Here is a 144,179-nt window from a genome sequence, read left to right as displayed (position 1 = left end):
ATCTGAGTGACCCATTTCTGGCTCTTCAGAGAGACTTTGAGGCAGGTGCTGGTGATAAAGAAAAGAAGCCAATATGCATGAACCCTCTGTCCATTTTAGAAGCTGTTATGGCTCACTGCAGGAAAATGCAAGAAAGAATGTCAGCTCAGTTGGCTGCTGCTGAAAACAGACAAAAGAAGGTATCCTGCTATTGACTTTTTCCTTTTCCCTCTCCTGATTTGTTCTTTCATGTAATTTTTAAAATTTGCATTTTTGTCTTGATTAACATTACGAGTGTTAAAATGCTGACACTTAATTTTCATACAGGGTGAGGTGCTGGTTTTCTGGTGACATTTTGAATGCACACTTCATTTGTTCTGCGATTTTAGCTCTATTTATGTAAACAAATCTATATAACTGGTACAAGTCGATACAGTGGATACATAAGTAGACAGCTCATTGTGAACTTAGATAGCATCATCACAATATATTTTTAAACAAATACTGTTGGAGCCTTGAGGAGCTATTGTTTTTTTCGTTCTAACCTGAATAAAATAAATAATTTATTTTCATTTTATATTAGGTGGCTCTACTTCATAAATCAGTAAAAGTGTTTTATAACTCTAAAAGTACTTTTTTTAATATTTAGAACATTTACTGTAAAAAGAAAATGGTTTAGGGACAATAACGTTAAAAAAAAAAAGCCAGATTGAAGATAAAACAATGTCATTTTGAAATTGAATGATTGGTTGGTGGCATGTATTTCATTAATATGTAAGGCATACATTTCTAAAACATAGCTAAATAGGAGTATGTTGGGGAGGGGTTTCTGAGAGGAAAGAGAGGAAACAGTCATATAGAGGACTAATCTAGACAATGTATTTTTGAATAAATAGGAAAAAAATACTCCATGTGTTTAATTATCTTAACTGGGTATAAGATGGATAGAATGTCTTCTACTGCTGGGATACAGCTTTATGGTGACATTTACATTGACGTGAAAACCCCCAAACAACAAACAGGCTAAGACAATTGATATAACAATGATTTTGGTAATGATTGCTCCTTGGGAAAAAACATGCATGTGAAAGTGCTGGAAGTTGCTGGAAATATGGTTAGATTTAAAAAAAAAAAAAGGATATTACTAGACTTCATGTATGATATGTAAGTCTTCAAGCAGTTCAATGTGGAGTGAACTATTACTGGTACATACCTCACACTTCTTTCTGAGAACTCTTAAGAATTAATTTTCTTTCTCATAAGCTTTTTCAGTAAAGAGAAAAATAGGAAAGGGCAAGCAAGCTTACTTTTTGTGACTGAAAAAGGATATTGGGAGAAAGCCTGACAAATCTGCCAGGACAGTTCAATTAGTTTCTTGTTTCAGTGCAAGGCCACAGGTCTCTTCTTGTACCTAAATTCTTCATCTGTCTCTGTTTTTCATTATATGGATGGATAAATGCACCCAAGATGTGCTCACAAGTTAAGAATATGTCAGTATATTAATATGTAAATTCAAATTTTGCCATTTTTTTGTCTTTTTTCACCAAAGTCTATATCTGTCTGTTTGTACAGAACATGATGCTTTTGTCTTTTCCTTCCTAGGACACGTGAGCCTTTTTTTCTTTAAATCTTAATTTTAAGGATTTGAAAACAGACTGCATTTTTTTGAGCAGCTGTGTGCATGACTCTCTACTGAATTATATCTTCCCCTTTTAAGCTCCATGAGAAACACTATTTGTACATGACACTCTTAAACTCCTTCGGTTTAGCAAGAGATGTATCTCTCAGCCATCTCCATTCAATCACAAACCATTCATTCAGTGTTTTACCTTCCCTTCATTCCATATTTTTCTGTCTGTTCTTCATCTCTCAAATCCTTCCATTGAAGAGGGTAGTAGAGATGTTTTGAGGGACTTTGAAAAATGATCAAAAAGGTAGGGTGACACAGTGTAAAAAAAAAAAAAATCAGCCTTGACAAATGCAACCTAAATACAAGCCAGCTGCACCCCCTCCCTCCAAGAGTGGTTCCTCCTCTAAATGTGTGATGCCTCTATCTTGGTGTTTGAAATTGCTTCACTGTCCCACTATAAATAATGGAGTCTGTATACAGCTGTGTTTATTTTCTCTGGATATTACTGAACTTTAAACAGACCCAGAGTGAACTCTTACTCCAGGGGGAACATAATATCTGTGAATATAACCATCTCAGGAATATTTTATTAATAAAATTTTGATTTGATCACAAAAGACAAATATACTAGCATGTAGAAAAATCAAGGAGGTGCACAAAGACTGTAAGTCATACGCTTACCATACAGAAACATTTAATTCTCAGATGTCATCTGCTTTTTGTTAATTATCCATCCTCTTCTGCTTTTCTTGGAGCTGCTGTGAAAATTAATTTTGAGTTTTCTTGGGAACACAAAACAGATCATCAAAATTACAGTTCTTGATTTGTTGAGAGCTTGCAGAGGAGTCAGTTTTGGGATGCACGCTCAAAGAAAGGCAGGCGTGGGTTGGAAAGGGCCTGTTGGTGTAATTTATTCTAACCTTTTGCTTAAAGCAGATTATCATCATCAGTACATCTGGTCATCTGTGAATTTGTCTTGCTTAGTCATGAAAACCCCCAAGAATGGAAATACTGTATCTTTTCTGCGCTGGTAAAGTGCGCCACTTTTACCTTGCAAAGAATTTACTCACCTTTTAAAGAACTTTTTTCTGAGACTGAGCCTCTCAAAGGGCAAGTTTTCTTTTCTGTAAACTTTTATTATGGAGCCTCACCTGCCATTACCAAGATGAATTTGACTCTTACAGTCATCACTGTAAGGGCCCTTCAAAAGAATGTTGCTCTTAGATTATTTCTCTGTCTATTTTTCACTAAACTATGCAAGTCAAGCTTCCTCAACATTTTCTTACAAGGCATGCTCTCACCTTTGAAGGGCCTTTACTGGTCAGTTGTTTATGGGACACTGTATTTTTTTCTCAGTATCCTTTTTTATCCCTTTTCAAATCCTTCTTGGACTCATTTCCAGATGTTTATATTACTGATAGGATACGGTGTACGTATATAGTACATTTTGCAAAAATCAGGTTCTAGTTAGTTTGTAAACTCATAAATAATTGCAGTTAGTTCCAAATCTGTCATATAAAGGAAAAAATACCATGTAAATATTCAGAGGTTTTTCCTATTCAAGATGATGCAGCCAAAAGAACAAGAGGGAGAGAGACATACATAGGAGACAATGTAAAATGAGAAAATAATGCTGCTTTTGTATATTCAAATCAAACAGAGGATTTATATTTATATTAGGGAGCCTTCATTTAGAAGCAATGCTTACAAATAAGGTATTATAATAGTATGGTAAGCTGATTTTATGCCAGTTAAATACTAAAATCTGTTTGTAATTATTTGGAAGTAATATCATTTCACAACACTTGATTTATAAAACAAGAACCTCATCTGAAAAAAAAGAAGCAGAATAATAAAGTATCGAAAGTTTTGACAAAAAATATTTTCACTATAATCTTTATACATCTCCAAGCTTTAGAAATTATATACATTTCTCATTATTTTTGTACCTATTTTAACAAAGAAAAGAAACTGTTGGATGCTCCACTTGTTTTGAAATTCTAGTGAAGCATGCAAATGCTGTTGAATCCTTTGAAAAATCAATGAAATCATTGAGAAAAAAATAAGGGTTTTTTTCACTTGTAAGCTATGATTGTGACCATTCCTAGATACAGTGTCATTATATTTTGTTAATTTAATTTGAAGCTGTACTTCCATTAACAGAACTGAAGAGATGTTGCTGCTGATACAGTTTGCTTAGCAATGACTGATAATGCCATACCTTATTTTTCATATGTCTGGTACTGGTTCTGGGGCTCTGAGCAGCCTGATCTAATGGAACGCGTGCCTGCCCATGGAGAGGGTTTGGAACTTCAAAGTCCCCTTCCAACCTAAACCATTCTATGGGTCTGTGATACTGTTCTTAAGAAAGGGTGGGTATGTTTTTGTGAAAGGCATTGTGCAGAGTGTCAACCCTCAGGCTGACAAGCTCTAAAACCCCAGTGCAGCCCTTATACTGTTAAACAGGTTTTGAAGTATTTGAATCTGAGATGATATTTAAAATGTTGGTATTATTTTCCACAATGATTTCTTCCTCATAAATGTTTTATAAAATGGTGCATTACCATATTTTTGTATTGCTTTTCTAGAAGAGGGTCTGTGAATAAAAGCGTAAACAGTAGGCAAAATGAAAAGGCAATGGCTATATGAAAAAGGGGGAAAATTATTCTTATCCATTATCTGCATTTTAGTAATAGTTCTTTGATTCCAGCTTATACATCACTGATGTCAATGAGACTTCTCACTATTAGTAAGTACAGGAAAATATTTGTGCCTCTGCCAAAAAATTGTCTAATTCATAAACGTTAAAACAAGATACAGGATACCAGTTATGTTCATGATGGACTTAATCTCCTTCAGTTGGAGGAAGAGATAAAACCTAACCCCTTCATTTTTGTCCTCAAAGATTTTTTGCAAAGCTCATCTCTTAGTTGTGTTTGGTTCCTTTACTGAGATGACTTTATGTTATGTCTTATGTCAAATTTTTGGAGAACAGATAGCTCCATCACTCAGGAATCACAAGCATTTAACAACCACTTTGGGGAATCGCTCTGTTGTCAATGGAGGAAATGAAAAGAGTTTGCTTTGTTTCTAAATTGCTCTACTGAGATGGCTGTGTCTTTCTTTTGCTTATATAAGGTTATATGCAGTTGTGTTAGATATCAGAAATCACCTTCCTGGGTTCATTTTAGTCATGCTCTCAAAGATTAAAATATCAGTGTCAGGTTAATACTAGGTTATTGTGAAATGAGAATTGTTAATGAGAATTATTTTTTATGTTTTCTTATAGTTGGAAATGGAAAAATCTCAGTTACAGAATCTTGAACTGGAGCACAAAAAGCTATCTGCTCGCCTTGAAGAGGAACGTGGAAAGAATAAGCATGTAGTATTGATGCTAGTGAAAGAGTGTAAGCAGTTGTCTGGCAGAATTGTAGAAGAAGCCCAGAAACTGGAAGAAGTGATGTCAAAATTTGAAGAGGAAAAGAAAAAGGCTACTGAATTGGAGGAGTCTCTTGCAGCTGAGAAACAAAGGAGTACACAAATGGAAGCTCAAATGGAAAAGCAGCTGTCTGAGTTGGACACAGAGAGAGAGCAGTTGCGTGCCAAACTTCACAAAGAGGAAACACACACCAGTGACCTTAGAGAAGAAAGAGATAAAATGATCAAAATGATTGAGCAATTAAAAAAGGAGAATGAAAGTAAAGCCAATCTTTCTCAGAAGAAAAGCGATAGGAGTTTTGTTTCTGTTTCAGTTGAAACAGAAGAGTCAAGTTCAAGAGCTGTTGCTTGTCAAACAGAGACTGTAATGATGGACAGTAGCATAGAAAATGCTAAGAAGTTGCCTTTGACTGTCTCTATAAAGCCTTCTACAGTGAGCCCGCTAGTGTCTGGCAATTCAAAAATGAATGTGTGTGCCAATGCAGCATTTGTGAAGCCTGTCTTTGACAGGCAGTCTTCATCTAGTGAACTTGTCCCTCCTATGACACCTGTTCTTGCACAGAATCAAAACAGAATTGAAGAAAATGGACCAAGTACAGGCTCATCCCCTGATTTATCAAGTAGCACTTCCCCTTTTTCAAATAGTAATACCCTTTGCACCCCCACCACACCAACTGCCACAGCTCAGAATTCCTCGCTCTCTTCATCTGTACACAGTTTGCCTTCACCATCTGCCAACACTACTGGCCATCCAGGCCTAAATCCACGAGTCCAAGCAGCTAGATTTAGATTTCAGGCAAATACAAATGATCAAGACCAAAATGGAAACACAACCCAAAGCCCTCCCTCAAGGGATGTATCCCCTACTAGTCGTGACAACCTTGCTGCCAAACAGGCAGCTCGGAATACTGTTACCCAAGTTCTTTCAAGATTCACAGGCCCTCAGAGTAGCGCTCCTACGCGGCCTGGGACATCTCATTCAGGGGAAGCTGGCACTTGCCCCCCAGTTGGTAGAATGACTTTAAAGACTCCAAGCGTATCAAGAATTGACAGAGGAAACCCTCCACCTATTCCTCCTAAAAAACCAGGGCTTTCACAAGCTCCTTCTCCACCACACCCACAGCTTAAAGTTTTAATGGATAGTAATCGGTCCCCAAATACAAGTGCAAAAACTGACAACAAAACCATGACCTCACCTCTTTCAAGTTCACCACAAGGAATCAGGGTAATAAATGAGGAAATTATTTCTAAGTCCTCACCTCAGCTGCCACCAAAACCTGCTATAGATTTATCTGTGGCACCTGCAGGCTGTGCCATACCAGCCATAGCCTCATCTCAGGTGGGTGCCTGGCCTTCCCACTTTCCTGGACTGAACCAACCTGCATGTTCAGAAAATTCCTTTGTCATTCCCACCACCATTGCCTGTAGCTCCTCCATAAACCCTGTTAGTGCTTCATCCTGTAGACCATGTGATTCAGACAGCCTCCTGGTAACAGCATCAGGTAAAGGGATTGATATGCTACAAACTGTCTCCCTCAAAAATAATGTTTTGGTTTTCTTATATGTCTTCTTTGCTTTATTTATCTTGTAACATTCTCTTTCTTACCTTCTAAAAGCTAAATTTTTGTTTATATCTTTCCCACATTCCAGGGGTATGGGAATTCTTTCGCTGATTTAGAAATGTTATAAATAAGTTTGCTTCTTCAAGAAGTCACCATATTGATAGCTTTTTTTAAAGATAAAGAGGACTAATGTTTAAAGTAAGTGAGCTGCAGATTAGAGTATATAAAAAAAAAAATCCTTTAATTTATTTTTGGTTAATGATAGTATTTTGGACTTCAGAATGCTTTCTCAGTCTGAAATGATGTATTGAATATTACCTTTTCAGGAGATCTTCTATGGAATATGTATTTCAATGCTGTGTGAATCTTAAAGAATAGGGCATAGCTGGGATTATGGTATTCTGCTGTGCAGTAGGTAATTGCACATTAAAACGTGTAATTGCCTGTATAACAGTGCAGTTTCCTATATGCCCATAGAATATCTTTCATTTTTATTTCAGTTTTTCTATAGGTTTTTTTTTGGTTGTAGGCTTTGTTAATACTCATGTACAGCATCTCACAGCTTTACTTCAACAGATAGAGGCACAAATTTACTGTTGGAAAGTTAAAATCTAACTGTTGATAATTTTAAGTCTGGAGTGAATGTGTGTATCTGCTACTCATTTTGTGTTTTGGTGGGAATTTACTGGTGTGTCTAATGTGCCACCAGCTTCTGGGAATCTCCTTGATGGCATTAAGGTGAACAAAGACAATACTGGTCTACGTTTCAATACATTGTAGATCTCCTATAAAACTTTTTATCAACATTTCCCTGCTGGGATCAGTAGCACTAGAACATTAGGTAGAAGCTCCTTTTAAGCTGAACTTGCAGTGGAAAAAAAAAAGGAACAATTATATCCATAACACACAGTTATGGAACACTTTAGACCTTCATCAGCATTGATGAATGTTTGAATTGTTTCAGTTAATTTGGTTATATTCAGTATAGTGCAGTTTCTCAGAACTCTAGTCCCTGCATCAACATCTGTAGGGCACAAAAGCCCTGCACAACCAGTCTGCTTCCAACACATAACCAGCCACTTTCTCTTGGTAGCTGCACCACTAGCTAATAACTGAGTTGAACTCAAGTACCAGGCCTGGGGAAGCCATTCCAAAAACAGTGTGTGGTAAAATTGAGTGTGTATATATAGGAGATTCCAGATTTCCTATTATTAAGCAATTTTTATTCTCATTCCAATTCACTGAAGACTTTCTACCTGTATCAGTAGGCATGCTTTTAACATTTGGTTGTTTCACCACACTGTCAGAATCCTCTCTGCTTTCTGAACTGTGCCATAAAAGGATGAGCTCAGAAATCTTATCCTTCTGTTTGTCTCCTGCTCCTCAGAGCCAACAGAATTGGGATTTGATGACTGCCTATTAGTTTGCTGTTTTTCATATGGATGTCCTGAATTTTCATCTTAAATTTGTATTCCAAGATGAGTCTGATTGCCATGTCAGATAGATCATTAGTCTCCCAGTATTTCAAATATTTTTCAAATTTAATTTGCCTTCAAGTGCTATTAGGCTCCATAACAGAATTTAAAAATTCTCTAAAAAAAAAATCTCAAATTTTATGAGCAAAAAGCAAATTACTGGAAAAGTCACCTTCAAAGTGAATAGTTTTGTAAGCAAGAGATTATCTTCCACAAACCCTATCAGCAGTACTTTGGTGTATGTAGCAGTATTGATATATACATTTATGTATGATACTGATATTTGGTAATAATTTAAGATAGTTATTGATTATTCTTTAGAAGAATAAATCTCATGCCTTAAAAATTAAATTACCAGTGCTTTTCTTCATAACTCCATGTATTGTTTTTGATTTGGTTGGTGCTTTGAGGTATTAAATTTTTCCTTAGGAGAACAATAATTCTTTTAATTTCATTTCATTTCATCCAAATATTTAATAAGTGTTTCTTATGAAATGTGTGACCATTCTCAGAAAAAGTTCTCAAAGAGAGGACTTTTTGTCAAAAATTATTAGGTTTTTTTGATTTTTAAGATTGCTTTCTTTCTCTAACTCCCTTAACTTTTTTTTGAAGAGGCATGGAAATATTAGTTGATTTAAGTCCATTGTAATCCTCGCTCTGAACATTTGATCTTAGTACTTTGTAAGTGACACTGTTTTTTGGGAATATTTGCAACTTCAGATGAGAAATATATCCCATGACCTAAAGTTTGCTAAGAAAGATTGCTTAAACTCTACTTAGCTGTATGATATTTTGTTTTATTGATATAGAGATGTTATTTTAGTATCTCCTTTACTGTCTACATACAAGCTCAAAGAACCTTAATAACTTCATCTGTAATATTCACATAAATATTCAGGAGGTTCTTTGTGTTTTACCCAAAATAATTCTTATATTTTATTGCACTTATTCTTCAATCTCTTTATGCTTTTAAGGGAATTTAATCTATTTTGGCCAAGTGTTCTACCAAACTGCAGAACTAAATTTAGAGCAACAGATATTATACAAGTATGGAAAACATTTCCTTCAAAACTTTCAAAATTTTTTTCAAAAGAAAAAACCCCAGATTTTATAAATATATATGGAAATAGAAAGATAAACCAAATTTAATAACACTGGCTTTGTTAAGATAATGTCAGTAATACCTGAATTCATGCCACTTTATTCCCTTTTTTCAGCTTCTTTTTTAAGTATGACTTTTTTTGAGGTGGGAAATATCTAACAAACTACAAATACTGCTGAGACCTCCTTCCCATATCTGCATTTTCGTGTCCTCTAGGCATGGAATCAGTTAGTTTTATTAATGGTCTAGTTGATTTTTATATGTTTTATTTACTTTTTTTTTCAGAAAATGTTTAGAATTTCAATTTTACATTCAATTAAAGCAGAGTATGGTTAAATCTTTTTCATATTTTATTATATAGTAAGTAGTGAGCTTCAGTCAGAATTTTTTTATCTTTTTAACAACAGTGGCAAACAATTTTAACATATTAAAGGACATAAACAGAATCTTTCATTTTTAGATTTTTTTTGTTTGTCAATAAATTCATGCTTCTTTCTTCTTATGGTGGAGTCAAAAGAATCGATAATAACCTAATCACTAAAGTATTATATTTATTAATTTTAAAAGAGTTTCCTAGTTAGATCAGCTTTCTTTAGGAATATATCAAGAGTCTGATTTTCAGTAAGGTGGTGTCTTGGTTCTAAGAAGAGGAACTATTAAGAGCAAACTTAAATGGGAGCTCTGATCCTGTCATTTATGCATTCTGCTAAAGTAATGTGATCGTATCTTTTTTTAGAGACGGTCTATTGTACCACATATTGTTCTTTTCATCCCTGGTAGGAAAAGACATGGGCCTTCATCATTAATGTTAAGCAGACTGCACATGAAGACATTACAATGAACATTTATGGCCTGATTCAAAATCTGTGGCAGTGTTTTCATTAACTTCAGCAGCCTTTGAATCGGTGCCAAAATGCTTCTGCTCTGTTTGGATTTCTACAGTTCAATGACTGTAAGATTTCAAAATGGAAACAAATGTAGGCGTTTGGATTATCATACCCCTGGGATTTCTGCTTTCACTTTCTTCTTACTTTTGTGCTTTCTATGTCACTCTTCAATGAAATATATTTTTTTTTTTATTTTGCTCATTCCTCTAATGATTGATTTATTCTGTCTTTACAATTGGCTTTGAAGATAAAAGTGTGTGTGGCAGGGGGTGAAGGACTGATCTAGGCTCTGAAATTAACCATCTCACATTCTGAAGCTGATGCCAGAAGCTGTTTTTGTCTGTCCCTCTGCCCTCCACCATTGCATGCCCTACAAGCTTTCACAGATGCTTCGCATTTCCCAACTTTTTGCATCTGTAATGGTCTTCCCTTATTTATTGGTATCTTCCAATGTTGGTGCATTTTGTTGATGGTGAATTGAATTTTATTATACTGCTTCACAGTGATAATAGAATGTAAAGTTATATTTGTGTCATTGCTTCTTTTTGTATCTTTATCAGTAGAAAGTTTTCATTTAATGGTAACCTAGTATAATGAATTTCATCACTGAATTGCAACAACATATTTTTCTTTCCAGGGAGCTGAAATGAAAATTAAGATGTGACATTAAAAATTTTCTTTCATTTTGGCCTTTCTCTTAAGGATGCCCCAAGAACAAGCAAACAAACAAGCAAATAAACTACATCAAAAATGGCACTTTTTTTAAAAGGGAAGGAAACCCAAATACTATTCATATTACCAAAATTCCAGTGTTACTTGGATAGAACATTGTAGTAACTGCAGTGCAATCTTGGCAATATTCACTATCAATTAACTGCCACAAGAAGACAGTAAAAACTACACAAGTACTATTTAAAAAACATGAATAGATGTACAGCAACAGCTGCAGCACAGTTAGTTTCAAAGAATAACAAAAGGCTGGAAAAATAAAACCATTTTCACAATGGAAAGGAATACCATACGTTTTTCTTTGGACCTTTGTGAATTTTGTAAGAGTGAACTGTTCTCAAATGCTGGAAGTTGAAGATAATATATTTTTTTGCCACTTAAAGGATACAGTTTAATTTGTATATTGCTTATTGTTTTTTTTAATAAACTTCAGAAACACTTAAAATCCTCTGCTTAAAATTATTGGAGAAATAAGTATTACTAAAAGTATTAATAGTAAGAAGGTAGCTTCAGAATTGAAGTTATGAGAAGATGTATGGAGTTCATTTTACAATTTTTCTTTGGTTTAAATTTGGATTTAAAAGGTAACTTCATAGCTACAGTGTTGACTTCTTACAGTGAATAAGAAAAAAATAAGTTTAATAATAAGCTAATGATACTGGGAAAATACTGAAAATATGTTTCCTTTAGATACTTAAAAATAAACTTAATTTAAATTGACAAATTTAGCTTATTTTAGAAACAAATTTGAAAATACTCCAATCCTTTTTTGTTGTTTTTTTTGTTGTCTTTTTTTTTAGTGGAATCAAACAATGTATTCTTCATTAGTGTTGCTCAGATGATAAGTTCTTGTGAAAGTCTTGATTAATTAAAAAGTATCAAGATACTACAAGGTGCCCAGTCTGTTGTTTCTGTAGGTTTTTGTTGGTAATTTTCATATTTGATTTTGTTTTCCAAAACGTGGAGCAGATCATCCCAGTATGGTACTGCTACTACCACATACTTTTTCTAGTTCAAGATAGAACTTACTAGCTTGAATGGAACTGAAACTAATGCCCTGCAGCTCTTCTTCAGTCTCAGGCATTTCAAAACTGCATTAAAAGCTGCATTAACTTGCTTTGTATCAGATTTCAGCCTCAAATAGTAGCCTATTTGTGGCCACAGAAGACAAAGTTATTTATTCAAGAAATAAGTGTAATGTGTATTTTCTAAAGGAAATAGTGAAAATATAAAAAAAAAACCAACAAAACAAACAATCTTTCTCCTATTTTCTCTTGCAGTCTTTGATCAAGAAAGAATGCACAAAATATTCCATGCCTTAAGCAGCAAACTTCATATTCTTAACAAAGTCCCTACTAAAGCCAATAAGTAGTCATTAGAACACTTAACCACAACTTCTAAGCTTTCAGAGTTTTGGACTGAATAGTCTTTGTTAATGGAGTGACTTGAAAGCTTTCATCTATGAATTTTATATAAGCTGTTATTCATTCCCATAGGAAAATTTTATGATATATTGTTTAAGTATCACTGAGTAAAAGGAATGCTACCTTAATGGAGGGTTTCATAATAAATGTATTTTTTCTGTATTATTTGTGTAAATGATTTCTACGTGTGTTTTCAAACTTTCTGAAAGACATCTGAAATCATTAAAGGCTCTCTGTGCAATTTATCTTTATAACTACATGTGAGTTATATAAATACTAAATATATAAATACTAAAGTTTGCAATAAGGAGGATAAAATTACATATAAAAGTAAGTACTTTGTTTTGAAAACTTTTCTATAGATACTTAAAAAAAAACTTCCCAGCATATTGCAAATAAATTAAAACTTGTCTAAAACTTTTGTAAATTTTGATAATATACCTTTTTTTGAGACATCCAGATGCTACTACAGTTCACAAGTGTCACATTGACGTTTTGTAGTGAAGTCCTGTGCATTTGTATTAATAAGTGTCACCCGAGAATGCAGTTTTCATTCTTCAGGATACCTTCTAATGTGTAGACAAAGCACTATCACAAAACTTTTGCTAAATTAATGAATGCAGTCGTTTTGAAGATATTTTTTAACACTTAAAAGAACACAGAAAATGCAGGCCTTTATTTATGTGTCTCTAACTTTTGTTGCTTTAACTCACAGGCTGGTCTTCCTCCCTAACCCCTTTGTTAACAAGTGGTGGTCCTGTCCCCCTGGGTGGCAGGCCCACCCTTCTTCACCAAGCTGCTGCCCAGGGAAATGTCACTTTATTATCAATGCTGCTTAATGAAGAAGGACTGGACATTAATTACTCTTGTGAAGATGGCTATTCTGCCTTGTATTCTGCTGCTACGAATGGACATACAGGTAAATGATACTAAGATCTAGTATGGCATCCGTGTAAACTAGTGGAAGCTTACTTCATAAGTTTTTCATATTCAATTAGGTCAAATGCATTCTTCTTAAAAATGTGAAATTGAAAGTGAGATGTATAGGTTATATTACGAAAGTCATGGTATAGCATATATATAAGCAGTGCTTCTTGAAGCAGAATTCTGGAACTAAAAAAGCATTTGAAACACAAAAAAATGGTAGCATTCTGCAGGAACATCCATTCTAATTCTCCACTTCCTCTGTATAAAAGCTACAGGTACTATCACCCCGTATTCTGTGAAAAAAATAAAGATCTTTTGTAGCAATAGTAGCTTGAAAAGAAGAACTTTACAGGGAGTAAGCAGCAAATAGATGGTCATCAGGGTTTTGATCTTGTGCAGCAGCAGTGAAAATGGTGGAAGATAGGGTCAGAATAGTGTGTTACTTGGGAAATTAAATGAACTGTCTTTATTTTTGAACTAAATGAAATAGCCCTCATTTATTACTTAGGCTTTCCTGAAAAAATTAAGAGGTTTTTTTTTTTCTCCCATGACCCCAACCCTCCTCCGTATTGAGGAAGTAGCATTTCTGAGCTTTTCAACAGTCAGTCTTCATATTTTATGAGCATATTTATGAAATGCAGCAGGTATCTTACTAAGAGATAATTAATTTCATTGATTCAAACTCCTAGCAATAATTTTCAGACTTTTCACACAAGGCTCTCAAATAGCAGGGTTTTTTTTAAATGTCCAGCGCACGTTACTACTATAGCTTTTCTACCTACATGAAAACCTCCAGATTCTTATATTGCAAGTGGTATCATTATGCTGTTTTAAACACTAAAGATGAAATCCAGCAATACCAATGGAAAATATTCCATTAAATTTTAGTAAATTCAAAATTTTGTTTCAGAGTAGAAGGTGGAACATAGTCTCATTAAAGCCACTGCTTTCAAGAGTACTTTGTGGTTTTATTTAATAAAATATTTATGAGTGATACAATTACAAACCCTTGATCCAGTGTTCCAGATAGTCCATAGAGACACTATTTCATAATTCTTTTCAAGTATTTAAACAATAAAACAAAAGTTAGGATACAAAATCTGCAGATAGGCAGATGGTGTACATTTTTCTCACCTGTTCAGGGTTAATTTTGGCATAGCAAAGAAGGAATTTTCATTTTGCTCAAATTGGTATATTTTGTCTTTGCTTCCTAGGGCTATGGGTTTTTTTTGTAGAAATGTCTGGGTCTTTTCACCTGAGTTTCTTTCCTTTGCCAAGACCTTTAAAATAGTGGAAAAGTACTGGTTTTTTCCTTTGGTGAATTTTTCGTTTTTTCAATTTGTTATCTGCAGTGTTATGAATCCTAGTTAATTATATTGTGTGGATTTATTATTCTCCCCTCTCTGAATGGATGTTTGGTGTATTCTTCTAGGCTTACATCCAGTTATCATTGCTAATATTTGTGGGAGACCACAATTGACCCAGTTCTTCTTTATTCATTGTATTCTAAAATTGCTTCAAAGCGAATGATTTTCAGTTACAATTACTGAGCAGCTTCTACTAACAGCAAAGGCAATTTGGTTCCTCATTTTATTGTCAAAATTTCAAATAAGAAAGACACTTGATAGAATTGTGAAAACACAATAACAAAAAGCAAACATATGCATGTGCACCCTGTAATTGTTTAGTATGTTTTATTTTTTGAGATAAAAACAGAGGTTATAGTGTTGTTCTAATATTTATAGTTGACAAGATGTGAAAAATATTTTGTTGTTCAAATCACCACATTTCAGCAACTAAATGGATTGTTTGAATGAGAGAATTACACAGCCAGCAGTGTTTATGTCTCCTTAATAAATTATATGAAAATTGAAAGTTTCAGATTTATAAAATTTTTGGAGAAAGATTTTTATTCTTAACTTTATTATATAATCATTTTTCATTACTTTTGTTTTCAAGTGAATGGATATATGTAGCAGTTCAAAGTGGAGATTTTTAAAAACAAGTTTCTACTTAAATTATATAGGCTTAGGAAAGGATGTATAGAAATAAATATTTTTAAAAGTCCTTTATAAAACCTCTTTTTAACTAGCTAGGTTGAAAGAAATTACACTGGTATCATTTTAAGGATAAAATAATTTATTGTTCAAATTTTTCAGTGTGTTGAGTTGGGTTGCCTATGCTGGTGGGTGCTCACACCATGATTTAATTTATTAACAGTATTTTCAAAGTTGACCTAGTGACTAAATAGATTTTGAGATTTCTAAGTCAACTAAGCAGATTTTCCTATCTCTCCTGGAAAAAAAATTGCCAGAAGAAAAGAATAACTTTAGAATTTATAAAAGCCAGCATAATGAACCCTTCAGAAATACCATGGTTCAGAGATTCTGGGAAGAGTGTAAAGTGAATGATCCCCACACATTTTCAGTGAAGAGATACAGTATTTGAGATGTGTAGATAACCAGAGAGTGGTAGAGCACATTGTAACCAGCATGGTGGCAGCAGCTGTTACATGCTGTCAGCCCATACTGTAGAAAAATTTGAGTTACACAAGAAAAGAGCACTGAAATATTCTGTCCTAATCTATCCTAATTGCAAAATGTGTAGTTTTCCTGTTTGGCAACAGTTGCCTTTTGAAAGCTGCAGCAGAGGGTTTGTCCAGCACATGAGGTTAATAGCAGATGCTTTGTTTCCAACACACACTGTCCCTAATTCTGTAGGTCTGAGAGAGGGAATTTCATCCTGAAAATATAGACTTCCTTTGTATTTGGGCGGACATGAGGAAATGGTTAATTTCGTGGTTCAACCACTGGATTGGGATAGCTGAACAGGTTGTCTTGTCAGACTGTCTTGGTTTTAGCATTAGCAAAGAAGGAACCACTTCAGGTCTTTTGTGTGCTTAATAACAGTAGTTCTCTTAGCTAATAGATCTACATAGGTGTATGATGTTGCAAATGATGGCCATTCTCTGCCACAAAGAGGTGGAGAAGGACACAATGAAACTAAGAGTTTCTGAATCTGAGAGATTTTGAGAAGATAATATCCTTTGGACTCAGCTATGTGCTAATCATATGCATTTATGGTGTAATAGATTCTCTTCTATCCTGAGTATTTGGAGGCTGTGGCACTGATTGATAGGAAAAAACTGGAAGGATGTGGGAAGTAGAAAGGAGTGAGGTGCAGAAACATACAGCTACATGGAGTCTGCTTTGTCAAGCCACCGGATGTATCTGCATGATGTTTGCCAACACTCTGGAAGAACTAACTACCCAGCTGTGGTGGAGAGCACTAAAATCTCCAGGTGTTTGTCTTAATTTGCTTCCATGTTTTGCTTTTGCTATGACCAAAAATTTTAACTTAGTGGCACCAATGTCTGTCTAGAGCCTGCCCTTCCACCCAGTACTCCGCACTGCTGCTTACTTTGGCAGACCAGAGTGAACTGGAGTGAATGAGCCTGGACTGACCCAAATTACCCTTCTCCAAATCCCAGTAAAAACTCCATCCAGAAGACCCAGGCTTCTTGGAGATAATTGCTATTTTACTTGATGTGCCACCAGAACAGGTCATGTGGAGCTTACTAGCTCACATGTTCTGCCTTATGCAAGTAGCTGTATTTCCTCATGGTCACACTTATCCCTAAGAATAAAAAGTTGTTTTCAGAAGCAGTATTTTCATAGAGATAAGCTCCGTCAGAAGCAGTATTTATACAGACATAACCTACCACTGGAATGATCTGCTGGTCTATAAGTGTGAGTTAACTATGCCTTTCTAGACAGGTAGTCTTGTTCTGTGTGTTCATGGCTTTTGCATGGCTAACATATGCTTTATGAAGAGACAGCAAAGTATTCTGGCCAAATACTTGAAGCTTCTAGATGGAAATGTTTTCAACATCCCTCATAAACTTTAAGAGTATTTTAGGATGTCAAACAGGAATCTGTATTTTCAAGTTAATCATTTAATACAGGACTGGGATTAACAATGGAAAGAAGGAAAAAAGATAAGTCATTCTTAGCAGAGTATTTTTGTGTTAAAAAGTGAATGAAAATATAATTTTATTTTAAGTAGTACTATCTTACAATTGGGGGGACTTGGTAAGTTAGTTAACAGAAAGCTTTTTTATGACTTAAAAAAAATTACAGGTCAAGTCCTGGTAACTAACCCTGTTACAGACAACCAACTTTACAACAACAAAAGATAATTTCACATCAGATTGCTTGCTTCAAAATTAAAGAATGCTAATTTGCAACATAACTTAGAGTGTTTTAAAATCTTGTTGCTTAATGTTAAATTACTCAAATCAATTCCACAACATCTGTATTAGTATTCAAAAAAATTGTAACAGGAGTAAATACATTGAAGAATGCTTTAGACTAGTCAGATTTCTAAGTAGTTCTTAATGTATTTTTCTGATATCCAAGTAGTTCTTAATATATGTTTGGTTCTGATACCTAAACTTTACTAACAAAACTTGGCTTCAGGATTTTACTGAGTGCTGGAACAGCATGCATTAAGCTTGCTCAGAAATCAGGTCAGGAGTTTGTAATTGGTATTGTAGCCGAGCTTATTTTCCAAGTAGTAGTTTCAATTACAAAAGACTTGTTTTATTTTGGTCTAGAGCCAATTTCAAGAATGAGGAACAGATCAACTGTTTTCTTCAAAGTTAATTGCATCAAATGATTTACCAATTTGTGGATGAAAAGCAGTCTAATTACTATGTAATTAATTATCTGAAATTAGCTGTAGGGATGATGGAATCAGGCTTGTACTATTTTTAGCATGTGGTTTTGGAAATATATGAACGGCAATGGTTTGGGGAGATTAGAGTTTGTCAGCTTATTTTATTTGTCATTGCAATCACAAGTCAAAGTGTCTTAAAATAAGACTGACCAGTGTGTTGCTTGAGGTCTGTGTGGCTTGTGAACATCTCCCCTGTGGCTGTCATATTTGTCACGACTGCCAGTAGGCAGTGATGCCTTCAGGGACTCCTGGATAAGTCAGATTCCTCACTTGGGAGGTAAAATAGCTAATACTGTGGGAGTTGCCTGCAGTGGCATGTGTTTGAATCCCAGCAGAACCCAACCCAATTCCTTTTTGCAAAAGGGTGGTGATGCCCCTGGGAGGCAGTTCTCATCTCTCTCCTGCAAGCTTCTTCCTGAGCTTTTATTTCAGTCCCCTAAGGTATGATGTGTAGTCCAAAAGACTGGCTGATTGTTGCCCCTTGAGCAGACTTTAGCCTCTGGTAGTTTTAACCACTTGCTCTTGTTGACTCATTCTATGGTTTTGCTCCATTTATAGATTGTGTGAGATTGCTGCTGGCTGCAGAAGCACAAGTTGACGCTGCTGATAAAAATGGCTTTACACCCTTGTGTTCAGCAGTTGCTCAGGGACATGTCAAGTAAGTGAAGCCTTTAAAATTTTGCCTGTCAGCTGTTACTCAATTTTATATTATCTTCACATTATGTACGTTTTATTACATTGCTGTTACATTTTTATGTATAAATCTATTTATTATACATTATAATAATTTATTATATTATATAATTACGTAATATAATACACTACTATATCTTATAGTATATTATATACAGTATATATTGTATAATTATTATGCTAGTATGTAATATAATTAAATATTATATATAATTATATATTCTATTATATTAATATAATATACATTATTATAACTCATATTCATGTACATATAACTCATATTCTCTCATATTATATAACTATATATATAACTCCTAAATTCATATTCTTATGCCATTTTGATTTTAATATTTGCTATTTGTTTGTTTCCAATTTCATCTCTTAAAGTTGCTGAGCATGTATTCTTAGAAATTACAATGTGGTACTGGTCTACATGGGCATTTATCTCTGAATTTCTTAATTTTCTTGGAGTTATCAGCCATAGTATAGCATTAACAGAAAAAGGAAGAAGGAAATTATTTTTGCACTGATTTTTTTCAAGCATAGAAAACTATGAATATCATATTCAGAGGCAAAAGAACATCTGATTTTTTTCCTGAGTGATGCATAGTCAAATACCTTACAGGACAAAATAAGGTTTTTTTAAGATTTAAGTTTTTTTGTATCAGTAACTTTGAAAAACAGAAAATTATGTACAAGTCAAATAATATTACAAAAAACATTCTTCAAAATGTCATTAGAATAACTTATGTCATATAATCACAGGAAATAGAACTGCAAGTTGGAAACAACTATAAAATAACCATTTCCAGAGCATCCTTTTCCAGAGAAAGTTCTTTTACAAATTGAAAAGGCTTTAAACAGAGTTACTAAGAATTCCTAGTACAGAATTGAACTTTGTTTTATGTATCTTTGCTCTTTTTTATTTTCCTGATTATTTTTGTGCTTATAGTTTGTTATTTTTAAGGATTTTACTCTGATATAGTAACACATAGGATCAGTCTTTGAGTGTTATACTGTGATAGGCCCTGACCCAACGATGAGGAAGAGTGGGATCTCTCTTCTTCTCACAGTCATCCTTAAGTGTACACGAATCTTCAGAGATCCTTGCCACTTCTTACAGATTTCAAGCTCATAAAGTACTCGTCATTTTTTACTGGTGGTATTACTCCAAAGGTAGCAGATGCCCACTAGGTGTTTTGAGCACAGAAATATGTGTCTAGTTAAGAATTTAAGTGTTTTGTATAAAATCTGTAAAAAATATGTGTGACTTGACAAGACAAACCCAATATAATTAAAATAAATATCTCAATACTTCATTTAAATAGGAAGCTATTTATTTCCCTGACTTAGCCTCACAACACTTCGCTATTTGCTGTGTTGTAATATTGCAGACTTTATATTCTTTTTGCCTTTGAGTTACTTATATAATATGATATCCCTAAACACATTTTTTTGCTTCTACTTTTTTGACACTGAATATGAACTGAATTGTAAAATTGAGCATGGAATGACAGGGCTAACCAAAAATGTCAGAGAGACTACGGATGGTTCAGGCTGTTTGATTTGTTGGTCACTTCAAAGTTCAGGCTCAGAAAAACCATCTGTAATAGGTAAAATCTGGGGCAACAGTATTGTCTGTCTTCTGATGTGGAGTTAATGACAGCACTAAACTGCTCTCAGTTGCACTGTAGGTGTCTGTCACAGACTTGCTAACCAGTCCCCTGTGACATCTTCATTAACCTTTTTCCTGAGCCAAGACAATACTGTTGTTCTAACCCTAGTTACGTAGTCAGAAAAAAACCCAAAAAAAAGTACTGTTTAAGGCTGGTCCACTAGTATCACCAGATCAGAAAGTGGTTTTAGGAGAAACTTCCAGAATCATTTCCCATATGGTGCAGGCCAGGATGACTTTCCCTGAACTTCAGGTGAAAAGACGATGAAGCTTTTCAAGATTCACCAAATACAATAGAAAGTATCAAACCAGATATTTCTAACCTATCAGACTTAAAGCTCAGTCTTGAGTTGCTATATGGAATGCTTGTGATTTTTTTTAGTATGTAGTTTCTTATATACTTAAATTCTTACATATACCTTGCATTGGTTGAAATACTTTGTCACAGTATATTTTGTTACAATATGGTCTCCTAATCAGTAATTTGGCATTGCACTAATTGCTTTGAGGATTTATTGTTGATCTGCTTTCTATTTTTATGGACTGATAATTATTCAGCTGGAGAGCTGGGAACTTACCTTTGTTAACAGTGCTTGTTTGAACTGCAGAGTGAACTGACTGGCATTAAGATTTTTGCAAGGTCATAAGTGTTGTTGAAAAGCTAGGTTGGGGAAGAGAAAGGTAGCCAACCCTGGCACAACAACTGGGGGAAAAAATGGACCTACTGCTACAGTCTTGTGAGGAAGTACAGGAGCTTGGATATGAATGCCAGCCCCAAGTGAATTGCTCTTCAGCACTCCATCTAATCTTTCATCCTCTATAACCCAGTAGCTGCTAGCAGTACACCCAAGCCATCCTTCTGCAGTGGCCTCCATTCAGGGACCTGAATAGCAGGTACTGCCATAGCTGTTTTGCTGCCCCCCATCAGGTTACTTCCCTAGATCAGTGTCCCTTTTGCTGGTAAAGCTGGTCCTAGTCCATAATTTTATTTCTTCCCTTTTCTTTTTAATTCTATTTTAAATATCAGTAGTCAGAAATGTTTCTTTTTTTAGTCAGCTGAATGTTTTTCTTAAGCAGCTGTCATCAAGTTTTTATCAATGTTGTGAAATTCGGTGTTTTACATTCAGAATTTTTAAATGCAGCTACAGTAGTCTAAGATTTGCATGTTTAAAGTAGCCTGTCTTTATACCTACGTACAAAATAATACTTTGTACTTGTATATGGGCTGATCAAGGTAGATCTGTATCTGTAAAATCAGTAATTTATTCAAAATATTTAAATGTTGTAAGCTATATAGAGGTGTTGGATTTCTAACATAAGACAATTTTATTGCTTTATTGTTTGCTGTAGATGTGCAGAATTATTAATTATGTATCAGGCTGATATTAACCATGCTGCTGAAAGAGGACAAACACCTTTGTACCTGGCCTGTAAAAACGGAAATAACGATTGTATTAAACTATTGTTGGAAGGTGGAGCAGATCGAACAGTAAAAACCAGTGTAAGTTAAAATAGTTTGTAAAGTTACAGTACCTTACAGTACAGTATAGTACCCAATATTGACATTAAAATATTTAAACTTTTCTTTAAAGCTGGAATAAACCATATAATTTGAAATTAGTATTTTGTTATTTTCATCATACTTTCTGGGTTTTTTTTTAAACTGTATATTGTCTAAAATCTCCTAAGTGATGTGACCATCATACCATTTTACGTATTTCAGATTCCATTGGCAATTTGCTGCAACTTTTCTCCACCACTGGATTTGTAAAACTAAACTTATCTGGTTTGGCTTATTTTTAAGGTGGAGAAGTGGAGATAATGATTTTTCTTCCACTTTGTATGTTAGGGTGCTTTATTGTTGTCCTTGAAAGGACAGCACCCCAAAAGTATCTTGCCAGTATTGTAAAGTCTCATATATCACAAATGGTGGAATATGGGCAAAAAAAAGTTGTACCTAGAGAGGAAGAGGAGGAGGACTGTCTCAAAATTAGTGCCTACATATTGCCTTTTTCAGATGCTCTTCCAAAGTTTTTTTATGACTCTGATGTCAATAGATTCTTATGACAATAAATGTGGCTTATAGGCCGTTCCAAAATACAGAACAGAGGGTAGTAGCTTCACAGAATATTCTACTCCCTTTCTAATTGTTACACAAAATTTTTTGTCATTCATTTATTTTGCAGTTGGAAAGTAAATATATTTGACTTGGAATGAAAGTTGTGATGTCAAAACTGTGAAACTGACTAATAAATGGATTAATGCAACATGAAATGATTAATGATAGTTGGATTTTTTTTATTTTTTTTTTTTGATGCACAGGAAGGAAGCAGTTTAGTTGTAAATTTAGCAATTTACAGGGCATATAAGCCTTGTATCATTTAGACTCTTCTAAACATTTTGAAGACTATATCTGTTGGGCTGGCCTTGGAGAAAGCTGTAAAATTTTTTCTGTTACATTTTCTTCACTCTCTTCAGCCCAAAACACATACAAGCAACTTCGTTTTCCCAAAGGATTATTATGCCTTCCATTCAGATTCTTTTCTGGTATAAGTCTGCAAACATTTTACTATGTGTTTGGTGGCAGTGTGCTTTTTGATTTTGGTTTTCTTTTAGGATGGCTGGTCACCAATTCACGCAGCAGTGGATTCTGGTAATGTTGAAGGTCTCAAGCTCCTCATGTACTATGGAGAGACAAACAGTGGGAACAGTTTGACGGATGCAGAGCCTAATTTAGACTACTTTGATTTGGAGAAGAGAGAAGATTACTATAGCAGTAGAATAAAGCCTGTTGTTTCTGCAGATCTCATCAACCATGCTGACAAAGAGGGCTGGACTGCTGCCCATGTAGCAGCATCAAAAGGCTTTAAGGTTAGTCCGTGTGAAAAAGTTACAGTAACCTGACAGAATTTGGGCAAAATAAATCCTTTTCTTTTATCTTTGAAGAATTACAACTTAGGTGTCAAGTCTTTGTTATCTAGTTTATAGGCAAACTTGATTTAACAGAGACAGAGATAGACCTCCAGCAGACCATTTGTCCCAGAATCCAGTCTCAAATGGAGTAAGTTACCATAATTAAATGTCTGTCTCTTATTGGAAATTAATAAAAAGAGAAAACATCATTACTTGATATTTTCAAAGTTAAGGTGATATGAATCCCACCCTGAATGCCAGTTCATTGGATGTCATGTGCTTATTGATATTAGATGGACATAATTTCCAGTTACAGGTGGTAGGAATGATTTCACAATGAATAATTTTTCGTCTGTGAAGGAGGGGAGAGAAAGAAATTTGAGAATCAGATTTGTGCAGACATACATTATTAAATTTATTATTTTGGGCAGCCTTTTTAGCAGGCAGTGATACATTTTTGTGAGGTTGCGATAACTGATGACATGGAGGATGACCTGATAGTTCCTACTGATGACAAATAGGAAGGTTTCTGGAAATTTAATATTACTTCTTGACATCAGAAGCTATACGCTTCTAACACTGACCATTTAAAGGACTTCTTTCTGTATGGTAGCTGTCCATCAGATCTCACTGTAAAATTTTTACCCAGGAAGAAAATAGAGAGTGCTAAACACAGAAGAGTGAAATTTAAGAAAATGCAGTCCCAAGACTTCAAAAATCAGCTTGTGTTTACATTCCTACTTCAGTGTCTGTCATTATGTTTGCTTTTTTCCTGATAAATTTATGTTCAAAATAGGTGTGTTCAACATAGACATAGATTCAGGATTCAGTTTAAGTTATGGGGTTTTTTTAGGGAGAGCCACTGCCTTCTCAGCATTTTGCATTACAAAGAGTCAGTGTTCCATTACCGATATCTGTTAGGCAGGTGCAGACTCTCATTCCAGTTTCCACTCATACGAATTTAGATGGAGTTTAAGGTATTTGCTATAGTCTGTAAATACCTAAATAATGTGAGCTATGTTGGCTCTTTCTGCAATACTGTAATCCTCAGGAACTTTGAATTTAGGTTTCATTTGCTGTCTAAAACTGCTTTGACTAGGTGATCTCTCTGAAAGTTCTGACACTGGAAGTGTTCATGTATGTCTTTCATGAATTACTCAAGGGTTTGAGTTTCTAAGCACATTCCAAGTCAGTTGTTTAATAAGATCTCCATTTGGGCTTGAGGGAAGTCTCTTTGGTGATGAACGTGATACACAACTGGCAATCGGATTCCTGGTTTTGATGTTGCAGAGACTATAAAATTGTATTTGATTTAATGCATTTATCGATTTGAGATATGTTTGGGATATTTAAAAGCTAAAAAAACTTAATAGCCATCTCCAAGTGCTGTTATCACTTAGACTTCATTCTCTAATCCATTATGTACACTGCATGTCATTCATTCCAGTGCATGATGGCTGCATATAAGCAGTGCTGACTCTTGCATCCTCTTGTTTTGAGATAGGTAATCTGTAATTGTTTATCGATTAATTCTGCTAGGACATTTTAGCTGTTATTTTATAGGCAGTAGAGACAACAAAAATCCTCATTTTACTAAGGAAATAAGCTTGATTTCTTTGTTCTTCCCCACTTCTTTCTGCTTTACTTGCCATTTTCAGCCTCACAGTTCAGTCCCCAGCCTTCTGCTGTTCTGCTATTCATTGCTCCTATTTGAGAGCTATTGTTAACAAACTAACCTGGCAAGAAAATATGTGCTTTTTTCTGCTTGATATCCTTCTGGCAAGCTTAGTGAGATAATTTTTTTTTTTAAAGTACTTATAGGTGCTGTAACTATAGCCTGATAAAATTTCACCTCACGGGCAGATATATCTTGAATGACTGCTATATTAATGAAAGGGTGTCAGATACACTGACAAAAGTTTCTGTAGAGCAGCTACAAAATAGGTAAGACTAGGTTAACCTGCAACTAGCCACTCTTCTGCATCAAAATACTCAATAGCTGCTTCTCTTTCTTTTTAAGGTTTGATTTCTCTGCTATGGTTAACCCCAGACATTATCAATACAATATTAAATAGTATAATTTCTGTTGGTTTCTTTTTTTTTTACAATATGGATATGTCTTTAAAAGCATATCTGAGATGGCAAGGCTTTCATGAAGGCTGCCTGTGTTGTTGCAGAGTGATGTTCATTAGAAACAAGGACTTGATCCTTTTTCTGGTTGCTGATCAATCAATCTGAATGTAGTTTTATGAGAACTCTTTTATCCCACACTAATTTGGGAGGATCTATATAGTGAATATTTTTCCATTTTACAGTATGATTCTACAAATCCAAATTTATATGCTAGTAGCTTGTTTCTAATTTCTATGATTTTTGCTTTTGTTGAACATATAATATTTTTTAGAGGGCATCATGTTGTTGGCATCCACAAGATGTTTGTGCTCTGACTTAATAAAAATACGTTTTTATATGACTGCATTCTTACGATGCTTGCAGAATTTCAAGTTTCTGCTTGTAGAAATTCTGCCAAATAAGAGGCTTGCAAGGTGATTTTAAAATCATTCTTTTTTTGTGTCCCACTCAGGTGTCAGACATGATGGAAACTCCTACTTGGTGAATTACAAAGTGAAAACTGGTTTTATGGATTGTTACCTAAATAGGTTCATATATTAGTCTATTAATTTATTATTTACTAAGCTTTAGAATTGCTTATTTAGTGTTACTTGAACACTGAGGCCAAGATGTTCAAACCAGGTTAACAGCTGGGCTTCTGTCTCATCAAACCTAAGCTAGTGGCCTGAAGAGGCACAATTGCCAAGAAGACTTTGACACTGTCCACACACAGAAGCACCGCTTTTCCTGTAGAGATGTTTACCTCTGTTGTCAGATGTAAGAATTCAGCTTAATTCAGCTAATCAGCACTTGATGCTTAGAGACTGTAGAGCCCTGGCTCTGTGTGTTCTGCTTTTTTGTAGTCATTATTTGAGACTTTCATGTCTGCTATAAAATATTTTTACTCCTGGTTTTCAAGTCTGTGAGAAACATCATTCTATCTATAAAAACTCTCTAGCTGATTGTTTTTGGAAATGCATGTGTAAGAATTTTATTTAGGAATCTTAACTGCATACTGGTAGAACGCTTTAGTGCAGCAAATGGACAAATAAATAATACAGTTCCTACCTTTGCAGAACTGTCTAGAAATCCTTTGTAGCCATGGTGGACTAGAGGCTGAGAGAAAAGATAAGTGTAATCGAACATTGCATGATGTTGCTACTGATGATTGCAAACATCTCCTAGAAAACTTAAGTAAGTAAATGCTATCAGCACATAAAAAATGTTTTTAGTAAAGAACTTGTGGGGCAAAAATGAGAAATATGAAAAGGGTAGTTGTCATTTTTTTTGGCACCACAATATTAAATTACCTTGATCTAGCAAGTTCATATTCTCCAAATTTTGCAAAAATGTATGATAAAATTTTGTTGGAGATTATTAAATTCCTCATGTCTTTGTTCCTAAACCATTCAAAAAATGGTACATACTGTACATTTGCAAATATCCATACTCTCTTAAAATATCTGAATTTAATATTAGTAATTACTTTTTCAAAAGCTATTGCCCTCATCTTTTCTTCAGATTCTTGCAGAAATAGTCAGTGGTGGGTAGCTGTCAAATTTCCTCAGGCTAAGATGATCATCTAGTCATATCTGAATCTCTTTTTAGAGTATAGTTTATTTTGTCACTTGTTTATCGGTGAGGAGATTGTTTGATTCTTCCAATATGCCTTAGAGACAACATCAAAGAACTTCTTTTTTCCAGAATCAGTAACTTCTGTAAGAAGATTGCTCTTCTGTTGAAACCTGTCATCTTCTTCTTTCTCTGTAAGTTTTCTCAAAATTCAGTAGAGCAGGCTCATCTGTATTTCTTGAGACAGAACTTAATTCATTCTCTCACTAGTTTTGTATATTTTATATCACTGTATAAATCTCGATGTAGCTATAGCTATATATACAGAAAAAGATATCTGTATTTCCCTGTATGATAAGAATTATGGCATTTTTAGATTTGTATGCTCTATTTTTTCACCTTTCTTTTTGTGTTTGTCTTGTGGGATATAGGGATGTGGGTAGTTAAATTCACTGATTATCAACAAATTAAGGAAGTTTTCTGTCTGCTGCTTCTGGTTTTCATCTTCAGCTATTTTAAGTCCCAGTTCTTGCCATTTTACTGCAGGTTCAGAGGGGAACACAGCTCGCTTTTTAATAGACACTCCTCCATGGTCATCTTCTTTATTAGACTGAAGCAAATTTCTGATGGCTGAATCTGTAGCCTGTTAAATTAATGCTTATATTATTTCAATCAGTGTTAGTACCCTGTGTCTCTGGTCATGCTTGTCATGAATCCAACGGCTTTTATCAGATCAGAACCTTTGCCCCCCCCCTTCTCTTCTTCTGTGCACCTTGAGCCAAGACTGCATTTTTGGTTAAGGTGTCTATATACCACCCTCTACCTTCCTCACACTCCAGTAAGGTTTTCACTGTAGGACACGTCCTCCGACAGATCTGAAAGACAGGTGCCCAGGATTGCTAGCTATGCCTTAGAGGTCACGTGCATTCAAGTTTAGGCATATAATGTACCTCTGTCCTAGGGCCCTGTTTCCTTGTGGAGAGCCCTCTGTACTCCTTGCAGCGTGTGCTCATTTCCCTGAGGTCCAGCCATCAGAAGGGCAAGCCTTTGATGCATTTCTCACAATTCCACATCTGACGGATGTCTCTGAGTAATCTTTTCTCTATGGTAGCCTAGTGGGTTTAAATCAGAGCTTTTCTGATATCGGGAAAACTTCATTGGTTTGTGTCTGCTGAAGATCTGGCTTCTGGACATAAAAGGGTAACAAAGATCATGTTGCAAGATAAGCTGATATGCATTGTTTTTTATGGTGTACTTCTTTGAGGTATAATTTCTGAAAGGTATTGTTTGGCATGAAAATTAGAAGATAGTTTCTTTTTCATTTTTAGTCATCTACGTGATCTCCAGAGACTGCTGCTTCTGTTGAGTTGTATTCCAAAGAGCAAGATTTAATATACTTCATAGTTTCTTGAATGTGCATGTAAATTTCCTTTTTTAACCTTTTATCAATTACTCTATAGCAAATCAAATATACCCTTTCAAGTGCGTTTTCTGTCTTAGCTCCTAGCTTTTGATTTAAACATGTTTGGCTCAGCTGTGTTTTCCACTTGTGCACTAGTGCCAGAAAATTACTTTCTACATTGATAATAAAAAATGTGCGCAAACACAATGAACTGAAAAATTAAGACATTGCCTACCATCTGTCCTAATTGATAAGTAATTAGTCTATAAAGAGGAAATAGAAGATTAGGTAAATTTTGTCTGGTTTCCTGTTATTTAAGCATAATAATACTGAACTTTTTCTGTAAAAAATTACAGATACCTTGGCATTTTCAGCAGTGCTCTGATTTTGTGGTGGTGATCTGTTTACCATTTGCTTCTTTGTAGCAGGAGTTATTTTGTAGCATTCATTTGTAATATAAGATGTTATTGGTTTGTAATAATGGGACTATCTTAAATTGAGTTTACAATTTTTCTCATAGTTGGTGTTTTGTTTTTCAACAGATGCTCTTAATGTGCCTGTAAGGATTTCAGTCAGTGGCATTGAACCAGTCCATTGTGGTACAGAGGAATTTGATACAATATGTGCTTTAAATATCCGCAAGCAGACGTCATGGGATGATTTTTCAAAAGCAGTGAGTCAGGCAGTGACAAACCATTTCCAAGCAATCGCTTCTGATGGATGGAGGAGCCTAGAAGATCTGTCATTTAATAGTGCTGCAGAATCCAACATTGGCCTCGGTGCAAGCAGTATATTTTCTGTCAAACTAGGTATCAATATTAGTGTTAATGAAAAAAAGCTTTGGGGTGTTCTTGAATTTGTGAGATCTTCTAAGACAAAAATATCTTTGAATTACTGCATCTTTTAAAGCTTAGACTGAGAAAGACCAAAACTAGATATGAAACTTTGAACCGTGCTGGCATGAAAGCATTCCTTACTTTTAGCTGTGTGTATAGCACAATTAATTATGCACTTCAATATAATCTTGGAGATCGTGAGGCCCAATGTTAATTAGTCTTTTAGTACTTTTAGTACTCCAGAGGAGAAATCAGTATCTCAGGTGAAACTAAATTCTCACCCTGAGTTCTGTGTGCAGTTTTGGATGCCACAATATAAGAAAAAGCAATTAGTGGGTATCCAAAGGAGAGACATGAGGATGGTGAAGGGCCATGAGGGGAAGCCATATGAGGAGTGGCTGAGGGCACTTGGTCTGTTCAGCCTGGAGAAGAGGAGACTGAAGGGAGAACTCATTGCAGTTACAACTTCGTCATGAGGGGAAGTGGAGGAGCAGGCACTGATTATTCTCTAATGACCAGTCACAGGACTTGAAGTTCTGTCAGAAAGGTTTAGGTTGGATGTTAGAAAAAGGTTCTTCACCCAGAGGGTGGCTGGGCACTGGAGGGGGCTCCCCAGAGAAGTGGTCACAGCACCAGCCTGACAGAGTTCAAGAAGAATTTGGACAATGCTCTCCAGCACATGGTGTGATTCTTGGGATGCCCTGTGCAGAGCCAGGAGTTTTATGATCCTTATGAGTCCCTTCCAATTCAGAATATTATGTGGTTCTACAAAAACAATTCAAAACCTGCATTGCTTCTTTACAGTACATCCAGAATATATAGTAAATACAGGCTGTAAATCACTGGCATAGGTGAACAGAGCTGCTGTTTTACATAACTTCATTTAGCAAGATACAAAAGAGAAATCTTTAAAATTATGAGAAATTGGCTAGAATGTGGTGGTCTTAGTAACAGCTGTATAGTAACAGGTTTCTGAAAATCTATGTACTTCATCTTAAATCTCCTTCCTTCACCTTCCCATCAGCAAATCTGAACCCTAGTCACATTAGACTGGGCACATTGTTCTATTTTACACTATTCTGTGTGTAAAGATAAAAAGACAGGGTAGCTGTTTAACTTGTGTCTCAACTGGCTGAAAACATTAGTAACTTCATTCGTCTATTAAATAACAGCATGATTTAGTACATCTCATACATGGGACTGGTTTATCAAATTTATAAGTGTATGCACATAATCTTTGTAAGCAAGCAAATATGCTTGAGGGTAGGAAACTTTATATACATACAAGGAATATCTCTCTCTTATTTTTTCTTTTTAACAGGAAACATTTCGTGGTCAACAGGTCAGATTTTTTCCCAGCCACCATGGGACTTTTTGAAGAGCAGTAGAGCTGAGCATATCACAGTGTTTTTGTTTGGTAATTTTCAAGTCATAATTTTTCAGTTTTGAATGTTAAGACACTCCCTATGAAATACATAATTTGAGAGTCGTTTGCTACTGGTTTTGTTCTTCAGTGTTGCTTGATTCTCAGAGACATCATATCCATTTAATTGTTTAACTAGATTTTAAAGTGTCTACAACATCTAGTAAATATGCTGGCACATAAAAGTCTTACTGCCTTTTTCAGCCATATAGCAGTATTTATATTGCTTATGTCATAGACACCCATGAATCTATGCTGCTAGGTAAAAGCCTTTCATTTATTCAGCATTTTAATTTGCATAATTAAATTTTAAAAATTTTAACAGGTCATTGTAGAATACTGCATGAAAATCACATGTATCAGTCATACATGCATGTAAACATGAGAGATTTACAGAAGTTATTTGTATGTCTCATTTTAAGGACCTAAAGAAGGCTGTCTCAACAGTGTGACTTATGCATCCATGATCCATCTTCAGACACTTCAGAATTATCTCCGCCTGGTCAGTAATAAGCTAGCTTCTCTTTGCATGCTAATTGTTTGTCAAAGTACTTCTGTAATAGTGTTGACTAAAATCAGGGTTTTTTGCTGTATGAAAGAACATCAAGATTTTTAACAAAATGAAATGGGATGAAAGCTGTTTTAAAATAAAGTTCCCCCTAAATTTGTCCTTAACTTTAGTCTTGTGAGGGCATTAACTTTCTTTAAATAGCTACTATCTGATTAACTGACCTGCTTAAAAACATATTAAAAGCTCTCTGATATTTTATTGCTTTACAAAGTTATTTTATTCCACTTTCTGAGAAGAAAGTAAATTAGAATAGTATTCATGTAAGCAGTTATTTGAGACTTAAATTTTATTACTATCTTACTTCTATTACATGAGAAATCTCATGTAACACAGTTTATTTAATATCTCAAAGTGTAAGGATAATTGAATAATATGACATAACTTTCATAGATAATTTCTTTAAACATTGCCTCAAATCAGAATTAGTTTAGAAGCTGCTTAATTTCTGCTGTGTCTGTGGATAGTATTTTATGTTGTTTAGAAGAGCATGCCACAGGTTTCTGCTGTATTCAGCCGTATTGCAGAGAGATATGAATCTATTCCCTTCCTGACATTTTAGAGGTAAAATAGAGTTAATACAAAAAAAAAACACCAAAGAAAAAAAAACCCAAAAAACTGTTCTACCATACTGATAACATGATCTCATTTCTACTGCAAATAAAGTCCACAGTTGTAATTTAGCAGTGACTTAAACTGATGATTTTTGCATCATTCTGATGTATATATTTTAGATCAAGATCAAGAAAATATTTGTGATTACAAAATTTATTCTTCCCAGATAAATGTTTTTAAAGTCTGTTGTAAAAAATAACTTGCTACGTACTTTTACAAGGTAGGATATAAATTTCTCAATATATTTTCAAGAAGATGTATGCAAATATTGTCTACTTTGAAACTCGTATAGTAAGGATTTTCTACTCCAGTACTGCAAATCAAAGAATTTTGTCTTTTAGGTGATGATTGTGTCATCTAGGTTAAAAAAAAAAAATCTAAATCTGAACTTCCAAGAATAATTTATTTATTAAATAAATGTTTATCTGCCTGTAGGTTGAACAATACCGTAATGTCATTTTCCATGGTCCAGAAGGAAGTTTGCAAGATTATATAGCATATCAGATAGCATCCTGCATGAAGGTATTTGCACAAACATATCAAGTAAATTAGTCCATAAACCAGAGTTTTCACTATTTCACAATATATAAATTTTCAACACAGCAAAAGCAAGTGGCTGCAGGATCTACATGTGAGATTGTTAAAGTTGAAGTGGATGCTGGTTTCTCCAAGGAGCAACTTGCAGAACTATTCATCAGTAATGGTAAGGTTATTTCAGCAAGACTAATATTGGTGATTTGTAGAAAAAGTTTTAATGGTGCAAAGTAAAGAAATACATAAAACCATTTTGCATAGTGGATGGCATGGAACCATTAAAATGGAACCCATAGTTTTTCAGGTGCTTGGGGACAAATGTATGAGTCTAAACTGAGGGAGAGCTGAGCGTGACAGCCTCCCTATAAAGATCTCTGTCAAAAGTTCATGCCATTTAAGTAGAATTAGGAGTTTTAAAAATTTATTTCTGTTGCATTTTTTTTCCTCCCTTTTTTATGATCCTTTAAAAGTTGATTGCTCTGGTTCAGGTCTACTCAGTCAGAATTGTAGGTCTACTGTGTGTGCTCATGAACAAAAGCAGAGCCATCCTATCAGATTCTACAGTGCCATGCAGTGCTCTGTTCTGTTTGTTCTTGTACTGCCTGGTGTAACTTCAGTCTGTGGCAGTTTTTTTCTCTAAGGAAATCCCAGGCACAGTTCTCAGGATTGCTTGTGGCAACGATGATTATTCCCACGTGTCACTTCCAGTGCCATCACATTGGCGAGAGAGAAGAGATCATTTAGTCAGAAGTCAGCCAGGCTTTGGTGCTCGGCCTGGAGGCAAAAATGTCACTTTTGTAACCCATGTAGTTGGTTTGTTTACTGGCCACTGTCTCTTAGGGAAGCTGCTTCTTTTGGATGCTTTACTTTGTGTCAGCAGCACACTCTTTTTAATAATGGTTTTGCATTTCAGCATGGTGCTGCTAGTTGAGTCACTCATTTTATAGCTGGCTTCTTTCCCCACATTTCTCCTCTAAATTAATCCATCAGACACAGAGGGGGTACCCGTCCTCCCTCCTCTCAAGCTGTTGTAGCCTCTTAGTAAAACAGGGCAGTAATAGTCAGGAAACTGCAACTAAATAGCAATGATCAGATACAGTCAGTTGCTCTAAGTTTTGCCTTATTATGAGTAAGTTTCCTTAATGACCATTGTTAGCTTTGAAAGGTTATGAAACAATGCAGGGCACAATACAGTCAAGGTAAGTGTTTTGTTTTACGTATGCATTGCAGAGGCATTCACCTGGAATTTAGTGTTGCAAGAAAACTTGCAAATCTGTGTCTTTTTTAAGCAATAAGATCAAAAATCAGGAAAATTAAATGAAAATATTTAAAATGTTAAAAAATATATACATGTCGTTTTAATGCCTATTAGTGCTACTGGGTTTGCCTCATACTAGCTCTTATTGAGTGATTCTTAAGGATACTGAAGAAAGATTTGAAGAGAAGATTTCCTACTTCTCATAGAAGTTTGCTACTATCTCATAGAATGATAAAGTTTCTTACAAACATTGAGCTATTGAACCTTTTATCACTACATGGTATAAAGAGTACATGTTAAAAGTTTAAGATACAGTACAGCAAAGGAAAGAAATGTTTGAAGAGGTCTTTGCTATCTTTTCTTTTGTATTTATATTCAGTGTACTAAAATTTTTCCTATCTATGATGATCCTGTTACAGACATTCCAGAAATTTATTTTAATCATAGCTTTCATTTTTTTTCTTAATTTACAGTATGATACTCTTTCTATTGTTTGATTTTATGCTTTCAATTTTAAGCTTGTTATCCAGTGTGTCTGCTCCTGTTAACAAGTTAAAAAGGAAAATAAAAAAAAATTCAAAAATCCTTTGTTGCGGTAAATTCTGTATACATAAATATAAGTAAATTTTCCTAAGTATACATTAATGGGATTTTTCTATTTCAGCTTGTTTGATCCCAGTGAAACAGCCTCCTGTAAACAAGACAACAATTGTGATTTTAGAAAATCTAGAGAGAGCTTCTTTATCTGAATTACTCGGAGATTTTCTAGCACCTCTTGAGAATCGGAGTTCAGAAAATCCCTGCACTATTCAAAGAGGTATTTAAGGCACTTGGGTTGCAGAAATGTTTTTACTACAGTACAGTTTTAGTGTAGTATATAACAAACAGGAAACAGGAGAAAAATGTAATTTGTTCAGTTTTTATATTTTGTTATAAACAGTTGTCCTTAACAAAACTAGCATATTTTTTAGCTAATTTATGGTGTTTTGTGGGTTGTTTTTCCTTTCTAATTATGTCACTCCTCCTTGCTTTACTTGAAATCCATGTCAAGGCTTTGAGTATTTCAGTTAAGTATTTTATGTTTCATTTTTAGCAAATGGAGTTTCTGGTACTTTTTACTTTCATGAGAACTGCTTTTTACTGGGGACCATCGCCAAGTGCCACCTTCATGGCTCTGACCTGCTGGTTCAGCAGCATTTCCGTTGGGTTCAACTTAGGTGGGATGGGGAGCCAATGCGAGGCTTGCTGCAGAGGATTTTAAGGAGAAAAGTAATAAACAAGGTAAGAACTCGAGTCAGCTTCAGCAGTTACGTTCATCACCAGGTCTGTGAATTATGTATGATGGTAATGCCGAAAGCGGAGCAGATAACTTCAGTTGTTTCAGGAGAAAAAACATTTAATTTCTGGGAAGATACAGGTATCTGGAAATGTGCTTGGCCTCATAGAAAGGTGTGTGGCCATGGCTAATTGGCATAAACCATTGGTTGGTTGCAAATAATGATATTGTGGCTACTTGCCTGTCCACTTCATGAAACTTCCTTCAGTAATTTTTTTCAACAAATTCTTCTGAGAATGATAGTAAAAATCAGTTCAACAAACATACCATCTCTTTTTCAAAGAATTTATTCTCAATGTCTAAAATAAGATAGTCATATATGTATTTTGTCTAAGTTTTAAGCAGAAAAGTATTTTCCATGATTTTCAGTTCAAAAGAGGGGCACATTATATATAATCATTAAAGTTATTTTGAGTTAATAAGTCTGTTGAAGCTGGAAAAAAAGTCCAAAAGATAATAAAGATGGGAAGTCTGTTTTAATAAATAAACAAAGATGGGAAAGATGTAGGCAAAAGAAGAATTGTGGACTTTCAAAAGTTATTTGGAATACCATTTGAGTGCGATAGCAGCTATTACCAACAGTCAGGCACTGTTAGACTTTGGCAGAGGGAGTTTAATCAAAACAGCTGCAAAGGAAAATAATCTTGGCAGCAGTTTTGAAAAGGCTTAAAAAGGGAGATTGTTCTAGGAGTAGAAAAAACTGCCAGTAATAAAGAGTCCTGTTGTGGGACAGCAGACCTACTGTCAGTTTTGAGTGTTCAGCTGGATGTGTCTTGGTTATCCTTGCAGATGTCATCTCCTGTACCCTTTGCCACAGTTCTCATCTATAAAGGCTTACTGATTCAAAGAGATCCTGAAGAGGAAATGTGTAGTAATTGGACATTTCAGCCAGGATAATGAGGAAATTTAGAAACATTCCTAAGTATTTTATAATTGCAAGAACCAGAATACAGAATAGAAAAAAAGAATCATGGGAAATCTATGAAACTCTTAATAGACTACTTTTCTTGGATTAATTTTTTTAAGTTATGATTTGTTCATAGTCAAAGGCTGCATCAGACTTACTCTGCCAAACTGGTTTGGCTACAAGAACTTGCAGCATCACATAACAGATGTCATTTTCAGGTTATTTATTTTGGGCTTGAAAAAATCCTTCATCTAATAGGTTAGAATTTGACAATGTAATAGGCTTCTGCCTCTGACTGAAGTTGAATAAAATTTGGGTAGTAATCTCATTAAGTTGAATTTCTCTTGAGCATATATGCAGATGGTGGCTATTTAGAGAAAAAAGCCATGTGTCTTCCTGTATCTTCTCTAATAAAAATATGTTATATTGAAATGCCCTGTGTGTTGGCACGTTTTTTGAAATACATACATGTACCATATGTAAGCTCAAACGCCAGTTGGTATGGGACTTAAAATAGTGGATTGCAGGGTCAAAAATAGAAGAAAGATTAATCTGTTGTAAAACTCTAAAGCAAAGTAGAAGCACATTTATTGTTAGAACCATAGATTATTTCAGATAATTATATATAGAGATATATAATATCTCTATATATAATATAGATAATAGAGAGATCATTGCTCTGTATTATGATGCCTTGTTTGTGCCATAATATTCATGTGTTCTGGTGAAAAACTCTTTTTCTGTTAGTTTGAGCCATTAGGTTATATGGGAACAGATTAATGTTTTTCTACTTTAAATTCACTTACAGACTCTATCAAGAGGCTCTGGCTTCAGTGCTGTCAGTTACTATCCCTGGTGCATCTTTTAATGCTTCCTTTAATTTAAACTGTTACAGAAGATAATCCAAGGATTAGGATGATGAAGACTGTAACTTGAAGTCAGAGGAAACAAGAGGTTTTTCTGGCACTAAATAATTTGTCCCTAACAAGGCATACTAAAAACAAGTCCTAGCGGAAGACATATTTTCTTCCCTGCTACGTGATCTAAAATCACTTGTCATGTCTGGATCAGATATTCCTGTTCAGTGTAATTGGGCATTTTTTCATATGCCTTATTTGTATCATATACATTGCATTGTATATGGTAGGTATCTCTTGTAATCCTAAGCTTAAACACTGTAGAAAAAGCACTGCTAGGAAAATTTCTGCCTCAGTTTCCCACAAGAGAGTAACGGCATGTCAGTTTATGATAAGGATATATCTTTTGAAGTTTAGTTGGGAAAATAAGTTTTAATACGGCAAGATGTCAATATATTCTATAAAAAGGTTTGACCTGTTTTTGACTGTTCCTGATCTTTTAATAGCTATACATGCAATAAAAAAAAACCCCAAGCCTTCCTGGGGCTTCAAGGAAAGTGTTTGCAGCTCTGGTCTTACGCCATGTCAAACATCTTTTCCCCCTGCAGTTCAGAGGCAAAGTACCTCCTCCATGTGATCCCGTGTGCAAGATCATAGACTGGATTCTTGCTGTTTGGCACCAGCTGAACTCTTGCTTATCACGTCTAGGAGCACCCGAAGCACTTATGGGGCCAAAGCATTTTTTCTCTTGTCCAGTGGTTCCGGGGCACAGCCAAGCAACAGTCAAGTAAGATTTCTGTTTCCTGTTTGATGCTGCTCAGTGCCAACTAGATACTTAATGCAAATGTAGTAGTTGTGTTTCTTCCAAAACCCTGCTGACTCAGCAACCTTAAAAAATCATTTTAATTGAGATTGTTGAAAGTTTTAAGCTTCTGTTGGCTATTTAATTACTAGAAGGGCAATTCTGAAGGACACAAATGGGAAACAAGTGTCTCATACTCCACCAAGTCAGTCTTCTTGAAATCTTTCATTTATTTTCTGACGCAGAGGTTAAAAGTTCCAAGAAAAGTCGGAAAACTCTCCTTGTAAAGTTACATATAAAGGAAGTTTGGAGAATTATTTTTCACTCTTTTAAATATATGGTATAATTTTAAAACATACATGCATTTTAGAGATATATTACCTCAGTAAGTAGGACAGGTACATATGTTTAGTTACACATATGGCTAGCTGGCCAGTAACATAAAAAAATACAAAAAAATTATGGAAATTTTCACTTTTCTCACCTACAGTTGCATTAACATCTGATCACATTCCAACTCCAAATGCTAGCAAATGATAAAAGAAATATAGAAATTTGGGTTATATTAATTTCACACTAAGATGCTGTTTGGCTGTATCAGAACGGTAATGAGCCTCTAATTAATTCAAACTTATTCAGAATTCAAAGTACAACATTGATTTCTGGAGATGTGACATAACTTTTCTCACCAGTCAGGTCACCACTTCTGTTCCTTCTCTGACCTGTTTCTCTTGTACTAGTTTCTGCTGACCCTTCTTCCAGCAGCCTTTGCTTAACACGAGGGGCCTTTACTTACGTGCAGAGGCTGTCTGATTTCATGTTCTGTCTGCAGATCTTGATATGTTTTGCTTATTTATTTTCCTTTTTATTCTCTAAAAGTACAGATTAGATACTAATCTTCAGAGTACTTATCAAAGTCTAAATGTGGACATTGACTTGAAATTTTATTGTTGATGGGAAATAAAAAAAAAAATAAAGCATACCATGCATCTGTCTCCCATCTTCCTCTTGAATCATGTCCTCTGAAATGTTTTAATAATTTATTTATTGCATTGGCGTTAATAGAGGACAGAAAAACTATTCTTTAGATATCTTGGTTATACATTTCTGAGTCTGGATTTTTCCTCAGTGTAACTCTGACTGGTTTCACAACACTGTATTTTGAGTACAGCCCAAAATATCCTTTATTGTAGCTATATGCCAGCTGACTTCTCATTTTAATGTAGTTTTTGTAGTAACTGTTAATAAATAATTAAAAAGCACAGATCCAGTGAGCTCTTACTGGACACTTTTAGCAGCATGATAGCTAACAGTGTAGTCATATGAAGTCAAATAAATAGCTTTTAATTAGCTGCTCACTGGTTTTTGTTATTTCAATCTAATTAACCACTTCTTTCCTCTTGCCCCTCCTGTCCACTGCGCTATTCTGCTGCTTTTTGCATTTAGTAAAGCTTCTCTGAGTCAGTCCAATTCAGTAGGACAGCAGACAGCTCTTTAGAAATTGGGTTCACTCTGGGCTCAGTGTTAGCATGAGACAGGAGGAAGAAGCAGCACCAGGGGAGGCAGAGAGAACATGTTACAGGAAATTGTTTCTTGCTGTGTGTTTCATGTAGCCTCACCTGTTTTGGTGAGTAGAGTGAATAAATGAAGAAAATTTTAACTACACTTTTTCTTGGTTTAGGTTTAGGGAGCTGAAGATAATGTTCCAACAGGAACAACTTTCACTTTGCAGCCCTTTTGAGGGGCAGGGGTGTGTTGTACCTTTTCTAAGTATCAGCTATATCAAAGAATGGGGGACTTGATCAAGATGAGCACAAACTTAAAACTGAATTTAAATACCAGGCTGGAATTTTATTTAGAGAGCATGCCCATCTGTTGTTAACTGTTAGATTAGAATGGCCTCAATTAATTTTATTTTTGCAATGTTCATTTCTGACTATTTATACTGGCAGTATTGCAATGTCGAAAGCTAACGTAGACAGAAATTGAAAAGAGAGAGTTTTTTATGACTAAAATACAAGCAATTGATTATTTTGGTAGCTTAGGTAGCAGAAGCAGACTGTAACTGTATGGAATAATATCTGCAACATTATGCTAAGCAAGCTTCAAGGTCCTTCAAGGACCATCTGCAGTACATATTTTACATTGTATTTTAACAACTGTACTAATTATTTTTCTAAGTAATGTAACTAATGTATTATATCAATCTTATAAAAGTACTTTGAGCATTTATATATCATAAAAACTCAATCTTCACAACTGACCAAAAATGTATCTTTCAAATAATTCACGCATTCTAACGTAAAAATAAAACGGAAAAAAACCCCCAAAAAGTCATTATTTTAGGTAATAGGATGACTTCAGTATGTCAGTGTATGCAGCAAAACTGTCCATTTAAGTCAAACAGACATTTTAGCCTTCATGTTTTCTGAACAGCTTTCTGCAAAGCTGAACGCAGTATGATAGCCTATAAGTTCTTACAAACCTTTAATATAAACCCAATCTTACCAAGTCTGACCCAACCTTACTCTCTTCCTCCTGTTAGAGGGTATAAGAATAAACAAAAAGAGTTGGAGTTGATCTAAAAAAGATTGTCTCAGTGTCTGTTGTAGATGTGAGCTGAGCCCTAAGTCTGAAATAAGCCTTTATACCCAGAGAACTCCTAAGTTATAAGAAATAGCATTTATTTTTCCCTAACACAAATTTTTCACTTCTTTGCTAATATGACATAATGCTTCTCTCTTAGAAGAGCAAAAGTCCCAAAAGACCCATGTCCCTTTTAATCAAATTTTTGAATCAAAATCAGACCCAGTCTCTAAACCAGATAATCTGGAATATCCACAGCATCCTGGAAACAGTTCACCACAGATCAAATAAACAAAAGAGGAGTAAGAGCAAGGCATCTCTATGAATAGAAATATCTTTTAAACTAGGCAAGTTTGGAAATGGAAGAATACTGGAAGAGGTACAACCATAAATTAATATCTCCTTTTTTCCATTTTGCTGGCAGCAAATAGGCTAGGAATTAACACCTGCAAGCATGGAAATTTCTCCACGTACTTTAAAAAAAAAATCTCTGTATATACATTAACACACATCTTTCTGCGACATTTTTTAGCCTTAAAATGACAAGGATTATCTGAAGGAGGAAAAGCATCAGGTGATAAGTTTGTCAAGGCAAGGTAAAGAAAATTTTTAGATCAAATAGCTTAATACAAAACAAACAAGTAAACCCTTCTTTAAATAAAATCAGTCACTCTGAAATTGAGTGCTTTTTTAAAATACAAAATCTGATGTGTTACCAAAGTATGAAATGACAAGCTTTCATAATTGTTTTTGAAGTTAAAGGATTTGTTTTGAACCACAGGTGGATGTCCAAGCTATGGAATGCTGTGATTGCTCCCAGAGTACAAGAAGCCATACTCTCCAGAGCCTCTGTGAAAAGACCATCTGTACCAGGACAAGCAATAGCCAAAAAAAATCCCAGCCAAGGGCAACAGGCTGTTGTTAAAGCTGCTCTCAGTATCTTGCTAAATAAAGCTGTTTTGCATGGCTGTCCTCTACCCAGACCAGGTAACAGTGAACTGTCTGAAAGCCAAGTAATTGTACATTGCTGAACTGGAGCTTTTAACTGCTTCCTTTCATTTTTAAAACTTCCACAAAACATAACTGTAGTTCTGAAGGGAGGTGATGGGGTTAAAAGCATTTACACTCAGTAAACCGAGTAGCTGTATAAGGTTCTCTAAGAAGAGCCATTTGCAACAATCAGTTCTTCTTAACACTTTTACTTTTGTTTCAGAACTAGATAATTATGTAGCAGATTTTAAGGGAGGAAATTTTCCTTTATCTGTGGCTTCTAGCTACAAAAGTTGTAGTAAGAAAAGAGGTGAGAATGCTTCTTGGAGAAAAGTGAGCACGAGTCCTCGCAAAAAGTCAGGCCATTTGTCCTCCCAGTCATGGAATAAGCAGGAGACAAATACTGAAGGTAAATAAAGCTTTTTATTTTCAGTTCTGAAAGTTGCAGGGGTTAAACTGTGTAGATGCAAATCAAACATTTCTCATCTAAAAATGAATTAATTTTTTCAATTAAATTACATTTATGTTATTTATGTTCACCAGTAAAACACTGTTTATTTTTTTTCTCCCCAGAATTGCTTCTTTGTGACTGTGAGGTGTCCTAATGAAGTTTGGTTGTTCTAATGCCTGTTCTGTTGTCTGATAATGGGGCAGGTCTTGGCTCAGGTGGTGGGATTATAAGCAGTGGTTCCACCTCTGACTGTAAGGAATGACACTGTATCAGTCTCTTCTCCAATACCAGATGAGAGAAAGCTTCATTACTTTAGTGGTACTCTTTAGATTTTCTCCTAATTTACAGTATACATACTTTTTTGAGTTTCCTTACACTTACTTTATAACTTCACTACAATAATTACTACTGAGTGAACTCAGGTAAAAATAAATTAATACATTCCTCCCCAGGTCATGTGTCAGTCTTACTAGAAAAATTGAGTAGAACAGTCTGGAAGTCCTGCAGTGGAAGAATGAGATTGTTTGGTTTAAATTGAAGGTTTTGATTTGATTTTCACGTTAATAGAAGAAAATAAATATAAAGAATTTGGTGTGGTCACAGATACTGTAAGGTTTTCAATCATTTCAGTATGTTGCTTGATAAAGTGGGCTTTATATGACTAGGTCTGTGCATGTGTATAAATGTGGAAGTTATATTAGTGGCTGACACTTTTGAAAATTATTTTCACCTCAAGATCATAAGTCATATAACAAATAATTTATTACACAGAGATAATGTATGGATATATTCAGAAACAGCATAATTCTCCTAAAGGACACATATTTCTAGAAGGAAAACTTAGTATTGTTGTAACTAAAAACAACATCAAGCAGAAAAACTTCCAGGGAAAAAAAATCAAAGTACTTGCTTTCTGAAAATGAATGTAACTGCTTCAGGGGGAAGATTTGGGAAGAGAGAAAAGAAGACGCACGCACGCATGCACACAAGCGTGCATACACACATTTTAGGAACAGTAAGATTCTAGCCTCAATTTCCTCATATACAAAAGAACAAAATACTTGATGCTTTCTACTTTGCAGCACTAAAATGAGTTACTCATTTCTTCAGCCCTTGTTCAGAAAGAAGTCTTTTTTCTCTGACTGCAACTTTAATGTCCTGAATGCCAGTTTTCGGTTTGAATCGTGAATTCACCTAATCCCACTAAGAGGATTTAAGAAATAATGAACATAACATGAAGTGGGATGGCTGATGTATTTTGTACCTGAGAATGTTCTTGGAATGCAGTTAATATCTGTGAATATAAGTTAAAAGTTGAATGGTCAATTAATTCTAGTAGTCTTCTGTTTTAGACTATCAGAATCAAATGCTATTGCTGTTTCCAGTAAAGATAAATGGTTTGATTTGACCTCCATGGAGCAGATTTAAACATTTTCTTGTTGACAAGAAATTTTTCTTGGGGAGAACCTGTAACAGTGATTCAAATGCCCAACACAGAAACCTCATGTCCTCTCTTTAACAAAAGCTTAGTCAACTCATCCTCTATTTGCCATTTTAGGAGTTCCCTGTGCTCCCCTGAACACTTTGAAGGGATGTATTCTGATCTTTGACAGACTCTGTTGACATAATTAGTTAGTAAATAGGAACACATTTCCCCTGTTTATCATAGATTTTAGAATAAAGAAATCAACACAACAAGTCAATCTCTCTTTTGTGCAGGTATAAAATCTAAGACTGTGTTGCAACCAAACTGTCAGAAAAGAGCTTCTCTTACTGCAAAGTAAGTTTTAGTTTCTGGTATTTGTGACACCTTGCAAAAGATAAAGGTGGTAGCATTCTGTTGTAAAGCAGCACAGTGTAACAAATAGATCAGTAGGGGTTTTTTGGTAATGTTTTGGTCCCATATCTGAAGAAAGGAAGTATTTTTAATTTGCATTTCTGAGAGGAAATAAAATTTATATACTTCAATATAATTTTAGAATCCATTTCTTTATTTCAAGCCTTGCAGCACTACATGTCTTTTTATGTAACAAAATGGTCTATGACTTAAGAATATTATGTAACACTTACTCTGCCTTGAAAAGTATGCTTTTATCAACTGGCATTATATTTTATAAACTCCTCAGGCTATTTCAACTTTCTGAATGACAATTCAAGATGGTACAGTACTATGCACTTTAGTCTCACTGATACAGCGTTTCCCTGAGAAAGTGTATGAATTAGCTAGAGGGAACTGCATTTGAGACTTTACTTCAGTCTGAAACCTTGGTTCTACCTTATTCACAGGCACAGAGAAAATAGAATATTTATAGTGCCAGTATGCCAGAGGTTTTTTTAAGTGTTTGGAATTATTTCCAAAAAGCAGAGTAGAATGAAATTTATTGCTGCATCTTAAAAAAAGAGGAGTCTTTGAAAATATTTGACAGAGGAATCCTTTGTTAGCTTTTCAGAATAGAGAGAATAATTTATATAGAAAAATCTATTATGAGATAATTATTGACAACTACTGCTGTAATTCATCAGATGTTATTTTGTTTTTGTTTGTAGTAGTAAAGGTCATTTGGAAAAAAATACTATTTTTGAGGAGTCTATAATATTTATTTTTAAATTCTGTATAATAGTTTCATTTAAATGTTCTCTCTGTTTGTTTGGGTTTTTTAACCAGATCTTCAGAGAAGGATCATTTGAGAACATTAAATCTGGAGCAAAGGCTGTCTGTTGGTTCTGATGATGAAGTAGATCTTGTGCAGGAACTTCAAAGTATGTGTTCCAGCAAATCTGAGCCTGATATAAGCAAGGTAAACACGAGGCTTTTAAATAATTTACTACATTACCGTATTCAGTTGTTTGTTATGTGTTTAAAATAAATTTTTCATTTACAAGCCCTGCTTGAACTAAAGAAAATTATTAATTTTTTATTTTTTTTAAGTCAACAAGTATATGATACATTGGAGGGTAAGTATTCTGGTTCAACATACATTATTTTAAATTACACCTTCACCAATTTTTTGTGTTGAGATTTTTCCGGTGGAGGATAAAATTTTTATAGAATCATAGAATAGCCTGAGTTGGACAGGACACACAAGGATTGTTGAATCCAATGCCTGGCTCTGCACAGGATAACACCAGGAGTCACAGCACATGCCCAAGAGCATTGTCCAAATGCTTCTTGAACTCTGTCAGGCTTGGTGTTGTGACCACTTACCTGAGAACAGCTATCCCTGCATTACTGTTCTCATTATGTTTCATGCTCTCATTGCTCCCAGTGGGAAACTGTTCTGTAGTCTTAAAGACACAAAGTTTTCCCTAATATGCACTGAATATTTGGTTTGTTTAATACAATCTCATCAGCCTTTGCAGAACTGGCTCAAAGCTCCTCTGCTCTGTAGGCAAAATGCAGTTTGCTGCCCCAAGCAAGAGAGGATGGATTGGCCTAGTTCTTTAACAGTGGCAAAAGAGGGTGAAGGATGTTTTCAGGACTCATAGTTTTGCATTAAATTCTATGCTGGAATGGGCTTTGGGTGGTTGTGGGGTGCTTGTTGAGGCAGAGTGTGGAGCTGTGGGTCTCTCTCATTTTTCCTTTTATACCAATACCATGCAGCTTTCCCTGTGGCTGAAGCTATTTATTCTTTTTCATCTTTCCTCCTAGCACAGCTGAAGTGGATGGCTGTGACAGCAGGCTGTGTTCACATTGGAGCAGCTGTTCCATATCTTTTGAAATGTGGATAGAGTCAGTCTTAAGCTATTGTCCAGTTAGGCAGTGCATGACATCCTTTAGGATTTCCCTGAACAGTGGTTCCATTAGTTTTGCTTTATTAAGTATTCTGTTTATTCTTAGAAGACAAGTAAGTTTTTATTAAAAAAAAAAGAATTACTGTGTTTGGGAAGATTTTTCAACCTATTTATTGAAACCCTTTCTTATAGTGTTTTGTTTTGGGTTGTTTTTCTTAAAGTATTTACAGTACATGGATGACTCACATGCACCAAGCTGGCAAGCTAATCACTAGTCAGTTAGCAGGGATTTACTGTAGCTATCCTTAAAAGAATGAGATGTGCTTAAAGAAATGGTAACCAACTCAAAATTGTGTTTAAAAACATGCAAAGGGTAATTGCTTGTTGATGACAATTCAAGGAAATGCGGGTTAGATAAGGAAGGAGATAGATGTCAAGTCTTTTGTTCAGTTTCCTTGCCATGGGTGGAACCATCCTTGGCTGGAATTTCTGTTGTTAATTCCCCAGCTGCCTAGTAGAGCCTTGCAGAAGTAGGGGTGCTGTTGCATGCTTTCTTTGTGTGATGTAATTTCAGGCTGCCAACAGAATAAATACTTCTGCTCTTTAATTTGCCCTTTCACTCAAATATGTTACTGCTGCCTTCACTGGATTGGGATTGAATATTTTTGAATTGAGTTGCAGAATTTAATTGGATCAGCTTACCCCAGGATGAAATACCTAGTTTTCAGTGAGGACAGCATCTTGAGCAGGCTCTGTCTGTTTTTTTCTGATCAGGAAAAATAGGAAAAAGGGAAGGAAAAATAATAGGGAAGAAATATGGTAGGAGAAAGAGAAAACAATCGTTCCTTTCTCTGATGTTCCTGGGGGCTGGATAAATATTGATGGGAAACTACCCTTAAGCTCCACTGGCAAGTATTACTCTGGAAATGCACGTTTAATCTTCCTTTGATTATAGTTGATATGAAATCTCCATCTCACATCTTCTAAAAATGCACTCAAGAGTAAAGAAGAGATATTTTAATTGTTCTTTGGATATTTATGCATTGCACTGTACAGAAACCATGAAAATAAAATGAAGCCTCCAAAAACTGGCAAATTGAAACAATCTCTGTGAACAACTAAAAAATCACAATTTCCTTATCTTTCTTTAGATTGCAGATTCTAAGGATGAGTTACTGATGTTCAATAACTCCCAGAACATTCCTGTATTTTCAGCAAGTGGCACTAACCCAAATAAAACAATAGCACAAAAGGTAGGTGAAATAAGTTTTACACTAGGATAAGAAAGGTGTCTTGAGTTTGTCCAAATCTGAATTTCTGATTGTATTCTAAGGATTAGTGCCCTATTACAAGAAAAAACTGTCATAATTCTTGGGAAACTTGCTAGACTACCATGCCAAATTTCTTTCTTAATAGAAGCTAAAGATTTATTAAAACAAAGGATGTATTTGATTTCAGTTTCGGCTTTTTAAATAAAGCCATCTCCCCAGGCAAAGTATTTTTGACATTACATTGACATTACAAGTTATTTCCATCAGATCTGAAGAGAAATAAAAACTGAGTTTGTTGCTTCCTCTCAATTAATGTCATTCAGTAAGTTCACAAAAGTACCACTTTTAAAATTCTTGATGTAAAATTGCTGCTTGCTCTGATGTCAAAGCTCTCAAGCAAAATATTGAAAAGATGTGATATTACCAAAATCTGTGAAGAGTAGCATTTTTTAGGGGTATTCAGTTCCTGGTTTTGACCTAACTATTTGTTGAAATATACAGCCATCTTGCTGTGTTATATATGTAAATAAACTTCAGTAACTTCAGAGTAGTTTCAGAGTGGGAAGATAAGCTGAATATTATTGGAAGATATAGTAAGTCTACTTCTGTAATCATCTTCTGTTCAGAAATTTATATTGTTGTTTGTGGGTGCTACCATCCCTACTAAATACAAAGATGAGATTACATCCTGCTTAGTTTTCATTCTTTGGAAAATTATGTTTTCTCTGTTGTTACATTTTGTTCCCTTTTCTTTTTTGCTCTTTGTGTTTTTGAACATCAAGAGAGCTTCTGAGCTCAATTACTCTTAGCCAGGGCATAATCTGTGGTCTTTGTTCCTTTACTAGGCCTTCTGTGTTCCTTTGATATGGGTCTTTTGGAGGGCAATCCTGATGTTTGGCTGACTGCAATAAATTGTTTTCTAGAGACACAGTTTTCTGCAGATGCAATGAAATAGCCCTGAAACTGGATTAACTTTCACACCTTAGCATTAAAAGAGCTGATGTTCACAGACCACCAAATATTCTGGATAGGAAGGGACCCACAAGGATCTTCAACTTTTAAGTGAATGACCCATATGAGGGCTGAACCCACAACCTTGGTGTTACCAGCACCACGCTCTGACCAGCTGAGCCAGTCTCAGGGTCAGATGAATTACTAGCCTTGCAATCATATTTCTTCATATCCAAATATTCAGAAAGTTAGAATACTTTCTATAATTTTACTTAAAATCCATAGAACAGTCTCCACTAAAGGAAATAATTTTAAACTTGCAGATCCACAAGTAGGTGTACTCCTTTTGAATATTTCTCTAAACATACTTCTAGGCATCCCAAATCAGAGATTCCCATAGTAGTGATGCCTGGATAATTGGCTAAGTCAGCTGACCTACCAGTTCCTACTCTATATTTTTCCTAGTGATTTTTTTTCTTCAAAAATTTCTGCTAACAACAGAAGGCATTACTATATTGATTTGCAAGTAGACAAGCTTAGCTGCTTGGTAGGTTTGTGAAAAACTTGGTCAAGAGATTTCATACAGAATTGAAAAAAAAATATTTTTCTGGAGAAATGTTGGCTGAAATGAAGGAAGCACAACCCAACAATGTCAAACAGTGATACTTATTTATACACAAAATGCTTTTTCTCTTTATTTCTAGGATGGAATGTGTCCTGTCAGCAGCAGTCGCACTGTGGAAAGCAGCAACAGTAAATCAGAGTTGGGTGTTTCAAGAGTTAAATCTTTTCTTCCTGTTCCTAGAAGCAAAGTCACCCAGCCTTCTCAGAATACTAAAAAAAAGCAGCAGCAGTAATACAAGGCAAATAGAGGCAGATAATAACACAAAAAGAGAGATTTGGAATTTGCACAAAAAAGAACAAATAGAAAAATCCAATAAATAAACCTGCCTATCTTACAATTTTTTTGTGTTCATATAATCTCTATTGCAAAGATCCAAGTACTTAAAAATGTAAATATTTTTTAAAAACAAACTGTTACCCTGTAATGTAAAGTTTGTACAGGACCACAGTTTTATTTCTATGTACATCAGCTAGAAATTATATTGATTTAAAGTTTAGAAATGGGCATTTTGCGTCCTCCATAGATGGTTGGGTTTTTTCTTCTTTTATTATGAAAATTACTTACTTAAATGATAATATTCAGGGGTACCTACCACAGGATTCTGTTTGTGTATATAATGTACATAAATATATTCTATTAAGTTCACATGTTAACCTGCATTCAGATGAGTTGCACAATATATACGACAATGGCTTAAAGCTATTGTTCATGCATTTTAAAGATGTTTTATCTTCACTTAATGAAAAATTAATGAATGTGGCAATAACTGAGATGTTTGGAATTGCAGATCAATTACTTTCAGCTACAAGCCATATTAAATACTTTGATTTCATCATCATCATCTGCCTGCTGAATTGTGATTTTGTTTTTTTCAAGCTTCTCTTCATCTAAAATGTAATGAATTTCCTTTATATCTTTCATCTCTTAAAAAAAAGAAAGAGATTGAGAAATTAAAATGCAACAAAAGTTATTTTTCTCAGACTCTTAACTCTTTGATAGAATTGAGGAAAATGTGGTCATTTATTAACTTAGTTTTTCTTGTATACTGTAAAAACTTTTATATGCTTCATTAGTGTTTTAAAAGCATCCAAGAAATAACGGTGTTTTACAGAAGCAGATTTTACTGAAAGGAAATTTGAGCAAAAGCTTAACTACAGTATTATCCAAGATAATGTAGTAGCAATGAGTTACTATGTAATTATCAATTTCTGTTGTGGATTTAAGATGTAATTGCTGTAAAATGATACTTGATTTGCAGTTAAAATTAACTCTTTGTCATTTTTCTCTCCACCACTGAGGTAGATCATGTTCCCATGAGGAACAGTTTCTATGCAGGGCATATTTCCCCAGCCTCTTTCTACAGTAGTTGCAGTTACATCCTTTTGAATTGTAGCAATGTGGAGATGTGCGCTGTCGAGATAGCTCACCTATTAGGCAGGGGAAAGTGCAGATTTTTCTTGAGATCAGATTAAGATGCCTTCTGCTGGGTTACTGGGAGATGGTTTGGAGAACTTGGACAGTGATATGTCTCCAATATCTAAAAGATCATTTTTCTTAAAATAAGCCCGGAGGAGGAAAGGATTAACTGTTTCCTCATGCTTTGCCTTTGTATGTAAAACAGTCATCCCAGACTCATGTCAATAAAATCTTTGTACACCATATTGTCTTTCTTTCTCTTAGTTTGTGTGTGTTTGCTCTATAGATATTGAATATTAGAAGCTTTTTTCTGAAATTATTTCCTGCACAATATATTTAGAAAGTACCCTGATTTTAGGCAATTGCTGTTTCACTAAGACTTCAATTTACTGTGTGACAATAATGTGTAATGAAATACAGATAATTTCTCTAGAGATTTATTTTTACCTTTATTTTTCTTACTCCTTTTTGTGCTGAAAAATGGATGCTGCTTTTGCTGGTGGTTCTTAGCAGAATGAGTCAGCTGGGAAGCACTGCAGGTCAGAGCAGTGAGTCTCAGCAAGTAGGATCCCTGATGTGTTGAAGCAGTGAGCAGCAGTGCAGTAGCTTGTGTGAGAAGCTCAGGTATGGATTTCATGGCCAAAGAGGAATAAAAGTAGAAGACACTGTTTGTAAGGATAACATAAATTTCAACATCAGAATTTGTAATAACTTTTTTTTTTTTTTTTAAGGAGAGGAAAGGTAAGGAGAGGAAAAATCCTGACATGTTTCTAAGCTAGGTTTGTTCTGCATTTAAAATATGCCTTGGAAATGTCAGACCTCATTTAGATCAAGAGTTAACAGTGTGCTTCTGTGTGGGAAGATACTGGGCAGTGTCCTAAATTACATTTTGAGGCATATTCTAAAACTGCATATTGTCTGTGAGAGTGAAAGCTTACCAGTACTGTACTGGGCATGAAAATCTACAGAGGACAGAGTAACTTTGATCATGGTGTGAAAGTTGGGTCTCTCGCTAAATTTAGCATTGCCTTTCAATGCCCTCATTATCCTTCCTTTTCATGCTGCTGTCCTAAACTCTCCATCTGCATCTTTTACTTGTTTGACTTCCATCTGCTGTCATTTTGTTTGTCTGTCTGTCAGTCCAACACAGTCTGTGATCTCCATGCAGCTTTAATCTCACAGTATCTTGCAGATCTCCTTATTGGTTCTTCTCTTCTGCAGTAAGTGCTAATGTCTCTTGTTAGGCCACAGCAGTTCCTGCCCTCAAAGAATGACCACCACAGAACCATAACACAGTTTGTTTGGACATGCTGACTTCTCTGCTGGCTTATCACTTGGTTTGTGATAGGTTATGCTGAAACAAGGCCAGGCTTTGTTCATGAGCTTAGGTTTTCACTGTGTCTTCAAGTACAGCACTCCTCATGAGGGACTTGTCATACCAGCTACTCTCACTTTGGGTTTGTACTAGGCAAAATCCTTTCTCTTCTTTGCTTTCTGTGTCAAAAGCAGAGAGAAATGGAGTGTGCTGTGGTGGGCCATACCCATCCATGCTGCATCTGCTCCCAGCTATTACCCCATAACTTTAAATGAGGTAAGTGAAGAGAGACACGCCATCTCCCTGTAGGAGCATCTCAGAAAGTACAGGGAAGCTTCTATGGTTGAATCCATCTGACATACCATTGGGGCAGTGAAAGACTTTTAATTTAGCCCTACATTCTTTATACACATTTCCATGTGTTCAACCAGAGAAACATGAAAGATACTTCTGTCGTAGTTTAGGGCAAATTTGGGAGAGATCCTCTAAATGGTGTTTCCCTAGGAAAGCAAAATCCAAATGATCCCTCCCCCCAACTGGTTTGGGAAAAAAGATTTCTTTGGAGAGAAGTGGAAAAAACAGTTTATTTAACAGAAATTGAATAATATTAAACAATAAAACCTCTCAGTGTTTGACAAATCTAGGAAGAAAAGTCTTTTTCATGTGGTGTAGCTCGGCCCACTCAGGTTCTTACAGTCCCTCTGGCGCTGGAAAGTGCCGAGGCCCAGGCCCAGGTGGGCCCCAGGCGTGAGCTCCCGGGGTTTGGCTGGGTGTTTTTCAGTCCAGAGCTGGTTTGCACAGATCCAGGAAAAAAGGGGGGAAAACGGTTCAGGGAACTCCTCTACCTCAGCTAGCTAAAACTAAAAGCCAGAGAGAAGCTCTGTCCTGCTGTCTGTCCGTGCTGCAGACACCACAGTCCAGAATCGGGATGTGGGGGAGTGATGTTTTTCTTTAACACAAACTGCGCGCTTCTTCCCCCCATTCGCTCTCAGAGCCAGTCTTAAAGGTGCAGAACTTAATATATAACATAAACCAGACGATTGGGGGTACCAGTATCATAAAGTCACCCCAGGACAACTTCTCATCCATCAACTTTGGTAAGTACTAAACATTCCAGCTCTCCACTTCAAGCCAGTCCTGAAAATAAAAGCTTTCAGCATCTCTCCTTGACAAGAACATGGACTATGTTCCTTAAGTGAATGTCTGAATCCATCAGATAATATTTGCCTTTGGTTTTGGGTTGCTGAGCATGAACTCCAAAATTAAAAGCATGAAGAAACCTACTCCATCATTCAACAAAGGCAACGTTCATCAGCAACAGCAAAACCAGCAGGCCTGAGGCACATCTTTTCTGTAATACAGCTCAAGTGATTTACAAAACACATCAAAAACCCTCCAGCTTTCCAGTAAAACTGGAGAAGCAAAACAGCCTCCGGTGGTGGAAAATTCTTGAAGAAAGGATGGAGGATCACTTTCTTGGTCATAACTGGCTAAAGTGATGTTTGTGATGGTCAAACCATAGTTAAGAGACTTGAGAATTACTGAGTGGGCTGTTCCTCAAGAAACTTGAAGTCAAAGTCACTTTAAGAGAGCACAAGGTGTGGTGGTAGCATCACACAGAAACATCTGTCTGCATTTTACAAGGGTTGTATTTTGAGGTTGAAGTGAGCCCTGGGGAATAAACTTAGTATAAATATTGTTTATCCTAGGAACAGGAAATTGGTTTTAGAGAACATGTGAGTTTGTAAAGGAAATGTATTACTGTATTGCATTGCATTGCTTAATTTGCAAGATGTTTTTAGCCAGCAATTAATGGTCCATTAATGAACAATCGTACATCAGTTCTAAAGCGGTGTGGGTTTTTTCCAAATGTTAAATCACAGCCAAGTAATTACAGATTTAAAATACCATATCTACAATAGAAAAATGAGGAGAAGAAAATCACCAGAACACTCTTTAGGTAAACAAAATTAAGCAAATTGTGTAGTTCTGAAATTATCTCCAGCAATTGACACCAATATAGAATTAATATAGGGAAATTCTTTTAAAGACCTAAAGTTAATAAGAATTTAAGCCTGTTGCTTAAACAGGGTAGATGGAATTCAAGCATAGAGGCCATCAGGAGTTTAGCAGCTTTGAGGTAACAGCCTGAGAAATCTGAGGCTTGTGGAGCTGGAGGAGGTGGATTTTAAGAAAGACACTGGGAATAGCTATTTAATGAATAAAGCACAGCTGGTAAGACACAGTTAAGCAACTGTGAAAGCAAGTTGTTTGTTGGAATAGCAGGCTTGTTTGACTCCATTGAGATACTGAGCAGTTCCTGCTAATGACGCTTATCAAGCTATTTTGTGTAGTTACTTTGTGTATAAGATTTATGAGAATGGGTAAGTGTGCATAGTTCAAGTTTGTGTAGGCTATCCCTGCTTAGCCTTTGCTCTCCCAAGAGCTTCTTAGTGCTGTACTAGCAGTGTGGACACCCTTCTCTGTACTTAAGGACAGCTAAAGAATCTCTTTTCAACTTTGTCTTTTTGGTTTCTTCTTAGCAGGCTGCAAAATTAAATCTCCACATGTAGTAGCATTAAAGTCAGCATGCTCTTCTCTTAGGCTGTATGTGTATACACACATTTCTGCATAGCTGGTTTTAATGACAAAGTGCTCTGGTAGAAGTATTTTTTATATCTGTTCTATCAAATGCATGCAAAGCACATGAGAAGAAAAATTCCCTTAAGTAATGCTCAGCCTGTGTTTATGAAGGTCATTGTTCTTCCACTGTTTATGGCCTCATTTGCTTCTTTTTTATTTTCTCCCTTTCCTCTTGAACTCCATTTTCCATCACGAACAGCATGTGCAACTTCCCAGATTAGGTTCAGGCATCCCTGAACATCCCTGGGAGCTGTCACCCCCTGACAGCAAGTACAAAAACACTTTTACTTACTTAGTACTTACTACTTAGGAGATAACCTGCTCTTCTCAACCTTTGTTGGGAAAGAGAGGCTGTGTCATTCTCCTCATGGAGGCTGGTGCTAACTTACCTCCTGTTCCAGCCTGAACTCCAAAGGTGCTGAAGCAGTGGCTTGGGACTGAAAGGAATAGCACACTCTCCTCTCAGTTGCCCTGATAGGGCAGCATCTTGCCTGGGCTCTTTGGGACCACAGTGTGATGGTGGTAGCTGGGCACTGATGGCAGAAGCTGTTTCGGTGAGTATTGTGGCCCAGGGAGGGGGCAATCAATCAACTGATTTACTTTTTCCTTCAAAGTCCTCCTGCTGAGTGTTTGTATCAGCAGCTTCCATATGTCCAATCTACTACATGTTCCTGCTGTATTTATCTTTATCTTTCCTGAAATGGGCCCTTGTCTGCTGAATCCAGCTTAGCTACCACCTTCTAACTCTGACGATGACACAAAACATGAACAGTCAGTTGTGCAAGCTCTGAAGCATGCACTGGTTCTAATGACACAGCGGTTCTTTCCTGCTGATCTTTCTGATCATCTTGTTTGTTTATATAATAAACTCCCCCACTTGGTGTGTCTGCTGTAACTCTGAGTAACATCCTGAAAAAGAGCAACCCTTGGCACGCCTTCTCGGACTTGGCCACGCTGCAGCAGCCCTGGCCTTGCAGCCAGGCTTGGCCACATACTCTGTAAAGACTTGTACAGAGACCTATGTGAGAAAAGGGACAAACACCATGAGGTGAACAATTTGAGTGGAGATGGGATTCAAGTGATGCTATTTCAGTACACAGTTGGTTTTCCATTGTTATAAATCAAGCAGAGCTTAGTGGCAAATAAACAGTGACATGGGAAAATTGAGACCCAAGGGTATCCAGAATGCTCTGTAAGCAAGAGGCATTGCTTTGTGGAGAAAATCAGGCGCCACAAGGAGGTGTACGCCACAGGCAGAAAGGAGAGAGACCCAGGTAATTGCTAGAAGATAGACAAGCATAGAAGTACAGTACGAAGGACAGGGCAGGAAAAAAAGCCGCAGAGGAAATGTGTAATGAAGGCCAGAAAGTATGCGATGGGGGGCTGAGGTAGAGGAAAGCGGCGTGCTGCAGGGTGAGCGGCAGCAGCCGCTGCTGCAGGACTCGTGCAGGAGCTGAGTGCACGCCTTGCGTGCGCTGCTGGTGGAGCTGCAGGGCTCCCGGGGCTGAGCAGCGCCGCGCTGCACAGGCTGAAGCCCGCAGCACCACCTAGTGCCGCCCCAGGCAGCCCCGGCAGCCTCCGCTCCGAGGGAATCCAATTACTACAGTGATGCCCGTGGTTTTGATACGGCAGCAACGATTGAAGGGGAAGTAGCAGAATAGGTCCACAGTGCCTGCCCCACTGGGGGGTGTAGAGGGTGTAATGTGTCATACAGGAAGTTTCTCTTTTTAAAAATTTATTTCAAGGGGAAAAAAAAAATAATCTAAAACGCCTGTGTATCACTAGAATACTTTAGTGCACAAAGACAGCATTGGACAGTACCTGGCCAAACTCTGGGGCTGCCCTCGTTTTCAACAGCTCTAGAATAATGAGACATCAAAGTCTAGTAGCAAAATATCCCTGCAACAATCCAAATATAAAACTTTTTGTACAAATATATTTTCCTTTATAGTACATGATCACTCTTAAAATACAGAATTTCCTTAGCAAAAGTTTGCAACAATATTAAAATAAATAAAATATCCTAGAGAACATTCAGTTCCATAATAAAACTGCAAACCAGAAGAGTATAAAAATTAATTTCATTATTAAAGACTGCTTCTGAGAGGTTTCTTCCCTTTTTTTTCTTTTTTTTTTTTTTCTTTTTTTTTTTTTTTGTTGTTGTTGTGGTTGTTGTTAGGCCAAAGTAAAAAGTATATAAAAATGCCAGACCTATGCAGACTATTACAGGTCCACTGTCAAGAGTCCAACCTTTTGCTAGATACTGATGTCAGCCTGCACTCATCCAATTGTGTGTGCAGGGTCAGGTTAACAGTCCCTTAGGTTTTAACAGGAAATACCAATTCTCCCTTAACTGTGGAGACAAGACAGATGTTGATTGGCTTCCAAGACAATATCCTCTCTTCCTTCATTTTCACCTATGCACGTGGCATTTGGCCTTTCCTGCTAAGCTGAAATTACAGTTGCTGCATGGAAAATAAAGAGGAGGAAGTATTCTGTGTGCCTTGCTGATATTGTCCCTTAATTCATATGCAGGAAGTAAATCCACAGAAGTTTTTTACATACTGATTTTTCTATTTTCCACCCAGATTTGATTATTTTTTTCACATTCTTCCTGCTGTCTAGTCCTCTCACCCCAGCAAGAACATTTCTAAAAGTTTTCTGGAACAATTATGTCAGACTAGGCAGGTTACTTCTGCTTACCATCTTGTTTGTATCTAATCAGAGCAGCTTTCCAAAGAAAATCTGGTTTCTCCACTATAAGTGGCAAAACCTCAAAGAATGTACTAACTTGCACATGATTAACCACAGAAGGGAAGCAATTCCCACATGCTCATGCTGCAGTAAACACCTCCTGAAAGGCTGAATTCGTGCATGGCTGAGGCAGGTTCAGAAGTGCTGGTCCTGTCATCATGGGGCACTGCTGACCATTCCCTCCACAAAGAAGGTCTCTCAGCATCTCACAGTCTTGTTTCCTGCACTTCTTCCTCCGTCTCCTCCTGCAAGGCAGTGATTTGGGGTCGGGGTTTACGTTTGCTGGAGTTTCTGTGGTGTGCTGGGAGTAGCTTAAGGCGTTCAGCATGACTGATGGCCTGCCTGAAGGAGCTCTTCTCGTTCAGCAGCTTCTGAATGGATTCGTACTGCCTCAATTTATTGTCCTCGATTACCTGGAGAAACATCACTCACATGTTAGATGTGCAGTGGTGATGCTGACAGAATTCAGCTAATGCAACTAATGGAGAAGGGAAGAGACATGAAGACATGGCAAACATCTTCTAACAGAAAAAGCCCAATTTACAATTTCTAATTTCTAGTACGCAGTTTCTAATTACAACCACAAAACAATACATTAAAATTTGAACATGTGGAAAAGGTGCCTAATGCCCAAATTACAAAGTGCCGTTGGGCTGCCTGGTTTCCCCTTGTGACTTGATTTTACCTCTGAGTCCCTCTGTTGAAGTCTCCCAGTACCTTGGCATTTCCCTGCCACTGCTAGACTGCCAGGTTAAGAAAGCGTTAATTTCTCTATCGCAAGCAGAGGGAGAAGGCTGCCAGCAAGGTGCCAGGTTTTCTTTGCTTTCTCCTCACCAAACAAGGAAGCTCTGCTCACCTCTGTTTGAAGGAGACAAGAAGTTTGCCCTGTAAGGTTGTTCCAGTCTCCCCTGTCAGGCAGGAGCAAGGAAAAATCAGGCTCCTTCGCTGGCACTGCAGTGTCTGCACATCTTTGATAAGGGCACAGGACTGACAGGAGAGAGAACTTTTAGCACCTCTTGTTGCTAAAATGTGGTCTGGAGGGTGGGAAGCCTTTTCAGAGTGGAGGCTGTCTGCCTGCTAGGGCTCTGCTGCCACAGCAGCTGGGGACAAGGCTGAATCCAGCACACACAGAGGAGCAGCACATCCAAAAGGATGTACAAACTGCCTACTGACTAGTCTGCTTTAACTCCAGGGAGTGTTCCACTGCTATGCTAATCACCCAATCAAACAGACATCAAAAACCATGTTGCACTCTGCTAATAAAATTTAGATGCCCTCTCATAGAAGAGTGAAAAAAATACAGAGAGAGGAACATAATTTTTAAGAACAATTTGCATAACTTGGCTTTTCTTTACTAACCATTTTTATGTCACAAAGGAAATACCCCAGGACTACAGTAATTCATCCCCTTGATTACATGTGAATGGAATATTTACATGGCTTGTTGAAAGAGGTCAGCAATTCTGATCATCACATACTAGGAAACTCCTCTTCCCCAGGCAGCCTCCTATTGCTCAAGTGCAGCTGATTCTGCATTTGCAATTGTAAAACTTTGTGAGATGCTGAGATTTTTCTGAATCTCCTGAGCTAAAATCAAAAATATAAAGTACCCAGATCAGCAGCTGGATAACCAAAACAACTTTGCTTCTGGTTGAAACTTTTCTTCTTGCTCCTCCAGAACATGACCCAGCTCATCTGAACACAGGTGTCTGTGACAGATCAGGTGAAAGAGCAAACAGGAGCCTGCCACTGTTCTGCCAGTGGATAGGTTGTTCAACTGCCCTGAATGACCCCCATCAATCCAGAAAATCATCATTTCTACTTGGTGTGTTTTGTATGTTCATCAAATGCAGTGAGACATCAGTGAGCCTATGAGAAATGCTCACCAAAAATCTCTGGCACTCCAGCATCGCCTCCAACCTGTGCTCAGAGAGTATCACCGTGCAGTTGGCAAACGCGTGCTTCAGGGTCTTCCTGATCACTTGGGAAGTTCTGAAAGGCAAACAAACACTGGCATTCAGACTGCAATGTGCATGCCCATAACTGCATTGACATCTGTAACAGCCTGGCTGTGGGTTGTAGAGCTTCCATGCAGAGACACAGCTCTGAAGTGCCTCTGCTCATCTCTGCTGTCTAAGTTCCTATCAGCCATAGAGTAAAGGTTGTAACCAGGCTTCCCCGATTCCCTGCACAGAATTACCAACATACATTACTGAAATCAGGCTTATGAACAGGCCAGACAAGTCACAAAAGATCTCTTTAGATGGTGCTGCCTCATGGGTTTTCTTATTCCGTATTAGAAAACAGAACAAACGAACAAAACATACACAGGGTCCAGGTGAGCACTTGGTTCATCGAGCAGCAAGATTTTAGCTTTGCTGAGAACTGACCGGGCGAGGCACATCAGCTGTTTGTGGCCATGACTGAGGACACAGCCTCCATCCACAAGAACAAAATCAAGCTTGCCTGGAAATTGCTCTATTACGGACTTCAGCCCAACCTGCCAGAGGAGAAAAAGGACACAAAAAACCAGCAAGATATAATTACTGCTGACCATGGAAATCATGTACATCATTGCAAATGCTATGGAAAGTGATTTTTGAAAGAAAACAGGCCTCTGGTTACTAGGAATTTAAAAAGAAATTATCAAAATTTACATGTTCCTTTATAGCAACAGAGAAAATATCCCCAGTCACCATGGTCCCTGTGTCTACAGTTCTGACAGTGTTTCCAGGTGCTCCTTTTGCTGCCCCAAAGGTTCTGTGCACTTTGGTTATACTAATGGCACGAGGGGATTCCCTCTAGCACTGGTGACAAACCGTTTAGAGGGGTGCCCATGCCAAGTGAAGCTGCTGCCTTTGCATCAGAAACCAGAGTCCAGCCGAGATGTTTTCTGATTTTCCTCCAGTTTACTATCCTTAGGAGATTTACACTTCAAAGCAAAGCTTTCCATCTTCCACAGATCCAAACCAACTGTGGTCCTTGGCCTTATCAGCAGAGTTTAGAGACATTTTTACAAAATATGAAAACTAGGAAACATATGTGAGTTTCATGGCTCTATAAAACACTATAAAAATGTAATGAAACCCCAGGAATTTATGAAGGCCACCTCCCCTGGATTTTTTTAAATATTACTGATCTGAAATTAATTTGCATTCCAGGGAGAACAAAAATTTGGAATTCCTACAAAGTGTTTTCACTTTGCATGGAAACCATACTAAACTGCGCTCAATGGGTATATGTGCTGTGTTTCTGAAGAGTTTATTCTTTAATTTTTAAGCAAATTAAGACCAGTGATTTGTTCTTCCTTCTCTTTTGAACACACATTGTGTCCTCAATGAAATTTTGCATTCAATGGATGAAAAAAAGTGCTTTCTTCTTAAAACTGCACAAGGTCTCTCCATGTTCCCATAGGGTTCAGACAGCTGACTGCAGGAGCAAGACTTAAGCTCACAAGTTGACACAAGCCTGACAGATTCAGGTGCTGAAATATGGGGGCAATAAAAAACAAAACATCAGACAAGGCCTGGTCCTCTGCAGTTGATTGCAAGGAACGTAAGAAGCCGATGCTGATCTCTAGAGGATCCTCTGAATCTTCAGCAGTCAACGTGGGTCTGGAATAAGCTGACAGTTCATTTCTGTGTCATGCTCCCAAAGTTACACTGACTCACTGCCACTGCCAAGCCAGACTTCGAGAGCATGAACTTTGTAAACAATCCAATCACTCCTAGTAAAAAGCATTACAGCTCTTTCTCTTTTCTATTTGCTTTGCATTCTTGCCTGTGCAATGAAAACCTCAGTATCACATACAGATTTGCCAAACTCCTTAATTATAAACATTTTAAAATAATTTTTTTTTCAGGCCATTGTAAAAGAGGTTTAACTCTTTAAAATCCCTGGCTCAATTCAAACACACACTGGAAACAATTCCCCAAAGCAGGAGAGCTTATCTTCCTAAAGAAAGGGGATATTGATCCACACTTAATCAAGTCCCACATCTGTAAACATTTTTTGATACATGAGACTTGCAATGAACAGGGAAAATTGCACCAATTTATGGTTAGGTCCACGTTAATTAGGTCATCTGTACCTTGGAAAAAGGTATCCACTTTCTAGGCTGTGGCTCTTTCCCTGCTGTAATGCTCACCTGACTTTTCCTAGGCATTACTGACACCTCTGCAACCCATGGAGCACTGTCAGAGCCAAGAAGTGGCGCCTGACAACTGCAAAGTGCGTGACCAGTGCAACATGGAAACAGAATCTGGTCCCTAAGCTTGAGAATTTGGGAAAAAAAAAAAAAAAAAAAAAAAAAGCTGTTGAAACCTCAACAAAATATTGGAAAATAACCAAATAACTTTTATGTTTGAAATTCTAACATTCCATGATTCTTATTTCCCATGGCAAAGGAAGCTCCATGACACAAACAGAACAAAAGCCTGAATGCCTTGTTAGAGGGAGATCTTCTCATCTGGCTTCACATTGGCCTGGGAATTAAAATAACTATTTCTATAAAACATAATAGATACAGTTTGTAACACAGCATGACCTTCCCCCTGCACTTGTTTCCTAAGATTCTACATAAATTAAAAATATTACAATCATTTGACCTGCACTGCACCCTGCTGTAACCACATCACCAGAGGGAGACAAATAACACTATACAGATTTACCTCCTCTGCAACTTTCCATATTTCTTCATCATTCCACTGCCCATAAGGGTCCAAATTCATCCGAAAAGTTCCAGAAAATATGAACACTTTCTGCAAGAAAAAAGACATACCGACACAGGTAGATAGATAACCTGAAACACTGTATAAAGCATTGGAAATTGTGAAGCATACAGACAAAAGAATAACCATCTGCAATTACCAGATAGAGCTAAGTGCAGGTTATTAAATTTTTTTAAAAATATTGTTCCAAAAAAAAAAGTGATTTGAAAACATTTACATATTTACAGATTTTGGCAATTATCTTAATAAAATTTTAGCCAAACTTTTCTGGAAACCAGCAAACCCCAGATTTCAGCAGTTTTCAGAATAAAACATTTCCTGTATTGTCATTTTGAAATAAACGTTTTAAAAGTATTTGTGATTCTGTACTACATGAAACATATTCAAACATACCAAAAAATGTGTCAAACTAAAGTGTGTGTTTCCACAACAATTTTATTTAGAGAGGAAAAAAAAACTATTGCTTATTTGTCAAAATTCAGGGACATTGTTCTAAGTTGTTTTTCATCAATGAATTTCTTTATCTAATACACTGTAGCCACATCTCAGCATCATTCTGTCCCCTGGCATTTCACCATGTCCCAGTCCTACCTCTAAAGATGTTCTTTCCCTCTCTCACTGTCACATGGCTGAACATGACAGACGTGACAGAGCGTGGCTGCAGCAGCAAGAACTCTCTCTGTGGGAGTTTGCCCGCTGGACACTGCGGGCTGTGAGATGAGGAGGATGCACATTTCCTGGCACTGAGAACACACCCTTCTCCAACTGAAGTTTCCTACTCCAGTCTGCTTTCCCCATCAGTTCAGGCAAGCAGATTTAGATGACCATACCTTAGATACACGTTTTGTAGCTCAAGAAGCAGTGACTCAGACAAAATTAAATATTTGTTTAATATCTTTTTATGTGGGGTGGATTCTGATGGAAATTAAATTCTTCAAGGGACACTGAGGCTGTCCAATATTTCTTAAGAAGCTGTTTTTTGTCTATGCTGTAAGGTACACCTGCTGTTTTTAGCGGGGAGAACTTGCTCCCAAAGAATTTAAATGCCTTGTTGAGAAGTATTACCACTTGCTTGCTCTTCCTTGTACATACACAACAAATATCAAGAGGAAAAATTTGAGTCAACTATTTTCTTCCACCTTTCTAAACAAAGTATTTATTTAGAGAAAATGTGTTGAAATGCCAGTGATTCACAGCCACGTAAGTTCCTGGAGTTTTAGTAGTCAAACACTACCAAAAGCTGTGAAGGACTAGCTGTACCAGCAGAAACTAACTGAGAGAATACACTTACAGTGCTCTCCCAGAGTTTGGCCTGTCTAACACAATTTCCATGTGACCCAACCTGAGAACTTGGCATTCTTTCATCAGATTTCAAAGTGATTTATACACACATTTACATGAATCATTAAATTATGATTAATTAAAAGTGCAAACATTGCAGAGGAAAATAAATTACATTAATTAATTTGCTAGATTAAGATGTGCATGCCACTGCCAACTTATTTGGTGTAAAAGAGAAGGAAATAACTAATTCAAGAAACCAGAAGAGAAAAGCAGCTGTGCTGTGGTGCTGTGCACTCAGTGGGGTAGATTTAAGTGCAATGATACCTTCAATACATGGCAAACAACACATGACAAAGCTGCAGAACCACACTCAGCTAAAAATTAATCACTGAAGTACTTTTTGTAGAGACAATGGGGAAAGAGTAGACTCTTTCCCTTATAATTGTTATTGTTAACAACAGTGAAAGCTTCAGTGAAGTACAGCACAGTCCTTTTCCCATGCCCTGCACTGGTTAGGTGCAGTGGGGTGACATATTTGCAGCAGGATTAGGTTCTTCCAAGTAGTGGGTGTGGTGGAAACAACAATGCTGTGGAAACAGTGTCAGACGTGGGTTTGTTCACACTGTGAGCCCCATGCATTTAACTAATGGAATACGTGTTTTCATTTCTCAGTGGTTAAGAATAGTTAACTGAACAAACCAGTTTTAAAGAAGATAGGGCTGAATAACATTCCTGCTGAAGTGCACCAGGCACAGCAAGAAAGGGTACAACTTTCTTCTGAAGCTTCTGCTATTTCTAATAACTGTGCTTTCAAGAACTGGGGCACTAAAAGCAAGCTATTCCCAAAAGCAGTGTTGGTTTTTCATCCCCACAAAATAAATATGGCATTGTCCTGAATTCTGGTACCTCTGTATCAATTTCAACACCTCCTTCCTCCCAACTCATTAGAAACCATATAGGGCTCACTTAAATATGTCACCTGGGTAGTTTGGAGTCTGCTTGAAGAGTGGCAGGAACAAATTTCTCCACATTCTTAAAAACTAGAAGTCTAAGGCAAAACAAAAACACCCAGAAGTGAACATGAAGGTCATATTCATACACTGTTCATACGTTGTGGAATATGTTGTTCATAAATATGGAAGAAGTAGAAATAAGGAGAGCATTGGAAAAGTGGATGGCTGGGTAGACTGGCAGCAAATCTGGAATAATTTCCTTCTTGGTCACTTGTTCACATTCCCGCAGGATGATAGTGGGTGTGATTGTACAACAAATAGTTTTTTAGACCTGACATCCACCCACAAGCAAAACATTCAGAAACATAAATATGGTTGTGTTTATGTTCTGACCACCCCAAATATTGCAAACCAACCCTTCTGAAGGGCATTAATCCCCATTAGTGGCTACAGCCTCTGTGTATTGGTGTGTGTGGCAATCAGCTTCCTAAGCAATTTATGTGTTATGTGGAAAATCAAGACCCCAGATACCTAAGGAAATGCTTACAGAAGAATTAAGGATCAGCTGACAAGAGGCTGCTAAGGAGTGAGGGTACCCTGGCTGTGAGTAGCTGCTGCTGCAGCCTATGTGCAGGTCCTCAGCAAGACCCATGGACCCTTCTTCCCACATGCCCCAGGGCTGGAGAACAAATCTAACATCAGCTGGAACCAGGCAGCAGCTGCATGCACAGAGAAGTTACGAGTAACAATAGCATGACCTCCATGTAGCCTCCTCTGCTTTGTCTGTGTTATAGCACCAATATCAACATGAAAACAATTCAAGTTACTATGTGAATGCTTTAGCACTAGGTGCAAAGTTAGAGGATTTGTTTTAATAAACATAATTTGTTTTCATAATCCTTTAGGGACTTTCCATTGACATAAGAATAAGAGCACAGAAACAAGAAAACCTGGAAGGTTTCTGGGACCAGTTCTGTAACATTCTCCCTTGAAGATGCCAAAACATCTGCCTCCCATAGAGCTTACTTGTAAATACCATTGCTGTGCTCCTGGCAACACTGAACCCATGACGTAGAAAACAACCTATATACTACCTGAAATGAGCATGTGGGGCTGTTAGTTAATGTCCCCAGTTGCTCTGTGCACGGATCTGACGCAGCAGATGCTCCCTGCTGTGGTGATACTGACTCATCCCAACGCCCTGCAGGAATCTAGGCTCTGCAGGACCCTCTGTGGGAACACCTTGGGAAGTGGCTTTGCTTGGCAGCTGCACCAGGCAGGAGTGTGCTGGCACACCACAAAACACCCTTGACCTCCAAAAGTAAGTGTTGGAGACAGACAGATACAATGAACAGAATGTGATAGCTGCTGAAAAACTGGAACTACAAAGATAAATGTTGCAAAATTTCACTTCTTCTGTAAAATAAAGGAGCAAAACAAATTTGATTTTTTTTTTTTTTATGTCAGCTGGCAGTCCTGCAAAGTGTAGAAAACTTGTTCTCCGTGTTAAGCTTGATTTTAACTCTATATGGAGTATTTACATGTAGAAAACAGTGTGAGATCCAGCAGGATGCATGGAATAACACTCAAGAAAACATCAGAAGTCATCCCCTTCCTTGGAGCTAGCAACATCTCATGAGTCTCAGGTTTCTCATAATTTGTTCTAACTGGAAATCAACTGCAGGTCTCCTGCCCTCCATTCAAGGACAAAATTCTGAAGGCATGTTCTCAATCTGACTCCACTAAATATTTCAGGATACAATCTGCATGAGGACCCATGCAAGAAAGCCTTGAGTGTGTTGAAACCACGTGCAGCTGGAAATCCTCACTCTGGAAATGTTGTGGGCAAATACCTGCAGAAGAACCATCAGAAAGGCCTGTCCAGGAAGAAGGGACAATGGGTGCAAAGGTACAGCCTGGTGCCAGTGGAGCAATTGTTTTGTGGCAGGATGACAAACAGCCTGTAGGAGCAGTGTTGGGCAGGCTGTGCTTCAGCAGCGCAGCCTGTGAGGAGCTACAGCAAGGAACTTCCTTGTGGGTGCTTCAGGAAATATGTTTTATGTGATTTAACCCTTCACACCACTACAAGGCACTGACAGCCGGATTTGAGATACTGAAAGAAACAAGGGGTTTAGCTTTGCTTCCGCTCAGTGTGATCCCTGACCACCCAGCACAGCCTGCATGGAGCGGACAGCAGTGTCTTAGGACTCTGTGTGTGTTATGTGGCTGTGCATTAGTAAGGTTCTCACACTGGAAAAGCACTTCTTTTCTACTAAATTGGCAAACTTAGTGTTAAAGAAGAGGAAAGAGCTGGAAAGTTTTCAGGAGGAAGCATGCCTCAGGTAGAGCTCCATTCTCCTTTTGTTGGCGAAGGCTCTCCTGGGGACAGTGAAAATCCAGGTGTTGCTGTAGGAGCACCTCCCAAGAAAGGAAAGGCAACTTTTTTCCATTCTGAAGCTGTAGGTGAATGGTAAAGAACAAAAGGCTCCCTTTGTTCTTCTGGGGAAGGCAGGGTGGTATATGCAATTTCTCTTTCCTGCTGGGAAAGTGCTGCTGAAAACTTCATTTTGTTCTGAATGTGGGAACTTTTGAGGCATAATGTGCAGTCCTTTGCCAAGGCTTTGGGACAAGTGCTGCGAGCTGAAGCATGCAAACGGACTGGCAACTCTCATGACCTTGACCTTCCAGAGAATGGAGGGCTGGGATTATTTGGCATTGATCCATGTATCAGGGATTTCCAAATGTGAACTAAATGTATAATTTTAACAATGAACTAACTGCACCTCACTAGCAGAATTTTTTGTTAAACTGTCTGTCTGTCCCAGAGTCTCCTGAACTATTTTAAAGTGCCCTGTGTAGTCACTGCAACAGCTTCATACTACACATACACTCACCAGCTTTCTAAGACAGTAACCACTTTTCCCACATGGGAGACTATCAGGAAAAAAACCCACAAATCTTTATAGAAACAAGATGGAAACAACTTTACTGTGGGGATAGGATGGGGGGAATAGCACAATTAGGGTTTGACAGCCAACAGCTAAAAGGGGTTGCTTGTCCACTTTGGTCAGCCCACTCCTTTGTGAGTGTGTCAAGGAGGAGGTCACCCAGGGTGACAGGATCAAACCATATTTTTCAGTTCCTGGGGCTAGTAGCCACCGTCAAGGATGGATAAAGGCAGGACAGGCTGCATGGTCCCTCACAGTGTGGCAGGCTGATCTGCAATTGGTCTCCCAGTGCCACCTGATACTACGAGCAACCCATTGGTAAGATTGCCATCAAGTGTTACTTGAATTAGTCTGCCACAGTCACAGAATTCCAAAGGAATGTTATGGAGGAGATTGTGTATGTTTTGAAACTGAAGAACTGTCTAATGTATAACTGTCAATGAAGAGATGGTCAATATGTGCCACTCAGCTTTCAGTGTTGTTGGTAAGGACAGACAACAAAAGTACAAAAGAGTTAAAATTCTGCAGTTCATTCCATCAGTTTTCATTCCTACCCTTACAGTGAGCAATCACCTTTTAGTGTTACTGTATGCAGACAATAATGTTCATTTTTCAGACAGATAATCCACATCTGTAACTGATGTAAGATACCATCCAGCTGTGGGAACATTGGCAAGAGACTCAGAGGCCCTAGATTTACATGTTTGCTATCAGTCTGCCAGGGAAAGCATGCAGTGTGCAGTATGCACGTGTTAACCATGATATGTGATGTAGCTGAGAACACTGATTGGTATTTTTTTCTTCAGGTAACTCTATCTTATCCTGAATCAAAATTCAAACTGAGTCAGAGGAGCAGGGATAAGCAGGCTAGAAACACTTCTGTTTGGGTGTGCTGTATCTTCCTATTTCTACAGGAGTACCTGTGGGAGTGGCAGAGAAACCCTAAAAATGCAAAGTTTGCTGTGAATCACTGCATCCTTCCACCCATCCATGCCACTCCCCTTTTCACAAAATCTGTGTTTGTTTCTCAGCATACAATAACAAACATCTTAAAGCAGCTATATACATACGGGTACAGAGCCAGTGAAAATAAAGGCACAAAAATTTTCAAAAATTTCATTACCTGAGGAATCACTCCAAATGCTTTTCTCCATTGCTGCACGCTGATCGTGTTCCAGGAGACTCCATCAATCTGGATATCCCCTTCCGTATTCAGCAGTCTTAAAAATGCAAAAAGTAAAGTGCTTTTTCCTGAACCTGTTCTTCCTAAAAGGCCCACCTGCAATACAGATCATACAAGGAAACATTTAATACTCTTCACATAACAATAATCACAGACTAAGGCAAAAGCCTTAGAGGTCTCAGAAGTGAGGAACAGTCCAGGTGGATCTCAGTGGGGTAGCATATATCATTCATGGGGGAATGATAAAAGCCTACAGCAAGAGCTGAATCAAACAATGGGCAGACTATGTTTTGTTAGAATTAACCAGATAAAAACTCTGATAGCTTACCCTTAGCTGAAGGACAGAAATTTGCTTGTCTATTATCTTGCACTGATCAGCTCAGCTCTTTGTGCCTTTTCCCTTCACTTTGCTATGAAGCACTCATCAGCAAAATCACATCCAGAAACGAAAAACTAAGTAGGGAGTGCATTTGGATCACCCTAGTAAGCTACTCCATTTTCATATGATTGAAAATAAAGGGCCTAACTCTAATTAGTTAGCTTGAGGCAGAGGCAGTGGTTCCAGCAGACATTATGCCATTGGACACCCCTAAGCACCGGTGCAAGTCTTCAACCTGCCCAGTTGGTGCTGATTTTCCTTAACTCTAAGGTGTGAAGAAACATAGTAATGTAGGTTTAGGGTTTTTTTTAAAGTTGTGTTTCCCTTGTAGGGGAACTGACCTACAGAACAAACAAATATCTGCAGTAACCACCAACAAAATCCAAGATGCTGCCTTTTCCAATATCTGAGTGTACATGGCTAACAATGTCCTGTCTGAGTGCGGGCTGCTTTTGTAGCATGACCATACTGGAGAACTAGCTGAAGGCTTGTAGTGCATGGGGCTGGCGACGGTCATTAGTGGTATTGCTCAGGGCTCAGTCCTAAGGACAGTTCTCTTCCACATATCCATCAATGATCTGCATGCAGGAGTCAAATGCACCATTGGCAAGGCTCCTGATGATACCACACTGGGAAATGCTGTGGACTCTCTTGAGGACATGAGGCCTTGCAGAGAACTCCAGATAGTTTGGAACACTGGGCAATATTGCAATTTAACAAGTCCAAATGTCAGATTGTGCAGCTGGGATGGAGCAATGCCAGGCACAAGGATAAACTGGGAGAGGAGTGGCTGCAGAGCAGCCCTGCAGAGAGGGATCTGAGGGGGCTGCCTGACAGCAGGATCAGTGCGAGTCGGCTGCCTGTGCCCGGGCAGCCAAGAGGGCAAACCCCAGCCTGGGCTGATCAAACACAGCATCAGCAGTAGCTGGGCAAAGGGGTGATTATCCCACTCTATTCAGCTTTGGAGCAGCCTCACCGCGAGTTCTGTGTGCACTTCTGGGCTCTGCAGTTTAAGAAGGATGTGAAGGTGAGTGAATGCATCCAGAGGAGGGCAAAGAACCTGGGGAAAGGGCTGAAAGGAATATCCTACAATGAGTGGACAGGAACTTGGGCATGTCCAATTTGGAGAGGAGACTGAGGGGCAACTGACCTCTTATCCCTGAGATCCAGTTAGAGGATACACAGGAATGGTTCAAAGCTGCACTGGGGGAGGATCAGACTGGACATTAGGAAGCATTTATTTACTAAGGTGATGGTCAAACATTGGAACAGGCTTCCTAGAGAGGTGATTGATGCCTCAAGCCTGTAAGTCTTCAAGAGGTGTTTGATAATACACTTTAATTTCTGGGCAGCCATTAAGTGGTAATTCCATCCCTCAGCAGAGGAAAACTCCTTTGTTTCCTTCTTGGTGTACTACCTATGCAGGAGAAACAAATTCTCTCCAGTTTAAGGAGCATCTGAGACTGGGGTTCATCACTGAACTTGAATCACAGTCCTTGAGAGAAGGACTTCTCTTTTTACTGCTCTATCCCTTCTTTGTAGAGTACAAAAATGTCTTTCATTTTCCCTATTCCACTGCTTCAAGGGATTTTCCAGGAAGTAAATCCACCAGCCTGCAACAGCACCTGCATCTTCACGTCCCAAGAATCACAGATGTCTCTCTTTCAAAGGCAGAGTGGAAAGGCTGAGTTCAAAGTTTTGGTGCCCTCAGACTTAGTAGATTAAACACTCAGTTCATGTAAACCAAGACAAACCTACCAAACCTGGCAGAGACTGGTGCTATCCAAATTAGGTGTGAATATGTACCTCGTGTCAAGGCCAGGGAGCTGTCACTGAACCTTTCTCATTAATGTGGGACAGTTAAAATCTCTTCCTTCATTAGGCTTCAGCTCAGGAAATCACAAGCCTTTCTTCCCATTCCAGCAAGCATGTGTCTTTAGCATGAACTTGAAGCCAAGTGTTAAACTTCTACCTAAATGCTGTCCTGAAACTAAAGCCCTTTCTTAAACACAACCCCAAACACGCAAAAAGATTAATCAGAGGTTTGTCAGTCCTCTAAAGAATGGAGCTGTTTACGGTCTGTAATAATTCAGGGTGGCGTAGAGCCCTCATGGAATGGGTGAGACGGCACCTCCACCCTCCGGCTGCCGGAGCCAGCGGTGCATTACCCTTGGCACGGCAGCCAGTATTCTTCTGTGCCCTGCCCCACCGGGTCAGGCTGCCCCCAGCACCTGCATTCACCAGCAACCTTCCCTCTCCACAGAACACAGCTTAGAAAACTGTTGCATGTGTATTTTATCAAAAGTAATTTCTGTTCTTCAGTTAGTTTAGAAGATATTTTGTCTTGCAACAATTTCATTTAGAAAACCTTACCAGACTCAAAATCCCTTTAAGTCATTGAATAGGTTTGTGACAATTCTCTGCTTAAGCTTAATAGAAGTTAGAAAAAGCACAACAAAACAGTGTCTTACCCTCTGCCCTGAACTTATTGAAAAGGAAATGTTTTCTAGTACAGCAGCTCCTCCTTCACCGTATTTGGCTGTAAGGTCTTTCACAGTCATTTGGCCCCCAGATGGCCAGTTCTTCTCTTCCTTCACATGCCTGTTTTCAATTACAAGGGCATCTGAAAACTGATTATTCTTCTGCGGCTTAATGCTTTTTGTGTCTTCTGTTGGCATGTCAATGAATTTAAATATTCGTCCGACGGACCGCATCTACAAATCAAAACAAGCAATATTCTAATTGTAATTCATACTAAACTAACAACACAAATGAAATAAAATAATTCCCAATTCCTAGACAGCACTTGAATCTTTTTTCTGTGTAAACTACTGTCATGAGTAACCCACAACTTTATTGTGTTCCATACTTATCTGTATCCAAAAACTCTTAATGCCTCTTTAAGACCTAGTGTGGCTGGAACTGGAATTACAGGGCACTTGGGAGATGCCAGTCCCTTGAAAAGGTCAAGGCACCCAAGCCAAGTCCCCCTTGCTCCCGGCAGCATTTCTAAAGGCAGAGGCTAGTGCTTATTTACTGGGGGTTTTTTCTTCCTGTTGCTGTTTCACTTGTTATTTTTCACTGTTATTTTTTCACTTAAATCTACTTACTCATTCCTTATTGGTGGAAAGAGATTGGTTGAAACTAAGGGAGGTAACTAAATTTAAAGTGTCCACCTTTTTAAATTGTCTTAAACCAAGACACCTATACTATGATATAATCTTCAAAGGCAGGCTACTTCTCCTCTAGAGCTCTAGATTCCATTGCACTTGTACTTCTGACATTGGTCCAACATGCGATTCTTGATTCCTTTTTAAATGGACAATAGTAGCTCTTTTTATCTTAAAAATTCAGTTTTGAAAAGTGATGACTTGTATCTAGGAAGACAAAGAATAATCATAAAAACAACATGGGTCACTTAAACTCTTCAGGAAGGTATGGGATTGCCCAAAACCTGAAGTTCTTTGAATAATGACTGATCACCAAAGATCAGTAGACTGCATGGGATTTGAAAAATGGAAAACAGTAGCATAAAGTAAAAAAAGAATAATCATTAAACAGTAACAGTTGAGCATTTATGAGAAATTATAATTAAAAAAAAAAAATTAGTAGGAAGTTCCATGATAGTGGGTTTTGGTGAAATAGTGAATTTTGGACCAGTAATTATATATATTAGGTAAAATAATAAAGTCCTGTAGTTCATGAACATCAGACAGAAGTTGCTAGTAGCAGTCTTAGTGCAGTTTCAAAGGAACATGGGGTTAGAAAGGAGCCTCTTGATCTTATTTTTTTTAATGGATCAAGGGTCAATAAATAATTCATTTCCTTCACTACAGCTTCACTGCTCAGGTGGCCAGAAAACATTTTCTGCTTTATGGACAACTTTGCTGTTATAACTCTATTAATTTTAAATTCTAAAGAACTCCTTTTACTAGCTGCTTTCCCCATTCATTCATGGAGGGACACCTTAGATCCGATCACCCTTTGTTCTCCAGGACTAAAGAAAATCCAGGTTTAAGCCTCTTTCTTAATCCATATTCTCCTTCTCCAAACTCCCCAGTTCAAAACAAGCTTTCCTGTCTGACCAGAATGTACACAGCATTTTGGATGATGTTTTACCAGGACATTATACAAATGCATTGCTAATTCCCTGTTCTATATTAGGAATATCAGCATTAACACATCCTAGGATCATACACTATTTTTTTCACAGTCACATCTTATAGTCAGCCTTTGACTGAGGGGTGTTCAGCCAAGCTTTCCTCCATTTTAGTCATTTCTAACCAAGATCCTCACTTACCACTGAGGTTATTCTTAGTCGTCTCTAAATCCAAGACTTTGCACTTTCGTTAGTGGAATCTATTTAATACCTGCCATTTGAGGTCACCTAATACATTTAAACTCCCAGGATCCATTATGCCAACACTGCCTTTCAGCTTTGTGCCATTGGCAGATTTCTTCAACAACTTTTTTATTCTGTTGAGAGCATTTTAAAAAGATTAAAATTAGCTCAGTCAGCAATCTAATCTTTGTTGAGTAGCCTCCCTACAGGTTAATACATAATACAGCTTAATGCCATTTCCTTTCTGACTAACTCATTAACACTTTATAGTTCTTGTAATAATCCTGATATCCTTCATTTATTTAATTCCTGAAACAGAGCCACAGTCCTTTCCTGAAGGTAAATGAGATCTATTACATTACTATTTTCTGGAAAATAAATCATCAGACAGAGTTCTGAGGATACAGTGATGCAACCCTAATGTCAGTAAATCTAAGTAACTCCAACCTGTATGCATCACATTTTTAGTTATAGAAAATAGTTTCTAAAGACAGTGCTACCACACTAACAAACTGGTGGTGGTATCAATGACTTCTCGTTTCTCCTTCTCAACAAAAATTGACAGTTGTTATTTTGTCACGTGTCACCACCACTGCCAGCTTGTTTTATTTATTTGAAGTGGCCATTTTATGATTTCCAGCCTCTCAGCCAGTTCTTCCTGAACACTTGGGTGTGAGGTCTGCTCTACCTGGTATGGATGGCATTGCTGTAGTCTGGTTTCACAGGTGTAAGTGAAATGTCCAGCTGGAGAACCAAATCACCCCTAGCTGAAGGTTCTGATTTTAGATGGACTGACTCACAGGGGGTCACAGGTATGTGTCCCTCCACAAACTGTACAATTTAGGGAAACCAGGATTCTAGCTGGTTTCCATGTAATTCCCACCTCAGATATTATAAATCCCATTTCTACCTTCTGCTCCACTTTTAATTCCACAGATTAAACACTGCCTTTTCAGTGAAAATTAGGATCAAGTATTTATCCAGCTTTTGAGCCATTTGCAAGCCTAACTTTGATTTTGTCAAGCTTCTCTATCTGCTTCTTTTCCTCCAACACATAGCTGGTTTAGGTTAACATTAAAATCCATTCTGTAGATGCTGTAATTCCTAACATACTGTCAGAGAATGTAGTTCATGCTGGCAGTCCTAGAGCCTTCAAAATGTCCTATTTTCCTCCTGTTCAAGAAATAGGTTTCAGCTCCTTACTTGTAGAAGACGTGACTTCCCTTTACATTCAGGTACTTAAGTGCCCCAGTCCAACTAATTAATTAATTAGATTCCTTGCTTTACAAAACTTGTTCTTGAAAACATCATTTGTTCTCTAATCTGTATTTTCAGAAATATATTTCTGTTTAGTGCTATCATGGAAAACCCTTTGTACATCTTTGTTTAACTGCTTTTATATTCTTTCTGAAAAGTGCTTCTACTTCATGTATTAGGTGCAATTCATTTTTGCACCTCAATCCTGACTGAAATACTGTTGGATAGATTTTCTATGTGGAAGTAAATGCAAGGGAATACTGGGATGATAGCTTATATCTCAGCATCTTGAAACACAATTGTGACAGAAGTTCTAAAAAGCATGCTAACACACAAGCTTATCAATTCTTATTTCCATCTCAACCACTGTGCAAGACAGAAAAGCAAGGTCGTCATCATGTCCATGTATATATGCCAGCTCTTTTTGATGTCACAAACAGGACCTCAGATCAGGCTGATAGTTCTCTCCCCATCTGACTGTCAATAGTAAATCCCACAATGAGCACCATGCAGTTATTTTGATTGGTATTTGATAGTACCTTTGTTTTCATAATTATTAGCTTTATAGAAACATTGCCATTTTAGAAACAAAGGTCTTTCTTCAAGGTCTTGGCTTCATCAAGAGCTGTGAATGTTTGTACAGGCAGAGATTCCCTGTAACTGCCCAAGAGGCCAGACCACAACACACTAATGTCTGCTGTGAAGCCAGCTGGATGAACAGCCTTTCTATATAAAAGAAAATTTAATCTCAATGTCCTAGCTCCCCTGACAGACTCATCAGTTATGTATGCACATATTTTAGACAGTATAATAATTTTAAAATCAATTCTGAATTCCTTGTTCTATGGCTTGAACTATGATTTAAATCTGGGCAGAATGTAGCATGTCAGGAACATTTTACAAAAATATCCATTCTTCCTTTCACAGGTAGAAATGTTCTGTCATCCATAATGACAGGTATAGGATAGGTGACAGCAAGTTCCTTATCCATTTTTCCCATCAGCACTGTGCCAGCTATATTCATGTTCTTTAACTAGTGCTTTTGAATAAAGGAGTATATTTACTATTTTCATCCCTAAGTCTATAGCATAGTACACTATTTTTAGCCTTGCCTAATTGTATTTTGCTGAAATTTTAGTAGCACTGCAAATTCTTTAATTTATTTTCTCATTAATATCACTTAAACTCTTAACTTTGAAGGAGAATTCATAACATAATTATATAATTCATATTTCCAGAAGGTGGAAGAAGTAATTCTTTTACAAGTAAGATAATAGAGTTAATTTAATCAGGCTCTGTGTTATCTTCTGCTAAAAAGAGAGCAGGCACTCTCTTCAGACCAGACACACACAGTATTCAATGGTTGTGTTGCCAGACATCACCTCCTCACAAACACACTGCTTGGAAAGTGCAGCTGGGAGATCCTGTGGGGGATTGGTCCAATAGTTCATGTTGTAAAAAATCCTGTGCATTAAGTCATTGAGCCAAAGCTGGCTCGGTAGGCAGAGCATATGGTTCTACCAAGGTTCCACATCATCTGCTGTTACATATTGGGTGCACTTATAGGATGTACACTTCTCTTCTGAATTGCAAAAATTAAATACTTGGTTCATTTAAAACTTTTACTGATTTTTTTCTCTTTATCACACTGCTGTGTAGGCAGGCAGAAAAGAGAATGTTCTAAAGATTTTTTCTTCATTATGTTTCCTTCCAGAAGACCAAAACTCCACTTTGAGGACAGCCATTCTGATGCAGATTTTACAGTCAAGTATTTACTTAAATTTAAACTTTGGAAATTAACAGTGTTCTCAGCTTTTCTACCAAGAGTAGTAAAAACAATAATAAGATCATATCCTAGATTTAAAAAAAAAAATCAATTGAACAGGTTAAAGGAGGTTAAAGGTATGGGAATATAAAAGCATAAAAAATCATCTCTAAAAGCACCATTATTTTTCACAGCTGTATTTTCAAATTTAGTCTTTTTCCCTACCCTGTATTGCTTTAATTCTTCAGCATCCCTGATGTACAGGGTTGGGCACTGTGACGTTTAGCAAGTGGGGTTTTAATATCTCTTTGGGGGAGTCTTTTTATATCTCCTTATATAAGTAATCTTGGCAACAGTAAAAGCATGGCATTGTCTCTTTCCCTGAAAAAAGGAACTGTCCTTCACCATTAAAGCATTGCTACTGCAGGATATACATCAGTGAAAGAAGAGGTTAGAAAGCATTTAAATAGTCCACTGGGACTAGCTAATGCTTATCTGTGAAAGCAGCACTTACTGAAAAAAATATTTTCTATTTCCTTATGAAGGGGGAAAAAACAATTTGGGACACTACAAGACTGCCTAGAAGTATAAAAAGACTGAAAACCAGCTGAAAGGATATTAGCAGAAATTATCAAATTGAAACAATAAATCTAGCCTAATTCCTAGCTTTAAATGAAGCAACAGATAGCTGTTGGAGTGACCATGTGTGTTTCTGAGGGGGAAAAGAGGGTTTGGGGATTGTTTGGGTTTTTTGTTTGTTTTTAAATAAAGGCAGAGCAGACAAAGTATCAGGGCTGTAGAGAATGAAATGCCAAAACCATTACCATTACCACTGTGGGGTATTAAGAGACAATAGGGATTTTTAATTTAAAGTCAAACCTGTTCAACAAAAATTGTTTCAAAGACAATATCTGTGTATGTAGAAATAAAAACCAACCTAGGAACTCTATGATTCTTCAGTCTGTGTGCCAGGGTCATGGAAAGCTCATGAAGGAGATTGTGTGGAATAAAGTCAAATTTGCCACCTACCCATCTGTTTGGCCAGCTACTCCTTTGGACATGGCTTTCAACCACTTACAGAAAACTCCAGCTTATATGACAACTAAAGACTGCTACCTACAAATGTGCTATTCACTCGGACATGCTTGTCTGCAGGCTTGTAAACACAGATATCACAGCTGCTCAAGGAAAGGCAAGAGTGATGTCAACTAGAGCAGTGTGTGTGTATCTGTAACTGGAGACATGGGGAGATGTGCCAATTCTAGTCAATCTGGTCCTGTGGGGAGCTTCAAACTACCTCTAGAGAGAAAAATAGAGTATAACTAAATAGACTACTAAGTCAGGCAACCATTTGCAAAACATCTTTAGCCAAATAATTGTAAAGTATTTTGAAGAGGGAAGTGCTAAATGCAGAGACTACAAAGTAGGAAATGATAAATATATCTGTATCACCCAATGAAGCATTTTTATTATCTTGACACCATTAAGCTCTTTTCATCTGCTTGTGCACAGGAACAGCTTTTGAATGTCAAGACAACCATCCGGCCAGCAATATTTATTAACTTCTCATCTGGGAAGTCTAAAAATTCATGTAATGAGGGTGGACAGTTATCCACTGCTAAAAGATGTCCAGAGGATCCACTGTAACCTGATGGACCTTAAAAGGCCATCAATAATATAATATAACGTATAACATAACATAACCATTGCTCCAGCACAGTCCTTTGTCTTAACACAAGGCAAAAGTACTCAGAAATGTCTAGAGCAACTTGAGACTTCCTTTCCAAGGGAAAGGGAGTTACTTTCTTGTTGCCACTAACAGGTGACATTTTAACATGGCTGTACTTTTAGAAAAGGGAAGTGCTTCTTTATTAAAGCACTATTGTGTCCAGCACCCTCTGAATCCTACAGTAAGACTTTCTGTTGCTCTTGTGAAACACCTTCAGTTTGTATTAAGCCATGTAATATGCACACATGATTTGTATACAGATTTTCATACTTAAAGTGATTACATTCTGCCTTACAGGGGATGGAGTTCACAAATGAGAGCCAAGTGAAGGAACATGGCTGTTGCTGTTTTTGTTTTGGGGGGCTGACCTACTAGAGAACAGCTTTGCAGAGGAGGACCAGGGAGTTTTGGTGGATGACAAATTGACTATGAGCTGGCAATGTGTCCTTGAGGCCAGCAGGACCAGTGGTGACCTGGAGTGCCTCGGGAAGGGTATGGCCAGCAGGTCAAGGGAGACGATCCTGCCCCTCTGCTCGGCCCTAGTGAGGCGACATCTGGAACGCTGTGTTGAGTTCTGGGCTCCTCAGAACAAGAAAGACAAAGACAGGGTTCAGTGGAGGACCCCAAATGATCACAGAGATCATTTGGGGTCCAGAGCATCTCTTTTATGAGGAGAGGCTGCAGCAGCTGGGCCTGTTCAGTTTAGAGAGCACTGACAGGGGATGACATTAATGCATATAAAGAGCTCAAAGCGGGTTTCGGATGGTACCAGGCTCTTCTCAGCGGTGCCCAGTGACAGAACGAGAAACAATGGCTATAGACTAAAACATTAAAAGTTTCACCTCAGCGTAAGAACTTTTCACATTGAGGATGACAGAGCACTGAACAGGCTACCCAGAGAGATTGTAGAGTCTCTCTCTCTCTGGAAACATTGAAACCCCACCTGTGGGGAGTTCCTGTGTGCTCTAGGTGACCCTGCTTCGTCAGGGGAGTTAGACAAGAGGATCTCCAAAGGTCCCTCCCAACCCTAAAAATTATGTGATTTACCAACATCACATTTTACTTCATTTTACTGTTCAGCAGGTCTTGCAGTTGAAGAAGGCAATGAAGCCCTTTCACAAAGTGCTTGCCCTTTAAGACAGGCTGTTCATAACAAAGCAAAGTAGGAGCTAGCATAAAATGTTTGGTGGATAGGAAACACTGCTGAATGGTCATCAGCTTTCTCAACTACCAGCAGTCACATGTGCAAACAAGAGATTAGATGCTCTAAGTGGTTAATTCCTTGTTCTGAGGCTCTTAATCCTTTCCCTCAGGATGCATCTAGTTGAATAAAATCTTTTTTTAAAAAAAAATAATGTTAGACTTGTAAATATTGCTTCACTGTCACCATCTGCCCCAATTATGTATTTTTAATATGACAATTAATTTCAATTAGTCAGGATTTAAGGGACTCTGGAATTTTCTGTAATTTTTTTTTTGTTTTCCAATACTGAAACAGTTGGCTTGAGAAGCTAATTTAGGGTTCAGAGCAGGTAAAACAGGATGTGTGAGATCTTTTTTCTCAGATTTTTTTTTGGTATATAAGACTGCAGTATTTTGTTACACAAATTCTGTCTAAGATCCTAGAATGAGTGAAGTTCATGCATCTAAGCTAATGTATGATGAAAAGTGTAAGAACAAACATATTCTTTTATGAGTTTCCTGTCTGCTTCACATATCTCAACAAATAGGTGATGAGAAGCTGACCTTGTGAAATACTCTAAAGCCAGTCTTACCTATTAAAATTATGTATGACTGCAATTTGAGGGTATTTTACATAAAACCAGAAAAAGACTGCCAGGAAAGTCAAGGACAGATTTTTAAATCACTACTGATAATAGGTAAAAGGAACTCAAAAATATCTATTGTGATGTGCTATGCAAAGCTAAGTAGACCAAGGAAGGAATATTATATATATAAATACAGGAAATATAATCATAACAAAATAACCCCAAGCCTTTTCAAGATTTTCCTATCACTGCTACATCTGCAATCTGAATCCTCAAATGCAAGTATTTGCTGTTTCCTATTCCAGGCCAGAAAAACTTCTGATCATGGAAAAACTCAGTTTTTGACATCCCAAAACCAGCAGTTTGCTATCAAAGGTATGAAGGAAACTTTTCTGACACACCTGTGTAATTCTCTGAAGAGAATTCACTGCACAACCATAATCAACAAGACAATTCCTCAAAAGAAAGCACAGCACTGTGCATTTTTGCTTACCAAACTATCAACATCTATGCTTGAGTTTACTGCCCACTGCAAGGTTCCCATGATGTTCATAGCTAAAGTAAGAATAATTCCAGCTGTACCCGGTCCATCACCTGTGGAGAGAAAAACACGTTCCATTTCTATGTAAATAAAAAGCCATTAGAAAACATAAAATTAGCATGTATATCTTAAAATGCATATTCATACTCTCTCCTCTTTCATTTCATGGAGAAAACATGGGTTTGTTAATCATACAAAGGACTAAGAGCTAAATCATAGTTAAACACCTGACTAGAAACCCTAATCTTGCTTGTCAGAAGAAAAAATTAAATCTTGGTACTTAACCTGTAAAGAGAATCAGGTCTCTGCAATCTTGATTTGACTTTCCTTTTTCCAACACACGTGGATCTGTGAAATTACTCTTATCTAACTAAAACACTACACACAGCTAACAACTTTAAAATTCAAAATGGTTTACATTTTCATTTCTTTGACAAATAGAGGATGTTCTCCCTAGTGTTTCACAAAGATGCAGGTGTAAATTTTTTAGCTTTAATTGTCAGCTGTAACAACAGGATTTCCCAGGGATTTTCCTTTATGACTTCATACAATACAATATAAGCATTTAATATACCACACTGTTGATTTTTAACCTCACCATGTGTTAAATGAAATTGAGAATTTAAGGCAAATGCCTTTCTATGATTTCTCCATTCTTTATATAGTTTTCTTCAATAAACCTCCTCCTTTTTTTTAATAGACATCTCATTATATAAGTAAATATAAAAGTAACCATAAAAGCAACATATTCCTCATGAAAACTGATAGATTAAGAAAAGAAATTTAGTGTTGCTCCGAGGGCCTATTATAACAGTAAGGATTGTAATGGAGAAAGATGAAAAATTTTAATATTTTTTAAAAGTGTTTCTAACTCCTTTTCTCCAGTAAAACATCCAGGACAGCTAACACAAGAAAGTATTTTCCTAAAAAACCCCAACTACTAAGGACACACAGTGAGAAATGAGAAGGGCAGCAGAGAACATTGTTTCCCACGAATTGAAGGGGAACTAGAAATCTCCTTAGTAACAAAAGTAAGTGCCTATTTTCATACCAAAGTATGTGTGGTGTCTTCTTTGGTAAGGAGAGCTAGAGCTCCTTCTACAGAAAACAGAGGATAGCATTTCATAAACTATACAATATTTGATAAATTGCAAGCTCTTATTTAACTCCTTTTTAACACTAAAGTGCGGCTGAGAGAAATTTGAGTATTTTTAGGTTTAAAAATCTCCTCCATAAAATCATCAAACTCTTGTTAATCAGCAACCATAGTACTGAAACTGCATACAGATAGATCCTGCACACAAAGTTAGAGGAAAATTCGGAGAGGTAGAACCATGTCCAAACATAACAAAAGCACAGTGAATAAAAAACTGTATTTGAAGTAATCTCTAGCTGAATTTTTCCACTGAAATTAATTATTAATATTTTTGGGAAATCACACTCCTAATTTTTGCTTGTTTGAGGCTGGCTGCACCTGGGAAGTCATGGGCACCACTTCAAGTACAAGTAAGATATAGTGTGATTTTCATTCATATATTGTGTTTACTGGGAGTGGCGAGTCATTTTTCAGGGGATTTTGAATAGAATTTGCAAAATTTCACATAGAAAAATGGGTCAGTGGGTTGGGAATTAAATAACTAGATGAAAATTTCTCCTAATTAAAAGGATATTAAAACTTTTCATGCCTTACCCATTTGCAAGTGAGAGGAACATTAACTTCTATTTACTAAAAACCTTTGAGCTGCACAGGTGTGATCAACATCCAAGTTTCTCAGAACAGTAATGCAGTTTCAAACTCATGAGATAATTTTACAGCAATTTGCTATCAAGAAAATTAAAGTTTTTGTCCCTTTATTTATAATTTTCTGATGAATCCCTTTAATGAGTCCTCTACAATATCAGACTGCTGGTAATAATGGTGTTATTTATATTTTAATTGAATTGTGTTTACTGTTATGACATACTTAAATCAATGACTCCAATGTATGCTAAATTCCGCAACAGTTTATTTCTTTCTGAATTTTTTAAAGCTGAGCTGTTAAAAAGAAGCAGCACACTTCCATTTCATTTTTGGGGTAGAGTTACCATACCTGTAGTTATGATAGAGATAAATGCCACAGCAACAAAAAAGACAACAAAAATAATTTCTATCCTCATCTGGAACCAGCGCAGTGTTGACAGGTAGAGGAACCAGTTTGCCGTGTGTAGGTTCAGAGCTTTGTGAAACAAGGTCTCAAAATACGGCTGCCGCCCAAAGGCTCTCAGTGTCCACAGCCCTTTTAGGCTTGTGACAAGATGGGTGAAAATTGGACTCCGAGCTGTAAAGTGTTTAAATTAGAACAACATAAACATGCATGAGCAAATGCCTTTGATACAATGCAAACAGCCCCCCACGCTCTACCTCATAGCAGCGTAACTACTGCCAGTGTGTAATTTACACATGTTGTCAAAGTACATGACTGAAGAAATCCTAACAATGGATATACAACAACAGTCTTTGCAAGAATGGGTTGAAATTGCACTCAGTGTATTGGCAGGAAGGGATCACAATAATTCTTCATAGTTATCACATAACTACTTGTCTCATATCTACTTGGGGAAGATCCTGGCCCTCTGTAGGATGCCACAAGAGAAAGTCTGTTCCTCTCCAGCCAAAATTAATTCCTACAGTTTTGATAACTCCATTATATGAAGCTTTCTTAGCATAGGCAGAATACTTTAATGCTCCAGATTCAACTGCACTGACATGGTAATTTTAAGCAGGTCTTGCATTACATAAAAAGTGGTAAGCCAGTGCTGGATCCCTGTGAACATCAAAGAAATTTAAATTTAGATCTGAGGAGCTCCAGAATTACACTTTAGTAAAAGGGAAGAGGATCACCACTGTTTAAGATTCAGGACTGATTTGCTGACGCTCTGCCAGTTTGCTGCAAAGCCACACAGCAGTACATGGTCCGCAAATTCACACTTCCAAATGAGGTTTTCAATTTTACTTAGAACATTTTAGTCTCTTAATGGGGGGGAGAGGAAGGAAATTTAATCAAATAACTTATTCAGAAATAAGAGCTCTTTGTGATCAAGATATATCCATTGAAAATTTTTCTTACAAAGAAGAAAACTCAAAGGGTACGTACCAAGTCTGACCACAATTTTGCAAGTTACATTTACTCTCAAGAAAACTGTATGTCAAGACTTTATTTGTTTTCAGCTGCAGTGGTGGTAAAGCCCATATTTTAAAGGCCTTTTTATTGCTCTTTGGCAGCAGAGCACTCAGTATTGGCTGGGTCAGAACAGCCCTGGCTTTAAGGAGATATGCGTTCTGCTCCCAAAGACAATGTCATCTTGCAAGAGCAGAGGCAAAAATGAGGAGAAAGGGTGAATCACTTCTCAATTGATTTGTTGTGGATTTAAAAGTCTACCAATTTTTTCTGCTCCTACCTTCAGATTCCAGTTGTTTCAGCTGTTGAGAAGTGTGGAGGAAGTATGCCCTTAACAGAATAAAGGCTGCTATCACAGGCACTGATGCCAGGAAGATGTAGGGCTCTAATATTGAGACTACTGTTATAGCGCCAATCACAATCAGTATTAACTGTAGAATGAAAGAAAAATACTATTGATATAGCAAACTTGTCATTTTATAGACTAGAGATTGGTGATGAATCTCCTTCCTATGGCAACTATGTGCTGTTTCTACAAACATGAAAAGCTAACCTAAGAAGATTTGCAGCTGAGAACAAACCTCCATGAAAAGATAATGAATAACTTGGACCAGATCCATAACCTGTTGCAATAATCTGCCATCTTTTTTTTAATAGATGGAAGAAATGTTTTCCCTAGTACAATCAGTATTGCAGGCTTCTAAAATATGAAGCCACACAAAAACAATAGCAGCTAGGCACTCACTCTCCACTTAAAATTGTAAGAACGACACTTGCAATATCTGCAGCCACCTACCAAACCTACTGCTGTTGTCCCTGTCTTGTCTGGACTAGGTGTACAAGACTGACAGGAGCTGAGTGACAGTCTCCTCCTGCAGATTCCGGGCAAAGCAGTCTTGCTGAGGATCAGAAAAAGTGAAAAGTTGTCCTTCTTTGCTAGCTCAAGGGACTGTAACTCATATATGAAACTAACACTACTGCTTGTCCTGATCAGAACACAGGAAATAAGTTGTACAAGAACTTGTGGTATGACAAATTAGCAGTTTCAGGAGAAACAAAAAGGTGTTTAAAGGTGTCAGATGATAAAAGGAACAAAATTGTTTCACAGAGTTAATCTATTTTAACCCACTGGAGACTATTACCATTTTAAGACCTCATCCTCAATAGCTCCAGACAGATTTAGCTAAATCTGGCCTTGATCTTTACCCTGTAGGAGACTTAAGCAGGTAGACTGTTTCTGTCTCATGTCTAAATCTAAAGAAAATCAAGTATACCAGTGTACATAGAATAGCAAAGTTCTTCTTTGTATGAGGGTATTACTTCTAACACTAAACAACTGCTTCAAGCTGCAAACTTACCAGCATAAACCAACTGCAAATGGACAATTTGGACAAAATTATGAACATTTCATTGAAACATCACTGCAAATGACCAGTCAGCAAAGAAACAGATGGAAAGCAAAACTAATTTCACATTAAGAAGAAACCTGTAGTGGGTGCTTTTGCTACTATGTTCAAATAAACTCAAGGAAGGATTTAAATTCCAAGTTAGAGGTCTTTCATGAACAGGTAAGCACATTCTAAGTTTCCTACCACTTTTTATTTTTCATCAGAATTCTGAGAAACGCAGTATCAGCATCACATATGGAAAAAAAAATTTCATTACAGCTGAACTAGCTAAAGGAGGAACGACTTTGAACTGAAATAGAGCAGGTTTAGATTAGATATTAGGAAGAAATTCTTTACTGTGAGGGTGGTGAGGCATTGGAACAGGTTGCCCAGAGAAGCTGTGGATGCCCGCTCCTGGAAATGTTCAAGGCCAGGTTGAAAGGGGCTCTGAGAAACCTGATCTCATGGAAAGTGTCCTTGCCTGTGCAGGGGGGTTGGAACTGGATGATCTTTAATGTCCCTTCCTGCTCAAACAATTTTATGATCCTATGAGTTCTTCCATTATTTTCCTCACTTCTCTTAAAGGGCAGTGATACGTGTGGGTTACGCTTGTGCAGGCTGTTTAGCACTGGTCTGCAGCAACGCAAGAATGGATTTGTGTTTACTCATTACTTCAAACTGCAGAAATTAGTAACACTTGTATCTCCCTCTAATTGTTAAGAAGCAAATGAGCTATTCAAGTGATATTAAGCCAAGTTATACAGTTCTCACATTACTTGAGATTAGTCACTCAGTGACTGTTATAATTCCCATTTCTGTCATTTACTCAAATTTTGTAAAGGTCATCATGATGTCATATTGTCCTAACTGCTGGTCCCACAGTTATTTCACTAAAAAGTTGAATATGAAAATCTGTGTTATCTCATAAACTCCAAAGTAAGCCTAAAGTCAGACAGAAGATTATGTTTTCTCTAAAAAGGCAGAAACAAAAATCTAAACCACAAGCCAACTGTATTGGCATATAGTTGAGAAATGGCAGTAGAGAGCTCCTGCAGCCCATTTCAGTGGCCCAGATGCTGAGCTTTCAGCCCTGGGACAGAGGCCAGATGGGGAGACATGTTCCACTGTTTCCCAGTTGGGAAAATGCAGGTGATAGTGGAGAAAGCAACTCAGCGAGTGTTCAGGGTGGCAGTGACTGCAACAGCCAGTTTGCTTAACCAACAGGAGCTTAACATATAGGGGAAAACAGTCATGATCACAGGCATAAATGTTCAGTGAGTTCACTATGAACTTTTGAGTGAGACTATATTAAACCTTAGGGACAAACAGTATGTGCCAGCAGCATCTCACATGGAGGATCTCCAGGAAACGAGAACTGGTTGATAGAACTGGGTTTAGCCTTAAGAGAAGGCTTAGGGGGATCTCATCACTTTATATAACTATCTACTGGTATTTATTATACTAATATAAATTATAAAAGTTTCTGTATATGCAGTTTGTTATTATTTATATAATTAAAAATATATTCTGTTTATATAAATACTAGTAGGTATTTCTTATGGACCATATGTGCTCGAGCCAAATTCTTTTCAATGGCTGGGAAGATAAGAGGTAATGGGCACAAGCTGAAATGCACAAAATTCCATCTAAACATAAGAAAAAGCACTTCTAGCATGGGGAAGGTCATACATTGGAACACATTACTCAGAGAACTTGGAGATATCCAAAACCCAGCTCAGCCTTGAGCAACCTCCTCTGGTTGAACTTGCTTTGAACAGAGGGGTTGGAGGGGTTCCAGGTCCTAGGTCCACACATCCCCTCCACATTCTGTGACTCTTCAACAACCATCAGAAAGAAAAAGTCCTATTTATAATTTCTCTGTATCTTTCAGAGTAATCTGACTTTGTTAATTAGCAGAGTCCATGGAAGTCTGAATCTATAGAGGACCAGAAAAAATTGATTGTGAAGGAATGACTGTTAAAGTTATTCAAGACAGTGGCTAGGTTCAATGTTCTTCAGCAGAAGAACCTGGAAAGACAAGGCAGCTTATGATGCATGTCTAGAAGCCTCTGCAGTTGAGACTGAGGAGAGAGAGGTGAATCTATGGGACAACAGGGTATAGCTAAACCTCTGAAAGGCATCAGAATAGAAAAGCCAAATATTGGGATTTTCCTTCTTCTTGAAAACATAAAAAACTAGTCAGTTTCTTGTAGAAAGTTTGAAATGTAGAGACAGACTAATTAGCATGCTTCTGGAATAACATCCCCATGGTAGATCCAAAATATCAGAAACAAAATGGTTGTATCAGAAAGTCACACTGAAGATTATACTGTTGATTCAGAGAGACCCAATGCCCAAGTTTACTCATTCAGCAAGTCCTCATGGCATCACCAGGACATGAAATAAAGTCCTCTTCATGTCAAGTTGCCCTTCTGAAGCCATGAGTTATCAAAGTTATCAATTACTCACAAAGATATAGGGAAAGAAACTCTGTCTTTATCAGATCATCGTGTTGGTAGGGACCATAAAGCAGGCAAACTCATAGATGGAGAGTGTTTGGGTTGATTAAGTTGGGCCTGTATATCACCTATATAATAATAATATATCACCTATATAATAATAATGCAGAGAGGAGCAGGAGCACCAGGGAAGATTTGCTTCTGTTTTTAAAATGTTCTGGGAACCAGTTCAATATAAGGAAAAGCTGGCATTTCCATGGACAATAAAGGAACAGAAAAGTCAAGAATATATTCAACAGAAGAGAAACTAAGGGTGATGGTAGCAAACTGGGAACAGAAGAGCTTAAGGAGGGGAAGTGATGAAAGTGACTGGATGCAATCAAAGAATAGCATTAAAAACCATTAAACTTGAGCCATGATAACAGAAAGAATTAGGAATGCCCTTTATGACTTACAGTTGAATCTGGGCAGCAGCAGGGATACTTGTCCTGTAGGGGTCTGCAGGGCAAAAATATTTCTGAGCCTGAGTAGTAAGAGTGATTTGCATAAACAGTGGAGGTAAGTACACATAGAGACAAGTACTCAAAAATGAAGCAACAAAGTTGACCTACAGGATAAGCAGCTATGTAGATACAAAGATTGAAAAAAATAATATGATTTCTTTTGCAAGATGTACAGATGAAATATCATATTGCTATAAGACAGAAAAAGTTACAGTTAAATTTTTTTCTACAAACCTGAATGAAGTCAAATACTGTAAGAGGCAGTAAGTCATCCAGTACTGCTGTATCTTTTGAAAATCTGTTAAGCATACCACCTGTGGATTAAGAAAAAAATAAGTCTAACATTTTACTACCCCCCAAATCCCACATTTATTACTTTAACAAAAAGTACAACTTTTTCTGAATACATAATATTAAATACAAGATCTTCTCAACGACAAGCAATTCCATTACAGTTTAGTGGAGCTACAGTTTCTGTCCCCCTGGAGAAATTTGGCTACACAACTTCTGTTTCAGCTCTTGGGAAAAAAAAGCCAGGAAAATATAATTTAAAAAAACCCAAAAAAATTAAAAGGGGAAGAAACAGAGGCACAAAGCATAAGATCAGTACCCCTTGTTCAGTAGGCCCTGTGATACACAGGTAATTTGCACATCAGCATTTGCATGGGTTTGTAACCTGTTTCTTAATTTCTGAGTAGAATTACTGTATTAAACATCATGTAACAACAAAGTTAAGAAGATAAGGGAAAATGAAGGAGAAGCCCATTGTTGTATCATCATTTAGCAGCGTCTCCTGTAATCTAGTACTTATCAGTAAGAAGCATACAAGATAGGAATTTCATGTACAATGGGAGATGGAAATTGTTGCACCAGTTACATAATGAGCTTTATATCAACTCCTAAATTTGAATATGCATACCATCATTCACATTAACTGATGTTTTATGCCATTTTAGTAGGACTATTCATAAAAAAAGCACTATTTATCATCCACATCTGATTCCTTGTCACTCACCACATAGCTGACAATATCTTTTCTATTGCAGCTTCTGACAAAGTCTATTCTTTAGAAGTTATTCTACTTTTATTGCCTAGAACAGTTAACAGTTTATTTTCTCCAATTTTCTTTCTTACAGGGTGATATTTCAGAATCAGAATTGACAACTGAAATATGTCACACTTAAGTGCAATCAAGTTTCATTAAAGGATTCACAAATTACCTTATGTGGCAAACTTCTAACATTCCACTTGACTGAAAATGTAAATGGAAGGCAACACTGTCCTTTAACAGAATGAAAACCATTCACTTGAAATTAAATGCATAGATGAGTCAATCACTTCCCATCTCATTTACCTGCTTTCCAAGAGTTGAAGGTTGACATAGGTGCATGAAGAACTGCATGCACCATCTTTTGATGAAGAGTTTTAGACACTGTTATAAGTGTATGCACAAGGGGCAAACCTCTGAAGATTCCCATAGCAAGCAGGGTATCTGCCACACCTACATAGATGTAAATGATGTAGTAGCTGCTAGTGTCAGTGACAATCACAGGAGGTTTGTCAGAGGTGCTGTTTTCTGACTGTGTTGAATTTGCCTTCAAAGCTGTCCTGTGTGATGGAAATTAAAAATAAAGGCATTACTGGAAACTGTGTGCTTTTCCTCTTTTATTTACTAAACTAAACCAAACAGTACTCCAGTGTCCATTTGTTTTAAAACTATGCTAATGGTTAGTTATAGATATTTCCAGTAATTTTAAAAATATTTTTATGTATGTATGAAATATAAATTATTAATTGCTCTCGTAGTCTCTTGCAAACCTACTGCTTATTTAATCACTGACAAACCTAACTTAATCCAGGAAAATACACCCAATTCTTTTAAACAGAAAAAATAGTTTAAGTCTTGAAAAAACTGAATTCCTATGAAAGTAAAATTCTTCAGGTATACTATAAAAATCAAAACCTGAGTGACTTAATGTAGACAGAAATCATAAATCACTCCAGCTCCAGTCAGACCTACATCACTATATGCTTCTGTACTCAAACATACAGACTCATTGCTGCAGGACAAAAACAAGGATTAAAAGCATTAACCCAGGAAAAGCCACTGGCTTTTCCACTGCTCAGTATGTTTTAACCTTCAACTCCTGAGCCTATAACTACTGGGAATTCCTCATAGATGAGCAGAGGAAATTTTACAAATGGGAAAAAAGTTTCTTACAGAAACTGCTCTCTTAAAATGTTCCTATGCAAGTCTTCCCCTGCACCTCTGAATCACAGTATATTGAAGATAATCAGGTCCATGCATCCCTAGAGTGAGCTGACCCAGGAAAATCTTGTGTACGCTGTTGCATACTCAATAATAAGGCATAAACCATTCAACTGCCAGCACTTACAGAAGTAGCAGATACCACCTACACAAAGTATTTATTAGGTCATCCATCTATGAACCGTTTCGTTGACTATAAGATAGTGACTATCCAGATAGAATTCTGGCTGAATTTATTCATTATTTACAGAAAAAATAATAAAAGGTATACCCCAGTTTCTCAATAAATTATCACCAATACTTACTTCTGAAGAAACCATACCCCACCAAGAGAAGCAGCTACCTGTGACCAAAGAAAACTGAGTCAGATCTTGTCTTATCACTTTATGTAATTTTTCTCTCCCATCTTTTTTCATTGACTTTATACCTGTTTTTAGAGGGAGCATAACAAATGGGTGGAAGTCAAACTTACTTGAAGCAAAAATCTTGTAATATCTGCTTCTCTCTCCACGGAAACAATTTAGTGCATCCCACCAGGAAAGCTACATTTAGACTTGTATTACAATCATGCTCTCAAGTGCCTAAATATTCTTGTATTGTTTTTTTACCATATTATTAACAAAGGCTTGCTAATGCCTTCCTACTGATAACTGTATGCCTTAACAGATTTTAAGTTTTAAAGATTAGTATTTTTAATGACCCTAGAAGAGTCTCTCGGTATCTTCAAAGGCATCTATTCAAATAAGAATGTCAAACCTTTAACATAATTATTTTTGCATTGTTGTCCTTGCTAGCTGATATCTACATTTGTTATATTCATTTGACTGATATATCTTTGCTGCTTAGTTTTACATAATTTTCTACATAATCTATCGCAATATTTTTTAAATGTAAAATTAAACCCTTTTTATTGTGAGACGGTTCAGCGTTCAGCAAGAATTTATTCTGTAATATATTCTTGTCTGTCCATCAAGACACTGGAGATCTTCATACAGTCTATCACATTTTAGTTTGCTCTGTTCCTATCATTTTTCTAAGGGTTGAAACAGTTTTTACATTTTCTTCACATATATTTTTATGCCACTGGTATAGAAATGTATTGTGGCAATACCTCAACACATAACTGAAGTCTTCTTTTTGGGAGCCACTAACTTTTGCAGGTCTTACAGTAAATAACTCAAGATTAGCTGTGGTCCTGAATTTAAGTATTTGTAAGAATCAGTCTTCTTTCACAATAATGTTTTTAAATCTTCCAACAGAATTCTGTTCTCATCTTGACTCTTCACAACAGAGGAATTTTTTTAGCCATGAAGATGATGGTAATATTGTCACAGAATATTCCTTTCTCTGTGTTTCCTTCTAAAACTGCTCTTCCTGCAGTTCAGTAGCCCTAGTCTTTGGGTATTATATCCATGAGACACTTTGGAGCTGGTTAATTAAGCTACACAACATAAACCTTGCAAACCCAGGAAATAGGCATTTTTGGTCCTATTTATGGTGACCTGTGTGGACTCACTTTGGCATCTCCAGAATTTCCGCAGTAGTCCCACCCAGATCTGAAGGGTGTAAAAACACCACTTTCAATTTACTTGGATGTTCATCACTAGTCTCTCTTCATTGTCTCAGGTTGCAAGGGTACAAACTGTTAGCACAGGACACATAAATACTTGGCATGGCATTTCAGAGGTTTACTCAAGACTGGGCTGCAGTTGGATATCTTCCAGCCCATTCATCTACCAAGAGGCTTTTACTTCAACAATAGTCACACTGGAAAGATTAAATTGTATGGAAGCATACTTTCTCAAAAGTGGGGTTTTTTTTCAATTAGAAAATGAGGCTTCTGAACTGTTTAAAAAAGGTTTAGTCTAAAATAAAAGCAAAAATTTGTAATCAGCATTAGAAATATATGTTGACTATATAGGGATAAATCTGATATACCTTAAAATTAAAATTTCCTTTGCCTCTAGAACCCATGTTCAGCTTTGCTGTTGTTTACATAGCCATTTTCCACTACCATTAAAATAAAACTTACATGACAAGAAGAGAAATGCATCTAAATACTCTCTTGCTTCTGGACTTGGTTTAAACTAGATTTAAGCTCCAGGATTTATTTCTGGCCCAAGAGAACTAACTTATATCACCTGCAATATAACATTACTGTAAATTTAGAATACCATCAGTCACATCTTTCTCCAGCTATGATGATATTCAGTGTTTGAATCTCACTGCAAAACTGCTAAAAACCCTTTGTTGGTAATCTGCCAGAAACCAGTCCTATATTCCTAATGGATTCTTCTCTTCATTAAGTTCATGTTGAAAAACACCAAGAGAAATTGGCACCGTATGTCAAATAAGTCGACATACGAATTCATTGATTTCCCACTATGAAACATGTTCCTTCCCTTTGGAAAATACCTGGCTTAGGATATTTACTATGGAAGAGAACATTAAGAGGTTCTATATGCTAAAAGTCTTTCCTAAATTCAGAGACAAGACAAAAAAGCAGGCAATTTCTGGTGTATGAAAAGCAGTCAAATGTCCACAAACAGACAGATGTTCTTCAGTACTTGTTCCAGTGTTTTACACCATCCTTGGAAAATGTCTTCTCTGCATGCTGCAGGAACACCCCTTCCGTCTTTAACTGCAACACAGGCATTCAGCACTGTGCCTTACTCACCACTCTTCTTTCACCAGGAGCAAACCTAGTAACTCATTTTTCAAAGCAATTTTCCAGAATTATTGTATGTGCTCATAAAAAAAAAAAAATATGGCAATTATTGTTGTTAAGTCCCCAAGGCGCTGCAAAGATAATTTTTAATGAAAAATGGAAGATTATTCACCTGTGAACAAGAGACTTGCATAGGGCAATAATTCTTATTTATGGTACCACATAGCAGAAAATAACCTGGATAATGCTACTCCGCACTAACCACTAACTTGAAGTGAAGAAATGCTCATCTAAACAGTAGAAAAGTCACTGTAATTTTATTTGGCAGTAGCTGTCAATAAGCGATACATGCAAGAGCTTGTCTTGATGCTTTATACATTTTCACAAAGAACAGTTTGAACAAACATAATTTGTTGCAACATGACACCAAGCACAGATATTCTTACCTCAACTAAGAAGACAGTCACACATAAAATCAGAACAAAAATCAAGTTTTTGTGGATAGTAACGTATCTGAAATAGGTATTCCATGTAGTCACAGTACCCATGCTTTCAGTATCATCACTGAAGCACTCCTGTCAAAAAATCAGTAAAATAAGAGTAAGAATGCTAATAATATCTCTGTATGAGCATTTCTGACACAAGAATGCTATATAACTCACGGCAAATAATTGAGCTGAAGCATTAAATTGGCTGATAATGGCTACAGAGGAAGGTACTGACTGGTTGAGTCACCTTTGCTATGAAAATACAATCAAGAGATTATTTGAAATTTTCAGATAACAATGACAGAAGCTGAGATTTGTCCAGCATTACCAGATTCTAAAACTATTAATCAACAGCTATTTTCTTTCAATGGAGAATTATTGTGATTTTAGAGTAAATTTGTAAAGCACTTTGAGCTTTTTATATCTGTTGAGCTCAAATGAAAAAATGGGAATGCTTCAGCAAATTATGAATTTAAATTTTCCTTGGACATCTGTTTCTGGTTAAGAAACTTCCCCAGAAAATTTTCCTGTCCTGAGAAGAGCAGCCTGACAAATTTATCAAATTTGATCAAATTCCAGTTTTAAAAACTGCTAGTACTTCAAATGCATTTTATTTTTCCTATGAGCCTTAATGTTTCAAAGGTGAATTTTACATAAATGCTTTAAAACGATGTTTTTCCAAGTAATAGTTTCAAATTCTATTTTATCATAAGTAATCTGAAAGGTAAAGTGCAGGAGATGTAAATTCTGTATTGAAACTCCCCACAGATAGCACTCAAAAATGAACAGAAAATAAAGCAAAATAAATTTGTGAGGATTTCGATGATTTCAAGATAATACTTGAGTTTAAAAATTTTCAGAGGCATTCAAAAAACATACTCCACAGAGAAATGCTACATTAGGAAGGAAATAGTCAAATAGAAAAACAGGTGAGTATATTACACTAAACCACCACCATAACCAAACCCAAGATGAATTCAAATCAACACACACCTTCAAATCCTCTTCACTGATTTCGTCAGTTATGTCCAGGACACTGTCTCGAGACACACGCCTGGTGTAGATATCTATCTCAGAAGACAGGTTTGTCTGAGGCACCATAGACATTTTCCGAAATGTTGTACTTCCCTTTTTGGAAAAGTTGGGTCCGTAGTTGGCAGAGGTGCTTGTCATCAGGTTCAGCACTGACTGCCTCCTCCGCCCTTGCAGCAGATGGTCAGCCTTGAGCATGCCGGTCCGCAGCAGAGCCACGTCCGCCTGCTCCAAGTCAGGTACCAGCGAGAGCCTCCTCTCTGGCACGTCATTGTGGCCATCCTCTATCCCATTGACCTGCATCCCGTTCTTCGGCACTACTGAGAACTTCCTATTTGCATTAAGGGGGTTAATAATTATGGAATTCTTCCTTTTGTCATTAAAATCTGATTTCTGCTTAAAAGATTGCTTCTTTATTTCATTGCGTGATCCCATACCTTCTCCTTCAATGGAAAATCGTCGGAGAGTCTCAGTAAGGATTGAATTTCTTCTCTCTGCACTGAACTGATCAAAAGAATCAAATCCCATCAGCTCTGAGCTGAAGTCCGGCCGTTGACCCTGAAGTTCAGAAAATGTTCCATAAAAATAGCAGCTCCCTTCATGTAAGATTAATATCTTGTCGGCAATCTTTAAGTGTTCCAATTTTGAAGTAACCAAGATCCTAGTTTTGTTCGCCATCAACTTGCACACACAGCTGTAAAAGATGGAAGTGTGAACATTTAGACTTTTTTCTTCTCACAATTAAATGATTATTTTATCCCTTTCACTTTCAATTTGCTTTTACCTGCTCTGCTCCCAGTATGAGCAATCTTGGTTGCTCCCTCAAACTACAAAGGAGGAGGTAAAGCGGAGATGTGTAAAGGGTGAGTGCTTTATCACAGGAACCAAAAAAAAGGGTAAGATTTAATAATTTCCAGGTCAATCCACAAAGTTCATAATTAAGTATTTATTTTCATTTTAGGATTACTCAGATCTGATGATCTGAGGCTTAAGAGTATTACTCCAGTTTCAAAACTTAAAAATTACAGTGGCTGAAAAGCTCATGGATGGTAGTGTGTGTCCTTATTGTTTTCATCAAAAGGACAAGCAAAGAGTCTCTGACTTCGGCGAACCTGCTGCCAATCTTCAGAAGGCAGTTTCAAGTGATTCAACATTCAGTGATTAGAAAAACAGGTCAAAATATAGCTTTTTGTAAAACAAAAATTACACTTACAAAGCAGTTAATTGTTTTAAAGTGAAAAGCTTTTTGATACAAAGACATGTCAGATATAAAGCCACACACACTGCGGGTATGAGATTACAGCAGGCTCAATATGTTGAGATGCGAGAGGGAGCAGTAACGCGTACACCTGGACCAGGTTTTCTCCCCACTCAGTGCACTGTCCTACCACTAACACAAAATACTCAAAATATATACATAATACTACAACATAATACCTTGAGAAACCCTAAAATGAACAGCCCAACAGGTATAATTTTGATCACTTCAGTATTTTTGTACGGCAATTAAAAACCCTTAATTTTACTTTGTGCTGCTTGGTGAGATTCCTAAATACAATCTGTCAAAACATACAATACCTTTCAAATATCTCTTTTTCTGTAAAAATATCTAAGTGTCCAAAAGGAGAATCCAGAAGGTACAAATCAGCATCTTTGTACACTGCCCTGAACAGAAAAAATAGAAACGACATTAATTTTCACACCTCTTATAAGTTTAAATGAATATAATTTACGAAGCACCAAATCTTTTCATTGATAGACTTTCTACAGCATCAATATGGAGCTGAAGTTTAACATGAAACATGCTTATAAGACACCTTTCAAGCCTTTTCTTGCTGCAAACCACATTACAAACTAACTCAGTTTTCCATTAATTTCTGTGCAATGAAACAATGGTGAAATGATCTATCTTTTACACAGGTTACCCTGTGGAAAAGAGATCTGTTTATGGCCTGAATCCAACATTCCCCATCAATGTACAATGACCATTTCAATGGGAATTTAATGTCTACTGTAACACCTACTGGTGCCTGAGGGAACATTGCATATATGTAAATAAACATGTGAAAAGACTTATGTCTCAGCATCTGATTTCAAAGGTACCTAGAAAAAATGGTGAGCAAAAAATAAGTGTATTAATGAGGCATGGTCTTGCAAACATTATTTGCAATGGGACCATACAATATTTCAAGTTGAAGACATTGAAAAGGACCTTAAGCTGTACTTACCTGTACATGGCTCACTGAGACCTAAAGCTCTGGTTAAGAGGGGTTTTTTTAAGAAATAAAATTTGAATAGAAGTTCGAAAAGACCCCCTGCCTTCCTCTATGAGAATGAAAATTATTATGCATTATCAATCAGAGTATAATTAATAAAGAAATCCAGGCAGCTGCATTTCTGTATTTTTTAATGTTAATCAGTGTGAAAACATTTAACCACCAGGAGGAAAAGTCCTCAGTATTAGCTCATTATGTTAATAAAACTAGCAACTTTATTGAAAAATCCTCTAACACAATGGATTTCACTGGCCATACATTATGATGTAGTGGCTGCATAACAACAAAAATTCACACTGTTCTGGGTGCTTTTATCAGCAAGAAGTTTGCAGGGGTTTATTGCTATAATTTGTGGGTTGCACTTAGTAGCTACAAAGCTACTGGCTTTAGGGTACCAGGCCAGCAAGCTGACTCAAGTCCAGGACACGCACTGTGTTTTTCCCTTGGTCCTTTCTTTCCCATGGTTGCAGCTGCAGGCAATGACAGTGCTCTGTAAGAAAGGCAGACTCACAGAATCTCTACCTGCTTCTCAACACAGCTGGTTAATGTCACTTCCATCACAGATTCTCATTTTACTTGACCTTGCATACACTACACTAGCTAAGTTTATGCAGCCAGTCCAAGAATATAATGTCAGTTTATCACCAGTTTATTAGCCTAGGTACAACCCAGGGCTGCAATTCTAAATTTACACCTCTAACTTTTCAGAGCTTCATCTGTGACCCACACCTCAATACCTGCACACCTTGTAGCACACTGAGCTTGGACTGGAGCCTGGACAAAATCTAAGACAGTCACTGTCTTTATGACATGCAATTGTTTTAAAAATTACTATTCTACAGGTGTCAATAAAGACATAAGTTCTGTGACCCTCCAGGAAACGAACTATGACCATCCAAAAAGTGACAGGCATGATTATCCATAGCATCTAGGAAATAGTCGGTGTAAATGTTGCATTTTAAATGAAAATCTAAGTGGGTTTTGTAGTTTTGGGGTTACATGCTTTGAAAGCTTTGCCTGATCTTCCCCTCCACTTTCCTCTTACTGCATAAACCAAAACCATCCATATGCCTCTTCAGTCTCACAAACAAACCCATACTGAAAGATTCTCTATTTTAATGATCCCATCTTTTAGCCTCACAGAGACATATGCATCTTTCATGGGACACCAGTGCAGATCACTAAAATGTGATTTTGCTTCCACATAATGTTTCTGGGCATGGGAATCAACACAGTTTGCACTTGGCACAGAAATAAATGGGGCCATTTACACATCAGAGCTGTCATTACTGGATTTCTGACAATAGCTAAGTGATTCTCCTGAAACACATAGCTAATTTATAAGACAAACACCTATGTTACTGTTCTCTAGACCTTCAGAATTACTTGCTAACATTGGAAGGTCAAACAGACAAGGCAGTTATTCATACATACTGACTAGTCACTGCTTTCTACTTTTCTTTTTCTTATGACAGAGAGAAACCCAAAGTGTTCGTGCAAAATGCATTGGAACATGGCTGCTTTCTTTTTCTTTTTTTTTTTTTCCCATTGATCTGCAGACAGACAGTATGCCATTGATCAATATATAAACCACTTTGAAGAAAAGCCATAGCAGGGAAAGATCCTGGAATATTTATTTGTATCTTTCTATGGGTTTCTTCAGCACATAAAAAGCTACACCTAAAGGTCTGAACTTCCAAAGATGTCTTGCATCAAGGAGGGAAAGATTCATCTTATGCTAAGCCATAGAATTTGTCTGACATCAAACTTTTAAAATTCATTAAATTAATATGCAGGTGTATCATTAAAAAAATTGCACAGCGGAACTCATATTTCTGATAGTAAAATCAAGTTTCTGATATACCTGGAGGATATTTGTTTAGCAGGACATAGTCCACATGTATTTAAATGCTTAGTCATAATACATTCCATATAGGTGAAACAGCACACTACTTGAAGAGCAAAATACTCACCTTGCCAGTGAGATTCGTGCTCGTTGACCTCCACTCAGAATGATTCCACCTTCACCCAGCAGTGTATAATCTTTGTCTGGGAACTTGGAAATATCCTGTTAATATTTTTTTTAAGAATCAGTATTTTCAATATCCAAGAAACTCAAGCTACAGACTTGATGAAAGCATAGCGTACAATTGTCTACAGACAGGTTGGATAGCAGTTGTAAAAAAAAAAGTTCCATAGAGATTTATTTATTTCATTTGTTTATGTAATCAGAAATGGTGATATCATTCTATTGCCGAAAGCCATCATGAGCTACAAGATCTTAAGGACAAATATTTGTCTGAATAGTTAATCTCCAAAAAGCAAGAAATGTATCTTCACACAATGTCAGTCCAAGACATTAACTGCTCAAGTGTAATGATAAATGCACTTGCTGCTGAAGTTAGGGAAAGCAAGAAGCAAACTCTGTTTCTGAGCTCTTCAAAACCCAGAGAAATATATACTTCAGGCAGGTTCATTAAGAAAGGCTTGACAAGCATTCCCAGCCAGGAACGCTCATGGTTTGCCAAAGGTTTGGGAACCAAGTTCTACTGCTTGGGCTGTAAATTATTTAGAACTCATGACTATGTTAAAAACAAATCTTTAGCTGGGGATAAAAGCAGAAAATACCATTTCATTTCATATAAGACACAGAAAGGAGAAAAGGACACTCTTGTGTCCCACTGGCAAGGGTAGCCAGAAATTTTATTGAGAAGAGTACTTAGTACTGAAATTGATGATCCATGTAAACCACAGAAAGTCATGGAAGTGAAGACAAAGAGAATGGCTTGTGTGCCTGAAGGCTGTCTAGTTTTCCCACTTTTAGAGTTGCTCTAACAAAAAATATTAATTCTGCCTTCAAGCCTGACCTACATCTGTAAGCCAATACAGCGACACCACTATCACTGTTGTGGATATAGTTTCAGCAGAAACACAGGCTGGATGAGCTTCCCGTGCCTCATGGCACCCAGGCTTCCAGGGGATACAATTTCAGGGCAGTTTGCCATGCAGTGAGTGGGAATCCCTGACTGTGCCAGGAGCCCGTGCCTGTGCTCACTGCTCAGCAGCACCATAGTTCCTGTGCACAGCTTCCCTCACCCAAGGCAGGGATCCCCCACAGCCAAGGAAGCTCACTGGGGCATCCAGTACCAGACACAATCAGCTCCAGTGCTCTCATGCACCACATATATTTTCCTTTTTAGTGCAGCTTCTGTGAGAAAAAAAAAAAAGTGGCATGCATTATCTGTCAGAAGCTGAGCTTCTGAGAGTGATCTTTAGGCCATGCTCTGGAAGGGGTATCCTGTTCTGGGGTCTCGTCCTGCAGGCAGCCAAGAGGTGGGCAGGAGCTCAGCTGTCTGCATGCTCTCTGCAGCACCCACAGAAATCCTCTGGCTTCCAGACAGAAAGACACATGAGGCACTTTTAGGGCAATTTAGGATTCTATGTTGAGCTGCTCTCTGTAAGGCCATATTTCATACAAAGCCATATGCAATCCAATTTTGATGGTCCCTGCTGTGATTTTGATGGTTGAGCACTCTATGTTGGGCAGCCTGTTGGCATTCCAGGCCTCTGAGGCTTTGGAGAATAAATAAATAAATAAATAAATAAATAACTTTCCAAAAAATGTTTCCTTCTTCCTCTCCTGCAAATTGCCCTGACCTCAGGAACAATGAGTGAACAATGCTGTTCAGACTTGGAACAGTGACAGATGAAGGGTCCAGCCGCTCAAGAGCAAGAAATTGACTGCCCGGCCTATCAGGAAATGGGAGATTCTCACAACTCTCTAATTTGATAATAGTATTTACTTCCTGACTTAGAGGATTCTGACCTTAAAATCAAGATGCTCTTATTTATGGAAAATCTATTGCAGGTGACTTTTAAATTATTCTCACATTAACTAGTTATTTCCTTTTCTTAAATGGACAAGCAAATCGCTGGTATTAACATAACAGCTCAAGTATTTGCAGAAAGAGGAATGTGAAAACCAGTGCCAGCAGCAGTTTTAAAGAAAAATTTTCTGACTATGACAAAACCACCTTCCCGTAAGTCATGAAGAATTTAGAGAGAACACAAGAAATTCTGGCATAAAACGTTTTTTAGCATTTCTTTGAGACAACCTGGTCAGATCACTTGTGGTCTCATGATGTATGCAGGAGTCATGTTACTCATCTGTAACTTTGGCATTGACATAAGGGGTTTGCATGATTTAGTACATAGATCTCTAAGCTGATTTAAGCTGTTTCCCATTTCTACCAGTACTGCAGCCTGTAATGGTGCTGGTGCCCTCACTGTTTCCTAATTCCACTCCTTCCCAAAAGACCCAAGTGAAGAACCGGGCCCAGAATTTCTTCTCCTGCAAACAGGGTAAAATCCCAGCTGTAGTGAAATTCATTCCAGGGTTCCCATTGCTTTAAAGGTTGAGGGATTTCATCAGATATATTTCTTTGCAGGTGTGTCAACATGGAATTTTAATCAGACTTTTAATGAGTTCCCCTTCTGCTCTCCTCTACCCTTCACCTCAAGATAATATATGGCATGCAACAGACAAAGAACTTTTCAGGCTGTAATTATAATAATTAAAAAATGTTTAGTAATTTCTTTCAAAGGCATAAACAAAGTAATGAAGTCCAATAGACACACAATGCTATTTGCTGGAACACGCATGACCTATTGTAAAAAAGTACATAGGGCTGGTCCAAATACATCCTTGCTGTCATTTTATGCAGGAAGTGAAATCAAGCCAGGAACAAACCCAATGTAATGATGCTGAACGGCACAAGACTCGGCATATTAATGAAGTATGAAGTAGCCACTGGATTTTCTTTAACAAATCTATTGCTAAATGCTTAAATTGAGAAATCAGTTGGTAAGTATTCATAAATGAAAACCCCTACAGCTACCACAGATATTCATTATTTTTGTGGATGCTTCTAATATGAAGTGCTAAAAAATCCCAAGTTGCACACTCAAGGAGAAGCCACCCTTTTTGATGGCTATTTGCATTTTTTGCAGTGAAAATGCCATATCCATCTACCTCAGGAGCAAAGGGATGGCCCTTGTAATACCTTTGGGCTTGGTAAGGAAGAATACAGCCAGGATATCTTCAGGGTAAACAGGAAATATGATCTTGTTATTAAAGAAGGAAACCTCAAAATGGACTTCACACTCCAAGTCTTTTCTGTAGAGATTAATTGTTATCATAGTCATTTGATAAATCATTAGCAACAATGAAGATAATAAGCATGACAGAAAATAGTCTCTAACAATCAAGATTTGCTTAATATGTCCAAGGTTACTCAAACTACTCGAGCAATCCTAAAGATAGAACCTAAGTATTTTATTTATGTGACTTCCTTTTCTTCCTTCAAATTTGTCCTTAATTTTGTGGAGTTTGATAGTGTCTCTTCTGCCTTCCGTCATAAGACAAAACAGCCATGAAACTGATGGAACAGAGCAGCAGTCTTGACTCTCTGCATTTCATCTTCATTCTATTTCAGTTCTCTATTTACCTCCTGTTTTTATTATAGACACCTCTACACTCATCTCTATCCCCTGCCTTTTCTTCACTGCCATTAACATTCCCTATGCTTATTTTCACAGTTCCCAGAAGATCCCCCTAATTTCATTGCTACTGAAGTATTCCCTTTTTCATCATCATCATCATCTTTTGAATTCTTAAAGTTTTGAAATCAAGACTTGTATTTCAGACTCATACCCACTACAGAATACTTCTATGAATTTTTAAAAGATGAAGAATTTCCAATTATTTCTTGTATCTTGGCTTTTAGGTAACCAGCCTGAACATATTTAAATCCTCATTTTGCTAGGAATTAAGCCAGGAAAACAGTTTTCTTTTAACTATTTCAAATAAGATTTCTTTTTTATTTTATTTTATTTTGGTAGCTCTCCTCTCTCTCCCTGTGATTCTGTAAGCCAAGGCTTTTGTTAGATTTTAGCTGAACCATTTATAAAGGATTCATGATTCAAAAGCATAAGCTTTGTTTTTGCAAGTTTGTGACCTTGAACAGTGTCAGGCTCACCCAAAACTCACATGAATGCTGGCAAAACTTGCTTTCTCTATGGCAAAATATTTCTGTGGAACACATCTTTGAAACGTGAAGTAGCCAGTGCACTGCATGTGGGTAGGTTAAATGCAGGGTAAGAGAATTAAATAGGATTCCAGAAAAGACACAGAAGATAGGACAACATCCAAGGTAACCAATCCAGAGCCCTGTACCTAAGACAGGGAAAGGGGTAGGGAGAGCTGCCTTGACTGAAACAGTTTTTTAACTAAATTACATCAACAGGGAACACTGCAGGGGGAGGAGCTTCTATACATATTTATGTGATCACTGATAAACTTCTTGAAGACAGTGCATTTGGGAGTTTTTCTCTAATAGAGATTTCCCCTGCTACAAACCTGTGCTGGCCTCTTAACTTCCAGTTCACCCAGAAAACTCACTGTCTGAAGCTCCACAGCTGATCTGCCAATGATTTTGGGCCATAGATAAGAATTTCAGTTAGAGGACTCTGTCTAGGCCAGTGGATCACACCAGTGTAGGGTGGGAAAAACATAAAGGTAGCCAGATTTGCGACCCAGATGTCTGAGGTGCAACGGTGGTACTGGGAGGTTCGATGTGGTGCCAAGACCCACACCAAGACTGTGGGTTCCGTCCCCAGATGGGCTTAAGAGTTGGACTTGATAATCATTGTGGGTCCCTTCCAACTCAGGACATTCTGTAAATCTGCAACATATTATGTGGCCTTTTGGTCTGAAAAGGCATTTATACTCTTTCAACTGCTTATATTAGGATGTGATAAATTTCACCTTGACATGCCATTGGCTCTCCTCAGCTGTGAAGACAGGTTAAGTCACTTGTTCTCACATAATTTACACCATATACATGATTAGATAACCAAGCTACCATTTAATACCCTCTTGCAGAGAATTACATACCACAAAGCACTCTGTTCACACTTGAACCCTTTATTGCTCCTCTCTTCCACACACTTTGTAATCTGTCCATTTCCCTTGTGAAAACAAGGCTCAAAATCATGACAAAGTATTTCACTCACTGACATAAGAACTTCACAACACCTGATGATTTAGTCATGTGACAAAAAAAACCAAACAAAACAATCCCCAGAAAAACCCCCAACTCAAACCAAACCCAAATCAACCAAACAAAAACCAACTCAAAATCAGCACAGATAAAGGAGCTGGAGCAGTACATGGGATGCAAAGATGTCTTTCTGTTTTGGAGCATTCTTGACACTGCAGTGAACTTCTCCCCCCAGGGTGGATACCATCCTTTGCAAGGAGACATTGAACACACAGTAACACAAACCTGGGCTTGGCCTATTGACTGTCTCTTTCTATAGTTAATCTCTCCATAATCTAGTTATTAGATGAAAGTTAATCTCCTGCACTCCCAGTAAACCCACCTCAAAACCCTACAGAATCTGGCCACAGACTTCTTTAGTACTATTATATAACTCAGTTTCCCGTGGAAACACCTCCTCTACTTGCATGTCATGTTAAACATTACATTCATGAGCAGCTCGTGTCTTTCAAATCGGAACATGTGTTTACTTAGAGAGTGGTAATCTCTCAAAGGTAATTTGTCATTATGTGTTTATGGACTCTTAGGTAACTATTAAAGGATCAAATGAATTAACTAGGTGGAAAAATATCACTTACATAACAAAATGGTAAAACTGGAAGTTATGGAAGTATGGCTTCAAAACTCATGAACTATTGAACCAAATCAAATGTGATATAATGCTTGTTTATTTTTAAACATGAATAAGTATACCAGGCCTGCTTCTGTAGTCTTGACTGGAGGAATGCCTTCTCTTAGGATGAGTTTGTTCAATGTTAACAGCATTTAAACATGAAAAATCCTGTTTCAGCTGTCTAGAGGTTTTACCTGTTTAACTTATCAAGTGGTAAAATCAAACAAAAATCCCATACCCTGCATATAGCAAGCTATTAATACTGATTTTTCAATCTAAATATCTGAAAATCAAGTCACATTCCTTTCCCCTATTTTATAACATGAGTAAAAAGGATTTTGGAAACACACATACCACCTACAAATTAAGTCCTACAAACTTCCATTTATATTCATGTTATCCCTGCCATTACATTAATACAACCTCCAATTAATATAATCCTTAGGAAAGTCACACTTGTAGAATTACTTCAGATTTAGTGGCAAGTTTCCACAGACATACAAACTTGGGAAGTTCACATATCTCAGTGGCTTTTACAATACACTCGGTCCTTAACTTGATGTGTTAGACAAAAGTTCAGATGCTCTTGCTACAATTTTTTATTATAAATGTGATTAAAGGTACTTGATTAAAAGGGTAAACCACTTTGTCAAAAGTGCTGCTGTGGCAGCACCAACTCATCTTACTTTTTGAGTACCTTTAAACTTGCCTATGGGGACTGCCTTTAGAAAACATGCTCAGAATCCATACCAACTACATCTTGTCTTCTCTCTATTAAAGTATGCCAATATAAGACTTCAAAGGTAATAGATTTGAGGTAATACTGCAAACTCAAAAGTACTCTTTTTGAAACAATTCATTTCAGTAAAGGACAAATGGTAACGACTACTAATCTGTGCTGGAATGGTTTAACCTAGGAGGTTAAAACATTCACTTTCTTATTTGCTTACTGGGACCTTAATTTACGAGGTCATATTAAATAAAGCATTCATCCTGCTTTCTTGCTTGTTAAAATAATCACTTTCTCAAGAAAAGGAAAAGAGAGCAAGAGGGTAGCGGAGAAGGAACAGGTAACACTTTTCCTACGTGTCTTGAAAACTTTTTACTGCGATGTTTTGCAGAATGTGTAATGTAATTTAAATGTATTGGTATTCCCTTGAGTTCAGCATCACACAAAAACATAGGCAATGTCTACACACACCTTGCATCTCACTGCAGTCATACTCAGTGGGTGCCAGGCTTTCAGAAAGAATGTTTGCCAGTGAGGCTGTTTCTTTTGGGTATCAAGAACACTAATAAAAACCTCAATTACAACTGTCTCTTTATCTCAACTCTAAAGCACTCTTTTTTGTTCTTTCACCTTTTACTGCTTTTCTCCTAACCTCTTCCCATTTATAAACTGCAGTAATAAGAACATTGTAAAACATGACTTTAACTCCTCTGATGCCCTACTTACTCTCAAAGGAAAAATATAATAAAAAAAATGTAATTGTAATCAAGTTCAACACACGACTGTCTTTCATTATGGATCGTTTCAGCAACTCAGATCTTGTACACTCAGACTGGGTTGCTCTGTGGTGTCCCTTGCCTTTGCTCTCCCCAAGTTCCAGAGAATGCTACAGAGAAGAGCTGTGAGGACCAGGGACCATGAATGAAACCTGTGACACTCTACTGCTGTCACATGCATCATCAAGTGGTACTACACTCCAAGGAGCACCACTGAAACACGTGCTTCCCACAGGCAGACTCACAAAACAGTATCTACTGCAGGACCATTGCCTGTGTCTGGCTGCCCAACAGTCACACACCATGTCAGGCCATTGGGTCAGACAAGAACCACACCATGCAGGAGAGAAAAGGATACTTGAGAGACAGGTACAAACTAATTAAGCTTGTAACCTCAGGCACAGACTGACATCCTAGTGCGTTGTGCCCTACACAAACACACTTCGTCAAACTATCTTGGCATAGCATTTATGAGGCATGCAGATCTCCAATATATCACAACAATTTTCTTTTTAATCTTCATCTGTTTCACAGTTCATCTTGAACAGGTATAATGGCACAACTGGAGGGCAGGTGAATTATATCAAGGCAACAAGATTAAGAAACTGAAGAGAGAAATCTCTTATGAGAGTTAAGGAAGTACAAATGTAGCTACCTGAACTACTTGGACTAAAAAATGTCCCATTTTAGTGCTCTGAATTCCTCTAAACTTATGTAAGCTCATAAAGGAAATAAAAGAAAATTGTTTTGTTGCTCATAGTTTCACTGCTTTTCAGTATTATTTTTTTGTGATTAATCAGAATTACCTGTAGAAGAAATCATCTTTTTAACCTTCCTTTTGATGGTTCCATGCACACATAGAACAAAATGCAAAGCTGTGAGAATATATTTTTGAACAACATAAAAAAATTCTTCCATTCGAGAAAAACCTACCATGGCAAATCTGTTGTTTAGGTAATGACTAACATAATCAGATTTGCCATTCTCTACAACTTTACAGAATCTAACACAAGACACATTCCAACTTCTGAATAAAGATCTGATTTCATATACAGGGAAAATTCCATTCTTGAACACCTAAAAATATGGAAAGCTCTGGGAAATATTTACTTGCACTTTCCATTTTTCATAGAGATAAATTTACTTTGTGTACTTAGCAACTCTTTAGAGGCTCTAAGTGATACCTCCTTAGTAAATTAACTATATACCAAATCAAAAAAGTCAGTCAGGAGAAAGTAGCACTGACTTTTGTGAAAATTCTCATGCACCCCAAATTATTTAAGTTACACTTCTGTAATATCATTTCTATATCTCTATAGACCTAAAAGGAAGTGGAGAGTACCTTGTGACATCACCTGGTTTCAGCATCCTGTTTTGCTCCAGACAAGAACAGGCTACTCATTGTGGTCTGGAAGTCTCAAGCCCACATAAATGGTAGGATGTGACCCACATAGAATGACCTGCAGTATTTTATTGGTACTAATAAAGAAGAAGGGGGAAAGACATCAAATTTATGAGTTGGGCTAGATCTTCAGTTTGCTACCTCTATAGGTTGATGGTGGAAATGGCAAAGTAAAAGGGGCACTTCACAGGTATATTACTTTTTATCCTACTAACACATCTACTTGCCCACTGGGTCAAAGAAGATGTATTTGTATTCCAAAAGCATTTTGGTGAGTATGGAGTTTGGAAATAAATCTGACTTAGCCAATGTTAAGAGCTCTATATTAACTGACTTGGAGTGTATGCGCAATAAGGAAATAAACCCTCTTGTTTCACCAATCCTTGGTTTGAGGGCTCTACATAAGATTTAGACTCAGCAGGCCTGTTTTCAGGTGGAATATATCACTACCTAGGAATGTTGCAGAGAAGGGGGCAGAGTGAACTCAGGCAAAACTCCTCTTTTTTCTCCTTTCTGAAGAACGAGAACAAACACACACACACAAAAACTGCAGTGCAAAGTACTAATATAATAAACCCCTAAAAGGTCACACTGGGGAATAAGCAGGGAATTAATATTTGAAATCTGTCACTCAATCTGCTGTACTGACTCTTGTTTGGTAACTAATACATGAAAGCTAACAAGACAAGAAAGCATAATAATGGAAATAAGGTAATGTGTTTGGCTTCTGTCCAGACTATTCTGCCTTCTCTTCAGGCAGCCCAATTTATTCAGTCCAGGAGGAAAAAAAAGTATAAGTATCAAACCTGATCTCAAATAATAAGCCCTGCTAGGAGGTGAAGCATATAATTCTGCACAGAGCTGCAGCAACACAGATCAAAGCTGGCTTGATTGAGCCTGCTTGGAGAACAAAGGAGCTGCAGCCTGCTGAGACACCGAGCCATCCCACGACCACTGAGACACCAAGCTGTCCCACCAGACAGTGTGAGACACTGAGCCATCAGTAATCACCTGCTGCTCTAGGAGGGGCCTGGCTTGAGAAGCCTCCTTGAGTGAGGGCAGCTGTGAACTGCTGAAGCCAGTTGTTTCTTGGGGCTTTGGCGTTAACTATAACTTTCATAACCGGGGTTAAGGACAACTCCACAGAAAGCCTGACACAGAAGTTGTTCATTCTCCTGTCTTCAGGAGCTTCCAAAGAGATTTCCAGCAAACCAAATTAAAAATCCAAACATAGGCTGATATGGCCAGAAACATATAGGGAAATATTACTTTATTGCTTAACTACACCCTGCTCTGAGATAATCCGTGGTAGTAACCTTATCTTATTTTTAAACAGGCTGGCCATGGTTTCTTGCTTGACTGGTGCTAAAGAAAAATATGTTTCTCAATGTGGCCAAAAGAAAAATCCTATTCAGTACAGCTAAATAGTGATTTTATTTGTATATTACAGACAAAATCTTAAGGCATAGAAAATTTCGCAAAGGTCTCAAATGCTGGCTCCTTTTGTACCTTGCCATGTGTAAAATGTATTTCCCTACACTACCCTCTGACAATATCAAACACATACAAGGACATTTCAGTGTGATTGTACTTTTTGGGCTACATGTCACATAAAGATCGATCCTGCAATTATTTCCAGTGCAAGAAGCTTTAGACTATACACAGAAGAAATCCCAGATTTAGTCAAGATGTTTTTGCTAAATAATTCAGATTTCTGGCACAAAATTAAGGTTATCCCTGGAGCCATTTTTTAAGCGCAAAAGAAAGGAGAAAAACAGGTTAATTTCCAAAACTGTAAAGAAAAGCTTCTTTATGTGGAAGAAATATGACAAAAAAATTTTGGAATAATATATTTATATATAATTTCTTCAACACCAGTATGTTTACTCAGGTTTTTAACTAGCAAGGAAGGCTGAGAAGGCAGACATCATATAATATCTGTGCCTGCTTACTTAGCTTATGTTGTGTAAACTACCAGAATAGTCAATGTCAGTGTATCTCCCAAGCAGCTGTCAACAAGATTGGGATGTCAGACTGAGTTCCTTAAATCTCAGAAATTTCTCACTTGCTTTAAGCCCCATTCCCATACCTTTTCTTTGGGGGTTTTCACTTGGGTTGGGTCACAGGTGTTAAAAGTCCTAGATGACTAACCTCTTCTAGCTGGCAGGCTTTGATGACACTCTTGTACCGGTATTCATCATAGGATACACCAAAAATTATGTTTTCTTTTATTGTTCCAGGCATGATCCAGGAAACTTGAGGTGAAAAGGATATCCTTCCACTGTGTTTAACTTTACCCTGTGAAGGCTCCAATTCTCCCATTATCAACATCAGAAGAGAAGTCTGAAAAAACATTAACACTTGATTAATATATCAGAGATCTGTACAACAAAAAGAAATGTTGAACAAAGTGGGAGTCACTCTGTTAAGTCACTTAAATTACATATTTGTCTTGTCAAGAGTATCCCTGTAAGTACTGACTTAGTGCAAACTGCAATTAGTGGACATTTTCATATGTGTGATTCTGAAAGGCCTCTAATATAAGAGAAACTTAATTTAGTAAATGATCGTGTAAGATATCTTGTAAAAAAGGCATGCTACTGCAAAAGTATGTCATTTTAATGAAGCTATCAACAATTTTACAAGGTAAAAATCAATCTGTGAAACACACAGACATAAGGTACTAGTATTTATAGAGAATTCTATTTGATTTTTCATATTATCAGTGACTGTTTTGTTTGTTCTTTGTACAACATAATTCATGTTTATAATTTTGTTAGTGCTTATAACTATTTTATCTGTATTGCCTTGAAAAATTCATTTTCTCTGTGTAAATATATACAATTGCTCATTATGATCTGAATTCTCCTCCATAACTCTTAGCTCATTTAATAACTTTTATCTGTATTGCCTTGAAAAATGCAATTTCTTTGTGTAAGTATATACAATTGCTCAGTATGATCTGAATTTTCCTCTGTAACTCTTAACTCATTTACGTGAATGCATGACCTAAGTGTATTTACTATTTCCCTTCATAAAAGAATTGATTGCAATTTCAGTACTGACATGTTATAATTTCAAAGTTAATCAGTACCTTGTAGTAACCTTGTCACACATGATTGGCTGCTAGATCAAAGAACAGAATTAAGAAATACACGGAAAAATATGTTACAGAGGCATTGCAGTGGTGTTCTTATCACTAATAAACAGTCAACAAAGTTGGGACGTAACAGCCAAAGACCTAAAAAATCTGTCTAAGTCACAGTTCCATGCTGTCAAGCCCAGGATCCTTTTGCAAGTTATACAATGTCTCATGAGATTCCTTCCTTTGTACCAGAATCTGACGTTTCCAAAATGCTGAGTAAGAAGCTCCCAATCTTGCAAAGGACAGCTGCTCGGTATGTTTTGTACACTGGATGTTAAACCACTGCATCTTGTGCCATATAACACAAATTAAAAAACAAAACAAGACCAAAGCAAACCCTATCTAATACTGAAGCAATATTAAAGAGCTGATTTCAGCTCTTCATACCTGTTGTAGATTAAATAGTTAATACAGATAAAATTGTGCAGTCTGTTTCATGGGCCTGACAATTCCTGGAACATACAGTAACAGTCTCAAGCACCATGAAGGAACCCTTACATTTAGAAGGTGTAAAGGAAGGCAAATATTTTTGGGGGGTGGTGGGTGGGAGGAAAACCTTATTTTTTTAATTTTATGATATTAACTTCTTGAGTTAATATTATAAGGCTTTTATTTTTATTGCCTTGGAAAGAGCAAATTTTTTTGCATGTATATACTCACATAGACTGTTCAGTGTAATCTGAATTTTCCTCAATTTCCTATGTAGCAGAATAAAGGAGATATACATATATCCTTCAGAATTTTCTAGTTCACACTTCTATAGTACAATTACCAGCATTAGCAATAGCAATAGATAAACTACTCTGTTAATTCAAAAGTATCACAGTAAAATGCACCTTAACACATCATCTTGAGGACAATCTCATGTTCTGAGTCCCTTGCTCTCTCTTGTGAGGATCATTAGTGAAGAATAAGAAGCCTTGATCATACTGAAATTGATGGGTCCTTTGTCATTGACTCCAACAGACCAAAGATTTTACCCCATGCAAGTAAAAGAAATCATAATATTTTCACCTATAATTTATTAAACAGGAGAAGCATAATGAACATTTGTTTTAATTTTCACATCTCCTCGAAAAATCCAGTAAAGATGAAAGGCTCATCAAGACTCATCTAATTACTTGCTGTTCAAAGTGAATAACAGTATCACAGTTCAACTCATATTAACGATGTTAATTGGATGTGTCATCTGCAAACTAAGTGCATTGATAATATTTTGGGGTAGTAAAATGATGAATAATCTAAACCACAACTTTTCACAGGAAACCACCAGTTTCAGCAGCATCTCCCCAGGCTTTCACGTGGGGTTTCAGGACGCCCAAGTGAGGCACTATAGGAAGCAGAGCTGAGTGATCAGGTACACCACATGTCCAGGGCACCTGGCTACATTCCTGTCAGCCTTGTCAGGTTACCAACCATCTTGTGTTCATTTTTTTCCTTGAAATGTTAGTAAGGCAGGGAAAATAAATGCTTTCTAGCACACTGAGCCATCAGAATATCTATTCTATATTCTTAATTTCTTTTAAAGGCAGGGAGATTCTCACCATGAGCCTTAATTTTAGGCTTCAGTCTGCATTACTCCTGTAAAATTTCCTTTTACTTCCAATGGGAAAATATTTTGTCATTAAATGGTGATTTCCTTATAATTCTGTAACCTTCAACTACAAAAAAATTCATCAAAATCTAACTCCTATTTGCCACAGTATAAAATATAAAGTAAATATTTTAATGAAACTTGCAGATTACCCATACTTTTTCCTGCAGCCATCATTTCTGCAACAAACATAGGATAGCAAGAATACAGTAAATATACAGGTAACAATAGAGGTAACAACACAGTATTATTCATTATAGTTATTAGGACTCTTGTTGAATGAGCAAAAACATAAATACCTTGCCTGCTCCAGTAGATCCAGAAACAGCTAATAGCTGCCCCTTCTCAATCTTGAAATTTATATCCTGAAGAACAGGAGAGGCATGAAGGGGAAAATTACTGAAGAAGAGATTGTTGTCAGTGCTAGGAGCTTTGCTGTTGTTGTTTTCCTGGTTTGCTTTTACAAACAGCTCTCCAATTCCCTGCAACATACATGGATATATATATTTGATATACATAAAATATAAATAAAACATGCATATGCAGATATGTGCATCATGCTATGGATTTATGAAAATACATGAACATATATTTATCATGTTACTTTGCCTATCAATAAAATACTCATTATATTCTTAAATATACTTTTTTTAAATGTATGTATTGGACTTGTGCCAAAATTTGTGGACACAAAAAAAGATTTGGTTATTATAGAACTTTTTTCCAATGTTTATATATGCCATAGCCTGATCCTGTTTTCAGGCAGGCCTAAGTCAGTAAAAATTACTTATTACAGGCCTTAACACTTATTAAAAGGGTTCTTCCAAGGTTCCTTGACTGTGGATAATCTGATATCGTGCATTAATTACTTGCTAAGTATTCCTTACCTGCTGAGAGCTGAAGCTAGTTAAAATGAAAGAGTGTAGGCTGCTCTTTTTAGAGCATCATGGCAAATATTAAAAAAAAATAATGAAAAAAAAAGACAGACTCTATGTTTTAATATAATTTGGGTAAAAGTACCAACCTCATCCCAAAAAGCTGTTACTTTGTCCAGCTCAACCCCAGTGGTTGTTAGATTATACTCCAGAGCTTTATATTCTTTTTTCAGCAAGAAATCCTAGAAACACCATGAAAGCAGATGAAACAGTAAGGGACAAGGTCATATTGCACAAAGAAGTCCATATTTGCCTACACAGAGCACTAATACTTCTGGTGGCATTTTGCATTACAGTGCTTTCAGCAAGAGGCATAAATAGAAATTATACAACATTCTTAGATGCAGAAGGAAATGTTTTTAAAACTACCAATTCTTTCATTGCTACTGAAAACATAGCCATAAAGTTCTGATTTAGAAAGAATATCAAGGCTTGGCACTTGCTTTGCTTTCAAGACTTGTATCTGGCAAGATCACCTCTCTGAGTTTAACCCTTTTCAAATAAAGCTTTACTTTTGGAGTAAGATGTAGAAGGTTGTGCTCTGGTAAACAGTGGAACAAAGCAGCTACATGCTGGTATCTCCCTTTTCCAAAACTGCAAGAGTTTTAAAAAGCTGGAATGATCTCTCTACCAACAAAAGTAAAAGGCAGATAATGATCCTGGCATGTGCAGCACTGATGCAGTGTAATTTCAGTGACACAAGTCAGCAATCTGGTGCTCATGTTGCCTTCTAGGATAGCACTGGGAAATAAGAGTAAGCCTGTGCTAATGTAGGAAAGACAGCCTCTATTCCATTGTTTCATTGAGGTTATATAGTCTATATCTATAAAGTGGATATCGATATAGTAGTATCGATATATAGTCTATATTGATATAGTAGGTATTGTCTCCTCAAAATTCTACTTTTTTAAATTTTGTGGAAGCAAATAGATCTACATGGGAAATAAAATGGAAAAACAAAGCAGACTCATGGGGAAATCAGTTCTCAACAGTACACTTGCAGATTTCCCAAGTAGAACAAGAAGAGTTCTCTTGGCATAACAATTAAGAGCAGGAACTGAAAAACTGGAAGGCAAGACACACATGGTTTATGGAAAAAGAAAAAAGAAGGGGGAAATTATAACTGTGCTTTCATAACAAAGGGGTCATCCATTGGAGTTCCTGGAGCAGTGATAGTCAGAGAGAGCACACTGATTATGAAATATCATGGTCTAAAAAACATGTGAAAATACAATAATCCAGGGGATTTGCCTGGCCCAGTCAACACTCTAAACTGATGTGGAAATTAAATCAGAGAGATGTATGAGTGGTTTATTATTCTTATTTATGTTTCTTAAGACTAGTAAAGGGCTTTTGTGTTCTGGGATTCTGTCCTGTCTGTCTACGGGGACTATACTGAACCTGCCACAAAGAGATGATTATTTATGGATTCTGGAGCACCCATTTGCTAGTATCTCCAAACACAAGCTTTCAGTGAAGTGAGGGCAATGTTGTGACAAATGGGCTTGCCAGTTCTGTGACTGTGTCCAGGGCATTGGACACATTCTTCCAGGAAACAGGAGAGATAGGATATTTCCACTAATGCCTAGGGAATCTGAGAGCACAAGGAAAACCTATAGTGAGGCCAAACAAGGCAGCCTTCTGAATGTCAAATCGAAAGGTTTATGGCTAGATTTCTTGAATTTCCTGCCCAGTTGAAAATCATAAAAATCCTACACCCACTTCTTATTCTAGACTGAGGTTCAGACATCTGATTAAGATCTTTAGGTTCTGTATTAGTTATTTTTATCACACCAAAAATAATAAAATCTATGTTCTACAAAAAAACCCACATCTATAAATATACAATGGGAAAGGTCTAAGATTTCACCCCAAAATTGTGTAAGAATTCTCTTCCTAGGGAGTAATTTCAGAACAGCAGATAAAAAAGGCAGAGTTAATGAGAATCCACCCTGATTTTACTCTGCAGATAAGACTGTCATGCTGGTACATGAGCAATTGATCTCAGTAGGTAAGGTGGGTAATAATTATTTGACTGGTACCTTAATTATGTTTGCTACTCATAATGAATGGGATGCACATTTGCATAAAATGCACAGTCTCCTGCTGTTGTTGCCAGTAATATCTAGAAAAACAAAAGATCTGTGACTGCAGCTCCCGGAAGCCATGCTATATAAAACACATTTTATAATTTTGAACTTCCTTTTCTGAAGGGAAAACATCTCTTAAGCATGACAAGTCATGATTTTATGAATTTTCTTGTTCTGCAGTGAGAATAACTAACTAAATGTCACTGTTTCAAATAAAAAATAAAAAAAAAAAAGCAGCAAGCAGGTAGCATGAGGCTCATGTGGTTATGCTGCCTGGGGAACAATATCAAGATTTATAATGACACTTCATGGTGTTTAGTCAAAGCAACATATATTCAAAAAGTCAGCTTAAATGCTGTGTGCTTTTGCTGATCAGCTGACAAGATAACACGATATAAAGAATTAGCTTACGTACTTGGGAAGATTTTAGTCTATGTACCCTACCTGTATTTTGTTTATTGCTCCAATAGAGTCATACCAGGTCTGTACAGAGCCGGGAAACTGCCTGGTCACTGTCATTCGAAGAACAATGCAGAAGGAAATGGTGGTAAATATTTTTCGGAGAGTAATTCCTTTAATCACAGCATACGGAAGCACAGCTAAGAACACCACAAAAAAGCCTGAGAAGAAGAAGGCTGAGCTGTTGAAATATCTCACATAAGCAGCTTTTCGGGTAAGTTTTAGTTCAGTTCTGTTAAAAAAAACAAAAACAAAGCCAGATACAAATAATTAGTGTAGGATTTCACAGTTTACAACTTAGAAATATTTTGGATGGAACTGTTGGCATAACAACTCAGAGGCTCACTCATCCTCCTTATTTTCTAGAATTGCAGCTAAAAAGTAAGACTCCAAACTATTTCTAGGCCTAAAAAATCATTAGAGTCAAATTTTGACATCAGTGTTCACAGATGTCAGACAAAGCAACAATAATCTGTCATGATTTGCATGCTGAATAAGCCACAAGCCTCTACAATTCCTGGCACCTCAACCTCAATCGTCTAACACTGTGGTAGGTGATGTACTCCAAGAAACATCATCACATATTCATTTAGATGCATAACTCCTCTAGAAAAAAGATACTTTGAAATGCTAGATTTGCTATGTATTACCATAAAAATAACTTAAAATAGACAATATGATTATAAGGTCATCTTCTTTGGCATGGCAACCTACTAATGGCTTCACCCATGAATTAAGGTGTCACTTCACCTTCCACCCCTTTGAAGAGGTGGAAACAGGAGTCTGCTCTCCACCCTCCTTTCTCCATAGAGGTGCAGTCTACAGAGAAGCTTACTGACTCCTGTGCAGTCAGGAATGCAATCAGTAATTTACTCCTAGCTGTTTCCACAAGGTCCAAGCATCTTACAGCAAGCTATTAAATAAAAGGATGAATAATCCAGGGGATATAAATAATTTTCTGAGTTGATAGCTCTAACTCTCAGTGCTGAAGATTTCTATTGACTGCTCTCATTTTGTTCCTGTTCATTTCACATCTCCCAGGTGCACTGCAGCTCAGTTTTGCCTGGACAGAAGCACTTCTGCTGCAGTGACAGAACAGTTGCTCTCCTGCAAAAGCAATTATCTGGGGCTAGGAATGGTGCTAGACCCCAAGATGCCCATTCACTGGGTAAGTGCTATGACCACTGGAATACTGTGCAGTCACATTGCTGACGGCAATACCTCATGTTGCAAGGCTGAGCACCACAACCTTTATGTGTCTTCTCATACTGACCCAGTGTCTGCATCCCAAGTCCATCCACACTGCTGCTGTGTGAAACACCTTTTCAGCTCCCATCACACATGCATGAGACTTGTACATGCACCCAGCATCTTACCAACTTCTGCCAGCCAAAGAGATCTTAAAACTCCCTGACAGAAAATCTGAGTTCAACCCATTTTGGAAAGGTGTATAGCATTCCTTGTTAAGTCTACATTCCACAAGAGGAGCCTGAATAAAGTAGGTAGATATACAAGTTACCAGAATGATAGAGCTACTGCCTGGAAGAAAGGACCTTGTAAATCCCTCCAGAGCTTGTATGAAACTGTGAGTGGCAGCACCAAATTGGGATAACAAAGATTTTGGGACTTAGTGCGCATCCAGTCCCACATAAATGTCTGGCTAGAAGCTATCAGAAAGACACCCAGTGCTGAAAAACACTGCCCTACTCCAAAGAGGGAGAATGAAATCACTGACAGCTTCAGTTATAACACACTGGCTAAGACACAGACATGGCTTCAAGCACAAGGTCTTGTTTCCTAGCAGCTTCACAAGCCAAATGACTGGGAGGTACTGCAGAGCTGATTCTGCAAGCCAAATTCAATTGAAACTCTGATATTCCTGAGTTGACTTGCTCTGGTGATGTAATCACTGAGTGACCTGCTGGATGACATCAAAAGAATACAGAAGAATCACAGAATTACAGGATGGTTTGGGTTGGAAGGGACCTTAAAGATCATCCAGATCCAATGTTCCAGCCATAAGCAGGGACACCTTCCACTAGACCAGGCTGCTCCAAGCCCCATCTAGCCTGACCTTGAACACTTCTAGGGATGGGGCATCCACGGCTTCTCTGGGCAACCTCTGCCAGCACCTCAGCACTCTCACAGGGAAGAACTGCTTCCTAATATCTAATGTAAATCTATCCTCCTTCAGTTCAAAGCCATTCCCCTTTGTCCTATCACTATGTACCTTGCAAAACATCCCTCTACTAATTCCTTGTATAGTCCCTTCAGGTACTGAAGGGCCACAGTAAGGTTTGCCCAGTGCCTTCTCTTCTCCAGGCTAAATAATTCCAATTATTTCAGCCTTTCTTCATAGGAGAAGTAATCTGATCTTGTAATATTGCTAGCATTCTTGTCTTTTAAAAATCCATGCATCATACAATAAAAATTAACTGCAGCATTACAAAATTTGCTATAAATTATTATAGAAAATATAGATAATAAAGAAACAGTCCAAATTCCAGGTTTCTGCAACTAGTTTGTGGACTACAATTTATTTAATTAATTTCTAGAGGATTTGCTAGCATGATGTGCTCTCAAATTTCCTAAAAGCAATACATGTGACTAGTGACATCAGAAGAATCCTAAACCAGTTCCATCCTTGAGCTAGCACTCGTGACCTGGATTCAGACTGACTTTCTCTGATTGCTTATAGTAAATAATTACAAATTCTAATGGTAAAGAACACTTCACTTTCCCTGGATTGTCTTTCAGAAAGCAGCTGAACAAGAAGATGTTTGTGGAACAACATAATTTTATGTCTGTTATTTACATGATAATATGACACTTATATTTCTTTTATTTTCCCAATCACACACCTGGTACAGAATTTTATTTCTCTGTAAAGGACTACACAATCACAAAGGACACATGGGAGAGCTTTAATGCAGCGTCAGCCATCAATCAATATGTCACTTCTCCTCCCTTTCCCCAGAGCTCCTTGCCGGTAACAAAGACTTCCTTCTCACAGGTCTCAGCTAACTTTTACCTCCTTTCTCCTTCAGGTCTGGTAGTTACAGTTCAATCCTTACATTAATTGAGGAGATAAGCATTCTACAAGGCCATCTACAGACAATAAATGTTAATGCAAATGTGCAGGACAAATACATGAATCTGTGCTACTTTACTCCTTTCACAGACTGGATGCAAATTTTATAACAGGCTTTATTGCCTTTCTCAGAAAATGGCTGCACAGATTCATATTGTTTCCTTCACCACAGAATAAGGACGTCTGTTAAGCCTTAAGTAACCATCACAAAAGGGCTTTTTAAGATGAGGACAGGGTTGGCCAGAAACAAACACAGATCCCACAATTGTTTTACTTGAGCAAACGAACCACTGAAACATCATTATAACAAATGAGGAAGTGCATAAAGAAATAATAATAATAAAAAAAAATCTCACCTCCATAGTAAACTTGAAAAAAAAAAATTGGGAAAAAAACCCCAAGCTGCAGTGTGGGAATGCATGGTTAGTTTATTGAGGATTAATAGTTGTTGCTTTACTTCTTAACTAACGTGTCCACAGATTATGTTCATAGCCACCTAATTTTTTTTTTTCTGAGCACATAAAAAAATTTGTGTAACAAATGAGCACACTTACTCACGGATGTTTTCAATCATTTTTTCCATTGCATCTTCCCAACAATAAGCTTTAACTGACTGTATATTTTCAATTATTTCTGAGGTGATGACAAGTCTCTCATTGATCTTTCCTGCTCTCTTATTCCTACAAAGTAAAAAGGCAGTAGGTCAATCTTCATCTTTTTCATCATGTATAGTTAGCTTGTATCCCATTATATCTTATGAAAACAGCTTCCATATATGCCTCTGCTTAAAATATTTACTTTAACAGAATTATTCTGAAGAATGTAAAAGAAGAAATTATTAGAAATCAAACAATTGTTCTAAAAGGAGAAAATACAAATTCTAAAAAGAATGAATCAAGTAACTAACAAGTTTTAATTCTAAAAATTCTAGATTTAGTGCTAAATCTAATTTTATCAGTATTTACTCTATGTGAGACTTTTCAATTTTTTAAGTTTAGACACCTGCTGCTAAATAAGTGAAATTTCATCTGTAACTTTCCCTACACAGAAAACACTCTTTGGACTCATCCTATGTAATGTCATAACCAGAGTTCCTTAATCAAGTGGTATAAGCTGCTTAAAACCAATATGTTTCAGGAAAATACATTGAAATGCTTTAAAACATTCTTATCACCTGTATTTCATCATCATTTGTCCCAGCCAGGCTTGGAATAAGACCACGACTATTAGAAAAGCAAGTCCAGAAAATGCAGAAGCTTCTAACATATCCCAGAGCAATCCCATCAGGAGTGCCACTTGTAATGGTGCAATCCATACAAAATGAGCCAGAGCAAGACCCTATGGGAGGCCACAGGAGAAAAAAATAATAAAAGTTAGAGATGTGCTCTAAAAGCCACATGAAAAGGAAACAGTCATTAAAGTGACACTTTGAAAAATATAGTGAAGAATGGTACAAATATTTCCAGTAGAAAAACGAGTTTCTAAAGGAGGACTTGGGATCCTGAGCACATAGCTCTTCTGGGTGTTAATTATGATGACAGTGCAGCAATACATATACATTCTGCACCTAAACTTTGATTTTTCTAAGGCAAAGTTCAATCTGAGGAAAAGTCACAGCTTTGTAAAAGTAAAAGTAAACTGAATTTCATATCAATGCTGGATTTTTCAATCACTGTAAAATGAGAAAAATATATGTTAGAATCTTATGAGAGTGTTTTAATCTGATCTAGAAGGCAGATATTACTTTGGTGAAGAGATGACTGTAGTATGAACTCTAGTTTAATGCAGTTCTCACTCAGGAGATCTGGGAGTGAATCCCATGATCAGATGCAGAGGGGTCTGTGTTACTGCAGCTACACTGTGGCAGTGACAGACCTCTTGTCTTAGCCATGCAGCACCTGCTGACATTATATAGTCATACAGTGCTTAAACTAAATACACCCTGCAGTTCCAGCCATATCTCTACAGTCTCTCTGATCTTGTGTCTTCCATGGGAAGCACATCTTATACTACCAAAGGACCAATTGAACACACATGAAGAACAGAAGTTCATAGAGTTTCCAGGTCCTAAAGGCATTAGCAGGGATCTATTGTAGTCTCTAGGAAAAGAGAGGTTTTACAGAAGGCTCTCTAAGATTTTCTAAGATGGATGCCTAAGTCTTCCTAACACAGTCTTATATCAACAATCCCTTTTTAGTGGGATGGGTAATAATAGGAAGAGGAGGCTAAATTTCATTGCTTGTTCAATGACAGAAATGGACTGGATCACCTAAGTAAAAAGATACAGTTATCAGGAAGTAGGATGGAAGGATTGAGCCAGCAAGTTCTGACTTCTGTGAAACCAACTGTTTAACCCAGAGACTTCCTGGCAAGTTCTCACTGGACTGAAGAGCAAACATGTTTTTATGATGTGCTTTTTAAGTTTCCTCTTCTATTTAGCATAGGAGATAAAGAATGTCATAAGTATCAGAATGAGCATTTCTATGACTATGTGCCAACACATTTTCTCAAGGTAATGAATATTTAGTCTACAATGAGCACTCAGTGCAGTTCTTCATTTATCCTCCTTCCTTCCTTCCTTAATATCTGTCATGAACAACTTGACATTTGTATTTGATGGATCACCAAGTGAATTAAACAACTGATGACGCACCTCATCAAATTTGTTCAGATTGTTGGAAAGAAGACTGACCAATTGTCCAGTGCTTATTTTATCTAGAACTCTGCTTGACAGTTTTAAGATCTGTAAAAGAAAACAAAACCATAGAAAAATTATCATCTTAGTTATCTCCATAAAACACAATAAATAAAGATTAAAATGATAAGCAATGGTGCAGTAGTATAAGTAATAATCCACTTATCTGTTTATGCTATAAAGAAAGTCTCATTAAACTTATTATTTAAGTCACTTGAATTCAATATAGCCATTAATTTGCTTTAAAAATATTGATGTATTGACTTAGTCCTTTCTTTCTGTTGAATATTTTATGGATATAGATATATATGCAAATGCAAGTTTTAATTAAGCATGCATGCTGTGCACTGCTGTGCATCCTCCTACTGTTGCCTCTCTTGACAGATATTTTTGAAAGATCCTTTCACAGTGAGCTTTATCCTAGAATAACTAACATGTTTGTTTAAATTTCCTTCTTTGGGTATTGGTAAAACAGAGTGACTTTTTAAATCTTAGTATTTTTGAACATGTGATGGGTCAGTATCTGTTGACTCTTCCTGCTATAGTGGTGTCATTAGTATCATTCAAACACAATCCCTTCAATGTTACATTTATTGTTTAAATCTTCACCTCTAATTCTCTTTTGAAGATATTCTTTGGCCACCAGCATGTTATTATGCAGTGCACATTTTTAACAGGAGTGCAGTGGTAAAACAATTAAGGCATCTCACCACATATGCAGCAAGACTGATCTCACAGAGGCTGATTTCAGTCAAACCAGCTCTAGACAGGTATTTCATTCTTTGGGCTGGGAAATTGAGGGCTGTCAGAAACTGTTAGCCACATTATTCTTACATGTACTTTGTGTACCTTAACAAAACTATCAATCTTTCAACAAACTAGCTTAAAAGTTACATAGGCTACAGACAGAGGCTTGGCTTTGAGTGTGAAACAATTACCTTCTTATAAATCAAGCTAAACATAGCTATCCTCATTTGCATTCCAATATGATGAAGACCAAATACAGCAGGGTGTATAAGCAGTGTTCTCACAAAAAAGAGAAGGCACAAGCCAATGCCCAAGTAGTAGGCTATGGATCTTTCATCAGAGTTGTCCGGATCATAGGAAGCTATTATTCTCCCCAGCAAAAGGGGTTGCACAGATTTGGTGACTTCCTGTAGAGAGAAACAAGAAAAGTCATTTTGGTCAGCAGTTGGTTCACCTTTTTTCAAAATGGCTAACATTTCAATTCAGTGTCCTACCAAATGAGATTTAAAATCTTGTATCTTAAATGAGGAAGTCAGGCCTGTTTGCTGTGAAAACCACAGAAAATTGCAGTAATTGCACAGGAGAACAGACAGCTCACTGCTGTCTGTGATGCTCCTGCAACTGCACCAAAGCAGTTCTGGCTTGTAAACTTTGTTGGATCATTTCCTACAAAAGTGACAACTGAGATTAGCTTCCACATTTTCTTTACAGAGTTGTAAAGCTTAGCCATATCATATGACTGAATCTAGTTTATCAGGCAGAACCTCTGTTTTGGTCCCTAGGGAACAGTTATCACTATACTTTACTGGACTTACAGGATAAGGGAAGCCTCAGAACTCCCAAAACGAACACCACCATTCTCAAGACAGTGAGAATATAGCTGAGACAAAAACAAAACAAAAAATATATAGAAATAGGAACAGAAGTGTAAATAATTGGATCATCCTACTCAACAGTTCTAGACGCTGCATCCAGTTCTGTAACAAAAGCATGAGGAGAAGAAGTAAATGGTAGAGGTGGCAGGTTCAATAAAGGTCCCTGAGAGAAAACAGTCCTTCCTGCATTGATTGTAGGACCCAGCACTTCCCATCCAGGGATAGAGAACCAGGGTAGGAGAGGAGAAAGAGGTAAAGTCAAACCACTAAACTACAAGGTCTCCAAATGATTTGCTAAAGCACTAACTTTAGTCTGGTATTACATTTGTCCTCAGTCTCTTTTTCCATTGTAATTAAACCCCATCAGTGTTACCTCATCTTTGCCTTCTATTTCCCTCTCTGCCCCATCATTCTCATACTTTCATTCCTCTAACCTCATCTTTTTCCATCTCTGCCTCTTGCCTCCTCTTTCCTTACCCAGTCTTTCCCAAAGAACTCCAAAAACCACCAATGTGCTGTGGTCTAACATTTTGCCTCATCATCTGCATAAGCTTCAGAAGGACATGAAGTATGAATGTGCTCCTTTGCTTCACTGTTATGATCAGTTTTAAAATACATAATATTATGAACTTGCATGCATCTCCTTATTCTTCTTTTTGTTGCACTGCAGCAGAAAGCATGTGATACTTCCAAAGTAACAAGACATTACTGAATTCTTTTGTACAGACATGTCAAATTCTGCCCAAAAATTACCAGTACTGCCTTCCAGATGAAAACCACACAGACCACCATACAGACTCAGAGAAGGGAACTGGTGAAGTTCAGGTGTAATTGAAGTTATACTGTGGTAAATAGATTGGAAAAATCTCCATTAGTTTTTTTTTTCTTCTCTTTTGGGTTCTCTTATACAAAAGCAATTGCAAGTGCTTCTATAACCTGTACATGCTACTGTTGGTGGAGCTGATATTCATCATTCACTTTTTCCACAGAAGAGGTTGAATTTTACATCTCAAAAACCGTGCCTGTACTATGTGCTACATTACCCAAGTTAAACACCACTCTGCTGTGAATCTGGAGCCAACTTTGATAAAGACTTCAGTGTTATTAGTGGGCAAAGGGAGGAGTGTTTATTAAATAACACATGACCCAAGACAGCTGTGCTTAGACCATATGCATCCCAAAGCATCGAAGCAAGACTCCCCAAAACTCATAAAATACAAAACATTCACCCCTCAAGGACAATACAGTGTTTTCATATTCTTGGAGATTCCAAGATAAGCTTTTCTAAAGAAGCTTAAAATAGCAACTTTTTTTGTGTGTTTGCTTTTATTCCAGTGAAAATTACATGTTCTGCTGCTGTGTTTGTTGTGACTATAAGTGTATTGCATACATTCCGAGCTGGAAAAAAAGATGATTTACAGACTAGAACAGTGGCTGGCAATAAGCCAAGTCACACACTATCTCATGGGGCATAAAACTCCACTGGTTTACAATAGAGATTTATCAGTTTGCTTACCAAAGATATTATCCAGTCTACATACAAATCAAAGCAGAACTGCCTGGTTTTTGTGTCTCCTCTTGTAAACTTGAAATTACCCACTGATATAAATATGAATCAACTGAAAAGAATTTTAAAAATAATGGAATTTGTACACCTAAGAGAAAACTCTGTTTTCAAGAGTCATGTCTTGCCTCTGCCTGTCCTTATTCTTCCCCCTGCACTCATTGTAGGCCACTGAGAAACCCATAAGTCTCCCCCTCACCAAAATCTTAATTAAAAGAATAAAGATCTGAATAGAAATGAGATTATGACACACCATATTGTGCTTATCTGACCTGGTATGATTATTCTAACAACTTTTATGTTACGTGTATCCTCCATATGTTCAAACACTCTGCATTTGCAGACAATAATGCACATCTCTTCTTCGGCATATGGACAAGAAGTGCTTCCCTCCCTGCCTCCTCACTCACACCCGTGACCCATATGTGAGAACTCCAGGAAATCCTCATTATGGTCCTTTGGGATATGAGACTGAAACCACTTCTAAGTTAATATTAGCAGCTGTTATGCCTGAGTGGAAATATAAATTTCATGGCAATAAATATAAGACCAAAATACATACAGAATCAAACTGACCCTCACAGCAAAGTACCTAGTTGGCTAGCAGGTATCAAGCTAAAATACAAGATTTTTGTTTCACCACCATAACACCTGCTCTTTAAATTGCAAGATTCATATTCTGACAGGATGAAGAATGGAAACAGTCTCAAACAGCAGGGGAGCAGACACATTAAGTGCAGTAACTCAATGTGCCTAACATAACACTATTTATGAGGGGGAGTTGTAGTACTCTAGGGGGCCAGAGCAAAAGTGTCCACCCTGCAATAACATCATTACCTACAGCGCATCAGGGATGAGGGAGAGATGGAAAAAAGGCTAGACTTAATGAGAGCAAAGCTGTGTTGCCAGCTGAAAGGACATCTATACAAACAGCAGGGATGTCAGCACAGTTTAAACCACAGTCCAAGAAAGATGCCATGAAAACAGCTCAGAGATTAGACAAGCAAAAAGCTGAAAGGAAAATGAAGTTCAAAAGAACACACAACTTGGTTACACCTATGCCAGTACGGCACAACATCCTGTCCCCTTTCAAATTTATGGCAAAGCTCCCATTAATTTCCGTTGAGCAAACCTGCAAAGAACACCAGCAGCTTCAGGAGCAATTTGGTGTTTTTACAATTCCTCTTTCAATACAGCAAAGCAGCATTAAATAAAATGAACACTAATGATAATAGAATCAAGAATTTAAACTAAGATTTAATCTTTCCATGTTCATTGTGGAAGGTGCAGATTCATTTACTGTGTTTAATTGCACGCATCTGTGATTTCTAAAAGAAATTTTTAAAAAAACCCATACACACAACCGAAGAGCATGAGTCAAAAATCCTGCAGTCTTCCTCTGTCCTCACTCTATCTAAAATTGTACTCAATTTAAAAAGTGCACAAGGACAAATCAACCCTGTGCATCCACACATTGCCTAAACTTTGGGAAAGAGTATTATCCTCTGTTATCCTCAAGACTGCCTGCAAGATCGCTCAGACACTGCTTAACTTTTAACAGGGATGCACTAGTGCAAAGGTTCTGATGGCAGACTCTGCAGGAACAGCTACTACAGTCCATGGTTGGCTACTTTTGTAGAACTGTTTTGTTGTCAATGGGGTTTTATAAATACAAACCTATCATTAATTAGGAGTTGCTGGCTTGGTGAGTAAAAAAAGTTTAAAATCTAAAGGCAGTAATGAGATCACAGGAACAGATAAAAGACTTGATTGAGTAGGGGTCTGCAAATACAAGGTGACATCCCAGAGAAGAGCTGACAAAGGTGATGAAGGAGTAGAGAGAGAGTTATCATGCAGCTCCTTACATAGCAAGAGGCCCTATGGATGCTAACTATGAAGCAGGCAGCACAGTGCCTGTGGAACAGCAGGCCACATAACTTTCTGTCTTGTCTGAGAAAGTGGCCTGGGAAATCATAAGGAGGAATTAAAACAATCCTCAGAGACAGAAAACAGCCTTGCAGGTGCTGTTTGCCAGTTCCTTGTTGTCTTGCAAGAGAAGGTCGAGGGGTGGTGAACCCCACTCACCAATGATGGTGATGTGTTAGTTTACTAAACAATAAGAGTTTTCTTTTCTGTACTTTCACATATCATGTATAAAAAAAGATCAGAGGTAATAAAGGGGGAGAAATTCTCCTGTTCAACTCCACAAGAGAGTCTATGTTGTTCTTCTCACCGTTCCCAATAGAGTGAGAAGGCCCTGTCCTAGATAGCTAACTGCTCTACCTGGACTGAGACAATTTAGGGTCCAGTACCTAAAGGGTAGCCTCCTGACACTACACTACCCCCTGCATCCAGAAAAGAATGGAAACTCTCCTTAGCCTTCCTTTTGCTACTAATGTATTTATAGAAACCTTTTTTTTTTGGCTATCTTTAACTGCAGTGGTCAAATGTAGCTATAGTTTGGCTTTAACTCTTCTTATTTTCTCCCTACATAACCTCACAACACCCTTTCAGCCCAAGACTGGCTGCCCCTCCTTACAGAGGTGATATACTCTTTTTTACTACTAAATCACAGAAATTTGTAAGTAAAACAGATACTTAATTTGCATATTGGTTAACAGCAATTTTCATATTTACAGTCTGGCTACACAGCATACCTAGTGAGACAGCATTAGCAATAAATTATTTTCACGTCTCTTAACCCCAGTGATAGGATTGTCAAACAAACAGGTGGCATTTGGTAAGTCAAGGTAATCCTACCTAACATGTTAGAAAGGTGATAAACATAATCAGTTCAGGTTTTCACCTGAAAAGTGTGTGATCACACACTTGGGAGCACTAACAGCACTAGAAACATTTAAAAACTATTAATGTGTATGTTCAAAAGGTATTAAGATTTTTTTTAATGAAAGCCCCTGAATACATCTCTGTATTTACCTTTGTAAGCAACACACAGAGGAAAAATCTGTAGCTATTCACAATATTCCATATTAATTTAGCAGTCCCTAAAACTTGAATATATTTAAGGAACACTAAAACTTCCTGAGGAGAACATTTCTTACCCCTAAATATAAAATTATTCCATAGAACATAAATCTCCAGAAAAAGCATCGTCGAAGAGCATTAATGAGTTTGGGTTTCTTCTCTGAAGTTGCCAGTTCTCTGTCCCACTCTCTGAAAAGAAAGCAAAACCAGAACCATTAAATTGGATGAGCAAATACATTGGCTGTGACATACTTCAATTAACTCGAGTATATCCAAGGAGATTTAGCTAAGGTGGCTAATGAAAGAAAGCTGTGCAGAGACCCCAAGAATCTGGCCTTCATGGACTTGATAGATCAATAAAAGTTCAAACCTAGTTCAGCCACATATTTGGTAGTTTTAAGTACTTGGTCATACATCACCCTGCAGGGAATTATTTCATGAAAAGGTCACATTGTATGTTTTAAAGAAACCTGCTGTACTTAAAACCAGAGTACAATAATAGGCAAATAAATGTTTTGGAGCTCTTCCAGTCAGCAAAAAAGAAAGCACCAACAAAGCATCAAAAATGTGACTTTTCCACTGCACAGTACTATTTTAAACCTTGTTGCTGGGACAATAACTTTCTTTTCAATAAGAAATTGTAGACCAGAAGCAATGCTGTATACAGAGAACATACGTTTTGGCAAAATCCAATTCAAAGATTAAAGCACTCCTGAGACTAACTTCAACTATTTTCTCAATTTTTCAATTGAATATTAGATAATCAGCATATTTCATTTATAAGCTATCAAAACACATTAAGCATACCAATGTTCTCAATAAATTCCACTGGTTTGGAAAACTTATGTCACACTGCAATTAAAATTGACTGGATTGGCACAACAGTGTAGATGTAAGCTGCCCTGGTACATCAGTGAAAGCTACATGTAAGCTGCCTGGTACATCAGTTGGTGGAGAGGGAATGGATTTAGGCACCTCTGTTGTAAGAGTTAGTCACAAGTGCAGCACAATTTCTAAATTAGGGCCCACTGAAATTGGATAAAGAAGACTGGAAACCTAAATGAGGAAAGTCAGAATATGATTTCTGCAGAAACAATTAGTCTGTCAACAGTGGTATCAAAGGAAATTAAGAATGTTACTTCATTAAGAAAAAATAAATCAAGGTTTTACAAGGTTATTTTGGGAATAAAGAACAGCATTTCTGCTGTCTCATTTTTCAGGGAACTAACATTGAAACTCTGAGTCTAGCTTCCCTCATCACCCTGAAATCGTGCAGGTTCTGCTGCTCCAGCTGGATCTTTACAAATCTATGCTGCCTAATGGGATTCATCCAAGAATCCTCAAAGCTGGTGTCATTGCAAAACCTCTCACAATGATTTCTGAACAGTCTTGGGGGTCTGGTGAGGTCCCAGCTGATTGAAAAACACTGTTCCAGTTTTCAAGAAGGGCAAGAAGAAGGACCCCAGAAAACAGAGGCTTGTCAGTCTCACTTCAGTGCCCAGCAAAACTGTGGAGGAGATTATTCTGGGAGGTATTGAAAAACACCTGAAAGACAACGTAGTCATTTGTTACAGCCAGCACAGCTTCATGAGTGGAAACCTGATTTCCTTTTATGACAAGGAAACCCACCCAGCTGACCAAGGGAAGCCAGGTGATGTAATCCCTTGGGATTTCAGCACAGCTTTTGATACTGCCTGTCACAGGATCCTTCTGGATAAAATGTCCAGCACTCAGCTGGATAAACACCCCATGCGATGGGTGAGCAACTGGCTCATGAGCTGGGCACAAAGGGTTACAGTGACTGGGGTGACATCAGACTGGTGACCTGGCACTAGTGGGGTTCCACAGGCTCCATCCTTGGCCCTGTGCTCTTCAACATCCTCCTAAATGACTTGGACATTGTACAGGAAGGGACACTGAGCAAGTTTGCAGATGATACAAAACTGGGAGGAGCTTCTGACTCTTTTGAGGGCAGGAAGGCCCTGCAGAGAGACCTTAACAAGCTAGAGGACTGGGAAATCACCAATTATATGAATTTTAACAAAGGTAAGATTTGACCAGATTCTGCACGTGGGATGGGGCAGCTCTGGATGTACAGACACTCTCGGGAATGAGATGCTGGAAAGCAGCACTGCAGAAAGAGACCTGGGGGTCCTGGTTGATGGCCAGTTGAATGTGAGTCAGCAGTGCCCTGGCAGCCAGGAGGGCCAGCCCTGTCCTGGGGTGCATCAGGGACAGCATGGCCAGCCGGGCAAGGGAGGGGATTGCCCAGCCCTACTCTGCACTCCTGCAACCTCACTTTGAATATTCTGGGCGGGTTTGAGTGCCACAACATCAGAAAGATACGAGAGAGGGCAACAAAGATGGTGAAGGGCCTTGAGGGGAAGCCATATGAGGAGTGGCTGAGGTCACTTGGTCTGCTCAGCCTGGAGGAGGCTGAGGGGAGACCTCATCGCAGTTACAGCTTCCTCCTGAGGGGGAGGATCTCTTCTCTCTTGTGACAGGACTCTCCAGTGACAGGACTTGAGGAAACAGCATGAAGCTGAGTCAAGCTAGGTTTAGGTTAGGTATTATGAAAAGGTTCTTCACCAAGAGGGTGGTCAGGCACTGGAGCAGGCTCTCCAGGGAAGTGGTCACAGCACCAAGGCTGACAGTTCAAGAGGTGTTTAGACAATGCTCTTGGGCACATGGTGTGATTCTTGGGGATGTACTCTTTAGGGCGAAGATTTGGACTTGATGATCCTTTTAAGTCCCTTCTAACCCAGCATATTCTGTGATTCTGCGATCAGTGGCAGGTATCACAGGTACCTGTAAATAGAAATTTAGACCACTTAAGTAGTACATCTGCACCAGGGATCCCAGTCATGTCCAAAGTACAACAACTGTGTTCAATTAGTTTGCACCCAATGCTATTTAAACATTTCATCCTAAAGCTGTTGCAGTGTGATTTCTGAAACAAATTTATTTAATTAACCTTTCATACCTTTCCAGTTTTTCAGAAAGATTATCAGCAGAGTCTGCAGAAGGGATTTGATAAATATCTGACAGCTCCAACCGTCGTCTGTAACCCTTTTTCAAAATCGGGTTTGTCCATCTAAGCAAATATTAAAAATAACAATGTTAGAAATAAAAAAAATTCGAGCATTAATTCTGGAGTTGCTTTGTCTCACCCTGAATAATTTGTCTACAGCATCCAAGTATTTCTAAGTGCACATGCACTCACATACACACACATATATGACACAATATAGTGCAGCCCTGCACTGTATTTACAAAACTATATTGACAAATATAATATTAAAAGAATAATTGTGAAATTCCTACATTTTATAAGTTTTGGTCTGGGATCATGCCCCAAACTTCCTACCAAGTCAGCAGGAGGCAAATGAACAGGGGATTGAAACCTTTGTACTGTATTTCCAAATATGCTATGTCCATGTAAATAAATAATAAATCAGAACTATAGTAAAGTGGACATATAAGTTTCATTTCTATCTGCTCTGCTCTGGGGAGACCCCACCTAGAGTACTGTGGCCAGCTCTGGGGTCCTCAGCACAGGAAGGGCAGGAAGGTGTTGGAGCGAGTCCAGAGGAGGCCACAAAGGATTAGAAGGATGGAGCACATCTCCCTATGAAGAAAAGTTTAGAGAATTGGAATTGTTCAGCCTGGAGAAGAGATGGCTCCAGGGAAATCTTAGAGCAGCCTTCCAGTACCTAAAGAGGGTCTCTAATAGAGCTGGAGAGGAACTTTTCACAGGGGCATGTAATGACAGGATAAGGGGGAATGGCTTTAAACTTAAAGAGAGCAAGTTTAGATCAGATATTAGGAAGAAACACTGTGAGGATAGCAAGACACTGGAACAGGTTGCCTAGAGAAGCTGGGGATGCCGCATCCCTGGCAGTGTTCAAGGCCAGGTTAAATGCAGCTTGGAGAAACCTGGTTTGCTGGAAAGTGTCCCTGCCTGTGGCAGGGGGGTTGGAACCCAGCGATCTTTAAGATCCCTTCCAACACAAATCATTCTATGATTCTATGACATCCTACATTGCAATATGTACTTAACAACACAAATCTTGCACAGGACTCCTCATAAGAACTTCATTGTGTCCATTATATACATGTATTTTGCATTTGTTTTTTCAAATGTCATGTTTAAAATTTTGCAATTTAAAGGGCAGTCTGAAACAAAACAAAGCAGGAGAAGACTACTCTGAATGGCTACTCTGTAGAGAAAACCTTTATACACCATGACTAATTTTATCAAACTATTCAGCTCCAAAAAGACCTCTGAATCCCCAAGGATCAACTTCGACAAAATTTTTCACCAGATTCTGTTCAGAAATCTTTTTGAAAGCAAAGGACTAGATCAAAACATAAGAACTGTTTTGAACTAATGGTGTATTTTGAAACTACTTGAACTTCTGCTTTACTGTCATCAATAAAAAGTATTTACTTAAAAAAAATGAAGTGCCTGCAAAAGAAGTAGCTTGTGGTTGATTGCCATTGTACTTCCACGTGTAAATCAGAGTTTGTAAAAAACTGGCATGATTCATGATTATGATAAAATTCTGCAAAACTTCAATCACTTTAAATTTTTTCTTTTAAACTGTTTTTCTAGACAACAGCTAAAAACCCACAAAATATATGCAACAATGTTTCCCACAGTCACTCAGAAAATATGAACAGCTTATTGGATATGCTTACCTGTATGCCTGTACAAACATATGTCATACACACAAAGTAATCCACATTCTCAATTGCAGCCTCTGAAGGTGCAAAGAAGTTGATACAAAGGGAAAAGAACATCATTGAACACTACAAAAGCACAAAAAGTCCTTAACACTACAGATGAAGACTACTTGTATGCAACTGTGTGCACACACATGCACACTTGAAAATTTACTTTAATGAAGTTATGAATTGCATGAGACACCAGTTTATAATCCCCATAAGTCAGTAAAGCACCAAGATATTTCCCAAGTGCATGGTTATAGCACACCCACTGCAAAGAAAATATGCACTAAGAAATTGAAGGACTATCCTTCATTTCTGCAATAATAGTATGGTTTCAGATGAATCATATGGCTTTTAGCTCAGTCTTTCACACCACTGTAGCTGAGAAATAACAAGTGATTCATGGTATATTATAGGAAGGGAGCTAGGAGAGTCCACTTTGTAGAGTCACTGAACTCTCGTTTTACCATTTGGAGATGATTAAACATCCATAAACTTTACAGCTATTGGAAATAGAGGCCAATAATTTTCAGGGATAAAATGGAATAAAAGAAAAACCTTGAATTTCATGTATCACTTATGTGTTATACAGAGTTTTTCATGGCTACTGCAAATGGTATATCAGGTACTGATTTGTATTTTGCCAGCTCCTGAAGACAGAAAGGGCAGCTGCTATTGGCTTTGTGCACATCTTGTGGAGAACTGGCTAATCCTTGACATTCAGGAACAGAAACTCTCATGAGTTCCTGTTCTCAGCTTCACCGACGTCCCATATACATAGGTATTTCAGTAATAACAGAATGAATACAAATTATGGGACACAAAACCACTATTGCACCTAATGCAAGGAAGTAACAGTACTTCCTAGGCAACGTCTTTAATTCACAACACTGTAGCTAAGTAATAACCTTCCTGAGCCCCCTAAAAATGCTTTGAGACTGCAATAAGCAATTCCCAACCCGACAAAAGATAAGCGCTTTACAGTTTCACTTTGTATGTTTTGAGAAAACAGTTTTTATTATATTGTTTCCCTCCACATATTTGATTTTATTTATAGTTTTGATTAACACTTACCCTGGCACTTTGCCACAGCCCAAAGTAACAAAATGTGACTGCATTTAGAAAGAGAGCTGAGTGTTTGTATCATCATTAGGAGAAGGCAGCACACTTAGCAGATCTACTGTACTTCTAGAAATGTCTCACATTTTAAGCTGTGTTTAACTCTGTGTTAACCAGGTGCATTTATCATTGCCATCAAAACTATGTGGTCCCTAAACTCCCCTCCTCTCCCAAATCAAATCAATTTGATACAGATTTAGGCAGTCCTCATCCTCATCTCACTGCTCATCGTGGTAGCTGCACCTGTGCAAGATAAACTCCTCCAGCCAGCTAAATGAGCAGTGCTGACACCTTCCCCTGGGGACCTCCTAGTCTGCAGCCAGGCTCCTACTGCAAGCTGCTGGCAGGGCTTGCACAGAGATGTTCATCACCCAGCTGCCCTGGCCTTGCTTGGAACTCCCACCCTAACTACATCTGGCCAACCTGTGCATCGTGCCAAGTGGCTTCAGGTTGGACTGGTAATTGTGGCAGGAGTTGGCCTGATGTGTGATGTTTGTCTCAAGGTAGATTTTCAACAGCTGCTTGAGTTCCTGCTGTCAGGAACTGCAGGAGACTGTTTGCGTTTTATTAAAAGTAATATACTAGACCTAAATATATATACTAGACCTAAACACTTAAATATCTCACAAAACCTTTTTTTTGCCAGTTTCCTATAGCATTCCTATAGCAATTATGTTCTAGATTCTTTGCGAAGATTTGAAATGCAAAATGACCATGAATTTATTTTAACTGGCAATATAATCTGTAGTTATCCATGTTTCCATAACACTAGGTGACATACTCAGTCAGAGCTATTTTTTGGCTTATTGGAAACAACTTGTCAACATTAATGCTGAGGTTTTTCCTGATGTTGTTGAGAGAGAGAAATTTACTCTGAAAGGAAGAGAGCAAGAAGGAAGGGAAACAGATTGGCTTTACAGCATTATGTTAGCAAATGCCATCGGATTACTGGCTGGCATTTAATGAACCCTTTCACAGAGAAACCTGTAGTGCTGTGAGAGTTTTGCCACAAACTAGGAATGTTATTATGGGTACACATGCATGAAATCCATCAGGGAACAAGTTTCAAGGATGTAGAGTAGGAAAGGAAAAAAGAAGGCAAGTTCCATATCTATTATCTACTACCCATAGTAAAACATACATTATGCATTTTATATGTAAATATATATATAACGTACTGTTTGGTAGATTTCTAATGACCATTTCTTTGTCTTTTATTAAGGAGTAGTTAACAGGTTTCTTATTACAGTTATTGCTTTCTACAGCATGTTCAGACTCATCCCACTCAAGCAATTTGTACCAATAGGACAGATGTCTTTGGCTTTCCAGAGAGTATTAACAAAGACAACTTGTCAATAGGATTTGACTCTTCCTTAAGGCTGCTTTGCATGTCACTGAAGACAGAAGGAGCATCTGTGTTGCTAAGCCAACTGCCCAGATCTCCTTCCTGAGCACAGGAATACCCTAGCTCCATCAGGCTATTCAGATCAAGAAGCACAGCTTGCTGAGACAGAACAGTGGTGCTGGGCTACCCAAGACCAGCAAAACAGAGCAGCTCTCCTACAGGGGTCACTGATCAGACTGCTGCCATTTCAACAGGTGCTCTGTGCACGACACAGCAACACCTCCCGAGCAGTGCAGAGGTGGCCATGCCTTCACTCCCTCCTACAAAGCATTAATACCTGTGCAAAATATAGTTAAGCATAGTGACTGCAGCTCCTAAGGAACTGGACCTAAAATTCAATGGAGAGATCAAGAATAGTGCCTCTGGCTTTAACTTATTCTTCCTCCAAACAATTAAGGGGGAGGTAGGGGGAGGGAAGGGAGGAAGGAACATAATCAAGCTGTAATTATGATGCTTTGGAGCTTAAGTTTTACTAGATGTTTGTAGAGCCATGAATTCTTACCAGCTGCAAGATAAGGCTGAGGTACCATGTAGATCTCAGAAAGTCCCAAAGAGTCCCTCTGACCAGACTGCATCAGAGGCTCTGCACTCCCATCCTCCCACAAAAGATACCCATCATTGCAGCAGCAGCAAATTGTAAATTGTTGCTTACTTCATACTGGAAGTGGCCCTACTACACCCAAAACTGCTTCTCCAGGAGAGCCTCTGCACCACCAGCTGTCTTCTCTGAACATCCTGCAGCTGTAATGCAGCTGTAAAAGGTGACCCTGTCTTTCTGTGATCCTTGCTAACAGATGGGACAAGTCAGCATGCCCACGGAGCACAACAGCCTTATTCCTGCCCCCTGCCCCTTGGTCACCCTCAACAGAGCAGAGTTGCAGTTATTTTGTTTTGAATAGTAACCTACTGAGATAGCATGTTATATATTCTCAAAACTATATTAACTTTAGCATTTCCCCCTTTATAAACAAAACAAAATATAAAGTTTAATATTTAAACATAATTATTGCAGGGTTTCAACAACAAAGGTAAAAGCAGACCCTACTGATTTCCAGGTTGTTGTTGTTGTTTTCCCCACAATCACAAAAATTAAGATTTTAATTTCTTCACTAATAAACAATTCTTCCCCATGAGGTGTTATTTGACATGGAAAGTATTTAGCTGCAATATTATTGACTCTGCCACTAGCTGTGAGCAGCACCATTTTAAGACTAATCAACGTTCTGCTGAAACCCCAGGATTTTAGTATCAAATCTTAATTAGGATTATGGCACAGCAATTCTTGGGGAAGTCTTTTCTTTTATGGCCAGTTTTTGTGAAGTGATACTTATTCAAATTACCTAACTGCTAAATGCTTTTTTAGCAGAAATTCAGTACGTTTTTCCTTACAATTAGTAAGGTAGTCAAAATATTTCAGTTTGCAGAAGTACTGACAGATATTTGAGAGAAAACAGCACATCAGGGGATAGGTTGTGCAAGATGGAAGGACAGAATATATTAATTGTACTGCAAACTGCCAGTTGTTTAGGTACCAAATTCAAGTGTAAGACATGCTTCAAATATTTCCTTAACAAAGCTAACAAAATAACAGTGGTGATGATGTGCTATGAACAAGGCTGTTTCAGCATATACCTACAGTTAGACAGACTAGGAGAGGATATTCCTTAATTTTCATTCTTTTTCTCAATTATATACCCCTCAGCAAGAATAAGAGAAAGCTTTCTTTTCTCCTGGTCCTTTGAAAGAACAAGGAACATTACAGAAAGTTTGCATCAGCAAAACTGTTGCAGAGCAGTGCTATTCATGATTTAATTGAATTTTTAAATATTCCAGATGTGTCACTAAGTGATAGCAACACATTCCACCCAATTTAGCACTTCACTTTGTTAGCCATGAATTTTTTAAGATATGTTTCATAAAAAAATAGCATAGAGTTGCACATCAGGTGCAATGACCCTTTCCAAAACTATAATTTGTTCCAACCCAAATGACTGATATGTGGTCAGGTATAAATAAACAGGTGAACACAGTTGCATTTCATTTCATTTTAATACCAAGTGTCAAAATGTAAATTACCATCACAATAATATGGAATCACCCCTGAATTAGGTGCCGCTTCTCTTACTGCTTGCTCTTTGCCATTTTCTCTTTATCCTGGTATTTGATGATGCTAGTCTTCAGCATGATCCTTGCAAATTAATAAGAAAATTCTTCATATCTTTTGATTTCCAAAACAGTCAGGTTTTGAGCAAAGCAACATTGGGGGGGACCTTTGTGGTTTTGTTTTCTTTGTTTTTATCACCTATAGAGAAATAAAAGCATTCCAGAACTTACAGATTAACTTTAAAATGAGTCAAGGTGAAAGCTAAAGTGAGATATCAGAATGACTCCAATACAAAAAAAAATCACATTCTTTATTTTAAAAGTTTGGGGAGAAAATAAAGGGTAAATAATATTAAAATATGGGAATCTACCTAAAACCAAGTACCTTTACCAGCTGTCACTTAGGATTTTCTCCTAAGGCACAACCTTGCCCATGGAATCAAGACATTTGTATTGCAACAGCCCACCCCAAACACTGCCTTTCAGGATCAGTTCCCCCTTCCTACCTATCTTCTCCTGAAAGAAGGATGCCTACCCATATCTGAAAAGCACAAAGCTTGTGGTTTAAATTGAAAAACAATGCTGTTTCCAAACATGTCTTAAATGCCTATTTATTCTCTTGTAGTTAGGGGAGTTTCATGACAATGCAGCTTTGGATTAGCTACTTGCTGACTGAAAATGCTCATGCAGATCCTTTTGCTTATGAGAGAGGGACTGACACAAACAGCCTCTGAGTTCTTGCTTGTCTCACCCAGGTGTACCCCTAGTCTCATGGAAGCAGGTTGAACTGCATCTACAAGTACACATGGCAAAATCTGGCAATGTGTTTCAACATGTCTCCTTAAACACTGGTTAATTTTCACCTTTAACTTACTTATTTCAGAGGACATAATGTGACACATTATTGCCTGGATGTCAAGGTGGCACCATCCTGCCTCCACAACTATACCTACACACATATGCTGCAAAGCTGGGGGGTGGGTGAACAGAAGAAACATAAACCAAGATATCTGCAACCTGTAGAAACCTCTTGCAATGTCACATTATTCTTACCACTTTGAAACTTAGCATATCCAAAAATGTAGATATTCAGAGACTTAGATTCTTAAGCATGAAAGAGGTGATAATTGTTCACTGCAGAAATATTCTGAAATAACCTAGTCACACCAGAAATACTCTTGTGTAATCAAAGTTCTGGATAGGAGATCCCAGGCAGATTGCACTGACTCCACCGCATGCTCCTAGGACAAATCACAACCCTTGTACACTCCACTTTCTCCTCTACAAAACTAGTAAGGAAGCTTCTTTTTAACCCGTCTTTGTGATATCTGCTTAGACTTCAAGATCTTCAAAACAATGCTTTATCAGATATTCTGCTTAGTGCAAAGGATTTCTGTCAGTGCATTTAGAAGCCTCTATAATATAGATAATAAATCTACTAACCATGTCATTGCCTACAGTATTAAAAAAAAAAATCAAGGATTTTGACAGATTACTTTCTATCTCACCAAAATCAAATAAGCATGTAGAAAATAACAAGGTACAGACAGGTCTGCAAATATTTCAAATGCTTGATAATTTAGTTTTAATATCAAGATAGTAAGTCTTCCTCTTGCAGGAAGAAAACAGACTTTAAATATATTTCAGAAGTCAGATGCAACTTGATCTAGGCATCTCTGCTTTAGAGTTACAAAGCAGCCAGAGAAGGTCCCTGTGCTACACAAGGTTTGCATTTTTGGTCATCAGACCAAAGATGCAGTATCAGGCTGAGCCAAAGACACAATTTAGCCTTATTGTTAAAGAAAGTATTCCCCTGTACTTGAAGTGTAGGAGACTCTGCATCCTTCCTCCAGTTCACTTCAAGTTTCATATTTTACCTTGGAAACAGCAATAGAAGTCAAATTTTCAGAAGGAATCCAAGACTTGCATGCACATCTTTGACCCATCTGACTTTCAGAAGCTGACGGAGAAGCTTAGACAGATCTGAAGGACTGGCAGACCAGCAGGTCTCCAAGGACCACTTGTGGCAACAGAAGAATGATCAGGCAGCCTCACAGGGCCAGAATCCGTGCTGCAGCTGTATCTGTGCTTGCTTATCACTAACAGCCATCATTTATGATTGCCTGGGATCAGTGAAAGGCAGCTCATCAGGGCTAGATACATACAAGGCCCTAAGAGTATACTACAGAAAAATTGCCTTGTGTAAGTGTCTAAGCTGACTGCCCCAGAAACTGAGGCATAACACCGTGCCATTCACCTGCTACTGTACACAGAGGCTCCTTTTTCAAAGGGGGAAGATGACCAAAGTGTTATAGCTAAGTATTGATAAGGGAAGCTTATGACAATTTCCAGACACCTGCCCTCCAGAGTGAAATGTAGAGGCATGAATTAGTCCTTTAAGCTTCCTATACAAAATCAGGGACTTTTAGGAACTCAAGATAGTTTCAGGAGAAACTTTGAGTAAAAATTGTATGCATTACATCCCAAATTTTGCAAGGAAAACACGAGATTTTTCAATTCAAGAATGAAAATCCTAAGGAAGTTGTTGGCCTAGAATTCTAAGCTATGCAGTTCAAGAATAGAGCAGGGACTGCCCAGGGAAGGTCTGGCTTTAGTTCATTTCTCTGAAGGGAATCAATTTAATTATCATTAATATGCCTTTTCAAACCAGAAACTATCTTGTACAAGGCACTCTTTAACTTGAAATTATGACTGAATTAAGCTAGAAAGAGTGACAGAATAACATTACTGTAGTGTATGGCCTAAGTACCCAAGTCCTGAATTATCTTATCCACCTTAAAGGTTATTAGCAGACTTCTTAAGAAGTCTCACACAAGGAATTAGAACTTTCAAAGAAGTTTTTTATTCTGAAGAGTACAGACTCTCTCTTTATTTATGCTCTAAAAAGTAGCTGAGCCAGGGATAGAGAACTCAAACACCTTCACTGCCAAACACTGGTAACACTTGGTCCTGCTTCCTAGAAGAGGTAAGGTATAGAACTGAATTCCTTTTCCTAGCCCTCACAACACACACAGGGCAGAAGAATGAATCCAGCATTTATCCCTTACTGACTAAATTGTTCTAGGAACCACTGGACAGTTTTTATATAAATGCATAGATTTCTTTTTCTCTGGTTTAGAAAGCAAGAAGCAACTAGAGCAGATCTGATTGACTGAATCCATGAGAAGACTTGACAAAAAAACTGGGTTAGTTTGTATTTCTCATTTGGATTTAATAATGAATCAGGCACTGAAGTACTAAGTCTTGCTAAGAGTTGTCATGATTGATAGGTACCAAAGCAAAAGTATACGCTTAAAGAGTTGCACATGAGCACAAAGATTACTTTTTGAAAACTTGTATTTTAATATCTAAAGTTGCATGTAAAAGAAAAGTAATAAAGTCAGAATTGTCCCACAGCTGCAGCCATTTCTGAAACGCCAGAAATAACTCTGCATGCCAGTTCTCAGATAAAAATTGATTAATTAGCAAGACTTCCTGATCTCAGTTAATTTTCAATAAAAACTAGGTGATTGCAAAGTAGTTTGATATTGTTTGTGACAGAAGATAGGGCCTTGACCCTGCAAAACCCCAAAATTCCAAAGGAAAATAAGTATTGGCTATAAAAACAAAAATGAAGTTTCATGAATATGAAGCTAAGCATACCATGATCTGACTGCTTCGGCATAAAACTATGTTTCCTTTAAGCAAGGTAAAAAGTTGCCAATGAACAGAAAGAATGTTTTGCATGTGGCTGGGAACAAGAGATCAACTCTGAAAATGTAATAAGGAAAATACAACAAAACACAAAACAATCTCTGAAACCTCAAACTCTCAGTATTTAGTATTTTCTAAGTGTCCCCCTAACAGAAGATGTCAAACCACTTGTTTTCACACTTTGTTTCTTATTCACCAAAGCTCAGTTTTTAAACCAAAACTGTTTAAAATTTAGGATGAAAGTTAATTTTTAATTTTAAATACTTTCTATCATGACCACTCCTAGAAATTTTCTTTTTTTTTTTTTGCCCCAGTAGTATCACTATCACTAATACAACAAAAAGGTAACACCTTCTATAAGATACTACTCTTTGTATACCAAAACATTTCCTCACTTTTTTTTTGCATAAAGAATTAAGAAAAAAGGTCCAAACAATATTGAAACATGTATAAACTATTCAGTTATAATCAGAGAGCTACATTCTGACTTTAACCTGTTAAACCTATCTCTCCCACCCAAACAGGATAGATTATGAAGCAATAAAACCTCGCCAATAGGTTTACACACCTATAGCTGATAACAACTTGTACATTAAATAGTAATATATTTATCAGCAAGATTTCCTGAATAATCATAGTTAATACTTTAACATAATTTCTGCTAACATGATCTTCAACTTATCGCATTATATTCAGATTGGTACTTCACACATAAGTGCCTTGCAGACTCTTATAAAAGTTACTTCACTGAAACATATATTGTGTTGTACTTGATAGCAACTATTTCATTATCATTGAAAAAAAGCAATCTCTTTCCATACACCTTTTTTCTCTAGTTCATATTCATCATGAGCATCTCCTTAACTTCATATACTTTATTATTATCACTTTAGTTACAGTCATCTGACCGATATCTGGTACAGTATAATGCATCATGAATGATAAACATGATTAAAACACCATTCACTTGACTTACAGACTGTGATTTAAAAGATGAGCTCAGGACTCAGGATGGTTAATTATGTACTTAATGAGCAGGAACTGCATTTGGTTTCAGACATGGAAATTTTCACTGTGGTAGGAATCAGAAATACATTTGCTTTATCTTATTAGGTTTTTTTTCTTCACACCCCAGGTTCTAGGATGATAAATTTATAGAATATTATATATCATATATTTATAAACATAAAGAAATAAAATTATATAGAGCAAGTGGCCCCTCAAGAAATTAATTTAATTAAAAGACGGACTTATTTCCTACAGATTTCTGTCTTATACTTGACAGGAGCACTGACTGAAGTATCATTTATGGAGAATTTTAATTGCTTTCACTCCTGTCATGCATACTCTCTGGTTCCAACAGTATTTGGCAGAAAGCATGGCTTCTTGCCCACTGCAGCACCATTGGAGAAAACCTGTAGGATCGCTACTTTTACCTGGATGTTTGTTAAACATTAGGAACAGGTTATATTTGGGATCATTCTCTTCTGTCCTATCTGGCTAAAATGAGCCAAAGCAGGGGGGACAGGCAAACAGTGACTCATACACACTCCCTTCCATTAAGAAACTTTAAATACCATACAGACCAACCTGCTGAAAGCTATCCCAAAAGGATATAAAAGTGGGCTAAAAGCCCTCAGTTTTTAAGGCAGAGACCTCATGACAGTGTTAGTTTTACACCATGTGCTCTCATTTCAGTCATCATGTTTACATCTTACACAAGATTTCCTCCTGCCTTTCTTTGCCATGCAAAAGACCCTTCAGTAACAAAAGGGGGTAAAACTCTGGTAAAACTAGCGCTGTGAGGGCCAATGCCCAAAAGATTATTTGCTCTTTCCCGTTCACACTGTCATTTCTAGCAATGTCACATACGACGTATTCAGTTTCCATATTGTCTTACAAAGAACATTGTGCCCAGGCACTGTTATTGACTCCTTCTCTTTTTACTTGAAGTTTTTAGAAATAAAAGGCACTAGGAAGTTTGCTTGTATGAGAACTTTTTCAAGGCTTACAAGGAACTGTTTCCAATAAGATCATATATTACACTTGCACACTGGGCAAATGCTAAATACTCAAAGAGCCAACCAGAAGGAATGCTTGCTCTGAGACCATTTCCCCTCTGCTTCTTACTACCCCACAGTGTTCTCAAAGTTTACACGAAATAACAGATTAACTGGTTGAGCAATTACCAAAGGTTGCTCAAATTATGTCATAAATTCATCTGTCCGGGTCCAGCAAAGGTTTATGACACCTGGCAGAGCCCATTCCTGGTACTAAAACTCCAGCAACAACAACAAAAAAGTGATCGGATCAACAAGCGAGGCTCCCACCGTTCTCCCCGCAGACCCTTCCAGAGCTCCTTGGTGCCCGGTGCTCGGTTCTCTTCTCCGCGGAGCTCCTCGCCGGCCGCTGCCCAGCCCGGCCCGCTGCCCCCGCCCGCACGCGTCCCGCCGCACCGGGGCTCCCACCTGAAGAAAAGTTTGGAGAAGATGTTCGCCTTCTCCAGGGGAGACCTCTGCATGGTGAGGTGAGCTGAGGTGACCTGAGATGAGCGGAGAACCCGAGGCAGCCGCTAATCGCTAACGCCTCGCTCGCCCACTCCGCTCCTGCGGCTCTCCCACCTTATCCGCCCGGCCGCTCTGATGTCACCGTCCGCCTCCTGCCCCGGCCCCTCTCCCCGCCTCTGCTTTGCCCCGGTTCAAAGGCGGGCGGGCCGGGGCCCCAGCCCGTGCGCTGCCGCCGCCGCCGCTCCTCCCCCGCCTCCCCTCCGCGCCCGGCACCGCGCACCGGGCGCGCCCCGCCGCTCCCCCCGCAGCCTCTCCTCCCCAACGACACTCGCCCAGCCCGTTACCTCCACCTGCCGACTCAGCTTCCCGAGGCACTCCGCCCCGGCTTCCCGACCTCTTCCCAGCACTAAACCCCTCTTCTGACCAAGCGCCGAGGTGGGGAGACCACCCCTTCAGATGGACCTTCTGCCCTCGGTCCAGGGCAGCGGCAGCACAGCAGCGAGGACAGCCCCGTCGGGGCGTGGACACCCCCTCGCCGTGCCGAGCAGCTCCTCACCGCAGAGCCCGTCCCAGTACACAGGGCGCCTGCTTGCAGACTCCCGAGACCCGCGGGAGCCGAGCCCGGCTTTAGCGGCGTTTGGCCTCGGTGGCTTCCCAGGGCCAGGAGCCCCCGAGCAGCGGCCCTACGCCTGTGCGCGGTCCCGCGGGCGAGAGTAGCGGCACACGGGCTTAAGGCAGAGGGCGAGCGGGCAGCCCAGGGAAGGGTGCGGGCCAAGCGCGATCACAGCCACTTGAAAGAACACTTGCTTCAGTTTTTCAAGTTCTCTGCCAGGCCCGTACCTGAATCGAAAGGAGAGGGAACTGAAGTTATATCTTCAGTAAGTTTAGCTCAAACACCCAGATCTAACACTGAGGTTGTTTCTGAAGCTTTATATGCGTGCCGTACAAACAAAATCACTGCTTTAATGGCGCATAGCAGAAAGCATACTTGAAAGAGACAGAGACGACAAGAAGCAAGAAAAAAAAACCATGTGATTTAATTGAATACAGGATTTAATTTTATTTGCCGGTTTATTTTGATATTTACACACTCCAGTGTCCTTTTATTTTTGTAACTTAAAAAAATACAGATGGAAAAGTCCATGCTTTCTTAATCACAGCCGTTGTCCTCTGAACTTGCTCTGTAAAGAAGCGAACGTACTTTTCTACGGACTTATAGCTTGCGCTACAATTTAACCAGCTGTTACTCTTTCCAAACTTTGCAGACACTTTTTATTTCGACGTTTTTCGCTACAACCCGCTGCCTTTTAATAAAGAATTTCTCTCTGCCTTGGCAATTCTTCCTCGTAAATTGCCGAACCAACAAGTGCCCTCTTACCCTGCCACCGCACCGGGCTCCTTTGTGTCTCAGACCTCCCTCGAATCCTTCCCGATTCTACTTCATTAATGACAAAACCAGTAAGAAACGCGGGGCAGGCAGGACTCCAGGAAACTGTCCGCATTTTATCATGTCCTCGGACAACACGGAGAGGCAGGGCTAAATCCGCCCGGGCTCCAGGACAGCAGCGCGGAGCCCTTCGGCATCCTGCCACCTAGTGGAGCCGGGCCCGGGGTGCCAGCCCATCCCGCACCGCGCACCGCACCGCCCCGCACCGCGCACGGCGCACCGCACCCTGCACTGCGCACCGGATCCCGCACCGCACCCTGCACAGCACTGCGCACCGGATCCCGCATCGCACCCTGCACAGCACTGCGCACCGGATCCCGCATCGCACCCTGCACAGCACTGCGCACCGGATCCCGCATCGCACCCCGCACCGCACCCTGCACTGCGCTCCGCACCGCACGCCGGCAGCCAGGAGAAGGCGGGACCAGCTTCTCCGGGCGTTCGGTGCAGGGCGCCTGGAAGACGCCTCCCGCCGCCCCCTGCTGCGGCAGTGCCAGCCTGCCAGCCCCTCCAGAGGTCAGGCAGCTTAAGTAGGAACGCGAATCAGGATTCAGATCCCCCCTCTGCACGAGGCGGGGGAAGGCTGGGATCCCACATGCTCCATCGACCTCTGAGAGAAGTTCTTCGGGTAGGCCCAGACATGCAATCACCTAAATGTGCCAATTTTTTTGACTTCATTAAAAAATGGTGAAACATTAATTTAAAGACAGAATCAGAGAATCAACTAGGTTGGAAAAGACCTTTGAGATCAATGAGTCAGACTGGAAAGTCACTCTTCTAAACAGTACACACTAGCCTGCTACAGGCTCTTCCCCTTCCCAGCCTTTGGATCTCCGGTACAAGTGAATAAAGCAGAAACTGAGCAGGGGATTAGATTTTTTTTTTTTTTGGTTTTTTTTTGTAATTTACATTAGAAAGTGAGGTATGTAAGTAATTTGAAACCATTAGTGGATCAGGTCCAAACTAGTTAAAATGTCAATGGGTAATGAAGTATTCTTCATAACAGTATCTCCCTGTGGCTATTACCATAAGAGCTGATTTGCACATACTTGTAGCAAATTTGGGACTAACAAAGACATCCCA

General features: G+C 37.8%; 2 protein-coding genes across 2 annotated transcripts in view; one reads left to right on the top strand and one right to left on the bottom strand.

Moving 5' to 3' along the window:
- CTTNBP2 (cortactin binding protein 2) overlaps positions 1 to 49,658 on the top strand; it is a 78,489-nt gene extending 28,831 nt beyond the window's left edge. The window contains 22 exon segments of the mRNA XM_005519241.3: positions 1 to 179; positions 4,899 to 6,549; positions 12,942 to 13,145; positions 18,449 to 18,548; positions 21,609 to 21,759; positions 22,875 to 23,129; positions 26,360 to 26,477; positions 28,800 to 29,066; positions 30,415 to 30,510; positions 30,939 to 31,018; positions 32,135 to 32,221; positions 32,303 to 32,402; positions 34,156 to 34,308; positions 34,585 to 34,772; positions 37,200 to 37,378; positions 40,761 to 40,966; positions 41,193 to 41,378; positions 43,140 to 43,200; positions 44,086 to 44,218; positions 46,304 to 46,405; positions 48,079 to 48,215; positions 48,217 to 49,658. The exon segment at positions 1 to 179 is cut by the window's left edge and continues 46 nt beyond it. Coding sequence (XP_005519298.3) covers positions 1 to 179; positions 4,899 to 6,549; positions 12,942 to 13,145; positions 18,449 to 18,548; positions 21,609 to 21,759; positions 22,875 to 23,129; positions 26,360 to 26,477; positions 28,800 to 29,066; positions 30,415 to 30,510; positions 30,939 to 31,018; positions 32,135 to 32,221; positions 32,303 to 32,402; positions 34,156 to 34,308; positions 34,585 to 34,772; positions 37,200 to 37,378; positions 40,761 to 40,966; positions 41,193 to 41,378; positions 43,140 to 43,200; positions 44,086 to 44,218; positions 46,304 to 46,405; positions 48,079 to 48,215; positions 48,217 to 48,319 — 4,736 coding nt within the window. The 3' untranslated portion in view covers positions 48,320 to 49,658.
- A 5,584-nt stretch (positions 49,659 to 55,242) lies between these two features.
- On the bottom strand, positions 55,243 to 141,736 carry CFTR (CF transmembrane conductance regulator). The gene is made up of 27 exons (XM_005519242.3): positions 141,611 to 141,736; positions 129,054 to 129,164; positions 126,148 to 126,259; positions 120,838 to 121,053; positions 119,858 to 119,947; positions 118,379 to 118,542; positions 117,759 to 117,884; positions 114,099 to 114,345; positions 111,654 to 111,746; positions 110,929 to 111,111; positions 108,042 to 108,233; positions 97,222 to 97,316; positions 94,551 to 94,637; positions 92,934 to 93,666; positions 91,899 to 92,027; positions 89,090 to 89,127; positions 87,870 to 88,123; positions 86,750 to 86,829; positions 82,446 to 82,596; positions 81,098 to 81,325; positions 78,960 to 79,060; positions 70,076 to 70,318; positions 67,166 to 67,321; positions 60,798 to 60,887; positions 58,455 to 58,627; positions 58,014 to 58,119; positions 55,243 to 56,540 (listed from the first exon to the last, which is right to left on the bottom strand). Exons 1-27 carry the CDS (start codon positions 141,661 to 141,663, stop codon positions 56,334 to 56,336), a joined length of 4,458 nt encoding a protein of 1,485 aa, XP_005519299.1. The 5' UTR covers positions 141,664 to 141,736; the 3' UTR covers positions 55,243 to 56,333.
- Positions 141,737 to 144,179: the final 2,443 nt, after the last annotated feature.

Source organism: Pseudopodoces humilis, chromosome 5 (genome assembly GCF_049639895.1).
Source record: "Pseudopodoces humilis isolate 2021_Gansu_Grassland_sample_001 chromosome 5, ASM4963989v1, whole genome shotgun sequence".
Taxonomy (NCBI): Eukaryota; Metazoa; Chordata; class Aves; order Passeriformes; family Paridae; genus Pseudopodoces; species Pseudopodoces humilis.
Note: the sequence above shows the minus strand (reverse complement) of the source record. Positions and strands in the feature narration are given on the sequence as shown.

What these genes read in the sequence shown, in the direction of transcription:
- CFTR (XM_005519242.3), bottom strand. Translation starts at nt 141,663, where the DNA reads ATGCAGAGGTCTCCCCTGGAGAAGGCGAACATCTTCTCCAAACTTTTC. An exon ending in TTCTCCAAACTTTTCTTCAG is followed by an intron (nt 129,165 to 141,610) that starts GTGGGAGCCCCG and finishes ATATTTGCTTAG; the next exon opens with ATGGACAAACCCGATTTTGA. An exon ending in TATCTCTATCATAACTACAG is followed by an intron (nt 79,061 to 81,097) that starts GTATGGTAACTC and finishes TTCTCTCCACAG; the next exon opens with GTGATGGACCGGGTACAGCT.